Source organism: Oncorhynchus gorbuscha, linkage group LG01, assembly GCF_021184085.1.
Source record: "Oncorhynchus gorbuscha isolate QuinsamMale2020 ecotype Even-year linkage group LG01, OgorEven_v1.0, whole genome shotgun sequence".
In the NCBI taxonomy this organism is placed as follows: domain Eukaryota; kingdom Metazoa; phylum Chordata; class Actinopteri; order Salmoniformes; family Salmonidae; genus Oncorhynchus; species Oncorhynchus gorbuscha.
Genome location: NC_060173.1, coordinates 77,634,680 through 77,778,858, shown reverse-complemented (window position 1 = coordinate 77,778,858; position 144,179 = coordinate 77,634,680). Strand labels below are relative to the sequence as shown.

Below are 144,179 nucleotides of genomic sequence, written 5' to 3'. Positions count from 1 at the left end.
GAACATGTAGTTTGAGGTCTGCTAATAAACTTAATTGTTTTGTACATAGGTCAAGGTTCGTTCACTACTCATCTATACACCTACCTAGTCAACGAGTCCTCCGGTTCTAAACTACAACAGTTTGAATATACACTGACAATACACATACCCTTCTGAACTATCAAGAGCATCACAATGTAAATACTGTAATTCCCAGACTATATTGTATGTTATACTCGATTACTTTTCTGGGGGGGGGGTTCAAGTATTATGTGTGCTTGTTTTTAAGATGGTTGAATTAATAAACTAAATATGCTAATCGCTTTGAGATTCAAATGAAAAGCGCTATAGAAATATGAATTGTTATTATTAAAATAATCTGCACAATTCCAACATTTCTTATCATTCTACACTCATGGTGTGGCCACTATGTTAGCATTCCACCAAACACTGTCAACAAGTCCTTGGGAAAGACATTCCCACCAACCAAGTATCAAACAGTGTGGATCTGTCTGTCAGATGTTTGGGGTGACTTCCAATTGTGATTACTCTGATCAGCCGGACAGATTGAGATGTAAACTGTGCTGCTGTAGACTGTTACGTACCACAGATGATAGGAAGCCCATGGTTTTCTGTGTGAGAAGCAGCTCGCAGCTCTATCTCTTCCTCCCAGCTTGGCAAGGCCGGCCTTTGGGGGACGACTCATTTGAAATAGCTGATGGACAGAGGCAGCTCATGTGTGACTGTGTTCAGAGGATTGTTCAATTCAAATACCAGGTCTCTCTCAGGCTCATCATTTTGTGCATAACTGCCTTGCACAATTGTTTTCTGGATTGAGGCTTTCTCTGTTGCAAATCTCTGTCAAGTCTATGCTGCTGATAGTATCAATTTTATTCCTAAAAAGGTGGACATATTCAAACGGCCTATTCCAGGATCAGTTGATAACACAGACAGAAAAATTATGTCTTATGGAAATCAAAGCTGAGGATATTCCACTGCAAGTATATATCTTTCATGTGATTTGCAGTACCTAGCTTCGAGCATTGCAGAAGCCTTAGTCCATATTGATTCTGAGCAAAACAGTCAATGTACGTAGGCGTCTTTTTTTAAACAACATTAGCATGAGCATTGGAGCACCACTATGATGGTCTATGTCTTTAGGGGAGAGTGGGGTATGTTGAGCCAAAGGGGTAAGTTGAGCCCCTCTTGTTTCTAGGAAACCATACACAAAATGAATCATTTGACCAAATATCTAGGAAGAGGTCATCATTTCATGTCTGTGAAAGAAGAAACAACATGGAAAAAGTTAGGTCCAAAAAACTGATTTCCACCAAGTCGAAATTCAATTATTGTGTTAGAGCTTTTATGATGCCTGTATGTAAAACAAAGTAGACTGTTTTAAGATTGTTCCACACATCATTTGGAGTCTCTATAAGCTTCAAAATGAGCTCCTAAACCTAGTATGAAAGTGCATCCTTGTAGCTGTGTGGGGTAATATGGTCAAAATGTTTGTCTTGGGGTAAGTTGAGCTAATTTTCTTCTAAGTGAGCTAAGTGTTTTCTTCTCAGGCGTAATGCAAGGCATTTTCGCTGGGATATTAGGTAACCGGGCCTGGCCTTGTTAAGTGTTTAAACAAAGTATGAAGTTTTTTTTATGTGAGATAATTAAAATGACTAAAAGACAAAAAAGCAATTGTGATTGTTTTGAATTGTGTTTGGGAAGTAAAGATAGACATGGTTTTAAAAAGGTGGTGGTAATATTTAATTCAGTTCAGAAACATGTATATGATTTAACTTACCCTGTGGCGTGGTTCAACATACCCATACCAAGTTGTGCCAAGCTATGTTTTCAAAACTAATGTTTACATGAATTCTGATTATTTCCAGGTATACACAACATCACAAAATATGTGTAGTTATCTTTGTTAGAATTTTTTTTATATTTCCCTTGACAGAGTGCTGAATGTAAAAAAATTGCTCAACTTACTCTCCCCTACTGTGACTGCACACTGTAGACCCTCACTTTCCCCATTAGGCTTAGGGCCTTTGATGCACAGGAGGAAGAGGTGTCATCTAGAAGAAGAAAAAAAATCACTAGAACCTCCTGGAACAGCCAGCCCACGCAGGCACAGGCAGCCAGGCATGCTCGCCCGTCAACACTCCACACAGCCAGACTCACAACTATCCTCCCTGTACGAGGGAGAGGGAGACAGAAACCGAGGCAGAAGTTCTTTGTTTCTGATGTGAGAGGAGGAGTGGGATGACAAAGGACCATGAATGAGGTCTGCTTCTTCTCCAGGCACAGTAATGTGCGTGCGTGTGAGAGAGCGAGATGGTAATTGGAGACACACTCTGGTCCAAGTGTACTGTCCGTCAGTAGAGATGACGGATGACAGGAGGCTTTGTTAGGAGGACATCCTGTCTTTACCTACATGCATCAGCCATGGAGCTGCAGAGACAGCTCTGCCACTGTCTCAGACACAACAGGCTCAACGCTGCATTGAACAGGCTTCTAGGGCTTTACCACCATTCAAGCACGGGAGAGGGTAGGCTAACTGGGTTTATGGGATTGTCAGAGTGGAAGTCTGAGGACTGTTTGTGGTTTGTGGCCTTTCGTACTACATTACATAAATGAGATCATGTGGTTGTTGTTATACTGAACATAAATATAAACGCAACATGCAAAGTGTTGGTCCTGTGTTTTATGAGCTGAAATAAAAGATCCCAGATTTTTTTCCAAGCGCACGAGCGCATTTCTCTCAAATTTTGTGCAAACGTTTGTTTACATCCCTGTTAGTAAGCATTTCTCATTTGCCAAGAAAATCCATCCACCTGGCAGGTGTGGCATATCAAGAAGCTGATTTAACAGAATGATCATTACACAGGTGCACCTTGTGCTGGGGATATTAAAATAACACCCTAAAATGTGCAGTTGTGTCACACAACAAAATGCCACAGATGTCTCAAGTTTTCTGGGAGCATGTAATTGGCATGCTGACTGCATGAATGTCCACCAGAGCTGTTGCCAGAGAAATGAATGTTAATTTTTCTATCATAAGCTGCATCCAACGTTGGTTTAGAGAATTTGGCAGCACGTCCAACCGGCTTCACAAGCGCAGACCACGTGTAACCACGCCAGCCCAGGAACTCCACATCTGGCTTCTTTAACTGTGGGATTGTCTGAGATCAGCAACCCGGACTGGATGAAACTGTGGGTTTGCACGACTATAGAATGTATGCACAAACTGTCAGAAACAGTCTCAGGGAAGCTCATCTGCATGCTCGTCGTCCTCACCACGGTCTTGACCTGACTGCAGTTCGACGTGGTAACCAACTGCAGTGGGAAAATGCTCACCTTCGATGGCCACACTTCTCCAGTGTGCCCTTCAAGGATGAATACCGGTGTCAACTGTGCTGGGCAGAAGGCAGATGGATGGCATATTGTGAACAGAGTACCTGCCCCATGGTGGCTGTGGGGTTATGGTATGGGGAGGCATAAGTTAATGGACAACGAACACAATTACACAATGACGAGATCCTGAGGCCCATTGATCCGCAGCTTTCACCTCATATTTTAGCATGACCCCATGTCGTAAGGATCTGTACACAATTCCTGGAAGCTGAAAATGTCCAAGTTCTTCCATAGCATGCATACTCACCAGACATATATCACTAAATTGGGATGCTCTGGATCGACATGTACGACAGCGTGTTCCAGTTCCCGCCAATATCCAGCAACTTCGCACAGCCACCGAAGAGGAGTGGGACAACATTCCACAGGCCGCAATCAACAGCCTGATCAACTCTATGCGAAGGACATGTACCACACTGCATGAGGCAAATGCTGGTCACACCAGATACTGACTGGTTTTCTGATCCACGCGCCTCCCTTTTTTTAAAAGCTATCTTTGACCAACAGATGCATATCTGTATTTCCAGTCGTGAAATCCATAGATTCCCGTCTAATGAATTTATTTCAATTGACTGATTTCCTTATATGAACTGTAACTCTGTAAAATCTTTTAAATTGTTGGATTGAAATGGGGACCATTTTCATCATCCTATCGTAATTCAACATGGCGTTATAACCCATCAAACACACTCTGTCCACTTGTGACAACCAGCCCCATCGCGGGGTTGGTTGTCACACAGTATGGGGTTGGTTGTCACAATGTTTGCTAGTAGCTTACTCCTTTCGTAACAGGAAATGAAGCATTATAGCATGTAACGAGTCTTAGAAATAGCCAAGCCGTTCTTTGTATGGTTGTGTAATAGAAAATGTGTGTATGAGAGAGAGAGACAAGAAACGCAGATGGCATAGTGCCCAACAGATGATGCATCAGGAAGATGCAGTTTAGACATTGTTTGCTAATTGGCAAGACTCACAGATACCTACATTCTAAGTTCTACAGGTCTACATTGTTTATACGCCGGCCAGGCTTCAACATTCCATTCTGATGTCTCGGCAACGTCTTCCCAATGTGCAAACGCTATCCGCACTACATAGTTCCAACATATTTTGATATGTCGGCGAAAGGTGTTTGTGATGATTGGGGCAGGAGGTCATTATAACAACAGCACAATAGAGCTTGGGATTTATTGTGAATACTGGCAGTAGCAATGTCTCCGAACAATGTGGTTATAATGGTTTGGGATGTAGTTTTCACCTTCTTCTTTTCACAGCCTGGTCTCATAAACTAGACATAATATAGTAAAAGTAAATCCATGACACTCAAATTAGTATGTTATGTTACGTTTGGTTACATAAGACAGATGGTTAGTTAAGGCCAAAAATGAAAGTAGTGTGGTAGGTCGGGGTGGATGGGTCGGCATACAGTACGTGGACATCTAGCAACCCAAAGGTTGCAAGTTCGAATCTCATCAAGGACTACTTTAGCATTTAAGCAACTTTTCAACTACTTAATACTTTTTAGCTACTTTGCAACTACTTAACATGTTAGCATACCCTTCCCCTAACTCTAACCTTAACCCTTTTAGCTAACCCTTCTCATAACACTAACGCTTTAACCTAACTCCAAAACTTAACCCTAACCTTATTTCTAACCCCAAACCTAGATAACCTAGGCAACCTAGCCAGAATTCTTAACATTTCATACGTTTTGATAATTTGGACCGTATTGTACATTTTGCAAATTTGCAACATATAATACAAATTGTAATTCGTAACATAACATATACGAAATGAGTGACGGACACCTACAAATTAATACATGCCTAACAAAACGTAACATATCATACTAAATGGAGTGTCTCAGATTGTGGATTTACATACAGAATAATACAAAATGATCTGAGACCAGGTTGCTTTTCAACATTGATAATTGTTCATGTATAATCCCATAATTCAAACATTAATGAGGAACATTTTTCCTTCAGCTATGAAAACCACAAACTCCCCTCACCTAAATGTTTTGTCCTGCTGACATGAACTGGCTTGGTGGATGAGCAATTTCAAATAATTCACACATTTTCTCTTCAAAATGATTAAACAGCGCCCTCTAGATTGGGTGTAATAAGCACTGTGACAACCAACCAGTGAGATGACCAACCAAGGCCTCCCCTACAGTACTACTACAACTATTTGGTCAAATGAAATGCAGTGTTGTGTCTGTCTCTAAACTGTAGATAAACTAGCACAGAATAAAATAACCTAATATTGCAGTTCACAATTAGTGGATGAAATACAATGTTAGTACCTAGACATTCTTGAACCGGAGTATTCAATTAAACCATCCTCCTGTAATGCTCACTTGATGCATGCTGCGGAAATTACCTTCAAGATTCCCCTTATAGCCATTTATTTCACTAGAGCTTGATTTCAGTTTGCCATGGCAACAAACCAGGCTCCATTTATGAAAATGTCTCCCCACTGGACACAGACCTCAATTCAACGTCTATTCCACTTTGGTTCAACGTAATTTTGTGGAAATTAAGTGGAAAGAACATTGATTCAACCAGTGAGTGCCCAGTGGGTTTTTACTTTACTCTGAAAGACACCTGTGCATAGCCATGGGAAGTAGGGGTGCTGAGAGGGTGCTGCATTCACCCCCTGAAATGTCAGGGGGAAAATAACATGTTAATTAATTTTTTACATGACCCTAAGCATGATGGGATGTCAACTGCTTAACTTAGGAACCACACCTGTGTGGAAGCACAAGCATTTCTATTATTTTGGCAATTACCTGTATAATGAACTTGATCCACGACTCTACCCGGACAATCAAATTAGGAATGAATAGAATCCTAGTCAATATGAGCGCAATTACCACAGTTACTTATTCATATACTACTGAGGTTTGCAATTGAAACCTGTTCCTCACAACCCTGACATGCTTGTGGATCTCAGGGAGTGGAGTGTGGCAGAAATGGTCTACAATGTCTGCAGGGACAGGACATATGTTCCGCAAAACAAACAATGTTCCATATTCTGTATAAAAACCCTGATTTGTATTATCTAATAAACTGTATTGTGGTGGTCTGTGACAGGGTGTCCTTGAAGATACTACTTTTTGTTGAAATAATTCATGCTGAGGCAGAGAGCATATTGGGATTATACATGAACCAAGGATACCTGGGTCTCGAGGATGTGTGTGGATTAAACATTCAAACTTGTGTGAAGCTTAGTGGCAGCACAGAAAACACGCTGTCACGAGCGGTCGTGGAGATTTGAGTCAACACACAGACTGATAAAACTACAGATGAGAAAATCAACTAACACTCTGGAGACAACAGACGCCCTGAGTGAAGACATGCTGAAACAGCTCAGTGAGAAAACACAACTGCTACACGAGGTCCACAGCAAAGGTTGGCCACAACAGAGGAGGCAGCTTGACCCAAGACTGCAACAATACTGGTTGAATCGGACACACAGTGGCAGTAGAGATTCTTGCAGAAGACAGAACCTTCATTCCCAAAACAATGAGAACAGTCATGCAAAACAGCACAAACAGTCATCAGCAAAATGAAAGCAGTGTTCGCTAGAAATTGAATAGCTAGAGAACTTGTGTGTGACCATGTTTCATTTGCAAGCACTGAAATGAGAAGCTTTGCAACTGCCTCAGGTATAAAACTGACTCATTCAAGTCCTGGCTACTCACAATCGAACGGACTGGCTGAAAGAATGGTCAAAACTGTTAAACACGAGATAAAGAAAGCTGAACAAAACAGGCACAGATCACCACCTCACAAATACACCTGTGACAGGTATGGAGTTCTCCCCAGCACAGATCCTCATGGGTAGAGTACTCAGGAGCATTCTTCCAAGCTCCAGCTCAGTCCTCCAACCACAAAGTGCCCAAACAACGCTGCAGCATCTACAAGAGCAACAAGAGCACTACTAGTAACAGAGGTGCAAAACCACTTCCAGAGCTGCAACCCACTCAACGGCTGCAAGCAGGTGCTAAAGCACGTGGTAGGACAGCATCCAGCTGCAGACGTGGCCCAGAGAAGTGAGACACGGTCCTACACCATTTTGACCCTATAGCTTTATTCAGTCCATTCTCTCATGAAAAGACTTCTCAAATTAAAGAAGAGACAATAGCTAGGTTTACATCCAATGGCGCCCGATTTTCATACGAATATTCTAAAATCTGAATAAAAACAATATGCTCATTTTCTCACCAGATGCGTGAGAAAATGACTTGTCAAATTGACTTGTTTCAGATAAAAGTCTGTGCGTGATGACTTAGTGCACGTAAAAATAACTTTTACTGAATACATTTGATTTAAATGAGTTTCCATCGCATTTAACTCAACAGATAGTTTGTTCAAATAAAGCCTACACAGTGTGATTATTATGGACAATTTGTCAAACATCAGTCAAGCATCGATCGACATGTCACCAGAAAAAGACTCTCGATATTTATTGGAAAGGAGAATCAAGCTCATCAATTTGCACTTTCACCACCCTGTGAAGTTAATCAAAAATCATTTAATCTACAGGCTCATAAACTGCAGGCTTTTCCAAGTCGTAGTGGAGAGACCACTCAACATGTCATCTCGTGACTCCATGTTTACTTCGATATGATTATTGTATCAGTATTTGCGCATAAAAGTGTTTCCACCGCCATTTCTCACATAATTAATTTTACCGACACAAAAAGATCCCACCTTGTCTAGCGTATTTTGTTCTGTTGAAATTTTAAAGGTTTACAGGCAAATGCTGTTTCCATCAGGCCTGTCGTGAATTTTTTTTAATTGACGTACTTTACTCACATAAAAAGAAGTTTGGATGGAAACCTGGTTCGTGAAAAGATTGAAACTGAATGTGAAAAAGAAAGTTCAAGCGTTATGAAATGTTGTTGATGTTGAGAAACACTTAGAGCTTGAAACGTACCTGTAACAGAACAACACAGAGTTAAATTAAATATGTGTTTACATTCATGCTGAATAGAAATATTGAGCTAATATGTTCTCTTTTATTAAATGACATTTGAAAGTTTCAGTCATGAGTTTATTTAAGAACAAGAATGTTTTCCATGAATGCTTGTTGACATCCTAAGAGTGAAAAGGGGGGATGTAGTATATAGCAGTGTTTCCCAAACTCAGTCCTGGGGACCCGAGGGCACATATTGTTTTTTGCTCTAGCACTACACAGCTGATTAAAATAACCAACTCATCATCAGTGATAATGCCCTCGAAGCCTGTGTATGGAGGATATTTTGGCACGGGTGTTGTTCGACGAGAGCTGGCAAACCATGCCAATGTATCCTCCGAACACTGGCTTCGAGGGGATTATCACTTATATACCATGGGTTAACAACATATTGAAATAATGATTGACATGTTTTCATAAAAAACATTTTGATTAATTTATTCATACTATTTCATCCTTCCACATAATATAGTCCTGACACAAATATAGGTTTGCTACCCAAGCCGGCTGGTAACGTTCTATTGGTTCGGTTGCCAGAGACGCGACCCAGTCATTCAGTCTTTTTTTCTGTATCTATGGACATGACCCAGTCATTCATTCTACATGTTCCATTGCCATACTGGCTGGCAACATTCTTATCCCTTGCTTGCTACAGTAGCTAGCCAACTACAGCTAATGCCAAACAGTGCAGCCAGAATAACAGGAAAGTAGCCACATCTGCATTTGTTTAAGCTGTTTGCTAGTGACATTTATTTGGATACATCTATAACAATGAGCTGAGGCGCGATTTCGCCTGGCATAGAAAATGTGCTAACTCATCAAGACACTGTTGTTCAGAGGAGCTAGCCAACAACAAAGCTGTCACCTCAAACGGAAGCCTCAACACAACCACCGCAAACTGAAGACTGCAAACATTTCGTTTGATCTATTTTTCAATTGACATTTCTTTGTATACAGTGGGGCAAAAAAAGTATTGAGTCAGCCACCAATTGTGCAAGTTCTCCCACTTAAAAAGACGAGAGGCCTGTAATTTTCATCATAGGTACACTTATACTATGACAGACAAAATGAGAAAAAAAATCCAGAAAATCACATTGTAGGATTTTTAATTAATTCATTTGCAAATTATGGTGGAAAATAAGTATTTGGTCAATAACAAAAGTTTATCTCAATACTTTGTTATATACCCTTTGTTGGCAATGACAGAGGTGAAGACTTACAGAAAACGTTTGACGAGGTTTTCACACACTGTTGCTGGTATTTTGGCCCATTCCTCCATGAAGATCTCCTCTGTGATGCAGTGATGTTTTGGGACTGTTGCTGGGCAACACGGACTTTCAACTCCCTCCAAAGATTTTCTATGGGGTTGAGATCTGGAGACTGGCTAGGCCACTCCAGGACCTTGAAATGCTTCTTATGAAGCCACTCCTTCATTGCCCGGGCGGTGTGTTTGGGATCAATGTCATGCTGAAAGACCCAGCCATGTTTCATCTTCAATGCTGATGGAAGGAGGTTTTCACTCAAAATCTCATGATACATGGCCCCATTCATTCTTTCCTTTACACGGATCAGTCGTCCTGGTCCCTTTTCAGAAAAACAGCCCCAAAGCATGATGTTTCCACCCCCATGCTTCACAGTAGGTATGATGTTCTTTGGATGCAACTCGGCATTCTTTGTCCTCCGAACACGACGAGTTGAGTTTTTACCAAAAAGTTCAATTTTGGTTTCATCTGACCATATGACATTCTCCCAATCTTCTTCTGGATCATCCAAATGCTCTCTAGCAAACTTCAAACGGGCCTGTACATGTGCTGGCTTAAGCAGGGGGACACGTCTGGCATTGCAGGATTTGAGTCCCTTGCGGTGTAGTGTGTTACTGATGATAGGCTTTGTTACTTTGGTCCCAGCTCTCTGCAGGTCATTCACTAGGTCCCCCCGTGTGGTTCTGGGATTTTTGCTCACCATTCTTGTGATCATTTTGACTCCACGGGGTGAGATCTTGCGTGGAGCCCCAGACCGGGGGAGATTATCAGTGGTCTTGTATGTCTTCCATTTCCTAATAATTGCTCCCACAGTTGATTTCTTCAAACCAAGCTGCTTAGCTATTGCAGATTCAGTCTTCCCAGCCTGGTGCAGGTCTATTTTGTTTCTGGTGTTCTTTGACAGCTCTTTGGTCTTGGCCATAGTGGAGTTTGGAGTGTGACTGTTTGAGGTTGTGGACAGGTGCCATTAATACAGGTAATGAGTGGAGGACAGAGGAGCCTCTTAAAGAAGAAGTTACAGGTCTGTAAGAGCCAGAAATCTTGCTTGTTTGTAGGTGATCAAATACTTATTTTCCACCATAATTTGCAAATAAATTCATTAAAATTCCTATAATGTGATTTTCTGGATTTTTTTTTCTCATTTTGTCTGTCATAGTTGAAGTGTACCTATGATGAAAATTACAAGCCACTCATCTTTTTAAGTGGGAGAACATGCACAATTGGTGGCTGACTAAATACTTTTTTGCCCCACTGTATATCCATACAAATGATGCCAGCTGATTCATGATTTCGACTGGCTGAGAAACGCTGCCTGCCTGTCTGTCTAGTCCCGACACATTCATTACTATGGGACAGCTGGAGATAGAATTTGAATATTGAAACAAGGTTGCAAATGTCGGAGAGACAGACAGCAAGGTTTATACAAATCGCCGCTGTTGAAAACTAAATGTTAGTCTAAAAGAAATGTGAGATAATGTCTAGATGCTTTTTATAGTGGAGATCAAGTTTATAAAATGCCTGGCTGGGCTGACAGTGGATTGTGCAGTCAGATGGAACAGAGTAAATAGGCATTTTAATGTCGTAGATTTAGCCAGTGGTAACTTGGGGAATAGACACCGGCTGGAATGCAGTTTTAACCAATCAGCATTAAGGATTAGGCCCACCCCTTGTATAATACTGCACACCTATACTACCAATGACAAGCACATACAGTTGAAGTTAGAAGTTTACATACATTTAGGTACGAGTCATTAAAACTAGTTTTTTAACCAATCCAGAATATTATTTTTTTAAACTATAGTTTTGACAAGTCGGTTAGGACATCTACTTTGTGAATGACACAAGTAACTTTTTCCAACAATTGTTTACAAATAGACTATTTCATTTATAATTCAACGTATCACAATTCCAGTGGGTCAGAAGTTTACATACACTAAATTGACTGTGCCTTTAAACAGCTTGGAAAATTCCAGAAAATTATGTCATGGCTTTAGAAGCTTCTGATTGGCTAATTGACATCATTTGAGTCAATTGGAGGTGTACCTGTGGATGTATTTCAAGGCCTACCTTCAAACTCAGGGCCTCTTCGCTTGACATCATGGGAAAATCAAAAGAAATCAGCCAAGACCTCAGAAAATAATGGTAGACCTCCACAAGTCTGGTTCATCCTTGTGAGCAATTTACAAACGCCTGAAGGTACCATGTTCACCTGTACAAACAATAGTACGCAAGTCTAAACACCATCGGACCACGCAGCCGTCATACCGCTCAGAAAGGAGACATGTTCTGTCTCCTAGAGATGAACGTACTTTGGTGCGAAAAGTGCAAACAAATCCCAGAACAACAGCAAAGGACCTTGTGAAGATGCTGGAGGAAACAGGTACAAAAGTATCTATATCCACAGTAAAATGAGTCCTATAGCGACATAACCTGAAAGGCCCCTCAGCCCCTCAGAAGAAGCCAGTGCTCCAAATCCGCCATAAAAAAGCAAGGCTATGGTTTGCAACTGCACATAGGGACAAAGATCGTACTTTTTGGAGAAATGTCCTCTGGTCTGATGAAACAAAAATATAACTTTTTGGCCATAATGACTATCACTTTGTTTGGAGGAAAAAGAGGGAGGCTTGCAAGCTGAAGAACACCATCCCAACCGTGAAGCATGGGGGGCGGCAGCATCATATTGTGGGGGTGCTCTTCTGCAGGGGGGACTGGTGCCATCCACATAATAGATGGCATCGTGAGGAAGGAAAATTATATGGATATATTGAAGCAACATCTCAAGACATCAGTCAAGAAGTTAATGCTTTGTCGCACATGGGTCTTCCAAATTAACAATGACCTCAAGTATACTTCCAAAGTTGTGGCAAAATGGCTTAAGGACAACAAAGTCAAGGTATTGGAGTGGCCATCACAAAGCCCTGACCTCCATCCCATAGAAAATTTGTGGGCAGAACTGAAAAAGTGTGTGTGTGCAAGGAGGCCTACAAACCTGACTCATTTACACCAGCTCTGTCAGGACGATTGGGCCAAAATTCACCCAACTTAATGTGGGAAACTTTTGGCCATGACTGTATATAAACTTCTGACCCACTGGGACCGTGATTAAAGGAATGAAAGCTGAAATAAATCATTCTCTACTATTATTCATTTCACATTCTTAAAATTAAGTGGTGATCCTAACTGACCTAAGACAGGGATATTTTACTTGGATTAAATGTCAGGAATTGTGAAAAACTGAGTTTGAATGTATTTGGCTAACATGTATGTAAACTTCTGACTTCAACTGTAGTTATACTGGGTTGTCATGCAGTCGGAAAGTAGTTGGATCTTGAAGCTACCAATGAATGTTGGTCCACTAATAAACTAATTTGTTTTTCATTTCAAGTCAAGGTTCAATAGTTATCTATATACAGTACCTACCTAGTCAACGAGTCCTCCGGTTCATAACTACAACAGTTTGATTATACATTGACAATACACATACTTTTCTGAACTGTCAAGAGGACCAAAATGTAAATACTGTAAGTCCCAGACATTATTGTATGTTATCCTCAATGACTTTACTCACATTACATGTGTTGTGTGTGCTTGTTTTTCAGCACAATTCAAAGATTTCTTATTCTACACTCATGGTGCAATCACAATGTTATCATTCACCAAACACTGTCAACAAGTCCTGGGAAAGACATTCCCACCAACCAAGTATCAAACAGTGTGGATCCATCTGTAAATTGTTTGCATTGTGCCAACAGAGTTCCAATTGTGATTACTCTGATCAGCCAGACAGATTGAGATGTAAACTGTGCTGCTGTAGACTGTTACGTACCACAGATGATAGGAAGCCCAGGGTTTTCTGTGTGAGAAGCAGCTCGCAACTCTATCTCTTCCTTCCAGCTTGGCAAGGCCGGCCTATGGGGGACGACTCATTTGAAATAGCTGATGGACAGAGGCAGCTCATGTGTAACTGTGTTCAGAGGATTGTTCAATTCAAATACCAGGTCTCTCTCAGGCTCATCATTTTGTGCATAACTGCCTTGCACAATTGTTTTCTGGATTGAGGCTTTCTCTGTTGCAAATCTCTGTCAAGTCTATGCTGCTGATAGTATCAATTTTATTCCTAAAAAGGTGGACATATTCAAACGGCCTATTCCAGGATCAGTTGATGACACAGACAGAAAAATAATGTCTTATGGAAATCAAAGCTGAGGACATTAAGCTGTAAGTATATACAGTGCATTCACATTGTTACATTACAGTCTTATTCTAAAATGTATTAAAATGGATCAATCTACACACAATAGCCCATAATGACAACAAACAGGTTTTTAGATATTTTTTCAAATGTAATAAAAAAAATAAAAAAATAAAAACTTATTTACATAACTATTCAGAACCTTTGCTATGAGACTCAAATTTGAGCTCAGGTGCATCCTGTTTCCATTGATCATCCTTGAGATGTTTCCACAAGTTGATCGGAGTCCACTTGTGGTAAATTCGATTGATTGGACATCATTTGGAAAGTCACACCTGTCAATATAAGGTCTCACAGTTGACAGTGCATGTGTCAGAGCAAAAACCAAGTCATGGGGTCAAAGGAATTGTCCGTAGAGCTCCACGACAGGATTGTGTCACGGGACAAATATTGGGAAGGGTACAAAAAATGTCAGCAGCATTGAAGGTCCCCAAGAACACATTGGCCTCCATCATTCCTAAATGGAAGATGTTTGGAACCACCCCGAATCTTCCAGAGTTGGCCGCCCAGTCAAACTGAGCAATCAGGGAGAAGGGCCTTGGTCATGGAGGTGACCAAGAACCCGATGGTCACTCTGACAGAGCACCAGAGTTCCTCTGTGGAGATGGGAGAACTGTCCAAAAGGACAACAATCTCTGCAGCACTCCACCAATCAGACCTTTATGGTAAAGGGACCAGACGGAAGCCACTCCTCAGTAAACGGCATGTCAGCCCACTTGGAGTTTGCCAAAAGGCACCTAAAAGACTCTCAGACAATGAGAAACAAGATTCTCTGGTCTGATGATACCAACATTGAACTCTTTGGCCTGAATGCCAAGTTGAAGTCTGGAGGAAACCTGGCACCATCCCTACGGTGAAGCATTGTGGTGGCAGCATCATGCTGTGGGAATGTTTTTCAGTGGCAGGGACTGGGAGACTAGTCAGGATCGAGGGAAGGATGAAAGGAGCAAAGTACAGAGAGATCCTTGATGAAAACCTGCTCCAGAGCGCTCTGTACCTCAGACTTGGGTGAAGGTTCACCTTCCAACAGGACAACAACCCTAAGCACACAGCCAAGACAATGCAGGGGTGGCTTCGAGACAAGTCTCTGTATGTCCTTGATAGGGCCCAACCAAAGCCCGGACATGAACCCAGACTAACATCTATGGAGAGACCTGAAAATATCTGTGCATCAACACTCCCCATCCAACCTGACAGAGCTTGAGAGGATCTGCAGGGAAGAATGGGAGAAACTTCCAAAATACAGGTGTGCCAAGCTTGTAGCATCATACCCAAGAAGACCCAAGGCTGTAATCGCTGCCAAAAGGTGCTTTAACAAAAAATTGGAGTAAAGGTTCTGAATACTTATGTAAATGTCATTTATGTTGTTTTGTTTTTTAATACATTTGCAAAAATTTCAAAAAAACTGTTTTTGCTTTGTCATTATGGGGTATTGTGTGTAGATTGATGAGGGGGGGAAACTATTTGATACATATTAGAATAAGACTAACGTAACAAAATGTGGAAAAAGTCAAAAGGTCTGAATACTTTCCGAGTGCACCATATCTTTCATGTGATTAACCCAGCCTCAAGCATTGCAAAAGTTTTTGTCCATATTGATTCTGAGCAAAAACTGTCATGTCTTTTTTTAAATCAAAGCGCATCCTTGTAGCTGTGTGGGCTAATATAGTGAAAATGTTTGCCTTGGGGTAAAATGAGCCAATGGCAAGTTGAGCAAACTCAGCGTTCCTCACTGAGTTCCCTGAATTCCTATCGGACCTTCTAGTCATAGCAGATAATATTATATTTTTTGGTGATTTTAATATTCACATGGAAAATTCCACAGACCCACTCCAAAAGGCTTTCGGAGCCATCATCGACTCAGTGGGGTTTGTCCAACATGTCTCTGGACCTACTCACTGCCACAGTCATACTCTGGACCTAGTTTTGTCTCTGGACCTAGTTTTGCCCTCACTGCTGCGCGATCATCCTATTTTTCCAACTTAATTGAGGAAAATAAGAACAATCCAAAATTTCCTTTTGATACTGTCGCAAATCTAACTAAAAAGCAGCATTCCCCAAGAGAGGATGGCTTTCACTTGAGCAGTAATAAAATCATGAACTTCTTTGAGGAAAAGATCATGATTATTAGAAAGCAAATTACGGACTCCTCTTTAAATCTGCGTATTCCTCCAAAGCTCAGTTGTCCTGAGTCTGCACAACTCTGCCAGGACCTAGGATCAAGAGAGACACTCAAGTGTTTTAGTACTGTATCTCTTGACACAATGATGAAAATAATAATGGCCTCTAAACCTTCAAGCTGCATACTGGACCCTATTCCAACTAAACTACTGAAAGAGCTGCTTCTTGTGCTTGGCCCTCCTATGTTGAATTTAATAAACGGCTCTCTATCCACCGGATGTGTACCAAACCCATTAAAAGTGGCAGTAATAAAGCCTCTCTTGAAAAAGCCAAACCTTGACCCTGAAAATATAAATTAAACTATCGGCCTATATTGAATCTTCCATTCCTCTCAAACATTTTAGAAAAAGCTGCACTTGTGAAGGTGATAAATGACCTTTAATTGGCGTCAGACCAAGGCTCTGCATCTGTCCTCGTGCTCCCAGACCTTAGTGCTGCTTTTGATACCATCGATCACCACATTCTTTTGGAGAGATTGGAAACCCATATTGGTCTACACGGACAAGTTCTGGCCTGGTTTAGATCTTATCTGTCAGAAAGATATCAGTTTGTCTCTGTGAATGGTTTGTCCTTTCGGTGTTCCTCAAGGTTCCGTTTTAGGACCACTATTGTTTTCACTATATATATTTTACCTCTTGGGGATGTCATTCGAAAACATAATATGCGGATGACACAGAGCTGTACATTTCAATGAAACATGGTGAAGCCCCAAAATTGCCCTAGCTAGAAGCCTGTGTTTCAGACATAAGGATGGCTGCAAACGTTCTACTTTTAAACTCGGACAAAACAGAGATGCTTGTTTTAGATCCCAAGAAACAAAGAGATCTTCTGTTGAATCTGACAATTAATCTTGATGGTTGTACAGTCGTCTCAAATAAAACTGTGAAGGACCTCGGATTTACTCTGGACCCTGATCTCTCTTTTGACGAACATATCAAGACTGTTTCAAGGATAGCTTTTTTCCATCTACGTAACATTGCAAAAATCAGAAACTTTCTGTCCAAAAATGATGCAGAAAAATGTATCCATGCTTTTGTTACTTCTAGGTTAGACTACTGCAATGCTCTACTTTCCAGCTACCCGGATAAAGCACTAAATAAACTTCACTTAATAAACTTCAGTTCACTGGCTTCCTGTTAAGGCTGATTTCAAGGTTGTACTGCTAACCTACAAAGCATTACATGGGTTTGCTCCTACCTATCTTTCCGGTTTGGTCCTGCCGTACATACCTACACATACGCTATGGTCACAAGACGCAGGCCTCCTAATTGTCCCTAGAATTTCTAAGCAAACAGCTGGAGGCAGGGCTTTCTCCTATAGAGCTCAATTTTTATGAAATGGTCTGTCTATCCATGTGAGAGACGCAGACTCGGTCTTAACCTTTAAGTCTTTACTGAAGGTTCATCTCTTCAGTGGGTCATATGATTGAGTGTAGTCTGGACCAGGAGTGTGAAGGTGAACTGAAAGGCTCTGGAGCAACAAACCGCCCTTCCTCTCTCTGCCTGGCCGGTTCCCCTCTCTCCACTGGGATTCTTTGCATCTAACCCTATTACAGGGGCTGAGTCACTGGCTTACTGGTGCTCTTCCATGCTGTCCCCAGAAGGGGTGCGTCACTTGAGTGGGTTGAGTCACTGACGTGATCTTCCTGTCTGGGTTGGCGCCCCCCCCTTGGGTTGTGCCGTGGTGGAGATCTTTGTGGGCAATACTTGGCCTTGTCTCAGGATGGTAAGTTGGTGGTTGAAGATATCCCTCTAGTGGTGTGGGGGCTGTGCTTTGGCAAAGTGGGTGGGGATATATCCTGCCTGTTAGCCCCTGTCTGGGGGTATCATCGGATGGGCCCACAGTGTCTCCTGACCCCTCCAGTCTCAGCCTCCAGTATTTATGCTGCAGTAGTTTATGTGTCGGGGGGCTTGGTTCAGTCTGTTATATCTGGAGTACTTCTCCTGTCTTATCCGGTGTCCTGTGTGAATTTAAGTATGCTCTCTCTAATTCTCTCTTTCTCTCTCGGAGGACCTGAGCCCTAGGACCATGCTTCAGGACTACATGGCATGATGACTCCTTGCTGTCCCCAGTCCACCTGGCTGTGCTGCTGCTCCAGTTTCAACTGTTCTGCCTGCGGCTATGGAAGCATGACCCGTTCACCGGACGTGCTACCTGTCCCAGACCTGCTGTTTTCAACTCTCTAGAGACAGCAGGAGTGGTAGAGATACTTTTAATGATCGGCTATGAAAAGCCAACTGACATTTACTCCTGAGGCGCTGACTTGCTGCACCCTCGACAACTACTGTGATTATTATTATTTGACCATGCTGGTCATTTATGAACATTTGAACATCTTGGCCAAGTTCTGTTATAATCTCCACCCGGCACAGCCAGAAGAGGACTGGCCACCCCTCATAGCCTGGTTCCTCTCTAAGTTTCTTCCTAGGTTTTGGCCTTTCTAGGGAGTTTTTCCTAGCCACCTGCTTCTACACCTGCATTGCTTGCTGTTTGGGGTTTTAGGCTGGGTTTCTGTACAGCACTGTGAGATATCAGCTGATGTAAGAAGGGCTATATAAATACATTTGATTTGATTTAAGTGTTTTCTTCCCAGGTGTAATGCAAGGCCTTATCTCTGGGATACGAGGTAACATGGCTTATGTTATAAGTGTTTAAAATATTACAAAGTGTATGTTTGGTGTTAAATTATGTTTGAGAAATAAAGATGGACATGGTTTTAAAAAGGTAGTGGTAGTATTTATTTCAGTACAGAACATTGTAGGTGGTTTAAATTACCCTGTGGCGCGGTTCAACTTACACATACCCGGACTAAGTTGTGCTTAGAGACCACTTTTGTTGGACAAGCTATGTTTTGAAAATTGTAATGCCTACATGAATTGTGATCATTTCCAGGGATACAAAACATCCTTAAATATATGTAGATACCTTTGTTAGAAAGAATACTGTATTTCCAACGATGGAGTGATACTGAATGTAAAAAAATGGCTCAACTCACTGATCTCTCCCCTACTTTAATTATCCACTGCATACTGTAGACCCTCACTTCCCCCATTAGGCTTAGGGCCTTTGAAGCATAGGGGGAGGAGGAATCCTCTAGAACAAATCACCAGATCCTCCTGGAGCAGTCAGCAGCCAGCCAGCCCACGCAGGCATGGGCAGCCAGGCATGCTCGCCTGTCAAGACTCCACACATCCAGACTCACAACTATCCTCCCTGTATGAGGGAGAGAGAGACAGAAACCGAGACAGAAGTTCTTTGTTTCTGATGTGAGAGGAGGAGTGGGATGACAAAGGACCATTGAATGAGGTCTGCTTCTTCTCCAGGCACAGTATATGCGTGTGTGTGTGAGTGTGAGAGAGAGAGAGAGCGACAACAGGCTGAACGCTGCATTGAACAGGCTTCTAGGGCTTTACCACCATTCAAGCATGGGAGAGGGTAGGCTAACTGGGCTTATGGGATTGTCAGAGGGGCAGTCTGAGGACTGTTTGTGGCCTTTAATGCAACAGTACATACAGTTGAAGTCGGAAGTTTACATACACTTTAGCCAAATACATTTAAACTCAGTTTTCACAATTCCTGACATTTAATCCTAGTAAAAATTGCCTGTCTTAGGATCACCACTTTATTTTAAGAATGTGAAATGTCAGAATAATATTAGAGAGAATGGTTCGGGTAGCCTTCCACAAGCTTCTCACAATAAATTGGGTGAATTTTGGCCCATTCCTCCTGACAGAGCTGGTGTAACTGAGTCAGGTTTGTAGGCCCATGTATTTTCTATAGAATTGAGGTCAGGGCTTTGTGATGGCCACTCCAATACCTTGACTCGGTTGTCCTTAAGCCATTTTGTCACAACTTTGAGTCATTGTCCATTTGGAAGACCCATTTGCGACCAAGCTTTAACTGATGTCTTGAGATGTTGCTTCAATATAATTTTTTTCCCTCATGATGCCATCTATTTTGTGAAGTGCACCAATCATTCCTGCAGCAAAGCACCCCCACAACATGATGCTGCCACCCCGGTGCTTCACGGTTGGGATGGTTATCTTCAGCTTGCAAGCCACCCCCTCCAAACATAACAATGGTCATTATGGTGAAACAGTTCTGCTTTTGTTTCATCAGACCAGAGGACATTTCTCCAAAAGGTACGATCTTTGTCCCCATGTGCAGTTGCAAACCGTAGTCTGGCTTTTTTCTGACTGTTTTGGAGCACTGGCTTCTTCCTTGCTGAGCGGCCTTTCAGGTTATGCCGATATATAGAACTCATTTTACTGTGGATATAGATACTTTTGTACCCGTTTCCTCCAGCATCTTCAGAAAGTCCTCTGCTGTTGTTCTGGGATTGATTTGCACTTTTCCCACCAAAGTACGTTCATCTCTAGGAGACAGAACGCATCTCCTTCCTGAGCAGTATGGTGGCTGTGTGGTCCCATGGTGTTGATACTTGTGTACTATTGTTTGTACAGATGAACGTGGTACCTTCAGGCATTTGTAAATTGCTCCCAAGGATGAACCAGACTTGTGGAGGTCTACAATTATTTTTCTGAAGTCTTGGCTGATTTATTTTGATTTTCCCATGATGTCAAGCAAAGAGGCACTGAGTTTGAATGTATACCTTGAAATACATCCACAGGTCCACAGGTGACTCAAATTATGTTAATTAGCCTATCACTAAGCCATGACATAATTTTATGGAATTTTCCATGCTGTTTAGAGGCACAGTCAACTTAGTGTATGTAAACTTTGACTCATTTGAATTGTGATGCAGTGAAATAATCTGTCTGTAAACATTTGTTGTAAAAATGACTTGTGTCATGCACAAAGTAGATGTCCTAACCGACTTGCAAAAAACTATAGTTTGTTAACAAGACATTGTGGAGTGGTTGAAAAATTAGTTTAAATGACTCCAACCCAAGTGTATGTCAACTTCCGACTTCAACTCTAAATAGAGATCATGCGAATGCTGCTATATCAGGGCAAATACATTCTGATGTTGATGACACCTAAGAGGAAATATTTGTGCTGTAGGGGAGACCTTGGCTGTCCCACTTTTTAATCTTGTGTGTATTTCTCAGCACCAGTACATCTTACAATACTTTTTTTTAACTTCTAAAGAAATACCAAGGTATGAGGTTGATTGTCACAATGTTTTCTAGTAGTTTATTCCTTTTATAACAAGAAAGGAAGAAATGCCGTATATACAGAGTCTTAGAAATAGCCAAGGCCTTACTTTGATCAAACAATATTCCTGACAAAATGTAGCATTATATGCCTTGAGAACAACATATGACATTTTGTGTAAATTTGTGTGAGTATGCATGTGTATGAGAGAGTGTATGAGAGAGAGAGGCAACAAACCCAGATACCTCTGCCCAACAGAAGTATTCATGATGCATCAGGAAGATACAGTTTAGACATGGTTTGCTAATTGGCGACAATCACAGATGCATTTAGAATACCTACATTCTAAATTCTACAGTTCTACGTCGGCCAGGCATCAACATTCTATTCTGATGTCTCGGCGACATCTTCCCAATGTGCAAACGCTATCCACACTACATATTCCCAACACATTTTGATATGTCAGCCAGAATCTTAGTTGGGGCACTGTGACAACCAACCCGTGAGACAACGAACTCCGCTTTGCCCCTACACTACTATCACAACGATTTGGTCAAATGAGATACAGTGTTGTGTGTGTCTCTTAACCCAGGGTGTAGACTGCTTTATGGCTGAAACGTTAAAACGCTCTGTGTTGATAAACTAGCACAGACTAGTTATTTGTATTTATTTAACCTAATATTGCAAAAGTCACAATTAGTGAATTAAATGCATCCTCCTGAAACGCTTCACTTGATGCATGCTGCAGAAATTACCTTCACAGTTCCCATTATAACAATTTATTTCCCCCACAGAGAATGTTTCATTAGAGCTTCTTTTCAGTTTGCCATGGCAACAAACCAGGATCCATTAATGAAAATCTGTCCACCGGGCAGAGACATCAATTCAAGGTCTATTCCACGTTGGTTCAATGCAATTTCGTTCAACTCACGTGGAACCAAAGTTGATTCAACCAGTGAGTGCCCAGTGTGTTTATACTTTACTCTGAAAGACACCTGTGCATAGCCACGGGAAGTAGGGCTGCTGAGGGTGCTGCATTCACCCCCTGACAAATCTAAATAAAAAAAAACAAACAACTTTTTTTTTTAAAGTAGTGTACTGAGCCTTTACCAGTCCTGTATTAGCAGACTGATATAGCCGTCTATAGCACGTGCAAAAAAAAAATCTTGGCTCCCCTTCCCCCGTAACATCTTCCTGTGGCTCTGCAACTGTGTGCGAAGATCTACAGGTAACTGCAAACATAAAAGAAAAAACCAACATAAAGTCCCTTACTAAGGCGTTGGGGCACCACGAGCCAGAAGAGCTTCAATGCACCTTGGCTTAGATTCTACAAGTGTCTGTCACTCTATTGGAGGGATGACACACCATTCTTCTATTACAAATTCCATCATTTGGTGTTTTGTTGATGGTGATAAAAAAATAAGATCTCAAGTACCTCTTCAGAGTCTCCCATAAGTGTTCAATTGGGTTGAGATCTGGTGACTGAGACGGCCATGGCATATGGCTTTCATTGTTTTCATTCTCATCAAACCATTTAGTGACCACTTGTGCCCTGTGAATGGGTGGGAGCATTGTCATCCTGTACAATGATTTGGAATGAATAGAATCCTAGTCAACATGAGCGCTATTACCACAGTTACTTATTCATATACTACTGAGGTTTGCAATTTAAACCTGTTCCTCACAATCCTGACATGCTTGTGGATCTCAGGGAGTGGAGTGTGGCAGAAATTGTCTACAATGTCTGCAGGGACAGGACATATGTTCCGCAAAACAAACAATGTTCCATATTCTGTATAAAAACCCTGATTTGTATGATCTAATAAACTGTATTCTGGTGGTCTGCGACAGGGTGTCCTGAAGATACTACTTTTGTTGAAATAATTCATGCCGAGGCAGAGAGCATATTGCTTTCTCTCACCAAGGACGCCTGGGTCTCACAAGGAGGTGGTGGATTAAACATTCTAATTTGTGTGAAGCTTAGTGGCAGCACAGAAAACTCCTCACTGGAAAGAACTAAATGGCAGTTTGACAATTTGAAGAATGACCAATTTGAATTCACACAGGCAAGCAGGCAGAATGGGAAAGGCTGGAATTATGCATGGGCTGGATGTTCGAGAGTGAGAGAGAGAGAGAGAGAGAGAATACTTCTATCTGTTAAAGAACCAATTGCCCTGTATGGGTGTGAGGTCTGGTGTCCACTCACCAACCAAGAATATACCAAATAGGACAAACACCTGATTGTATTCAGAATTCTGCAAAAATAAACTTTGCATACAGCGCAAAACCCCAACAATGGATGCAGAGCAGAATTAGGACTATACCCGCTAGTTATCAAAATCCAAAAAAGGTTGTTAAATTCCACAACCACCTAAAAGGATGCAATGCCCACACATTCCACTACAAAGCCCTCAACTAAAGAGATATGAACATAGAGAAGAGTCCCCTTTGCCAGCTAGTCTGGGGCTCTGTTCACAAACAGACACCACAGAGCCCTAGACCAGCAACACAATTAGACCCAACCAAATTATTAGAAAGCAAAAAGATAACCATTTGACACCCTGGAAAGAATCAACCAAAAAAACAGAGCAAATTGGAATACCATCGGGGCCTAAATGGAGAGTACACACTGGCAGAATACCTGACCACTATGACTGACCCAAAATGAAGAAAATCCTTGACTATGTACAGACTCAGTGAGCCTTGCTATTGAGAGAGATCACCATAGGCTGACTTGGCTTTCAAGAGAAGACAGCATAGCCATGGGAAGTAGGGGTGCTGAAAGTGCTGCAGCACCCCCTGAAAAATCTGAATTAAAAGTAGTGCCTTTACTAGTTCTGTATTTGCAGACCGGTAATATAACCAGCACCCCCAGCCCCAGACCCACAATGAATTTGAAAACAAATCCAACATTGATAAAATCCCATATCTGAAAGGGGGAATACCCCAATGTCCAATCACAGCAGAAAGATTTGTGGCCCATTGCCATGAGAAAACGGCAACCTATGGAGCACAAAAAAATGTGTAAATACCACCAGTACATATGTTAATTATTCGTACAACAGCTATTTGCACACTGCTAAAATAGTGTACCTAGCTGATAATAGAACATAATATTTTTTCAACTTTTGAGTGCAATGTTTCCTGCTAATTTATAATTTATAATCGATTTTTTGTCGTTCAATTGGTTTCTTCTCACTTTTGTTTGTTTTATTTCACTTGGAAATGTAAACATATGGTTTCCCTTGCCAATAAAGCACATTTGGATTGAATTTTGAGAGAGAGATGATCCTGAATGAACCATGAATAATGGTGAGTGAGAAAGTTAAGAGGCATACATATCATAACCCCCCCCCCCCCTCCAGAAAATGCTAACCTCCCCTCTTATTAGTAATGGTTAGAGGTTAGCATGTTTTGGGGGAAGGATCTTTGTACATCTCTAACTTTCTCACTCATCAACATGACACAATTTACCATACATTTCTATTCGGCACAATATAATCTGAAACACACACAAAAAAAAAAACGAACCATCCAAGAAGTTTGTAGTCACATGCTTGATGTAGTTATTGCGTGCTAGGAATTATGGGACCAAATACTAAACTTTTGACTAAATGTAATACACTAGAAGTTGATTTGTCCAAATACTTATGACATCTTCAAATGGGTGGACGAGATACATAAAGTCATTCATTTAGAAACGGTAAAACAGACATGTATGAAAAATATTCTCAAATAAAAAAAGGTGCCATTCCGTACTTATTTCAAAGCCAAAAGAATCTAGTAAGAAGATATTTTGTGAATTGGTATCATGCCTTTTGCTCTGTGTGTGACATGACATGCAATAAGAAGTTTGCACAGAGGTTTAGAAAATATTTGGAGGATATTCTACCTGAGCAGCCAGATCATTAAAATGGAATGTCAGGTATGGCTTTCCACCCCTAATCATTATGTGGAACAGGGACAGATAAATGGCTGTTCTGACTGCCCACACACACACACACACAGCACTCCATCACTTACACTGTCAGGTACTCATCCATGACTTTACCCTCAACTACTAGAAGCTTCCCACTGGGGAAATAAACGTCACCCAGTTGTTTTCGCATAATTTCAACAACAAAAATTCAAGTGATGATGTTGAATCAACGTGAAAACTAACTGGATTTGCCAAAAGTCATCAGCGAAGATCTGCAGTATGACAGAAAAGACACTACATACACTATATAGAGAAAAGAATGTGGACACCCCTTCAAATGAGTGGATTCGGCAATTTCAGCCACACCCATTGCTGACAGTTGTATAAAAATCGAGCACACTGCCATGCCATCTCCATAGACAAACTTTGGCAGTAGAATGGTCTTACAGAAGACCTCAGTGACTTTCAACGTGAAACCATCATAGGATGCCACCTTTCCAACAAGTCAGTTCTGGGCTTGAGAGCCCTGGGCTCTCAAGTGGAGCAGCGGTCTAAGGTACTGCAAGAGGCATCACTACAGTACCTGTGCAAGAGGCATGTGCAAGAGGCGTCACTACAGTCCCTGGTTCAAATTCAGGCTGCATCCCATCCGGCCGTGATTGGGAGTCCCATAGGCCGGTGCACAATTTGCCCAGCGTCGTACGGGTTTAGCCGGGGCAGGCCGTCATTGTAAATAAGAATTTGTTCTTAACTGACTTGCCTAGTTAAATTAAGTAAATGATAAATAGAGCTGCCCTGGTCAACTGTAAGTGCTGTTATTGTGAAGTAAAGCTTGACACCATTGAACTCTGGAGCAGTGGAAATGCGGTCTCTGGAGTGATGAATCACGCTTCACCATCTGGCAGTCTGTTGGATGAATCTGGGTTTGGCCAGGAGAACGCTACCTGCCCGAATGCATAGTGCCAACTGTAAAGTTTTATGGAGGAGGAATAATGGTCTGGGGCTGTTTTTATGGTTGGGGCTAGGCCCCTTAGTTCCAGTGAAGGGAAACCTTAAAGCTACAGCATACAATGACATTCTAGACAATTCTGTGCTTCCAACTTTGTGGAATCAGTTTGGGGAAGGCCCTTTCCTATTACAGCATGATAATGCCCCTGTGCACAAAGCGACATTTGTCAAGATCAGTGTGGAAGAACTTCACTGGCCTGCACAGAGCCCTGACCTCTACCCCATTGAACACCTTTGACATTAATTGGAACGCCGAATGCGAGCCAAGCCTAATCACCCAACATCAGTGCCCAACCTCGCTAAGGCTCATGGCTGAATGGAAGCAAGTCCCCGCAGCTATGTTCCAACATCTAGTGAAAAGCTTTCCCAGAAGAGTGGAGGCTGTTATAGCAGCAAAGGGGGAACCAACTCCATATTAATGCCCATGAGTTTGGAATGAGATGTTTGACAAGCAGCTGTCCACATACTTTTGTACATGTAGTGTATCTTAAGGTGTCAAATACACAGCAAATACAGTGTCCGTCAAACAGATACACACACAGGACATGGATGAGCACAACATTCACATTCATGGCAACAGCACATATATTTAGCCTGTGCTTGACACACAGTCACGCCTGTCATCCAATCACAGACCCCCGAAGCCACGACGGACACTCAAGAAATAAGCTAAAAATAACCGTCTCAAGTGAAGAAAAAAAGAGCCTTGATGACATAACAGCATTGACCTACAGTCCCATGGGTAAATTACGGTTAATGTTTTGCCAAAAACAAATGACAATATCTCGACATTTCCCTCAGTATAGTTTACAGTAAAATCCAGGCTTATGCACTTATTGGAGATCAGTTAGACATAGATCTGTAAAGTAAAGCTATGTGTCTCATTCATTTGGGGAGTGTTGCCTGAAATGACAGCTTATGTATAGGTAGAGAACATGAAACAACATGTTCTCAGGAGGCCATGATGACACGGGTGTGGTATTTACTGAGAGGATACATGTGACAAAAATCAAACACCTTTGTGCAATGCAGCCAGAGACTCACAAGGGCTATGAAGCAAACTCAGACAGAAATAACATGAGACTGATATGCAACATAAAAATGTCTGTCAAATCCTGCTATGATAAACATATTGGCACAGTGCAACTTCACATGTTCCATCTTTACAGATATTTGATATTGGCAACAGGTTGGCAAACTTATTGTACTCAACACCTAAATTGAAGAACAATCAATACACCTTAATACATATGCTTGATCTAGCAACTGCAACAGAACGTCTGTGTCACATTGTGACATGGTTTGCAAGAGCTCAATGTAAGCAGTCTTTCAATGGGGCCCAAACCTCACATAGCCAGTCTCCTGGTGGGTAGAGTCTTGGCTGCCACTCTGTGGCAGACACAAGTCCTTACACTTTATTGAAGACTGTAATGCCTGTAATGCAGAGATCCTATACAACATCGGAAACGTAAAACATAAAATCCGCATTTTGGGAAACAGCGCCACTGTTTGCCCCAGCACATTTGTTCTAGTTTTTGTTTTGTTTATGAAACAGAGAAGAGGAGCATGGAGCATCTTGGTAAAAAAAAAAAAAATGCAATACATACTCTACTGTTCTATCATGCGCCCAATAACATGCAATGATTTCTGAGGGGGGAGGATTTTTTTTGTATTTCTTTGTTGCTATAATATCACAAACGACAGTTTCACCTTTACTGATTCCAGCTTTAATTGGTTACAGAATAACTAGCCTATTTCATAATATAACACGTGACAGTGTTCAAGCTTCAGCCATGGTAGGAGTCCCTCTAAGATATGTTGGAAATACAAATCTTAGGAGAGGCATTATTTTACCTCGCACTGCCACACAGCTGCCAGCTTGACAACGGAGATCCTGTCTTGCACAGTATCATACAACTGTCATTTACTCACCAATATCCTGTCACTCTGCTCCATCGGCCATACACAGGATTGGCTTCCATTAGCAGAAGAAGCAGCTAGTAATCATGAATGTCTTGCTATTGGACTGCCTTTCCCAAGAAAAGCGTATTCGTATTTGTGTAATATGTCCGTCGTCTTGTCTCTTGCACAATAATAACTAATCATGTAAAACGGTGTTAGATCTGCAACATTTGAGAAACATTCATTACCCAATTGACTTGGCTTTGTTGTATTTCACGTAAAAACACTGAGGTCTACTGCCCTGCAACAGGCTACAGCCGTAGCCTAAGTTACGTTACAAAGTCATGCTGTGACTTTGTCAGGGGGGAGGTACACAAATGACATTGATGAAGAACATACTGTCATTGTGATTAGCTTTTGCATTCCCTAATCTACAGAATGTAGTGTCATGAGTTCAGCCCCAATGCCACAATTTGCTCCAAATATAACTACCATCAGTGTGCGACATCATAATTTTTCATATCAGGTCACCTTGTTGCAAATGAGACTGCAGCAATAATCTGATTCAGGATACAAGTGAATTAAACAATCTACACAGACAGAGAGGGGGACACAATAGTGACCTGTAAAGAAGATGACAAGAGGGCATGTTTCATTAACACTCGTTATTTGTAATACAGGGAAGGTCCAAATATATTACTCAGGGAAATTAGACAGACAGAAGTGGCAGAAATTCATCCCAGACATACTAACCAGTTCACTTGTGGACAGAGTGTGTGAATGCACTGGGCATTCTAATCACCGGTCACTGTGAGCTTTGCCATCTCACACAGTGGGAGGATTGGCTCGTTCCTACAGAGGAGGAAGAGGAAAACTTGGTGCATGTTTGGGTCAGGGAAACATTAGGCTAGCAATTAGGGATGCTGTTATGTCTGTCCTAATTCAGCTAGATCGTAGAGTTAAACAAATCAAGACAAGTCTAATCCTCTCCTAGCCACATGCTCACAATCCACAAAGCCTGACCTAAACTTTCTATTCCCCTCGGTTGCCACACTGCTCTCACATAGTAGTAATGAAAGGGAAGGATCACCCGATACTGGGACAAAGTGGATGTCGTGCTTTAAATGGTCATAAACTGTACTGTACCAAGAAGGTGATTCATTAATAGATCCCCATTCTCATCCATTATGAGTCAAATGTCTTTTCCTCACAGGAAATAAATGTATTTTGAGTTTGAGTCTTTGGCCAGAAAGCACATGACTCTCACAAGGTATTATATTAGTATGCAAGGAAGGAACATACAGTTGAAGTCAGAAGTTTACATACACCTTAGCCAAATATATTTAAACTCAGTTGTTCACAATTCCTGACATTTAATCCTTGTAAAAATTAACTGTCTTAGGTCAGTTAGGATCACCACTTTATTTTAAGAATGTGAAATGCCAGAATAATAGTAGAGAGAATGATTTATTTCAGCTTTTATTTCTTTCATCACATTCCCAGTGGGTCAGAAGTCTACATACACTCAATTAGTATTTGGTAGCATTGCCTTTCAATTGTTTAACTTGGGTCAAATGTTTCCGGTAGCATTCTACAATCTTCCAACAATGAGTTGGGTGAATTTTGGCCCGTTCCTCCTGACAGAGCTGGTGTAACTGAGTCAGGTTTGTAGGCCTCCTTGCTCGGACACACTTTTTCAGTTCTGCCCACACATTTTCTATGGGATTGAGGTCAGGGCTTTGTGATGGCCACTCCAATACCTTGACTTTGTTGTCCTTAAGCCATTTTGCCACAACTTTGAGGTCATGAGGTCTGAGGTCATTGTTAATTTGGAAGACCCATGTGCGACAAAGCATTAACTTCTTGACTGATGTCTTGAGATGTTGCTTCAATATATCCACATAATTTTCCTACCTCACGATGCCATCTATTTTGTGGTTATGTCAATATAGGACTCGTTTTACTATGGATATAGATATTTTTGTACCTGTTTCCTTTTTGTACCAGCATCTTCACAAGGTCCTTTGCTGTTGTTCTGATATTGATTTGCACTTTTCGCACCAAAGTACGTTCATCTCTAGGAGGCAGAACACGTCTCCTTCCTGAGCCGTATGATGCCTGTGTGGTCCCATGGTGTTTATAAGTGCGCACTATTGTTTGTACAGATGAACGTGGTACCTTCAGGCGTTTGGAAAATGCTCCCAAAGATGAACCAGACTTGTGGAGGTCTACAAATTTTTTCTGAGATCTTGGCAGTTTTCTTTTGATTTTCCCATGATGTCAAGCGAAGAGGTACTGAGTTTGAAGGTAGGCTTGAAATACATCCACAGATACACCTCCAATTGACTCAAATTATGTCAATTAGTCTATCAGAAGCTTCTAAAGCCATGACATTTTCTGGAATTTTCCAAGCTGTTTAGAGACACAGTCAACTTAGTGTATGTCAACTTCTGACCCACTGGAATTGTGATAGAGTGGATTATAAGTGATATAATCTGTCTGTAAACAATTGTTTGAAAAATTACTTGTGTCATGCACAAAGTAGATGTCCCAACAGTGTTGCAAAAACTATAATTTGTTAACAAGAAATTTGTGGAGTGGTTGAAAAACGAGTTTTAATGACTCCAACCTAAGTGTATGTTAACTTCCGACTTCAACTGTATTTCTCACCCAAATCAATAAAACAGAGAACCAACCAGCCACAGGGTGGACTAAGTTCAAAGAGCATGTTGGCCAATCCTCACAGATAGACTAGAGTGGAATGATAATAGTTCACATTAAATAAATGAGTCATAAAAATCTAAGCGGATAGGTCCTTAATTACCTTCAATTATCTCATAGTTGTCATGATTCATCATAAACCCCACAGAGACGCTGAGTGCTTATGCCTGTTCATCTGTTTATCTTATTTAAATGCTAGTAACAAGTAACATGATAAAATCCTACTTTTGATGCAAAGTTGAGACTGCACTTGAACATTGAACAAAGATTGTACACAGTAATGGACTACTCGTGTACCATTCCTAGTGCTTTTATTTAAAGTACTTATGATTGTAAAAGGTGGGATGGGTGTTGTCAACTCTTCCAGAGGTGAAACATGAAAGAGGATATCATGCTTTTTTATTGATGGTGTAAAGACAAAGAGCTGGTCTGCATCACTCAGTAGCTGTGGGCCTGCTGCTCTCATGCATATAAATTACACATTTACATAAATGTTTACAACATATTTACTCAGTATCTTACTTTGTCTCTATTTATTTTACGAGCAACATTTCAGTGAGACCTTCCCTAGAGACATAGCCACACTGCCTTTGTTAAGTTACGTAATGCTTTTCTACACAATGATCCAAATACCATATCCCCATCTACATAGATTGAATTTATGAGTTTAAATAAAACTATTCAATTAAATCTGTACAATTTATCGACAATACAGAAGAGTCTCACCATCTGATTAAAAAATATATAGTAATTTGATTTGATAGCATGATATAACAACACACTCACAGTCTGCTGTGCCGAAGGATTCTTCTGTCTTACTTCTGAAATTGTGAACCTCCCTCATCTTATTGTTGACTTGTTCTCCCTTAACCGGTTCATTATAGGCTGTGGCCACTTGCGGCATGGAGAAACGAAAGCGTTTGTGGTTTGGGCTCCACTCACTTATACAGGTTGATTGAATTTCCATTGTTGGGGAACTGTATAGGCCTGGTCCACATTCACAGGATACATGTAGGGGGAGGGGAGGACACAGGTCAGTACACTCCACAGGGTTTCACTTTCTATGAAATCTGAGAGGTCTCTTTCAACAGACTGACTGTTGTAACTGACTGGCTTTGAACAAAATACCCGGTGTGCACACACACATTGAAATTCTACTGTGTTCAACACTCTTTTTACAATACATCACATACTTTCAATGTGAATATTTCAACTTGACCGTACTGTAACTGCCAGCATGACTTTAAATGTAGACATTGATTGCTGTGAGTGTAGAGTTATCATCCTACTGCACGACCATGACAATACACTACATGACCAAATGTATATGGACACCTGCTCGTCGAACATCTCATTCCAAAATAATATGGAGTTGGTGCCCCCTTTGCTGCTATAACAGCCTCCATTTTTCTGGGAAGGCTTTCCACTAGATGTTGGAACATCGCTGCGGAGACTTGCTTCCATTCAGCCACAAGAGCATTAGTGAGGTTGGGCAAAGATGTTGGGCGATTAGGCCTGGCTCACAGTCTGGGTTCCAATTCATCCCAAAGGTGTTCGATGGAGTTGAAGTCAGGGCTCTGTGCAGGCCATCAAGTTCTTCCACACCGATCTCGACAAACCATTTCAATATAGACCTCGCTTTGTGCACGGGGGCATTGTCATGCTTAAACAGGAAAGGGCCTTCCCCAAACTGTTGCCATAAAATTGGAAGCACAGAATCATCTACAATGTCATTGTATGCTGTAGCATTATGATTTCCCTTCACTGGACCTAGCCCAAACAATGAAAAACAACCCCAAACCATTATTCCTCCTCCACCAAACGTTACAGTTGGCACTATGTACTGAGGCAGGTAGTGTTTTCCTGGCATCCGCTAAACCCAGATTTGTCTGCTGGACTGCCAGATGGTGAAGCGTGATTCATCATTCCAGAGAGCGCGTTTCCACTGCTCCAGACTCCAATGGCGGCAAGCTTTACACCACTCCAGCCGATACGTGGCATTGCGCATGGTAATCTTCGGCTTGTGTGCGGCTTCTCAGCTATGGAAACCCATAGCTCCTAGACTATGGGTTTCACAATAACAGCACTTACAGTTGACCGGGGCAGCTCTAGCAGGGCAGAAATTTTACAAACTTAATTGTTGGAAAGGTGTCTGTGGAGATTGCATGGCTGTGTGCTTGATTTTATACACCTGCTGGCAACGTGTGTGGCTGAAATGACCGAATCCAGTCATTTGAAGGGGTGTCTACATACTTTTGTATATACAGTTTCCAGTCAAAAGTTTGGACAAACCTACTCTTTATTTTTACTACTTTCTACATTGTAGAATAATAGTGAAGACATCAAAACTATGAAATAACACATATGGAATCATGTAGTAACCAAAAAAAGTTTTAAACAAATTGAAATATATTTTATATTTGAGATTATTCAAAGTAGCCACCCTTTGCCTTGATGACAGCATTTGCACACATGAGTAGGTGTGTCCCAAACTTTTGACAGGTACTGTATAGTGTACATACAACAGTGACTGAATGACACCAGATATCCTCTGTTCACCTGAGAGGGATGCATAATTCAGCATAGGCCAGACCCAAGCGGGATCCCCTATCTATTCAGACCTCTCATGTTACACACCCTGGAGGCAGCAAGACCAAAGACCATTTAGATACTACTACACATAAAACACATGTCTTTAACAGGCAAATACAATACTTGTAATAGCACAGCTATCATTATTGTCTCAAACTTAAAACAAATAAAATAAAAGGTGCTAACCAATAATTAGCACTTGGTTTCTCATAGAATATAAGCACATCGGTTATAATTATATGGTTATGTAATGTGTCAGGGGCTAAAGTAATAAGCACTACTAAGACAATATTTTATTGCTAATTGTGATGCCAAAACATAACGCAGCCACTCTGAATAAAACAAGGAGGATAAATACAAAAGGCAAAATGTATTTAAAACATTCGGGTTCACAGTGGTAGAATAAAGATGTGTGTTTATGTTCAGGTCACATGGTCAGGAAAAATGGGGCCCGACACAGAAAACATCATATTAAATAATGGTACATATGCTGGTAGTACTGGTAGAAAAACTGGTAGACTCACACTGTAGGCACCACACTGTATCACAATTTTTTTTTCTCACAATTCCTTTAGCAATGAAAGGCAATAACACTTGAGTGCCCATGTCAATTAGGTATGTAGGCGGAATGACAATGCTATGAAAGTGAGGTGCCAGTGAAATGGCCAATAACATGTTACTTGCAGTAATAACCACAACCTTCTCTGTATACAATAGTACATGAAGCAGCACTGAAAAGCCATAGCTAGATATATTATCACTGCATAATGAAGGAGTACCATAACATATTGAGTATTTCTAACCATCCCTGTTGTCAGTGAGCTACTAGCATCATCTACTGTTCTTTCTGAGAAGCACATCCCCACCCAGCCAATAGTGTGTGATTGTGGCCTGCAATTCGGGGGGCGTTCCTGCATGTGGGTATTTAACACCGCCGTCGAGCATCTCAATGGTTCGTTCCTGCACACTATCCTAACTAGCTAGGTAGCTAACATTATCCATGTCGCCCCCGCCTACTGTGTACCGGAGTCTTCCTACCTATCTAAGATAGCACACAGTGGCCTTCGCTTCCACTTGCCGATCACAGAACTGCGGGAAAGTAGTACCTGACAGGCGGGGGCGAAGTAAACTGTCTACCGGCGTGCTAGCTAAATACTGGACGTCTCCCGCCTGCTGTGTACACAGTGTACTTCGCTAACGGTTGCTGAACACCTGCCCTCGCTGTCGTTAACAGAACTGCGGGAAAACAGTGCCCAACAGGTGGGGGGGCAAAGTACACTGTCTACCAGTGTGCTAGCTACCTATCCCACCTGCTGTGTACCAGAGTCCAATCTAGTTGTTTTCATAAGTAGTAGCATGTAGTCAGTTGTTCTACTTACAATTAAATGCATAGGCTATTGCACAGGTGTATCATCATGGACCTAGGATCACTCAGAACTCATTCTTCTGAGTCCCTTGTTCCATATGCCTACAGTACATGGAATTGGTCAATAGAACGTGTGCCGTACTGTAGCAAATGCCTCTCACACATTGTATCTTCAAATAGTGCCCACTAGATGACAGTGTACTTAAATAATTTGCAACAGTCAGCATCAAGGCAAGTCTTAGTGGTAATCATGTGGCTATGGTTTTGAAAGCTCCCCGAACACTCAGTCTGGTGTCATAGAGTAGACGTAACATAGTAAATGATATGTTACGTTTGGTATGGTTACATAAGACAGGTGGTTACTTAACGCAAACACGAAAGTAGGGTGGTTGGCCAGGGTGGATGGATAGTTGTATAACACGAATGTCTAACAACCCAAAAGGGTGCAAGCTTGACTCTCATCACGCACAACTTCAGCATTTTAGCTAATTAGTAACTTTTCAACAGCTTACTACTTTTGATCTACTTTGCAACCATTTAGCATATTAGCTAACCCTTACCCTAACCTTAACCCTTTAGCTAACCGCTCCCTTTAACTAAATGCCTAGCTTTAACACTAATCTCTAAATCCTAGCCTAGCTAATGTTAGCCACCTAGTCAAAATTCAAAATTATATTGTACATTTTGAAAATTCATAAACAAAGAGAATTGTTATATGAAATGGGTGATGGGCATCCTCAAATTAATACATCATAACGTATCATACTAAATGGAACCACAGATTTACGTACAGAATAATATGAAATGCTCTAAGAGTCAGTTGCAGCACTAAACACAGTGTACACATAATTGGTGTAGACTGCAGAAAAATGTGTTTCTAGGCTACGTCAAATTAAACCAAATGTATTTATAAAGCCCTTTTAAGTAACATCAGAAGATGTCACAAAGTTATTTTACAGAAACCCAGCCTAAAACCCCAAAGAGCGAGCAATGCAGATATCCCACTGCAATGTGTTGTCAATAACAGAACACATCTAGCATTAGAACAGATAAGATGACTGAATGAGTGATAACAATCTAGTTTATCTATGAACACTTTGAAGTTTCACTTGAAAATGCAATGTGGTAGGAGAACAGCATGTGATTATTTTTAATTGTCATTCATAGACTAATCTCTTTCCCACACTTCAGCAACTAGCCTGGGTATGAGGTATTTATACACCAAGTTTGAAACTGTTGACTTTAAAAATATACAATTGTGTCCAAGTTGAGAGTATAGGCCATATATAATTTGGATATATTGCTAGCACTGATGCAAATAACCTGTTAGTTCATATGCCTTGACAAAGTGATATACAGGCCTAAGGCCAAGACAATAAGAAGACACAGTGGTAGAATAAATTTAACCACACCTTTGTGTCATCACACAAAACTGGAGAGCAACCTCTGTCTGGTGAAGTTCACAAACCATATTGCATGTAACAAACAGTTACATGACCTACAGCATGGTCAAGTAAGTTAATGTTTCTGACATTTTCAGACTACTAAACAACTACTGATTTAGAACTAAACGATACCAAAAACAATTTAGTCCAAATCCAATCAACGTAAGCTAAATATGATGTGGCTGTCCATGGGACTGATTTGCTTGATTTTTGTATTGTCTAATTGACTGTACGTTTGTTTGTGTGTAACTCTGTGTTGTTTTTGTCGCACTGCTGTTCTCATCTGGCCTACCTGGTTAAATAAAGGTGAAATTAAATAAATAAATACAAATATTAAAATTGTGTGTGCGAGCAAGTAGAAAAAATATGTTGACTCACCCTACTTGTAGAGAAGCGCCAATGCCATCCTCCTCTTTCATGATGCCTAAACATTATATGACTCTGTCATACAGTGCACACTTTTAGTTTTTGTTGTCCTAAACTACAACGCTAAAATACTTGCTCCCTAGCCTAACTTCCTTTCATGGTCAATGATGGGCCAGGCCAGCTAGTTAACATTAGCCTACTACATCTAGCTACATGTTGAACTTCCACCCTTTCAGGCCAGGGGCACAACAATGTATGAACGAATGGTTGGAATCATTGGCCAGCACCGCAAATTAAGTAAAACCACAGGTCCAAATCGCTGTCTCCATCCATGGCTAATTTAGGAAATCTCTAGCTAGCCACGGGAGGACAACGACACAAGGAGATGCAACAATTCACATTTTTTCTGTCAATGACGTTTGGCTTCTGATATGTTGGTTGTGAAGCCAAATCCAAACTGGCTTCCCTTTACAGTTTTTGGGGTTGCACCAGGACCATTCATAGCTAAGCTCACTCAGTTTAGCTCAACACTGATTGGCTATTTAATTTTTTTATCAAGGGAGGCCAAATGCTCGCTGGCTTCCCTTGCATTTCATGCTACTGGCTGCAATGATTTCACACATGGCTACACATACAGAGACAGATGGTAGCTGTTTCGTGGCTCAGATGCTTTCTCCGGTGAAGTACATTCAGCCTCTTGCGAATTGAAGGAAATTTATGAAACACAGATTGACAAAGATACAAAATAATGTATGTTTAAAAAAAAAATTATTGGAAAAGGTTTTGGGCATCCATGAATACAAACTCATAGAAAATGTCTGTGTTCGGGAGTGCAAATCCATGAGGCATTGTGGATAAATGGTGACTGACTGATCTACAAATCAGCTCCAGCAGCGTGCAAAGCAGACTAGGCCAGAGTTTGGAGTTTGAGAAGTCAATGATATAAGTGAAAAATTATTCCTTAGTTGTTAATTTTCTCGAAATCTAAAGACACAACCTAGATTCGAGACAATTTCTTAAATAGTTGAACAACCTCGTTGAATTTGACAAACTGACGCGTTTTCATTTTCGTCAAAAAAAACTTTACATCAAAGGAGTGCCTTTGATTTGACCACACAGTTCGGCGCGAGACGACCGTTAAGCCTCGATCACACCAACAGTGCATTTTGGTACACTAGAAAAACATTCATTTCCAATGGAACGCTGGGTGTGCCTTGCAGCGCTGCAGTGCGTTCTGTGTGGTGCATATGTTGGATTTAACCAACAAATGCCACAAACTCTATGCTTAGACGTCTCGACAGAAATGGTAGCAGAAGGTGAATGTTGAATTTTTGCTGCACACATATCCAGATTATACTGCGTCACATTCTGCGCAATTTTAATTGTACCTTTATTTAACTAGGCAAGTCAGTTAAGAACAAATTCTTATTTTCAATGACGGCCTAGGAACAGTGGGTTAACTGCCTGTTCAGGGGCAGAACGACACATTTGTGGCTGTCGGTGTGTGATCGGTGTAACCCGACAGCGTCATTGCGCAAAATAGGGCACATCATCTGGATATGTATACAAAAAAAAGTTCAACATTCACCCTCTGCTACCATTTCTGTCAAGACGTCTACGCATACAGTTTGACGCATACTTCGATAAATCCAACATATACACTCACACCAAACTAACTGCAACTGCCTCTGCAACGCAATGCTGCAAGGCAAATGCAGCGTTCCAATGGAAATTCATGTAATTCTGGTGTAGTTAAAATGCAACGAGCGGTAGGTGTGATCGAAGCGGTAGACCCCAGGATGTGTTTTTGGTACTGCCAGAGGACATGTTTTTGCGTTCTGCCTGAGGATGTGTTGTCGCATACTGCCAGTCCCACCATATCAGGAGCATCTAGTGCACCATGAAAACATTGAGGTGCCAGCGAACTTTAGAGCTGGTATGTAAAATAAAAATGTTTAATGCATGATTATGTGATACATTCCATTTCCAAATGTACATACGCCTAGACATTTTCCCTCTTAGAATGAGTTATCTCCCCTATAACACGGACACCACATTGAGGGGCCAAGAGTCCGAATACAAGTAAGTGAAGCATTACTTATGAAAAAGTCAATTGGAGGACATATTCTGTCCTGGTAAATACTGATGGACTTTCAGAGGAGAAACAAGCCCCTTTATTCATATAATCTGATTCCCCGTCTAGTCCCCGTCTAGTCTTTTTACCCTTTTCTCAAATGTTTCTCGCTTTAGTTCTTCACGTAGTGGAACTGCTGAAGAACATTGGTCTACGTTTTGATCATCCTTCAACCCTTTTGTTACCCTTGTGCTCTGACACTTTGTGTGGGTTTGGTGCAGGAACGTAGTGAACAGGTCGATTGTAGAGGTAGTCGTTTTGATGGCGACTTACTTTACAGTTATTTCGACCGCAGAGGTTATTGGAATCATAGTTTCGTGGTAGAAACTGTTGTTGTGCGTCATCTCTTAACGCCCCAATACCTGATAATGCACCCTCTAACTGGAGTGAGTGCTCCTGGTCAAACTTCAAAACCGAGTGGTCAGGGCTCTTAGCGTTGCGAGCTTTTGATGCCTCAAAAGCTGTGCTTGCAAGCTCTCTGAGTTGTAAGATAGGCAAGCCAACGTGGGCTGCATGGCCCAAGTAGGTAATGAAGGTAGGATACATGATCGACAGGAACATTTTTTAAATGGTAACAGGTCTTCCATGCCTGTTTCAGTGAGTAGGCCAAAGTAAGCTGAACGAAGCCTATGATAGTAAGCTTGTGGGTGTTCGTTCCGAGCTTGTTTGACCGTGTTAGCCAGTGAGCTATCGTGTTTGCGAGTCGCAGAACCACTGAATTCTAATTACAAAGCTGTGGCAAGTTTAGCGTAGTCATTTAGCACGTGTTGCTGTTGTAGGCGAATGAACCTGGTCATGTGTCTATTCGACGTTCGTTTCAACAGGTAAACCCTGTCAGAACCCGTAGCATTCGGGTAGCCATCCAACGCGTCCTCTATGTCAGCTAGGAACGTCTCAGTATCGTTTGGCTGACCTGGGAGCGTGGAGCGTGAGGAGCGTGACCATTCTGGATTTCCTCCAGATGGTGGTAATAACACCTAAGGGTGGTATTCTGCTGCATGGTAGTTCATTCCAGTCACTGGCAGCAGAGAACTGGAAGGAGAGGTGGCCAAAGGAAGAATTCGTTTTGGGGGTGACCAGAGAGATATACCTGCTGTAGTGCGTTCTACAGGTGGGTGCTGCTATGGTGACCAGCGAGCTGAGACAAGGGGGGACTTTACCTAGCAGGTTCTTGTAGATGACCTGGAGCCAGTGGGTTTGGCGAAGAGTATGAAGCGAGGGCCAGTCAACGAGAGAGTACAGGTCGCAGTGGTGGGTAGTATATGGGGCTTTGGTGACAAAACGGATGGCACTGTGATAGACTGCATCCAATTTATTGAGTAGGGTCTTGGAGGCTATTTTGAAAATGACATCGCCAAAGTCGAGGATCGGTAGGATGGTCAGTTTTACAAAGGTATATTTGGCACCATGAGTGAAGGATGTTTGATTGCAAAATAGGAAGCCAATTCGAGATTTAACTTTGGATTGGAGATGTGAGTCTGGAAGGAGAGTTTACAGTCTAACCAGACACCTAGGTATTTGTAGTTGTCCACATATTCTAAGTCAGAACCGTCCAGAGTAGTGATGTTGGACGGGCGGGCAGGTGCAGGCAGCGATCTGTTGAAGAGCATGCATTTAGTTTTACTTGTATTTAAGAGAAATTGGAGGCAACGGAAGGAGAGTTGTATGGCATTGAAGCTCGTCTGGAGGGTTGTTAACACAGTACCAAAAAAGGGCCAGAAGTATACAGAATGGTGTCGTCTGCGTAGAGGTGGATCAGAGACTCACCAGCAGCAAAAGCGACATCATTGATGTATACAGAGAAAAGAGTCGGTCCAAGAATTGAACCCTATGGCACCCCCATAGAGACTGCCAGAGGCCCGGACAACAGGCCCTCCGATTTGACACACGGAACTCTATCAGAGAAGTAATTGGTGAACCAGGCGAGGTAATCATTTGAGAAACCAAGGCTATCGAGTCTGCCATTGAGGATGTGGAGATTGACAGAGTCGAAAGCCTTGGCCAGGTCAATGAATACGGCTGCACAGTATTGTTTCTTATCGATGGCGGTTAAGATATCGTTTAGGACCTTGAGCATGGCTGTGGGGCACTCATGACCAGCTCTGAAACCAGATTGCATAGCGGAGAAGGTATGGTGGGATTCGAAATGGTCGGTAATCTGTTTGTTGACTTGGCTTTCGAAGACCTTAGAAAGGCAGGGTAGGATAGATATACAGTAGGTCTGTAACAGTTTGGGTCAAGAGTGTCCCCCCCCTTTGAAGAGGGGGATGACCGCAGATGCTTTCCAATCTTTGCAAATCAGACGACACGAAAGAGAGGTTGAACAGGCTAGTAATAGGGGTTGCAACAATTTCGCCATATAATTTTTAGAAAGAAAGGGTCCAGATTGTTTAGCCCGGCTGATTTGTAGGGGTCCAGATTTTGCTGCTCTTTTAGAACATCAGGTGACTGGATTTGGGAGAAGGAGAAATGGGGAAGGCTTGGGCGAGTTGCTGTGGGGGGGTGCAGTGCTGTTGACCGGGGTAGAAAAATGCTTATTGAAATTCTCAATTATAGTGGATTTATCGGTGGTGACAGTGTTTCCTATCCTCAGTGCAGTGGGCAGCTGGGAGGAGGCGTTCTTTTTCTCCATGGACTTTACAGTGTCCCAGAACTTTTTTGAGTTTGTGTTGCAGGAAGCAAATTTCTGCTTGAAAAATCTAGCCTTGGCTTTTCTAACTGCCTGTATATATTGGTTTCTAGCTTCCCTGAAAAGTTGCATATCACGGGGGCTGTTCGAAGCTAATGCAGAACACCATACAGAGGTAGCAAAACTGTACTTCAACTCTATGATACTCCCCCACTTAACATACTGCTTGACTAGTTGGGCCCAAGCTTGCTGTACAACATTAAAACCTATTCAGTCTGTCTACAAACAGGCTCTCAAAGTGCTTGATAGGAAGCCCAGTAGCCATCATCATTGTCACACCCTTAGAAAGCATGAGCTCTTGAGTTGGGAAAATCTTGTGCAAATCACCGACGCATGTCTTGTATTCAAGATCCTTAATGGCCTGTCTCCCCCTCCACTCAATATTTTTGTTAAACAGAAAACCCAGACATATGGCAGCAGATCCACAAGGTCTGCCATGAGAGGTGACTGTATAGTTCCCCTAAGGAAAAGCACCTTTGTAAATCTGCATTCTCTGTGAGAGCTTCCCATGTCTGGAATACACTGCCACCAGACACACATAACTGCACCACATATCACACTTTCTCAAAATACTTGAAGACATGGCTAATGGTCAATCAGATTTGTGAACATGGTCCCTAGCTGTGTGTTGCCGCTTTCCATGTTGTCTGTTGTCTGTAGCTTGTGAGGTGTGGAAACACTTTGTTGCTTTTATGAATTTTGTCTTGCTGCTTTTTGTTCTATGTTGCTCTGTCTGTATGCTACGTCTTGCTTGTCCTATCTTGCTCTGTCTGTATGCTATGTCTTGCTTGTCCTATGTTGCTATGTCTTGCTTGTTCTATGTTGCTATTGTCTATATTGTAATTGTTTTTAATAACCTGCCCAGGGACTGCGGTTGAAAATTAGCTGGCTGGCTAAAACCGGCACTTTTACTGAAACGTTGATTAATGTACACTGTCCCTGTAAAAATAAACTCAAACTCAACTTATAGGATGTTTTTGTGTTGGTTAAGGGCAGTCTGGTCCGGAGATAACCAAGGGCTATATCTGTACCTGGTTCCAAATTTTTTGAATGGGGCATGCTTATTTAAGATGGTGAGGAAGTCATTTAAATAAAAAAAACAGGCATCCTCTACTGACGGGATGAGATCAATATCCTTCCAGGGTACCCCGGCCAGGTCGAATAGAAAGGCCTGCTCGCTGAAGTGTTTCAGGGAGCGTTTGACAGGGATGAGTGGAGGTCGTTTGACCGCTGACCCATTACGGATGCAGACAATGAGGCAGTGATCGCTGAGATCTTGGTTGAAAACAGCATAGGTGTATTTAGAGGGCAAGTTGGTTAGGATGATATCTAAGAGGGTTCCCCTGTTTACGGCTTTGTGGTGGTACCTGGTAGGTTCATTGATAATTTGTGTGAGATTGAGGGCATCAAGCTTAGATTGTAGGATGGCTGGGGTGTTAAGCATGTTCCAGTTTAGGTCGCCTAGTAGCACGAGCTCTGAAGATAGATGGGGGGCAATCAGTTCACATATGGCGTTCAGAGCACAGCTGGGGGCAGAGGGTGGTCTATAGTAGGCGGCAACGGTGAGAGACTTGTTTTTAGAGAGGTGGATTTTTAAAAGTAGAAGTTCAATTTGTTTGGGTACAGACCTGGATAGTAGGACAGAACTCTGCAGGCTATCTTTGCAGTAGATTGCAACACCGCCCCCTTTGGCCGTTCTATCTTGTCTGAAAATGTTGTAGTTATGGATGGAGATTTCAGAATTTTTGGTGGTCTTCCTAAGCCAGGATTCAGACACGGCTAGAACATCCGGGTTGGCAGAGTGTGGTAAAGCAGTGAACAAAACAAACTTTAGGGAGGAGGCTTCTAATGTTAACATGCATGAAACCAAGGCTATTACGGTTACAGAAGTCATCAAAAGAGAGTGCCTGGGGAATAGGAGTGGAGCTAGGCATTGCGGGGCCTGGATTCACCTCTACATCACCAGAGGAACAGAGGAGGAGTAGGATAAGGGTACGGCTAAAATCTATGAGAATTGGTCATCTAGAACGTCCGGAACAGAGAGTAAAAGGAGGTTTCTGGGGGCGATAAAATAGCTTCAAGGTATAATGTACAGACAAAGGTATGGTAGGATGTGAATACAGTGGAGGTAAACCTAGGTATTGAGTGATGATGAGAGAGATATTGTCTCTAGAAACATAATTGAAACCAGGTGATGTCATCGCATGTGTGGGTGATGGACCTGAAATGTTGGATAAGGTATAATGCGCAGGGCTAGAGGCTCTACAGTGAAATAAGCCAATAAACACTAACCAGAACAGCAATGGACAAGGCATATTGACATTAAGGAGAGGCATACTTAGTCGAGAGATAAGGGTCCAGTGAGTAGTGAGGTTGGTTGGGATAACGGCGATTCAGACAGCTAGCCGGGTCATCGGTTCGAAACCAGGCTGTAATTCAACTGGCTGTGATTGAGAGTCCAATAGGGCGGTGCATGGCCAGGTTTGGCTGGTGTAGGCTGTCATTGTAAATGAGAATTTGTTCTTAACTAACTTGCCTAGTTAAATAAATAAAAATATTGCATTTGTAGTTCTTTATGATAGCAGCTAAATAGCATGTATTTTGGGGGGGATAAATACAGGCAAATATATTGATAAAAGTAATCTTGTCCTAGAGAGATTTACACTGTTATCAAAATGTCACACCAAGGTAAGTCTATACAAAACACAGCCCTTATTTTAAGTGCTTCTAAAATGCTCTATGGGAAAAACGATTGGAACCATTTCCTTGTTGGACCGCTAGGATTTTATTATGACAAACTGTGTGGTACTCTATTCCTGATTCCTTGAACCATGTGAAATGATTGGTTGAGGGAAGTCACGTTGCTGATGTAGCTGTCAAAATGACGCGCACCAATGGGCAGATTCGATTATGCTGAAATGCCGGGCACCAGGCAATGGCCCAACAGGCGAAAGCGTGGAGGGAGGCGCGCCCTTCTCAAATTGAACAGTAATCTGTGCCACTTGGTCATTTTGTCAAGGCAGCATCATGGTGCATCGTCCAGAAACGTACACCATCTATTTTCCATAAAATAAATATTTCCATTTTCTAACAATTTTTCATTGGGAAGACAGATAAAGCAATTACTTTTGCATGGGAAACACAGAATCCTATTAATTACACACGTGATTAATTACGTTACTTTGGTTTTAAGCCGTGATCGCAGTGGGCTTTGAATAGAATGCAACCAACTTTCAGCCGATGCAAAACACAGCTTCAAGGGCGCCCGGGCGAGATTAATCGAACACCCTCAATGTTCTACGAGCATCCGGAAGAACTGCCTATGAACGCGCACTTTGGATGCGACACAACTATGCCGGGTAGGCAAATCTTAATTACGGTGCACATCAATTATGTATTAATGCAATACTGGAGCTTTTTTTTAAATGGATGGAGTGAATTACATTCTTTAAGAAAAAGCGTATAATTTGTTCGCCTAATTAGGTTACTCAGAGAGAAGGACATCATTGAACAATCAGTGATTGCTTATAAAGGCTGAAAAACGAAATGAATGGTAAGTGCCGCAACTTGAGGATCATTATCCTTAGCAATCTGTCATATAGTTAAATCATGTGTTTGATCACAGTTTTCATTGACGTATGATTGTCTTCGTGTTGCAACTAAATAATTGCTCCCTTCAGATTGCATGCTTTTCGATCTTGTCCAGGTCCCGTCGGAAATTATCTGTGTATATTTTGTGACATATTGAATATCGTGTGCGTGAAATGCAGGTCTGGCTTTTAACAGAACAATTTACAGCAGTTGTTTTGCATGTTTCTGTGACTATTATCGAAAGGATGAATGAAAACCTATAATTTCCAACAGGTCAATCTTTACAGACCTTCCCAGTGAAAAGTAATCTAATGCACTGTATTCTATTACCTATATCTATTACCTATATCACCTCGAGTTCATTGGTGGTTACATTTTACAGTCACTTTCAGCTTGATTTTATATGACACCCTGGTTGCTACACTGCTTCTGGAAATAATCGTTCACTCCAGGCTCATTTACGGTACATGTATATTTTTTTCACAGAATAGAGAATTCGCTACAGCATACCTACATCTTTTATTTAAGGTAAGACTAAGTCTATTGTCTCTTTTGTACTGTCTAACACGATTTGCCGTGGAATACAGAAATGTGATGTCACCTGCCTTCGGTTTGGGTTGATGTGTTGGATTTATGGCCTGTGATATTCCATTAAAAGCTTGCTCAGCTGTTGCAGTTTTGCTACAAAAACTCTTATTATTACATCTGAAGGTAAGATTTGATCTTGATTTTCAGACTGACATCTGGTCTACTCCAATATAGACTGGTTATTAAATGGGAATAACTTGAGTCAGGATGGAAGGGTTAGACCCGATACAGCTTCTGGTGTAAATATGAAATTGATGCAAACACATTGTAGCATCTGTGATGTGCATTTTGGCTGTTATTTAGTCAGGATCATTATGAGATGGCAATAAGACGATATAAGGTTCTCAATACATGCTTGAATGTTTCAAAATTTACAGCATAATAGATGCATGGAGTTTTCCAATGGCTTTTGACACTGTGAAACACCCAAAGGCTTACATTATTGGGCCTTGTAGATAATGGCTGAAAAGTCCTCTGGTGGATGTGCATTTATTTTCTTCAACAGACACAATACAGGCTTTACCGAGCAGTAGTATACTGAGTGCCATTTTAGAGAGCAAAAATAGTCTTAACGGATGGTGATTTTAGGTATAATTGCCAGGCTGATTATTCAATGCCTTATCAAAATGGGTTAGATAGCAAAGGTCATGTAATTGGATGTCAGTGTTGGCAGCAGCTGGGGAGACATGCTGTGCCAATGAAGTGGTGGGTTGGAATATGGCAGCGTGTCTCGTTATCCAGCTATACCCTCTTTGTTGTGGCTCAACCATTCTCTTTTGCCAAACAGGAAGGAGCCACTGAGACAGCTCTGTGCAACACACCACACACCACACCACACACACAAACTCAATCCAGCAAAGTGATTGAGATCTGTGAGGCAAGAGTGGGGCTCTACCTTTTATCTTGGCAATGATTTTGTTCCTCCCTAATCCATCTGTTAGTCTATGCAATCTGTCAGCAACCTGTCCTCACAGGAATGTGACTTAATTAGTACATGTCTTGTTACATAGTTAAATATGCACTCTCAAACATTTCTATAATTCCAGCCTGTAGTTTTGAAAGTGGTGCTCATGGGCCAAACGTGGTTCACGTTGTTTGGGTACTACGTCGTCAAATTGTGTACTATGTCATCCGTTTTGTATGATATGTTACATCCTGCAAATATTAGAAATAAAGTACCGGTCAAAAATTTGGACACACCTACTCATTCCAGGTTTTTTCTTTATTTGACTATTTTCTACATTGTAGAATAATATTGAAGTCAACAAAACTATGAAATAATACATATTGAATGAGTAGGTGTGTCCAAACCTTTGACTGGTGCTATCTACATATATAATTATTATTTATTTTACAGTTGAAGTCGGCGGTTTACATACACCTTAGCCAAATAGATTTTAACTCCGTATCAGAAGCTTCTAAAGCCATGACATAATTTTCTGGAATTTTCCAAGCTGTTTGAAGGCACAGTCAACTTAGTGTATCTAAACTTCTGACCCACTGGAATTGTGATTAAGTGAAATAATCTCTGTAAACAATTGTTGGAAAAATTACTTGTGTCATGCACAAAGTAGATGTCCTAACCGACTTGCCAAAACTATTGTTTGTTAACATTACATTTGTGGAGTGGTTAAAAACAAGTTTTAATGACTCCAACCTAAGTGTATGTAAACTTCCGACTTCAACTGACATACATACATATCTTCTTTACCTAACTATTCAGCCCGTTTGTGATGAGACTCAAAATTGCATCCAGGTGCATTTCTAGAACTTGATTGGAGTCCACCTGTGGTAAATTCAATTGGTTGGAAATGATTGGGAAAGGCACACACCTGTCTATATAAGGTCCCACAGTTGACAGTGCATGTCAGAGAAAAACCAAGCCATGAGGTCTAAGGAATGTCCGTAGAGTTCCGAGACAGGATTGTGTTGAGGCACAGGTCTGGGGAAGGGTACCGACAAAAATCTGCCGCAATGAAGGTGCCCAAGAACACAGTGGCCTCCATCATTCTTAAATAGAAGATGTTTGGAATCAAGATTCTTCCTATAGCTGGCTGCCCGGCCAAACTGAGCAATTTGGGGAGAAGGGCCTTGGTCAGGGTGACCAAGTACCTGATTCTCACTCTGACAGAGCTCTTGAGTTCCTCTGCGGTGATTGAAGAACCTTCCAGAAGGACAACCATCTCTGCAGCACTCCACAAAAAGGCACCTAAAGACTCTCAGACCACGAGAAACCAGATTCTCTGGTCTGATGAAACCAAGATTGAACTATTTGGCCTGAATGTCAAGCTTCACGTCTGGAGGAAACCTGGCACCATCCCTACGGTGAAGCATGGTGGTGGCTGCATCACGCTGTGGGGATGTTTTTCAGCGGCAGGGAGAGTAGTCAGAATAGAGGCAAAGATGAGCAATGTACAGCGAGATTCTTGACAAAACTGCTCCAGAGCGCTCAGGACCTCAGCCTGTGGCGAATGCTCACCTTCCAACAGGACACTAGGTGTGCCACGCTTGTAGCGTCATACCCAATAAGATTTGATGCTTTAATCGTTGAAAAAATGTCCTTCAACAAAGTTCTGAGTAAAGGGTCATTATGGGGTATTGTTTGTAACTTGATTAGGTTTTCTTTTTTTTTATATACATATTAGAATGAGGCTGTAACAAAATGTCAAGGGGTCTGAATACTTTCTTAAGGCACTGTATTAAAAAAATATATACAGTGTTTACTCAAAACAAATATTTGTATGGTATATTACAAATCCAATTCATACACATATGTTACTAATTTGCTGTGCTTAAGAGAACATTAAAGAACATTGAAACATACACTAAATTATATTACCGGGGGCAAACTTCCCTCCCCCCTGGACACCTACAGCACCAGATTCCATAGGAAGGACAAAAAGATAATAATGTCCTTGACATCAACCACCCGAGCCACTGCCTGTTCACCCCGCTATCATCCAGAAGGTGAGGTCAGTACAGGTGCAACAAAGCTGGGACAGAGAGACAGAAACTGTTTTTCAATCTCAAGGCCATCGGACTGCTAAACAGCCATCACTAGCACATCAGAGGCGGCTGCTTGCACACACTATTCTACGGTATCGTAGTCACTTTGAAATTGTGTTTACATATTGTATCACCCATTTCATATGTATATACTGTATTCTATACTACACCACTGACTGTTAAACCGCCATCTACAGCACATCACATACATAATGTTTCTGTATCTTGCAATACTCATCTCATGTGTAAACTGTACTCTATACTATTCTATGTTATCTTAGTCACTTTAATTGTTTGTAAATATTGCATCATGCATCTCATATGTATATACTGTATTCTATACTATGCCACTGTATCTTAGTCTAATGCTGCTCTGACATGTATGTATGTATGTATGTATGTATGTATGTATGTATGTATGTATGTATGTATGTATGTATGTATGTATGTATGTATGTATGTATGTATGTATGTATGTATGTATGTATGTATGTATGTATGTATGTATGTATGTATGTATGTATGTATGTATGTATGTATGTATGTATGTATGTATGTATGTATGTATGTATGTGTGTGTGTGTGTGTGTGTGTGTGTGTGTGTGTGTGTGTGTGTGTGTATATGTGTATATGTGTATATGTGTATATATATATGTGTATATATATGTATATATGTGTATATATACATACTTAATCAATTCCTTACTTAGAGTTTTGGGTATATGTTGTGAAACTGTTAGATATTACTTCACTGTTAGAGCTAGAAGCACAAGCATTTCGCTACACCCGAAATAACATCTGCTAAACACGTGTATGTGACCAATAACATTTGATTTGATTTAAATGTGTTTACCTTGTGAATAACTGAGCCTTTGAATGTTGGTACCTCTTTGAATAACTGAATCTGCCTTGCGTTGCTATTAAAAACTGTAGCATAGTTGCCGTGGGCGCATTGAATGTGGTTCATTAAAGATTTAGAGAGAAGGTAGTGCGACTTTTTAAAGATAATAGTACAGAGTAGAATGTCCCTGCATGACTCTGGCGCGGGTGAGTAGTCTTCTCACAGTTTCACATTCAGAGCCAACATTTGTGGGAATGACAGGGATTCATGCTTTCCTTTAAACTTGGCCTGCAGTTCCATTCATACTGACTTGTAAAAACAGGCCAACAGGTCAGGCTAGAAGATTGTTTTTGGGAGGGAGTAGCTGGTGCTTTAGATCAGTGGTTCATATCTTGTTGATCAGTTGGAATGTTCTGTTTAGGAAGCATGTCCTTAGGCTTAACAGGATAGTGCATGTTGATTATTCAGGGGACAAGATCACAACACAATTAAACTGTTTTGAATCAGTCTTAGATAAATATTGATCTGATGATATTCCTATTTTCTCACCTTTTAATGTCTCAACTAATGTTCACCACTCTTGAAATTGGAAGACCACGTCAATCCATTCTATAGACTTACAAAACTGAATATGCCAGTATTAAAATATATTTTTTAATCTCAATATCAAATCATTTCTGAGTAACAATTATGTACCTTAGTGTGATTGTTTCCAATTAAAATTGTCAAAAAGAAACACAGCTTCTTAGCAAAGACCAATTTCTCAAGCAATAATTTATCTAGGACTGTCTGGGAGTGGTCTGAGTGGGGAGGGGAAAACTAGCTGTTATTGGAAGAGAGGTTTGGAACACTCTTTCTTATTGGTCTATTAACTAATTTACCGACCGTTGATGTCACCAGGCAGGGCGAAACTCAATCACAACAAAGCAGGCAGAAGTTCAGCCGGTCTTTTCAAATACAGTGGGGCAAAAAAGTATTTAGTCAGCCACCAATTGTGCTAGTTCTCCCACTTAAGATGAGAGGCCTGTAATTTTCATCATAGGTACACTTCAACTATGACAGACAAAATGAGAAAAAAATCCAAAAAAATCACTGTAGAGATGTTTTATGAATTTATTTGCAAATTATGGTGTAGGTTAGCAGTAAAACCTTGAAATCAGCTCTTGCCTTGACAGGAAGCCCGTGTCAGGAGGCTAGCACTGGAGTAATATGATGACATTTTTGGGTTCTAGTCAGGATTCTAGCAGCCATATTTAGTACTTAAGTTAAGTTTATTTAGTGCTTTATCCGAGGAGCCGGAAAGTAGAGCATTGCACTAGACTAACCTAGAAGTAACAAAAGCATGGACTAATTTTTCTGCATTATTTTTGGACAGAAAGTTTCAGATTTTTGCAATGTTACCTAGATGGAAAAAAAGCTGTCCTTGAAACATTCTTGATATGTTCGTCAAAAGAGAGATCAGGGTCCAGGTCCTTCACAGTTTTATTTGAGACGACTGTACAACCATTAAGATTAATTGTCAGATTCAATAGATCTCTTTGTTTCTGGGAACCTAAAACAAGCTTCTCTGTTTTGTCCGAGTTTAAAAGTAGAACGTTCGCAGCCATCCACTTCCTTATGTCTGAAACACAGGCTTCTAACGAGGGATTTTTGGGGCTTCACCATGTTTCATTGAAATGTACAGCTGTGTGTCAGCCGCATAGCAGTGAAAGTTAACATTATGTTTTCGAATGACATCCCCAAGAGGTAAAATATATAGTGAAAACAATAGTGGTCCTAAAACGGAACCTTGAAATTTACAGTTGATTTTGTCAGAGGACAAACCATTCAGAGACAAACTGATATCTTTCCGACAAATAAGATCTAAACCAGGCCAAAAGCAGCACTAAGGTCTAGGAGCACGAGGACAGATGCAAAGCCTCGGTCTGATGCCATTAAAAGGTAATTTACCACCTTCACAAGTGCAGTCTCAGTGCTATGATGGGGTCTAAAACCAGACTGAAGCATTTCGTATGCATTGTTTGTCTTCAGGAAGGCAGCGAGTTGCTGTGCAACAGCCTTTTCTAAAAATGTTGAGAGGAATGGAAGATTCGATATAGCCCGATAGTTTAAAAAATATATTTTCTGCGTCAAGGCTTTTTCAAGAGAGGCTTTATTACTGCCAATTTTAGTGAGTTTGGTACACATCCGGTGGATAGAGAGCCGTTTATTATGTTCAACATAGGAGGGCCAAGCACAGGAAGCAGCTCTTTCAGTAGTTTAGTTGGAATAGGGTCCAGTATGCAGCTTGAAGGTTTAGAGGCCGTGTTTATTTTCATTATTGTGTCAAGAGATATAGTACTAAAACACTTGAGTGTCTCTCTTGATCCTAGGTCCTGGCAGAGTTGTGCAGACTCAGGACAACTGAGCTTTGAAGGAATACGCAGATTTAAAGAGGAGTCTGTAATTTGCTTTCTAATAATCATGATCTTTTCCTCAAAGAAGTTCATTAATTTTACTGCTTAAGTGAAAGCCATCTTCTCTTGGGGAATGCTGCTTTTTAGTTAGCTTTGCGACAGTATCAAAAAGGAATTTCTGATTGTTCTTATTTTCCTCAATTAAGTTGGAAAAATAGGATGATCGAGCAGCAGTAAGGGCTCTTCGATACTGCACGGTACTGTCTTTCCAAGCTAGTCGGAAGACTTCCAGTTTGGTGTGGCGCTATTTCCGTTCCAATTTTTTGGAAGCTTTTTTCAGAGCTCGGGTATTTTCTGTATACCAGGGAGCTAGTTTCTTATGAGAAATGTTTTTAGTTTTTGGGGGTGCAACTGCATCTAGGGTATTGCGCAAGGTTAAATTGAGTCCCTCAGTTAGGTGGTTAAATGATTTTTGTCCTCTGACGTCCTTGGGTAGACAGAGGGAGTCTGGAAGGACATCAAGGAATCTTTGTTGTCTGTGAATTTATAGCACGATGTTCCTTGGATGGAGTCTGAGCAGATTATTTGTTGCAATTGCAAACATAATAAAATGGTGGTCCAATAGTCGTTGGAGTGGGTCTGTGGACCTTTGCATGTGAATATTAAAGTCAACAAAAATTTGAATATTATCTTCAGGGAACTCAATGAGGAATGCTGTATATGGCCCAGGAGGCCTGTAAACAGTAGTTATAAAAAGTGATTGAGTAGGCTGCGTAGATTTCATGACGAGAAGCTCAAAAGACGAAAACGTCATTTTATTTTTTGTAAATTGAAATTTGCTAACGTAAATGTTAGCAACACCTCTGCCTTTGCGGGATGCAAAGTTATCTTTGACAACTTTGACAACTTTTACTTCACTACATTCCTAAAAAAATATGTACTTTTTACTCCATACCTTTTCCCTGACACCCAAAAGTACAGTAACAGGACAGTAAAATTGTCAAATTCACATACTTCAAGAGAACATCCCTGGTCATCCCTAATGCCTCTGATCTGGCAGATTCACTAAACACACAGCGTAGTTTGTAAATGATGTCTGAGTGTTGGGGCGTGCCCCTGGCTATCCGTAAACAAACAAAAAATAGGAAAAAAATCTAATGGTTTGCTTAATATATGGAAATTAAAATAATTTAGACTTTTACTTTTAAAACCAAATATGTTTTGATTTTACTCAAGTAGTATTTTACTGGGGGACTTTTATTTTCAACTCTAAGTAATCTAGACTTTTACTCAAGTATGACAATTGGGTACTTTAACCTGCACTGTTAATTACTGGAGGGTCACATAAAAATATTCCCCTGGAATCCAACAATTTATTACTGTATAAATAACTCTGATAGTGTGTCTGAATGTCATAAACACAGTAGCATAGTTACGCAACATATCTATTTTGATGCACTCTCATTGATGATGGGCCTGCACACCTTTTTAAGGCATTTTTTCAATTGGATGTGAATTTTGATCAACTATTATTTTGATTCAGAGGAAAATCAAGAGCACCTCTTTTCCCATTCCTACGAGTCTGAGCATGTCATCTTTCTCTGAATAAATTCTCAAATTATTTCCATCATGCTGCTCTATGCCTGCCATCACTATGGCAACCAGTTTTAATGTGGGGGGGGGGGACTCTTTGATGAAATGACTACCATTGTGGTATATGTTTTTATTTTGTCAGACCATTAGTCAGAGAAGTTGCAATACTGTAAACAAAATATTCCTCAGATACAGTATGAATCATTATGAATCGCTAAGTGTTGATTTAGTATAACCACAGAACTAGAATGAGAGTCATTTTATCTATTTGAATAACTACATGAGAAACTATCATGTTTACATATTTCTTCACGTTTTTACATTCTGCTACATTAAACAACACACTGTATTAGATGTTCATTTACAGTAGATATTCTGTACATTTCTAAGTTTGTCTGACGGTGATCCTATTTCTAGCTTGCCGGAGTCCATATCCATTAGGATGAATTGAGTTAATTAGGCTAAATGTATCCTTTGAAATGTGAGAGCTGCATGTAGCTTTTAGCCTCCAAAGGCACCTTCAAACCATGTTTTCGTTTGGTGTACTGAGATTATTTACAGATGAACGTAGTTATTATTCCACTGTCTATGTACAAGCACTGCATGACCCGCTTCAGGAATTTGATGCTTGAAGATCTCAGCCGATACTATATATTAATAATGATGTCTGCTAACATGGACCCACAACCCCTCTGCTCCCTCCGCATGTAACAGAGATGAAAGCATCTTTGTCTCTGTGAGGTGCCTTGGCAGCTCTGTCTCTGCCAGAGCTAGGGCTTCTGTGAACTTTTAGGTGGCATGGGAAAACAGTCATAAATAAAATATGCTTTTATCAATAATTCAGCTTAGCATTGTGAATGACAACTAGTGTGAAATAACCTGATTATACCTCCACAGTGCATGACTTGAATTACACCAAAACATGCCCAAGTTTGAATGTAAAAAAAAAAAGGTTAAGACACTGTAAGCTGTATGTCGACTAATTTCGGCAGACAATGCATCGATTATGTTGTCAGGCTGTCAGATGAATTCCTTTGCTGCTCCTTGCGAGCGTCAAACCAAGAGCATCATTATTTCAGCATTTGTCTTTTCGTGAGAGTGTAATGGTTTTATGAATCCATGTTATGAAAGACCATATGTAAAACCATGAAACTGCTTTCTTTTAGATTATACACCAGCTGCCTTTGAAAAAGAATCAGACAAAAAAAACTACCCGTATTGGGTGCACCCAATATAATATATTATTCTATATCCCTGTCTTTGAAAAGTAATGACATCCCCCTAAGACCGCCCCCCTTAGAAACAAATATTATTGGCAGATGTATGTTAATGGCCGATGTTATGAAATAGAGCAGAGCAGCCCAGTTTGATATAATGGTACTACAAACAACCTAATGTTTGGTATAAGACTCTTATCTCAGTCATCCCTGGACCTGCATTGATAATAGACAGGCACCACCGTTTCCTCTATTGTTCTGTGAGGAAGAGCAAGATAGATCAATGGTCCCTGTGCTAGCTGCAGCAGGCACGCAGGCTCCCATCCTTCGTGTGCAGAGTGCTGAGCAGTGGGCTGGTCCGACTCCCTCCTTTCCATTCGTGTGTGGAGCTGTCTACAGCCTCGGGCAACATCAAGTTAACAAATGTACGGAGCCCGTGTGAAAGCTTGATTTGCATAAATCTGTAAATGTACCACATTTTCGTGAATGGATTCCTTTGTGTTTAATTGGTGCGTTGTTCCTTATGCATTTGACTTTCCAATTGTCAATGAGCTGCCTGAACATCAGTATCCTCTTGGACTGTGTTGTTCTCCTTTTTTGATTTAATTTGACCATGAGCTTATCATGCATATAAGTAATGTGTAGATAGATTATATTATTGTGTTGTTGATAGTTGAGAAACATTGAGTGTTTGAATATGACTGTGCCCGCTCCACCACAGCTTATTTATTGTGATTTAGACAGAGTGGTCATACTTGTATTTTATTAATGCACAGAGTCTGGTTTTATGTGTAGATTGATATATCGGCAATGTATTGTGCTAATGTCTCATAGTATTGTTCGCTAGGTCTGAAAACATCATTCTGCTGCACATTTTGATGGATCTCCATATAATCACTGATTTATTTTCAGATGTGGGGAAAGTTTGATTGAAACCATCCTGTAGCCTACATTGACTTATTTTGTGGGGGATGTGGGCTTGACCAAGTATCCCCTTGGGACACAGGGATGCAAACTACATTGAGCATTCTGTTATTCCTGAACACGTGATTAACTGACAGCGAGAGAGAGAATAGAAGCGAGAGAGAGACGGGGCGGCAGGGTAGCCTAGTGGTTAGAGCATTGGACTAGTAACCGGAAGGTTGCATGTTCAAATCCCAAAGCTGACAAGGTACAAATCTGTTGTTCTGCCTCTGAACAGGCAGTTAACTCACTGTTCCTAGGCCGTCATTGAAAATAATAATTTGTTCTTAACTGACTTGCCTAGTTAAATAAAGGTCAAACAAACAAACAAACAAGAGAGAGAATAGAAGAGAGATGGAGAATTCACCAAACAAATTCCTCTGTGGCCTTTTCATGTATAATTTAGGAGGCTCGCCACCCTCTGAACAGTGTCATCGAATGTGGAATACATCAGCGTTGTGTTCATGTTCATCTCCGCCACATGCAGGAATCCTCCGTCAACATCATCTGTAGATATATAATCATCCAGGCCTCAGCTCCTCCTCAGGGAGCCCAGCTGAGACCCGGCCTGCCTCTCAAGGTTGCTGTTTATGGCTGCGTCTGACACCAGTGATTTATGAGGTTAAGCCTAACCTCAGACTTCTAATATGGCAGAGGATCATCAAATCAAAAATAAATAAATAATGCTTATGTTCCTAGCTCCAGCAGTGCAGTGATGCCTATCAACACAAACAATACATGCAAATCCACAAATAAAACAATAGAAATGTAGAAATATTAGAACAAGCAATGTCAGAGTCCGGGAATATAAATATATATGTATATGATGGTGTCTATAGACATTATGGACAGTATATGTATAGAAAAGGTGTGTACAGCAGTAGTTATATAAGATGAGCCTTGACTTGAAGACAGTATAAACAGTGCCTTCAGAAAGTATTCACACCCCTTGACTTTTTCCACATTTTGTTGTGTTACAGCCTGCATTTAAAATGGATTGAGATGATGTGTCACTTGTATACAGTTGAAGTCGGAAGTTTACATACACCTTAGCCAAATACATTTAAAATCAGTTTTTCACCATTCCTGACATTTAATCCAAATAAAAATTGTCTTAGGTCAGTTAGGATCACCACTTTATTTTAAGAATGTAAAATGTAAGAATAATAATAATAGAGAAGTATTTCTTTCAGCTTTTATTTATTTCATCACATTCCCAGTAGGTCAGAAGTTTACATACACTCAATTAGTATTTGGTAGCATTGCCTTTAAATTGTTTACTTGGGTCAAATGTTTCGGGTGGACCTCCACAAGCTTCCCACAATAAGTTTGGTGAATTATGGCCCATTCCTCCTGACAGAGCTGGTGTAACTGAGTCAGGTTTGTAGGCCTCCTTGCTCACACACACATTTTCAGTTCTGCTCACAAATGTTCCATAGGATTGAGGTCAGGGTTTTGTTATGGCCACTCCAATACCTTGACTTTGTTGTGCCAACTTTGGAAGTATGCTTGGGGTCACTGTCCATTTGGAAGACACATTTGCAACCAAGCTTTCACTTCTTGACTGATGTCTTGAGATGTTTCTTCAAGATATCCACATAATTTTCATTCCTCATGATGCCATCTATTTTGTGAAGTGCACCAGTCCCTCCTGCAGCAAAGCACCCCCACAACATGATGCCTCCACCCCCGTGCTTCATGGTTGGGATGGTGTTCTTCGGCTTGCAAGCCTCCCCCTTTTCCTCAAACATAACGATGGTCATTATGGCCAAAAATATATATTTTTGTTTCATCAGACCAGAGGACATTTCTCCAAAAAGTTTTTATCTTTGTCCCCATGTGCAGTTGCAAACGGTAGTCTGGCTTTTTTATGGCAGTATTGGAGCAGTGGCCTCTTACTTGCTGGGCGGCCTTTCAGGTTATGTCGATATAGGACTCATTTTACTGTGGATATAGATACTTTTGTACCTGTTTCCTCAGCATCATCACAGGGTCATTTGCTGTTGTTCTGGGATTGACTTGCACTTTTTGCACCAAAGTGCGTTCATCTCTAAGAGACAGAACGCGTCTGCTTCCTGAGCGGTATGACGGCTGTGTGGTCCCATGGTGGAAATTGCTCCTAAGGATGAACCAGACCTGTGGAGGTCTACAATTGTTTTTCTGAGGTCTTTGCTTATTTCTTATGGTATTCCCATGATGTCAAGCAAAGAGGCACTGAGTTTGAAGGTAGGCCTTGAAATACATCCACAGGTACATCTCTAATTGACTCAAATGATGTCAATTAGCCTAACATTAGCTTCTAAAGCCATGACATCATTTTCTCGAATTTTCCAAGCTGTTTAGAGGCACAGTCAACTTAGTGTATGTAAACTTCTGACCCACTGGAATTGTGATACAGTGAATTATAAGTGAAATAATCTGTCTGTAAATTGTCAGAAAAAGTACTTGTGTCATGCACGAAGTAGATAACCGACTTGCCAAAAATATAGTTTGTTAACAAGACATTTGTGAAGTGGTTGAAAAATTAGTTTTAACGACTCCAAAATAAGTGTGTGGAAACTTCCGACTTCAACTGTACATACAATACCCCATAATGTCAAAGTGGAATTATGTTTTTATAAATGTTTACAAATGAATACAACATTTAAAGCTGAAATGTCTTGAGTCAATAACTATTCAACTCCTTTGTTATGGCAAGCCTAAATAAGTTCAGGAATAAACATCTGCTTAACAAGTCACATAATAAGTTGCATGAACTTACTCTGTGTGCAATAATAGTGTTTAAAATTATATTTGAATGACGACCTCATCTCTAGACCCCACAAAGCAGTGAATTTCAAACACAGATTCAACCACAAAGACCAAGGAGGTTTTCCAATGCTTCGCAAAGAAGGGCACCTATTGGTAAATGGGTAAAGTTTCAAAAAAGCAGACCTTGTCCTCTTGAGCATGGTGCAGTTATTAATTATATCAATACACCCAGTCACTACAAATATACAGGCGTCCTTCCTAACTCAGTTGCCGGAGAGGAAGGAAAGCACTCAGGGATTTCACCATGAGGCCAATGGAGATTTTAAAACCGTTACAGAGTTTATTGGCTGTGATTGGATAAAACTGAGGATGGATCAACAACATTGTAGGTACTCAACCACAAGACATTTTTTTAAACTGTATTTTATTTCACCTTTATTTAAACAGGTAGGCTAGTTGAGAACAAGTTCTCATTTGCAACTGCGACCTGGACAAGATAAAGTATAGCAATTAGACACGTACAACAACACAGAGTTTATTTTATTTTACCTTTAGTCATCTAGGCAAGTCAGTCAAGAACAAATTCTTATTTTCAATGATCGCCTAGGAACAGTGGGTTAACTGCCTGTTCAGGGGCAGAACGAAAGATTTGTACCTTGTCAGCTCGGAGGTTTGAACCTTTCGGTTACTAGTCCAATGCTCTAACCACTAGGCTACCCTGCCGCCCCTAGTTACACATGGAATAAACAAAACATACAGTCAATAATACAGTAGAAAAACATAAAACAAAAAGTTTATATACAGTGAGTGCAAATGAGGTAATATAAGGGAGTTAAGGCAATGAATAGGCCATAGTAGCAAAGTAATTACAATTTAGCTAATTAACACTGGAGTGATAGATGTGCATTTGTAGATCTGCAAGTAGAAATACTGGTCTGCAAAAGAGCAAAAAAAAGTAAATAAAAACAATATGGGGATTAGGTAGGTAGTTGGATGGGCTATTTACAGATGGGTTGTGTACAGCTGCAGCGATCGGTGAGCTGCTCAGATAGTTGATGCTTAAAGTTAGTGAGGGATATATAGGTCTCCAAATTCAGCAATTTTTGCAATTCGTTCCAGTCATTGGCAGCAGAGAACTGTAAGGACAGGCGGCCAAAGGAGGTGTTGGCTTTGCGGATGACCAGTGAGATATATCTGCTGGAGTGAGTGGTACGGGTAGGTGTTGTTACCAGTGAGCTAAGGCGGAGCTTTACCTAGCAAAGAAATATAGGTGACCTGGAGTCAGCGGGTCTGGCGACGGATGTGTAGAGAGGACCAGCCGACGAGAGCATACAGGTCCCAGTGGTGGGTGGTATATGGGGCTTTGGTGACAAAAATGGATGGCACTGTGATAGACTGCATCCAGTTTGCTGAGTAGAGTGTTGGAGGCTATTTTGTAGATGACATCGCCGAAGTCGAGGATTGGTAGGATAGTCAGTTTTACGAGGGTATGTTTGGCAGCGTGAGTGAAGGAGGCTTTGTTGTGAAATAGGAAGCCAATTCCAGATTTAATTTTGGATTGGAGATACAGTCTAGCCACCTAGGTATTTGTAGTTGTCCACATATTCTAGGTCAGAACCGTCCAGAGTAGTGATGTTAGTCGGGTGGGTGGGTGCTGGCAGCGATCGGTTGAAGAGCATGCATTTAGTTTTGCTAGCGTTTAAGAGCAGTTGAAGGCCACGGAAGGAGTGTTGTATGGCATTGAAGCTCATTTGGAGGTTAGTTAACACAGTGTCCAAAGAAGGGCCAGATGTATACAGAATGGTGTCGTCTGCATAGAGGTGGAACAATGAATCAGCCGCAGCAAGAACGACATCATTGATATATACAGAGAAAAGAGTTGGCCCAAGAATTGAACCCTGTGGCACCCCCATAGAGACTGCCAGAGGTCCGGACATCAAGCACTCCGATTTGACAAACTGAACTCTATCTGAGAAGTAGTTGGTGAACCAGGCGAGGCAGTCATTTGAGAAACCAAGGCTATTGAGTCTGCCGATAAGAATGCGATGATTGACAGAGTCGAAAGCCTTGGCCAGGTCGATGAAGACGGCTGCACAGTACTGTCTCTTATCGATGGAGGTTATATGATATCGTTTAGTACCTTGAGCGTGGCTGAGGTGCACCCGTGACCACCGGATTGCACAGTGGAGAAGGTACTGTGGGATTCAAAATGGTCAGTGATCTGTTTGTTAACTTGGCTTTCAAAGACTTTAGAAAGGCAGGACAGGATGGATATAGGTCTGTAAGAGTTTGGGTCTAGAGTGTCACCCACTTTGAAGAGGGGGATGACCATGTCAGCTTTCCAATCTTTAGGAATCTCGGACGATAAAAAAAAGAGAGGTTGAACAGACTAGTAATGGGGGTTGCAATAATGGCGGCAGATAATTTTAGAAAGAGAGGGTCCAGATTGTCTAGCCCTACTGATTTGTATGGGTCCGGGTTACAGTTTTGACTTAATTCACCTTGAAAATCTATGGCAAGACTTGAACATGGCTGTCTAGCAATGATTAACAACCAACATGACAGAGCTTGAAGAATTAAAAAAAAATAATGTTGTAACAATCTAGGTGTATTGAGTGTTGGCTAAGGCTGGTGAGGTCCTCAGGCTTCAGAGAGAGAGAGAGAGACAGGGCTATATCCCAAATGGCACCCTATTCCCTATGGGCCCTGTAAAAAGTAGTGCACTATGTAGGAAATAGAGTGCCATTTTGGACGCAGGCCGTGGTGTCTGAAGTCTACCCAGCTTTCCCCCCTCTCTAGCTTCACAATAATCAGAAATACCCTGCCCCAATGTCTCTTATGCACCAGCGTCACTGCTGCCCCTGTCAAGGGATCTACTGAGACTGTGCATATCAATAGATTAAGTGTCGGGGTACCATCTGAAATAAGGACTTCTGCCAATGATTCTTCTCTCAGTCTTCATTTAGTTGAAAATGTTCAGCAAGACTTACAAGGTGTGTGGGTAGACTGAAAACTGTATGCCGGATAAGACACATTCATCAGATGTTATGTCAGTCACAGCTCAGACAATCCACACAATGTCTGCTTCTCTGAGATTAAGATGCCTATTTGAACCTGTGTTTATAATGTTTATGATAAACAATAGGACTTTTGGACAGCAGAACTAGTTATTCACCAATGCATAATATACAGTAAATATGGTAGCTTTGAGATATCTATTTCAAAATGTTTCATCTATTTCAAAATGTTTCTTCTATTTTATTTCCTATTTCCTAGTGTCATGTCTTCACTGAGCATTCTGGGTTGGACACTTCATTATCACATGACCTCAATACAACTGCCCAGCTTGGCCACACATACTGTTTTAAGATTGACTGATTCACAACATTTTGTATGTTTATGTTCATGCCTGCTGTCACAAAATTGCTTTACAGAAATCATAAAGCCACTTTGCAAGTCAGACAAAATGTAGGTCAATAGCAGTGGTGCAATGGAATTGTGTGTTACAAAATGCCTTCTCTCCAGCTTCTGATTTGCATTTTTATTTAATAGAGCTAAATATGCCGAACAGGCCCCCATTAACATTGACGGGCTGTAATGAAGCGGGTCGAGAGTTTCAGGTTTCTTGGTGTCCACATCACCGACAAACTATCATGGTCCAAACACACCAAGACGGTCGTGTAGATGGCACCGCAACTAATCTTCCCCCTCTGGAGACTGAAAAGATTTGGCATGGGTCCCCAGATCCTCAAAACGTTCCACAGCTGCACCATTGAGAACATCCTGACCGGTTGTATCAACCGCCTAGTATGGCAACTGCTCGGCAGCTGATCGTAAGGTGCTACAGACGGTAGTGCGTACGGCCCAGTACATCACTGGGGCCAGGGCTTCCTGCCATCCAGAACCTATATACTAGGCGGTGTCAGAGGAAAGCCCAAAAATGTTCAAGGTCTCCAGTCACCCAAATCATAGACTGTTCTCTCTGCCACCACGGCAAGTGGTACCGGAGTGCCAAGTACTTAACAGCTTCTACCTCCAAGCCATAAGACTGCTGAACAATTAATTAAATGTCCACCCGGACTATTTACATTGACATGTCCCCCTCCCTTTTTTTTACACTGCTGCTCCTCGCTGTTTATTATCTATGCATAGTCACTTTACCCCTACCTACATGTACATTGACTCGCTACCGGTACCCCTGCACATTGACTCGCTACCGGTACCCCCTGTATATAGCCTCTTTATTGTGTTACTTTTTATTTTACTATTTTTACTTTAGTTTATTGAGTACATATTTTCTCTTTCTTGAACTGCATTGTTGGTTAAGGACTTGTAAGTGTGCATTTCATGGTAAGGTCTACACCTGTTCAGAGAATGAGACAAATAAAATTGGATTTGATTTGATTATGAGGAATATACAGTCACTGGCCAGTTTGTTAGGTACACCATTCACGGAAATGGATCGCTCCTACAGATAGTGAGTCACGTGGCCATGGCTTGCTACATAAAGCAGGCAGACAGGCATCAGGGCATACTGTTACTGCTCGATTGAATGTTAGAATGGGCTAAATGAGTGACTTAATGGACTTTGAGCGTGGTATGATTGTCGGTGCCAGGTGTGCCATATCTAGTATCTCAGAAATGGCTGATCTCCTGGTCTTTTCACGCACGACAGTGTCTAGATTTTACCTAGAATGGTGCGACAAACAGAAAACATCCAGTTGATAGGAGAGGTCGAAGGAGAATGGAATCGTGCAAGCTAATAGGCGGGCCGAACCACGAACAGACAAATAACAGTGCAGTTCAACAGTGGTGTGCAGAACTCCATCTTGGGAACACACAACTTGTTGATCCTTGCCACGAATTGCAGCAGACGAGCCTACTGGGTTCCACTCCTATCAGCTAAACACAAGAGGAAGATGTGTGGGGAGGTGAAGGGAGTCAAAGGTCTGTGCATCTGTAGCCTATCTTATTGGCACCAGCGTAGAGTATCGTCCATATTTATTTAACTAGGCAAGTCCGTTAAGAACAAATTCTCATTTACAATGACAGCCTACCCCGGCCAAACCCGGAAGACACTGCGCCAATTGTGCACCTCCCTATGGGACTCCCAATCACGGCCGGATCTGATTCAGCCTGGATTTGAACCAGGGACTGTAGTGTTGACTATCCACTCTTTATCATTGGGCTGTGCCACTTGAAACGTTGTTCTTGGACAATCATTTAATCCTCCAGGTTAGATGGATATCATATTGTAAAATGTGTGTCTCCCCTTTTCATAGGGCCTAGATGAGATGGTTGTAGGCAAGGTCGTTGGTATTGATCTGTTATAACTGTCAGTAGTAGCCTATAGGCCTATACTACCCTATGATTTTTGTCATATTAAAAAAAATATTCTGCTAATGTCTCCAGTCATATAAGGTGTATTAGAAAAGCATGTCATGTGTCTATTATCACAGAAAGAAAGGAGAAGAAATGTATCTGATATAGCCTAGACCTTCTCTTTGCCACTACACACTCATGCATTGAATACTGCAGTCTTTTTTTATAGTGATTGGAGTTATATTATTAGCCTAAATTAACTATCCAATCTACTCATCACATTAGGAATATCTTACATAAGTCCACAAATGCGATGATAGATAGTTCCATGGAATGCTTTACCAAAAGGTGCATTTTCATGGTGAAAATATGCTTCCCCAAACTAGAAACTCACGCGCCTACTGTGGGAGAGGGGAGAAGGAGAGACCCGACTCAACTCAAAGTAAACGGTCTATCGTACAGCAGAGCGTGTGTCCAACTCCAAACCTCCACAATTGAGTAGATAAGAGCATATCATGAGCTTACCGTTTACAAAACGGAGCTGAGAGCTCTCCATGCAGAATGGGGCCCATATATAAATATCCCATGTTTTTTTTCTCTCTCTCCCCTACCCCAATCCCATGATCATTTATATCAATAAGGCAACAGATTTTTGTATTTTTACAATTGTTTTATCTTATTGTTACAATGTTATCATCCCACCACCAGGGGGTGCTGCAGCACCTTCAGCACCCCCACTTCCCACGGCTATGCATTCTTCTTCTTCATAGACCTCTTCGTTCCACAGCACTTGCGGAAGCAGACTATGCAGCATTTAACGGTGACGATGACAACAATGAGAACTATAGTGAGTAGCAGAGTGAACACATCCAGACTGTGGTACTGGATCCAGTTGAGGTCGTGAGCGGCAGGTCTCAGGTGTTCCGCTCCGCCGTGACGCATCACAAACTCTGACCAGAACACGGCCAGGTCCAGGGGCTCGATGGGACGGTCCTTATGCACCGCTGACAGCTTCATCATCTTCTCCTTGTAACTGGTGAGAAAGGACAAATACAACAGGATTTACAATATCCTCATAGACAACTAAAGACTGCTAATATAGGAACCACTGTGTCACACTACACAGTGCAATATTCACCTGGGGCTGAATTCTTATGAGGAACTCAGACTTTCATGTAAGTCATGCATGGCTGACAATTATATTTGCACTGAAACTCAATATGCGCGTGTAGATCTCAAGTTAGGATTTCTTCTCTGTACTGTTTGCACTGCTACTTGAGTTCATAGTATCTCCTAGTATTATATAACATGATGTCTGACCTCTTGTCATTGATGACCTTGTTGAGAGCCTCCACCAGTTTTTCTGAGGTGATATCAAACAAGTTGAGCACCTCCCCGACGCCCCTCACTGCCATGCGGTGTACGTTGTCACCCTGTTCAGCGAACAACGGCAGCATCACCATGGGAACGCCATTACAGATCCCCTCATAGGTACCGTGGGTTCCTCCGTGGGTTATAAAGGCCTTGACCCTGGGGTGGCCTAGAACATGGAACATATAACAGAGCATGAAACCATGAAGAAGAAGAAGCTATTGCTTCTCTTTCACAATGGCAACAAAGTAGCATGTTGTGTTTACTCAGAAGAGTACCCATCTGTAACTTCTGTAACCCAGGTGGTTTTCATTATAACTGAGAGACTAAACTAACCCAGCAGCTCATTCTGAGGAAGCCACTTCATCAATCTGACGTTGGCTGTAGCGTTTTTAGGCACTACTCCTGTGTACCTCCACAACACCTGAAAACACAGAGAACAACATCTTACCTCCCTAATCAAGTCATATAGAATCATCTGCCAGTTCTGGATATAGTGTTAAAGGCACACCAGTTTGTAGTGGGATATAAATGTGTCTGGATTGTTTTAAGGTATAGCTCCAGTGTATATTTCCACACAAACTGAACAACATAGAACTGCAGCTTGCCATGATACTTGACATAGTATATGAAGAATGGAGAATATGCAAATGCCATTGAAACTCCACGTAATTAAAGGACTTGTTTTTAGTTTAGACTAACATGCTGACCAGACATGTCGCGTGCACGATCGTTGCAAAATACATTTACACATACATGTTATTCAATCATTGCACAGACGCTCGTGACAGGTGATAAAATAGAAATTGGTTCTATTTGTGACGCTCAACACGCTGCAAGTCCTGTGTCTCAAATCTCCTCATTGGCTTTTAGGAGCATATACCCACGTGGGTGATTGAAAGATCAACTGACGTCCACACTCCAGTCTGTTGTAGTAATTCACTGTAAAGTTGGCTGCCAACTACCATATAAAGTCCAAAGAAGAAAATGAAGCCTGAAGGAAGGAGGAGAGATGACGAGAAACAAATTTGGTTTACCGTTTTATCAGTGGATTAATTGTCTGAGTAGAGGACCATGTGCATTTCAGGTAAAATAACAACCCAATGTTTATATTCCAGGACAAATTAGCTAGCAACAGCAAGCTAAATTGCCATAAATGTTTAATGCTTTTCGGCGTGTCTCCAACTTAATATAGTTGGTTCAGAATTTTTATATTTCAACCTGCGTGTCTTGATCATGTCTGGTGTGGATGTACAAAATCAACACGCGTGCGATTGCACAGGCGCGAGCGATTTGGTCAGCATGTAATAGTGGATTGGAGATTAGGCCTACATGCGTAACATGCATAGTACTGTGCTTCTTCAAACACTGATATCTCAACTGTGAGTGAGAAATGATATCTTTTAAGATTTAGAAAAATATATTGATATTTACAGAAGACGTAGAGACTGTAAAGATTTTGTTGGTCAGAAAGGGTTACTTTTTCCCATTTGGGACATATTCAAGGTGTCCTTACCCTCTGAGGGATCCTGCTGAAGGCATCAAAAAACTGCTTGGCTTTCTCCTCCGGCATCTGAGAGACCATAGAGCCCAGGCTGAAGACCACAAAGCCATCCTCTCCTGACTCATCCACAAACTCCTGCAGATCCTGTTGAGGCACGGTGGGAAGGGTTAGTTAACAAGAAAATTGTTCATTTACTTTTTCGTCATCTAGCAGACGCTCTTATCCAGTGTGACTTACAGTCAATGCATTCAACCACATATCAAGTATTGCAAGTAAAGATGGAGAAATTTGATCATTTATGCTGCTGCTCTTGCTTTTCACGGGAGTGGAGTGTGGTACGTGTAGTTTGTTGTTGTTGGTCATAAGTCAAAAGAACCATATGCATTTCAGGTAAACAACCCAATGTTTATTTCCTAGGACAGATTAGTTAGCAACAGCAAGCTAGCTAAATGTGACTGACCGGCTCAAAATCGGTCTTATGTAGCAAAATTTGAAATTGTGTAGTATTATTTTTTTTACATTGGATAAAAGTAGAGACTCATAGCTTCACTAAGTTTTTGAGGAACAATGGGAAAGTAATTCTGCTTTGAAAGTTGATCAACTTGTGAACTCACTTTTGAGAAAATGGCATTTTGAATGTTTTGGTACCTACTGTAGAGCTCTCCTTTGTCTTCACCCGTTTAGCATTGTTCACACCCGCTTAAGCCAGGTCATGTGATAAACAGTGAGTAGTGTAGTAAAGATTAAGACCAAAAGTGGTAAAAGTAATAGCCTACAATAAGGAAAAATTCCAGATAAACAGAAAGTGTCCAGATAAAAATATTTAATAAATATTAGATGTCGCTTACCCAGACACACTTGTCTAAATTGATAGGTCATCTGAAATAAATGCTATAACCCACAGTCACAAAGTGGTGTAAAAAGTACTACATTGTCATACTTGAGTAAAAGTAAAGATACCTTAATAGAAAATGACTCAAGTAAAAGTACTACTACTCACCCAATAAAATACTACTTTAGTAAACGTCTAAAGGTATTTGTTTAAAAAAATACTTCAGTATCAAAAGTAAATAGAATTGGTCAAATGTACTTAAGTATCAAAAGTAAAAGTATAAATCATTTCAAATTCCTTATATTAAGTAAACCAGACGGCACAATTTTATTTTATTGACGGATAGCCAGGGGCACACTCCAGCAACTCAGACATAATTTTCAAATTAAGCATTTGTGTTTAGTGAGTCTGCCAGATCAGATGCAGTAGGGATGACCAGGGATGTTCTCTTGATAAGCGTGTGAATTGGACAATTTTCCTGTCAACATGTAAAGACAACTTCTGGGTGTAAGGGAAAATGTATGGGGTAAAAAGTACATTATTTGGTGGAGGAGAGTCTACTGATGCTGAAAGACAAATTCCAGATACAAATATTTTGGCATTATTATACAATAGATAGCCGTAATCACTGTCAGACACACCTGTCTAACTTGATTGGTCATGTAATCATCTTGTGAAGATGACATTCCCAGATAACATTACTACACATAGATCATAAACATAATGTTAGCTATCAATCCAGCAATCTAATGTCAGCTATCTAGCTAACAGTAAACTTTAACTTGGTCTTTTGTTCAGACATGTAGATAGCTAGCTAAAAAATATACCAACATATCCCAATCCATAGAGTACTAACAATACAAACTGATTGTCATAGCTAGCTAAAGTTAACCAAACAGGTTCAATGTTAGCTAGTTAGCTAGCTAACATTAGGCTATAACTAGCAATGTGAAATGGCATTCTGAGATAATATTACTACACACAGATCATAAATGTAATGCTAGCTAGAGAGCTGGCCATCTAATGTCAGCTAGCTAGCTAACTGTAAGCATTAACTTTCAATGAAAACAACTTTCTGACTAAATTAGAAACGTATAATATCTGAAACAGTAGCTAGACTCTTACCCGTATACATGGATGAACGCTTCACGGCAGACTGCAACCCCTTTCATCAAATAAGATGTCCTGTGTCATTTCTGTTTTGTTTGTACAGCTTGCTTGTTCTGTTGTTCTGTCTAGTCACTCTGGGTTACACTGACTGTGCAATGCCATAACTTTAAGAATCATCTTAAGCTTTAACCCCCACCCAAACTCCATTTTACTCGCCGTAGCAGAGCTGGTTAGGCTGTTTTCATGTTATCCAAAGAGTTGGTGACTATAAGTGTGCCCCTGGCAACAATTTAATTGCGCTTTTTTGCCAACACCGGCCATATTCAACCAGTGTTGAGCGTTCGTAAATTCATCAATTATTCTGCGCTCTGGCACACTCAGACGAGAGTGCTATGAAACAGTTGTTGCAGTGACGTTCTATTGAAATGGATACTTGCATAGTCAAGTCTTTTGTTAAATTTTACTACGCGATATATTAAAAAATGCATCGTTAGACAGAATGGCTGACCAATCCAAACTCATCTCTCGGCATGTCCAGCCCACTTATTATCTCAGACAATCATGGGTAGTGTGAAGGTTGCTGCCTTTTTCTGTGGCTTAACCAACTAGGCTTGTTATTTAACAATTGTATTTGTATTTACAGATGGCATAAAAGTTTGTTATTAAGGCACATGTAAGTTGGAGAAGGCATTTCTGCCCCCCAAAAAACATATTCAAGAAGTCATTTCTGTCCCCAAAAATGTTTTGATTAAAAAAAGTTTAAGTTCAAACGGCTCTCCTGTGAGGTAGTGACCTACGACATGTGTCTAGTTTCCTGAAACGGGTTACAAATGTCCATGAATGTTTCATGTGTGTTTCGATCTGTTCCAAAATTAATATAGTTGGTTCACAATTGGTGTTGGTATTGTAACCTGCGTGACATGAACATTTCTGGTGGGGATAGATAAAATCAACATGCGCACGATGTTGCATGCAGATGTGTGCGCGGATCCAGTTTGGTCAGTATGTTAAAGGCACTGCGTGGTCAAACTGACGTCTGCATGTTGAACTTTTATTGCACACGTATCCAGATGATGCTGCGTACCATTTTGTGCAACGATGCGCTATAGGTGTGATCGAGGTGTTATGGTATTAATATTTCTTGCACTTTGCAGTACAGGGCAGTGCTGTTGTGAAGGAAGTTGTCAAGGAAGTGATTTTGTGTTTATACAGGATCTCCCGCCCTCACCTACCGTCAACCAATCATGTCAATGCAGAGCTACACGGAGCCCTCTGCATTATTACAACATTTGAGAGGCGCAAGGCAATGCAATATGGAGCTCAATTTGCCCTCTGCGTGCCTCTGAAGGCTCAGCATTGCATCACACCATCCATATGGAGCCTCCGACCATATTTTTGGTTCAAGCACAAATGGTCTCTTAGTCTACTATAGTGCGAGTCGGCTTGGTTGGTGGTTGGTGCTGTCTCTCCCTCCTTTCTTCATGTTCACTCACTCACAGAACTGCCCCTCTCCTGCCTGCTCAAGCGGTACCTCTCTCTCCATCCCTCCAGTGTTGCCAACTATTTTTCAGTGAGATATGCTATTGGCTCCTTGATTTGTCGCTAGAAGTCGCTAGATGATGTTTTGCCATTGTCGTGACAACACAGCTGCGGTCCCCGACATAGTGTTTTGGTCCCCTCTGCCACTGCACACCACCGCCTCTTGAACTTCTCAGCTCCTCTCACTCTCATTTACGGATTAATTGAATGGAAAAAGTAGCTAAACGCTATCAAAACCATAGTATCCTCTGTGTCAAAACTCCCCAAAGGCAGCCTGTAAGTAGTTGAATTTTTCACCATAATCTTTTACCAAAAAACTGGAGGGGTCTAAAACCTCGCTAAATATCGACAAAATCTCTTAAGTTGGCAACACTGAGCCTATCGCGCTTTATCAGGTCCTTATAATAAAAAATGAAATTTCTGCCTTTTCCCTCACCGGGATTGGAACGTGTCTGGATCTGTCTATATGGAATGGATCTAGCTGTCCTCGGGTCTGTTGGGAACGGGTCTCTATATTTTATAATTTTATTTATGTACATCGGGTCCAGGTTAGGAAAGCCTCAGGTCCATTTCAGAATGTGTCCAACTTTTTGGACACTTGTCCAACTAGTTGGAACTAGAACACAATAGGGCTACTCAGTTCTTCTGTTAGATTATAGTGGCCACAGTCCAGGGGGAAAGAACTGTGCTATGTCCCAAATGGCACCCTATTACCTATGTAGTGCATTATTTTTGACCAGGGCCCAGAGGGCCCAGAGGGCTCAAAAGTAGTTCACTGTATGGGAAGTATGGTACCATTTGAGGCACATCAATGCTGTTCCTGGCTCAGGTTTCACTAGCTGAACACAGTCTTTAGAGAAGAAACAGGTTGGAGGGTAGTTCAGAGAGGGACATTCCCCCAACATTAATGTTAAGCAATACTTGAGTGTTAGAACAGTCTTTGGTCTGGTTAGCAAAATATTGACTGAAGGAGGGAAGGTGAAGTTGTGAAAGGAGCCCATTCTCTGATAACACACCCTGTATTCATAGAAGACAAAGGCATAATAAATCATATAAGAATCACAGCTAACCCTAACTCCAACCCTAACCCCACAAAACAAACCCTGCAGAGTAGTTTCCCTTCCTGAGGTTTGTAGGGTTGGAACTAGAACACAATAGGGCCCCTCAGTTCTTCTGTTAGATAATAGTGGCCACAGCCCAGGAGGAAATAACTGTGTTATGTCCTAAATGGCACCCTATTACCTATATAGTGCATTATTTTTGACCAGGGCTCAGAGGGCTGACTGAACACCGTCTTTAGAGAAGCGAGAGAATGGAGGGTAGTACATAGAGGGACATTCCCCCAATGTTAATTTTGAGCAATACTTTTCTTTCTACAACATATGAGAAACCACACCTTAACTTTCCCTGCACATCTATCTGCCTTGTCCTTTTCCCTTACCCAAGCTGAAGGACGTGGTTAAGAAACTTTTGAAAAGTAATGGGTGCGATTATGGAGCATTTCTATTGGTGCATTGCTTTTTATATTCCCTAAAACATTGTCAGGATTACTTGTGTTTGGCATGACTCCCATAGCACTCTGGCGTCTTTTATCAGTAGCCACAATACTTACAATTGACAGGAAAGTAACTTGACCTCTAGGTTACACCAGGTTTGACAGATTGCAAGGCAAACAAGATGGTAATTGTACATGATGTGCAATTGATGGGACTTGCTTTAACTCTTTCAAAATATTTTTGTGATAGTGGTAGAACTTTGAAAAGTGTAACTTTACTATTTAAAGCAAAGCACTTACATATAGTCACTGTTGAATGTAGTAAAATAATTGGTCTGATTTACTTTGATAGACTACTATATCAACCATATTACTTTGGATTGTGGGGCATTTAGATCGCAAAAAATGTCTAAACTACAGTTATTGCGTGAAAACTAAAAGAAGAAAGACATAAGACAAAGTGATTTTCTGTCATAAAATGGGAATAAAAGGGAGGATCATGTGGACAAAACTCTTCACATAGCAACTCTCATTCAAGCTGTGGGTTTCAGATAAAACAGGTGCACAATTTACTTTTGTAAAACATTCAGTGTAAATGAAGTTTGATTTTAGTTGAAAGATGATGTGATGATTAGAACGTTTTAGGCTACAATTTGGGAAGAGAGATGGGATGGTGGATCTAGTGATGACAGCTCTTTAAAAGTATTTTATGGTTGTTGAAGAACTACGCAGAATAGGTTTGTATGCAGACCTACTGATAGCTAGCTGTTGTTCTATCTAAAAGATTAACTCTTTAGGCTAACAATGATCACTGAAAAGTACAGTTCCTGAAGAAAATGTGGTGTGTTTGCTAGCATGTATGCTATTGAAATACATTATAGTAGTGGTAGTTTCAGGAGTTGTACTGGTGGTGATTGGTTATAGTTTGAGATGTGGGTAGATGAAAATCTGTATTGATTGATTGGTTGGTTGGTTGATAGGATAGGCTAGCCTGGACATGTGAAAGTCTGTTTGGTGTCTCTAGCTTGAACGGTTCAAGAGTTACAATTATTGCTGGTAGGTATTATATGCGAACCAGAGATCGGTAGCAATGCCCAGGAACAGAGCAGGACCAGAGCTAGTGGGGACCAGAGCAGTAGTTGTGGTCAGTAGTTGTTTGGTCAGTGGTTGTGTTGCAGATTCTTTGGACCCTACAGTATGAAAATGGTCAGTAGTTGTGTGGTTGTGGTAAGTAGTGGTCAGTAGTTTTAGTCAGTAGTTTAGGTAAGTAGTTGTGTGGTTCATTATTTGTTGTCAATAGTTGTGTTCAGTAGTAGTGGTCAGTACTTTTATGGTTGTGGTCATTAGTTGTGTGGTTCATTAGTTGTGTCAGTATTGTGGTTGTGGTCAGTAATTGTGGTCAGATGTTGTGGCCACTAGTTGTGGTCAGTAGTTGTGTGATTGTGGCTGTGAGTATGGTCTGTAGTTGTGCTGTTGTGGTCAGTAGTTGTGTGTTGACTAGTTGTGTGGTTGTGGTCAGTATTTGTGGTTGTCATAATTTTTGCCAAAACTTCACCATGTGCTCCTCTGCATATGTGAGTGTCCATAGCAACGGGTCTGTTTGGGCTGCTCAATGATGAGACATGAGAAAGCTGTTAGCAAGCTACTTTTTTTGTCCCTTTAAACTCAGATAAACAGCTGTAACTTTGAATTGGTAGTAGAACTTTTGTCCGACTTGTTGGGGAAGGGGTCAGTTGTTTTGGGGGGAAAATGGGGGAAAATGTGTTAATGCAGTTACTAAAACAGCTGTATAGTTAGATCCGTAGAATATATTTTGATAGTGTAAAAGACCGATCTGTATGTTTTAAAGTTTTAATTATATTTCTAGCTTAAACGGTGTAGGAGGAGTAACGTTCCAAATTAGAAGAAGTAGAAGTATGACAAGATTTTGAATGAGGACGTTTGCTTCGCTAGTCCCATTAATGAGAGCTAGTGGAATGTGGGCTGTATAAATGTGAGGAGAAGCTAGTTGGTAGATAAACAGAGAGCTGTGTCCAGTCAGTCCCTATGGAGGAAACAGAGATCAGGTTACAGCTGGCCGCTAGCTGAGTGTCTGACAGGCAGGTAAACACAACATCTGGGTTGTGGGACAACACCCAACAGTCTGATTGACTGTCCCTTTTAAACACCTAACAGTCTGATTGACTGTCCCTTTTAAACACCCAACAGAATATTTCTGACTGTTTTACAACATTCGGGCTTCAGAGGAGAAAGTAATCTCAGTCTGTCAAAACATAACGATCTTGAAAAGAGATGTGGTCCCAAATTAGAAAGTAAGAGAAGAATTTGATAGCTTGAAATTAAATTTAAACAAGTTAAAATGTCTGAAATTTATCCTTGAGGAATGTCTGATGTGGTACAACTGCCGCTGCAGTGAATCTATCCATTAAGGCAGGGTGTCAAACTAATTCCACGGAGAGCCGAGTGTCTGCGGGCTCTTGGTTTTTCCTTTCAATTAAGACCAAGACAACCAGGTGAGGGGAGTTCCTTACTAATTTGTGACCTTAATTCATCAATCAAGTACAAGGGTGAAGCGAAAACCCGCAGACACTTGGCCATCTGTGGAATTAGTTTGGCACATGTACCGTAAAGGTTTCTGGACCTGGATCCATATAAGATATAGTTTGCACAGCTCTGCACAGTTGAATTTTTTGCACAGTTGAAGTATTTATAAGAAATTTACCTCTGGAAGTGGATCTCTTTTACCACAGTTGATGCCTCCAATGTGGACCATGTTAGGCATCGTGGGTTTGGGATACTCAAAGGAGTAGTCATACCTCAGCAGCCAGATCGCCCCATGACCCAGCAGTTCCCTGTACGTCAGGTCCTTCTCCAGGTACCTACTGGTCAGCTCGTCAAAGCTAGCAAACATTACTGTGCACAGGTAGCTCTCCAGACCGTACATGAGCATGTTCTTAACTCTCCCTAGGAAGTCCATGTGGTCAGTGTTGCCGGAGAAGAAGCGTGGTACGTAGGATGGGGGATTGGGGCACTGGGCAGCCCTATCCTCCATCCCACAGGGGATCCCCTTCAAGAAGTACACCGCTGGAATGTTGAAGGACTCAGCGATGATGGATCCACAGGGTAGGAAGGGGTCAGTCAGCATCATCTTGAACCCTTCTCCTCTCAGTCGCTGCATCAGGGGCTTGTCATACAGAAGACCCTCACAGCCTTTCACCTGCATGTCAGTGAAGTCAATCAGGCCCTGCACGTTCATAAATATGTCCGTTACCTTTGGGGTCTTGCGGAACATGTCGTCCTTCAATTTGTCGATGTTCTTGTCCAGCTGTGCCTTGTTGAAGGGGACCCTAAACATCTCAGTCCTGTGGTAGTCAGAGCTCTTGATGAGGATGGATGTCTCAGGGACCAGCACCACCATCTCATGGCCCCTGGCTGCAAGCTCCTTCACCAGAAGCTTCATACTCAGCCAGTGGCTCCCTTCTACAGGCATCACCAGGACCTTGTCCCCCTGGATGGGCCTTGGACACAGGGCTAGGCAGCACAGCAGAACCAGCAGTCCCAGCCTATGCCCCGGCGTCAGCCCCAGCCCCTGCTTAACCACAGGAACACTTTTCCCCCAGCCCATGCCTCTCTGCCTCTCTTTTCAGTTACACAAGCTGTGTTGTGAGAAGGACACTAACTCCCCGAGGTCTGGCACTGAGTGCTACTGAGAGGTGGCTAGACCTCAGACTGGGAGTATGTGTATCCCTGCTAGGTCTGGGTCTGCATGTGCAAGCAGGCTGTTATATAACCCTAGTCAGTCCTTCCTGTGGACCAAAGTCTAACTGCAGGCTGAATGGTTCAGGTTAATGATTCCTTAGGGCAATTGAGAGATGGAGAGGATTAGCTCGCTAGTAATCTCAATGTGACAGCCTTAACATACAGTATAGAGTAGCTGAGTTGGTTCTGGGTGCTGAGATTAGCTGGATACTGGCTAGTGAGTTATAATGCAAAAGTATTACAGCGATACTGATGAATAGTTGGATTTACTACTAACAAGTAAGCATTGCTAAGTTAAAAGGAAGCAACAAAAAAAATGCTTCTTTCCAATAGTACTCATATTGTTATAAGTTGAATTGTTCTTAGTTCTACAAAAAATGTTGTCAGTTATTTATTAACTTCCCATTGATCAGCATGACATTGGAAAAGAAAAGTAACACGAAAGGTAACCCGATATCACAGGAAGGCTAAAAAGATCATCAAGGACAACAATCACCCGAGCCACTGCCTGTTCACCCCGCTATCATCCAGAAGGATGTCAGTACAGGTGCAACAAAGCTGGGCCCGAGAGACCGAAAAACAGCTTCTATCTCAAGGCCATCAGACTGTTTAACAGCCATCACTAACATAGAGGCTGCTGCCAACATACAGACTCAAACCTCTGGCCACTTTAATAAATGGATTTAATAAAGTTATCACTAGTCACATTAAATAACGGCACTTTAATAATGTTTACATATCCTACATTACTCATCTCATATGGATATACTGTATTCTATACCATCTACTGCATCTTGCCTATGCCGTACGGCCATCGCTCATCCATATATTTATATGTACATATCCTTATTCATCCCATTCCATTTGTGTGTATAAGGGAGTCGTTGTGAATTTGTTAGATTACTTGTTCGATATTACTGCACTGTTGGAACTAGAAGCAGAAGCATGTCGCTAGACTCGCATTAACATCTGCTAACCATGTGTATGTGACCAATAAAATGTGTTTTGACACAGAGCATGCAACATGCAAGTCATAGTTACACTATTAACCCTGCTCTGGGAGGAGTCATGGTGGTTTTCTAACCTTTGAGTTATACACTAAAGCTCAAAGTATTCTCATATTTTGTGAGGAATCTTGACCATTACCTTCAGCTCCTCCCCTTTCTTCTCCCACCAAAAAACACTGACACGCAAACTTACGCTCTCAGTCGTGCGCAAATCTCCACGCACACTGGACCTCGTCGGAGCTAAATATCGTCTTTGTCCGCTTCGAGGCTAGCAACACTGAACTATGCATGAGGTCACCAACTGTTTTCTGATGGCTGTAGCTGATGTGAGTAAGACCTTTAAACAGGTTAACATTCACAAGGCCGCAGGGCCTGGATTACCAGGACGGGTACTCAGACCATACGCTGACATATGTAGCTATGAAATGCTTTCAAAGGCTGGCCATAGCTCACATCAACACCATCATCCTAGACACCCAGTACACACTCCAATTCGCATACCTTCGCAACAGATCCACAGATGACACAAGCACTATTGCCCTCCACATTGCCCTTTACCACATGGACAAAAATTACACCTACGTGAGAATGCTGTTCATTGACTTAAGCTCATCATTGAACATCATTGCAACAACCTTTCCCTCAACGTCAGCAAGGAAAAGGAGCTGATCGTGGACTACAGGAAACGGGAGTGTCGAACATGCCCCCCATCCATATCGATGGGACTGTTATCAAACAGGTTGAGAGATTAAAGTTCCTCATTGTCCACATCACTATGGAACTATCATGGTGCACACGCGTCAACACAGTCGTGAAGACGGCACGACAATGCCTCCTTCCCCTTCAGGAGGCGTAGGTAAGGCAACTGTTTGGCATCCGATCGCAAGGCGCTACAGAGGGTAGTGCGTACAGCCCAGTACACCACTAGGGTTGAGCTCCCTGCCATCCAGGATCTCTCTACCAGGTGTGTCAGAAGAAGGCCCGAAAAAGTTTTTTTAGCCTATACATACATTTTTTGTAAGAATGAGATATTTCATTGCATTATACTTGTAGCTAATCAGTTACAAGGTAATGAAAAAATACAGATTGAGGGCTTCATTCAAATTGAGGACAGAGAAATATGTGTACACCAGGTAAAGGCTTCTTGAATGCATGGCTTTGAGATGTAAGTTAACAAAAATATGAATTGCCATATTAGGCGTAACTAGGGTTGCAAAGGGAGGGTATATTACTGAAAACTTTAGAAGTTTACCAGTAAACTACCAGAATTTTGGTATCGTTCAAGGATCTATCACAAGACATATCACATGTGTCTGTAATTATCTCTAGCCCTCTGTGTGGCCTTATCACATATAAAATATATAAAATTTAAATGAAATTGAATGACAAAGCTGCAAAACATTATCTTAAATATAACCATCAACTAAATTAATACCATTGGTGTTTTAATATGAGGTTTTCAGCATGAAATATCCTACAAAAAATGTTTTACACACTTTTTTATTTATTTTGCTAAGTCAATATTTATTTGATTTTAATGTTTTGGTGTCAAACTGCTATCTGTTGTGAAAAAAGTCAATAGTTGGAAGAGTTGCAGCGTTAATTGAAAATGCCATTGTTGAATAGATGCATTTTTCATAAATTAGTCTATTTTCTCTTAAACCAAATGGTCTCTCTACCAGAAGGTAATGGACAATATGGACACAGATATAAAACATGTATTCTATTTATAAGGGGTGTCAAAGTCATTCCAAGGAGGGCCTAGTGTTTTGTTTTTTCCTTTCAATTAAGACCTAGACAACCAGGTGAGGGGAGTTCTTTAGTAATTAGTGACCTTAGTTCATCAGTCCAGTACAATAGAGGAGTGAAAACTCACAGACACTCGGCCCTGAATGTAATGATTTTGACACTTGCTATATACAGTGGAGAGAACAAGTATTTGATACACTGCCGATTTTGCAGGTTTTCCTACTTACAAAGCATGTAGAGGTCTGTAATTTTTAAAATCATAGGTACACTTCAACTGTCAGAGACAGAATCTAAAACAAAAATCCAGAAAATCACATTGTATGATTTTTAAGTAATTGGCAATTGTTCTGAAACTTGTCAGTCTATTCTTGTTCTGAGAAATGAAGGCTATTCCATGCGAGAAATTGCCAAGAAACTGAAGATTTCATACAACGCTGTGTACTATTCCCTTCACAGAACAGTGTAAACTGGCTCTAACCAGAATAGAAAGAGGAGTGAAACCAAGGCTTTTACAGTTACAGAAGTCAACAAATGAGAGCGCCTGGGGAATGAGAGTGGAGTTAGGCACTGCAGGGCCTTGATTAACCTCTACATCACCAGAGGAGGAGTAGGATAAGGGTACGGCTAAAGGCTGTAAGAACTGGTCTAGTACGTTCAGAACAGAGTAAAGGAGCAGGTTTCTGGGCCCGGTAGAATAGATTCAAGGCATAATGTGCAGCCAAATGTATGGTAGGATGTGAATACAGTGGAGGTAAACCTATGCATTGAGTGACGATGAGAGATTTATTGTCTCTAGATACATAATTTAAACCATTTGAGGTCACTGCATGTGTGGGAGGTGGAACTAAAGGGTGAGTAGGGCTAGAGGCGCTACAGTGAAATAAGGCAATAATCACTAACCAAAACAGCAATGGACAAGGCATATTGACATTAGGGAGAGGCATGCGTAGCTGAGTGATCATAGGGGTCCAGTGAGTAGCTAAGCTGGCTGGAGACACGGGGATGCAGAGCGGGCCGGGGATAGCAAACTAGCAGAAGGGCCTTAGAGGGACGTAGCGACGGAATTAGTCTGTTGTAGCCCCCTCGTGTAGTTATGTCGGCAGACCAGTCGTGATGGATCAGCAGGGCTCCGTGTAGTAAAAGGGTTAAGGCCAATTGGCTAAATAGGTATAGTGGCCTAAAAAATTGGCCGATGGGCCTCTTCAGCTAGCCAGGAGATGGGCCTAGCATAGGCTAGCTCCAGGCTAATTAATGCTTGCTTCAGGACAGAGACGTTATCAGAGTGGCCACTCTGATAGCAGCTAAGTAGCTGCGGTGATCCAGGTGAAAAGGTCCAGAGCCTGCGGTAGGAATCTGGCGATATGGATAAAAATAAGTCTGATATGCTCTGGTTTGAATCGCGCTCAGCAGACTGGCAAGAGTTGTCCGGGCTAAGGTTAGCTGATGACCGCAAGCAGTGACTAGCTGACTACCAGTTAGTAGCTAGTTAGCTGGCTAGCTTCTGTTGGGGGTCCGGTTCAAAAGTAAAGAAAATAGCAGATCCATACCACATTGGGTGAGGTTGATTGCGGGAGATTATGTTGAAGTTGAGGTTAAGAAAAATATTTTTGAAAATATATGCAAAGAAAAAATATTTTAAAAGATATATACACGGGACGGGACACGACAAGACAAAGACAAAGACGTCTGACTGCTACGCCATCTTGGATTTCGTTGGGCCAGTAACCGAAAGGTTGCTAGATCGAATCCCCAAGCTGACAAGGTAAAAATCTGTCGTTCTGCCCCTAAACAAGTCAGTTAACCCACTGTTCCTAGGCTGTCATTGTGAATAAGGTAAAGGTTAAAAAAATAAGCCTATGCATAAGTTTGAAAATGCATATGGGTGTTTTGAATTAATCATCACCTTAGAAAGCACTCTCCATTTACTTTGTTGGTCGTTGTGGATGTTGTTTCAAAGCCTATTTTTTACACTAGCTTCAACCTGCTGTTGACACTTCCAACCTTAATTGGATCATCACAGTGAGGTGTTTTAAAAGCAGGATACTAAATTCAGCAAAAACAGAAACGTCCCTTTTTCAGGACCCTGTATTTCAATGATAATTCGTAAAAATCCAAATAACTTCACAGATCTTCATTGTAAAGGGTTTAAACACGGTTTCCCATGCTTGTTCAACCAAAAACAATTAATTAACATGTACCTGTGGAAGAGTCGTTAAGACACTAACAGCTTACAGACGATAGGCAATTATAACAACGCCCACCCATGGCACGCGCTCCAGCAAGTATATCTCACTGGTCATCCCCAAAGCCAACACCTACTTTGGCCACCTATCCTTCCAGTTCTCTGCTGCCAATGACTGGAACGAATTGTAAAAATTGCTTAAGTTGGAGACTTATATCTCCCTCACTAACTTTAAGCATCAGCTCTCTGAGCAGCTTACCAATCGCTGCAGCTGTACATAGCCCATCTGTAAATAGCCCATCCTACTACCTTCCTCATCCCTGTATTGTTTTTATTTACTTTTTTGCTTTTTTGCACACCAGTATTTCTACTTGTACATCATCATCTGCACATCTATCACTCCAGTGTTCATTTGCTAAATTGTAATTACTTCGCTACTATGGCCTATTTATTGCCTTACCTCCTTACTCGATTTTCACACACTGTATATAGATTTTTCTATTATGTTATTGACTGTACTTTTGTTTAGCCCATGTGTAACTATGTGTTGTTGTTTTTTTTCGCACTGCTTTGTTTTATCTTGGCCAGGTCAGATTTGTAAGTGAGAACTTGTTCTCAACTGGCCTCCCTGATTAAATAAAGGTGAAATATTTTAATTTTAAAATAAGGTCACAGTTATTAAAACGTAGCACACTAAAGAGGCCTTTCTACCGACTCACCAAAAGAAAGATGCCCAGGGTCCCTGCTCATCTGCGTGAACATGCCTTAGGCACGCTGCAAGGAGGCCTGAGGACTAAAGATGTGGCCAGGGCAATAAATTGCAATGTCTGTACTGTGAGACGCCTAAGACAGCGCTACAGGGAGACAGGACGGACAGCTGATCGTCCTCGCAGTGGCAGACCACGTGTAACAACACCTGCACAGGATCGGTACATCCGAACATCACACCTGCGGGACAGGTACAGGATGGCAACAACAACTGCCCGAGTTACATCAGAAATGCACAATCCCTCCATCAGTGCTCAGACTGTCCGGAATAGGCTGAGAGAGGCTGGACTAAGGGCTTGTATGCCTGTTGTAAGGCAGGTCCTCACCAGACATCACCAGCAACAACGTTGCCTATGGGCACAAACCCACCGTCGCTGGACCAGACAGGACTGGCAAAAAGTGCTCTTCACTGATGAGTCAAAGTTTTGCCTCACTGGAGGTGATGGTCGGATTTGCGTTTATCATCGAAGGAATGAGCGTTACACTGAGGCCTGTACTCTGGAGCGGGATCGATTTGGAGGTGGAGGGTCCGTCATGGTCTGGGGCTGTGTGTCACAGTATCATTGGACTGAACTTGTTGTCAATGCAGGCAATCTCAACGCTGTGTGTTACATCCTCCTCCCTCATGGGGTACACTTCCTGCAGGCTCATCCTGACATGACCCTTCAGAATGACAATGCCACCAGCCATACTGCTCGTTCTGTGCCTGATTTCCTGCAAGACGGGAAAGTCAGTGTTCTGCCATGGCCAACGAACAGCCCAGATCTTAATCCCGTTGAGCACGTCTGGTACCTGTTGGATCGGAGAGTGAGGGCTAGGCCCATTCCCCCAGAAATGTCCGGGAACTCGCAGGTGCCTTGGTGGAAGAGTGGGGTAACATCTCACAGCAAGAACTGACAAAGCTGGTGCAGTCAATGAGGAGTACTTAATGCAGCTGGTGGCCACACCAGATACTGACTGTTACTTTTGAATCCCCCCTTTGTTCAGGGACACATTATTCCATTTATGTTAGTCACATGTCTGAGGAACTTGTTCAGTTTGTCTCAGTTGTTGAATCTTATTTTCATCCAAATAAATCAAATCAAAGTTTATTTGTCACATGCGGCGAATACAACAGGTGAGTTTATTTTGATGACACTTTTTTAAATGTGATTTTTGATTGCATTTGCATTGATGTCAGAGTGGTTAAAGAGACAATAGGGCACTGAGTACCAGGCCATTAGAAGCGGATGGTCGTTAGTAAATTGGGTACTACTAAAGCATGTCCATTGTGCATAAAAGGAGATTACCGCGACTCAGCGGTCACGAGGATTTTTACTGCGGTCTTGACCCATGACTGCCGGTGTGACAGTAACACGGCCACTGCAAATGTCCTTGTCAGGAACCTTAGCCGAGTAGTTCGTTCAGGAATCCATCTGTCTCTTACGGAAAGCAACCGGCATGCATATCAGGAGTATCTCTCCTCTCTCAGTAGCACAAGTTTGAGTTCATTGGTGTTGGGTTTACATTAACCTTTGCTAGAAGCGGTCTGTTTGATGGCTTATATGGGATCTTCAGTCTGAATTGCACTAAATGTTCCATCCCTTTAAGCTCGCATGCTATATCAAATTGTATTGTTTTATGGACACTTACATTTTGAAAGTTCTTTTATACTCAGCAATGAAGAATTGACGATGGAACACAAGGTGGTCATAAAAATAACTAACATTGCTTTGTCCTCTCTTTCATGTTATGCTACCTTGTTCAACACCGATGCTGGCAAACAATGACAAGATCCTGGAACTCCTCACTGCTCTGGTTCCTTCGTCAGCGCTATGTGTCAGCGCTATGTGTCAGCTCTGATCTATGGGCTGCACACTCCTGCATCGGTGTTGCTTCTCATCGGTCACGGCTTGACCCTCAAAATTATGGGCCACAATCTTCTACTGCCTGCGATGTTTCACTCTGAGAGCGTGGAGCCTACATGAGTTCCGGCACTAATTACTATTATGATCATGATTGCGTCATCCATATGGTCCTGTAACTAGGTTGCTTTTTTCTGCATCGCATCTGATACAGTATATAACACTGTTAGCTCAGGTGGGTGGCTGGCACCCAGCACTGCGCCTATTTTGCAGGTGGTTGTTTGGGCTCGTACGTAGAAAACTCTCACGCACAGCTCATATTGCTCAGCAAGGCCACCTGGCGGTGCATCTATATTGCAGGTGGTTGGCTGTGTTCACATGTAGAATATCCTCATGATCCAAGATGACAGCTCATCTTGCCTCATCGAGGGTACCCGGTGGTGCGTCATATGTGAAATAGTCATACGGCTGCGTTAGCTCATGCTACACATATGTAATACGTACACATAGGCCTAGTAGTCAGTCATGTATGGTAGAATGACCTTCGCTGGTCTATTGAGAGCTCTTAAACGGTGCATTCTGTCGCACACCTAGTTAATCAGCTGGCTGTAGTTATAATATCATCTTCATGTGACGCTTCGCCTGGGCTGTGAACTATCCTGAAGGAGCAGCTGCCCTAACACCAAACCATGCATCTTTTCTAATAAATGGTTAAACTTACACGTGATGTTTTCTTTCTGAGATAATATACACGGAGTGTACAAAACATTAGGAACAACTTGTCTGGATGTCCTTTGGGTGGTGGACCATTATTGATACACAGAGGAAACTGTTGAGTGTGAAAAACCCAGCAGCGTTTCAGGTCTTGACACACTCAAACAGGTGCACCTGGCACCTACTACCATACCTTGTTCAAAGGTATGTTGTCTTGTCCATTCAACCTCTGAATGGTGCACATACACAATCCATGTCTCAATTGTCTCAAGGCTTTAAACCTGTCATCTCCCGTTCATTTACACTGATTTGAAGTGGATTTAACAAGTAACATCAATAAGGGATAATGTCTTTCACCTGGATTCACCTCGTCAGTCTATGTCATGGAAAGAGCAGGTGTTCATAATGTTTTGTACACTCAGTTTCTGTTCAAATTTCATATTTAAATGGCAGAGAAGAATATGAAGTGATTTAAGTGTCCACAGAAATTATATTTGAATTCAGTGTTTTTGAAATTGTAATGCACAAATTGAATGATTACTTTCATAAATTTAACTTATATTTAATGATTTGAAACTGAATTATATTTAAATTCAATATACAGTGCCAGTCAAAAGTTTGTACACACCTACTCATTCCAGGGTTTTTCTTTATTTGTACTATTTTCTACCTTGTAGAATAACAGTGAAGACCTCAAAACGATGAAATAACACATATGGAATCATGTAGTAACCAAAAAAGTGTTAAACAAATCAAAATATATTTTCTATTTGAGATTCTTCCAAGTAGCCACCCTTTGCCTTGATGACAGCTTTGCACACTCTTGATATTCTCTCAACCAGCTCATGAGATAGTAACCTGGAATGCATTTCAATTAACAGGTGTGCCTTTTTAAAAGTTCATTTGTGGAATTTCTTTCCTTCTTAATACATTTGAGCCAGTCAGTTGTGTTGTGACAAGGTAGGGGTGGTATACAGAAGATTGCCCTATTTGGTAAAAGACCAAGTCCATATTATGGCAAGAACAACTCAAATAAGCAAAGAGAAACGACAGTCTATCATTACTTTAAGACATGGAGGTCAGTGAATCCGGAACATTTCAAGAACTTTGAAAGTTTCTTCAAGTGCAGTCAAAAGGAAACATCAAGCGGTATGATGAAACTGGCTGTTATGAGGACTGCCACAGGAAAGGAAGACCTAAAGTTACCTCTGCTGATAAGTTCATTAGAGATACCAGCCTAAGAAATTGCACCCCAAATAAATGCTTCACAGAGTTCAAGTAACAGACACATCTCAACATCAACTGTTCAAATGAGACTGCGTGAATCAGACCATCATGGTCAAATTGCTGCAAAGAACCCCTACTAAAGGAGGTGTGAGGGTGCTTTGATGGTGACACTGTCTGTGATTTATTTAGAATTCAAGGCACACTTAACCAGCATGGCTACCACAGCATTCTGCAGCGATACGCCATCCCATCTGATTTGCATTTAGTGGGACTGTCAATTGTTTTTCAACAGGACAATGACCCAACACACCTCCAGGCTGTGTAAGGGCTATTTGACCAAGAAGGAGAGTGATGGAGTGCTGCATCACATGACCTGGCCTCCATAATCACCCCAGTCCTCAACCCAATTGAGATGGTTTTAGGATGAGTTGGACCACAGAGTGAAGGAAAAGCAGCCAACAAGTGCTCAGAATATGTGGGAACTCCTTCAAGACTGTTGGAAAAGCATTACATGTGAAGCTGGTTGAGAGAATCCCAAAGAGTGTGCAAAGCTGTCATCAGGGAAAAGGGTGGCTACTTTGAAGAATCTCAAATATAACGTAGATTTTGAATTGTTTAACATTTGTTTTGGTTGCTACATGATTCCATATGTGTTATTTCCTAGTTTTGTTGTCTTCACTATTATTTTACAATGTAGATCATAGCTAAAATAAAGAAAAACCCTTGAATAAATAGGTGTGTCCAAACTTTAGACTGGTACTGTATATTCAATTTCAATATTGTAGATATTGTATATGCCATTTAGCAGATGCTTTTATCCAAAGCGACTTACAGTCATGTGTGCAGACATTCTACGTATGGGTGGTCCCGGGAATCGAACCCACTACCCTGGCGTTACAAGCGCCATGCTCTACCAACTGAGCTACAGATATTGCAATCCTTGTCTGTGTACAAACCATAATTTCAAGTGTACCAAAGTTTAAAATATTCTTATTCTCAGTAGCATTCAGATTCTGTTTTCAAATTCAGTTCTCAACATTTATATTTGTGCGTCTAACTTTCTCACTCATCATTATTCATGATTTATTCAGGACTATCTCTAATCATGTTAGCATCCACATTCATATATTCATATATTATATTCTTAATTACAATAAAAGTGACTCCAATGACACAATACATTATTTTTCATAAATGTATATTTGGCACAAAATTATCTGAGACAACTAAACAAACAGTAAATGCATCCAACATGTGTGTAGATTAACAAGCCTGATGTAGTCATTGTGTGCTATGAATATGGGACCAATTACTAAACTTTGGAAGACTTTAAGTGAATTTGTCCCAATTCTTTTTGTCCCCTAACATAGGGAGGACTATGTACAAAAAGTGTTGTAGCTTCGAAACGGTTCAAAATGAATGGATGAAAATAACCTCAAATTAAATCTGACAGTCTGCACGATAACCTCATAGTCATTGTATCATTTCAAATCCAAAGTGCTGGAGTACAGAGCTTAAACAATACTTTTGGAGCTCACTGTAGTTGAATATCCCTTTGTAGGAGAGCCTGGGGAGAGGCCACTGCCATGGACCTGAACTAGGAGGGGTTTCAGGGTACAAAGGCTCAGTGAGGCAGAGTAAACCGTTCAAACATAGATTCTTTATTACGTAACTTAAACCAGAAATGCCCAAGAAGAAGGAACTTAGACTATAACAAGAAACAGTAACAAAAAAAACAGTAACAAAAAACGTTGTCCCTAATTGAAACGATAACAAAGCAACACCCCACCTCTGTTTTGGTAAAAAAAAAAACTGAGGGATGGGCCTGGTGCAGTTGTATAAGTTGGTTAACCCGCTTATACAACCGCGCACATGTGTCAACTGCACTGTGATCTTTAATGCTGTAACATCTGTAATACATTACCATATACAATCTCAAAGTACAGCAAACTTTGGCCCTGTTTTGCGCTTCTAGGGTTATGAAGGCTGTGACATCTGTAATTAATAAACGCATACAACGTTCAGAGTTCAGCAAACTCACTCAGCCTAGTTAGTACAAATTAGTAGAAATAATAAAAACCTACGTTTGAACTCTGCCTCACTGAGCCTATGTACCCTGAAACCCCTCCAAGCTCTGGTCTGTGGCAGTGGCCTCTCCCCAGGCTCTGCTACACAGGGATATTCAACAATATTCTTATGAGGGTCAAATTGTGTTTGTTTGTCACACTACCTTGTAATGTGTCCTGTGCGGCTTGTGAGTATCGTAAAGGGAAACATAAGGCATGTAAATGCTCCATAGTCTCACCTTTCAGGCATTGGCTCATAATAGCTAGCAAAGTACCAGGATGTTGGTTTGAATCAGAATTTAGAGAACTGAATTTGAAAACGGAACCTGAACGCATTAGAGAAATTGAATATTTAAAACTTTTCTCAACTTGAAATGATGATTAAACCTCATACACAGACCAAGAATACAATATCTACCATATTGAAACTTAATACAGGAATATTTCATTTAAATATTTAATTAAATAGAAATTACATTTTACAACTAAATTCAATATTCATTTCATTATTTAGATAGAAATTCAATTTCTGAATTCAGTTATTCAATTTGTGCATTACCAATGCTTTGAATTCAATGCAACATCTTAATTTTTTTTTTTTATAATCACTCTATGGAAGTAGACCAAACTCTTAAGAGTTTGTTTAAGTTGTTGGGAAAGTGGTCAAAGTGGCTGATTTGTGTCTAAAGGTAGAATGTTTACAGTGAGTAGAATGTTGGTAGTCATGGGAGTTTTCAACAATGGAAGCTTTAGAATGTGGAAGAAATCCAATTTAATTCAGTTGAATGCCCGAAGCCTCCTCTAGTGGCCTCCTCTAGTGGCCTCCTCTAGTGGCCTCCTCTAGTGGCCTCCTCTAGTGGTACGGATGTCTTATTTAAAAAAAACTCATGACCATGTGTGAGGTGTATACTTTTGTTTCCAAGTAGATTTGTTTAAGACTACCAATAAACACTGTGTGACCCTGATTTAGCCCACTGCAGTGAAAGGTTAAACGGTTACTTACTTACTGTTGGTGTGATGTTTTATGCTAATTTATGCAAATGTTTATACTTATAGTTGATAAAAAGTTTTAAAAAATTTGAAGTTGGGAAAGTGGTCAATGTAACTGATTTGTGTAATAAGTTACATTGTTTACAATTAATAGAATAAAATGTTGGGTGTGATGAATGCTGAAGAAATCCCTTTTTAAGATTTTTTTTTACAAATTCACCTTTATTTATCCAGGTAGGCCAGTTGAGAACAAGTTCTCATTTACAACTGTGACCTGTCCAAGATAAAGCAAAGCAGTGTGACAAAAACAACAACACAGAGTTACACATAAACAAATGTAAAGTCAATAACACAAAAGAAAATAAAAATAGAATCTATGTACAGTGTGTGCAAATGTAGAAGATTAGGGAGGTAGGCAATAAATAGGTCCTAGAGGTGAAAATAATTACAATTTAGCATTAATCCTGGAGTGATAGATGTGCAGATGATGATGTGCAAGTAGAGATACTGGGGTGCAGAAGAGCAAGAGGGTAAGTAATAATATGGGGATGAGGGTGTGCTATTTACAGGTTGGCTGTGTACAGGTACAGTGATCGGTAAGCTGCTCAGACAACTGATGCTTAAAGTTAGAGAGGGAGATATGAGTCTCCAGTTACAGAGATTGTTGCAATTCATTCCAGTCATTGGCAGCAGATGACCTGTGCAATATACCTGCTGGAGCCTGTGCTACGGGTGGGTGTTGCTATGGTGACCAGTGAGCTGAGGTAAGGCGGGGCTTTACCTAGGTAAGACTTATAGATCACCTGGAGCCAGTGGGTTTGGCGACGGATATGTAGTGAGGGCCAGCTAACAAGGGCATACAGGTTGCAGTGGTGGGTAGTATATGGGGCTTTGGTGATAGACTACATCCAGTTTGATGAGTAGAGTTTTGAGGGCTATTTTGTAAATGACATCGCCGAAGTCAAGGATCGGTAGAATAGTCAGGTTTACGAGGGTAAGTTTGGCGGCATGAGTGAAGGAGGCTTTGTTGCGAAATTATGCTTAATGTGAGTCTGGAAGGAGAGTTTACAGTCTAATCAGACACCTAGGTATTTGTAGATTACATCCACATGTTCTAGGTCAGTACCGTCCAGGGTTTTGATGCTAGTCGGGCGGGAGGGTGCGGGCAGCGATTGGTTGAAGAGCATGCATTTCGTTTTACTTGCATTTAAGAGCAGATGGAGGCCAGGGAAGGAGAGTTGTATGGCATTGAAGCTCAACTGGAGGTTAGTTAACACAGTGTCCAAAGAAGGGGCAGAAGTATACAGAATGGTGTCTGCTTAAAAGTGGATCAGAGAATCACCAGCAGCATGAGCGACATCATTGATGTATACAGAGAACACAGTTGGCCCGAGAATTGAACCATGTGGAACCCCCATAGAGACTGCTAGAGGTCTGGACAACAGGCCCTCCGATTTGACACACTGAACTCTGTCTGAGAAGTAGTTGGTGAACCAGGCGAGGCAATCATTTGAGAAGCCAAGGCTGTTGAGTCTGCCAATAAGAATGTAATGATTGACAGAGTCGAAAGCCTTGGCCAGGTCGATGAATACAGCTGCACGGTAATGTCTCTTATCGATGGTTTTGTGCTGGTCAAAGGCAGTCAGGTCTGGAGAGAAGCAAGGGCTATATCTGTTCCTGGTTCTACATTTGATAGGGACATGCTTATTTAAAATGGTGAGGAAGGCACATTTAAAGAATAACCAGGCATCCTCTACTGATGGGATGAGTTCAATATCCTTCCAGGATACCCGTGCCAGGTCGATTAGAAAGTCCTGCTCGCTGAAGTGTTTTAGGAAGCGTTTGACAGTGGTTGTTTGACCGCAGAGCCATTACGGATGCAGGCAATCAGGCAGTGATAGCTGAGATCCTGGTTGAAAACAGCAGAGGTGTATTTGGAGGGCAGGTTGGTTAGGATGAAATCTATGAGGGTTCCCGTGTTTACGGATTTGGGGTTGTACCTGGTGGTTTCATTAATAATTTGCGTGAGATTGAGGGCATCAAGCTTAGATTGTAGGACGGCTGGGGTGTTAAGCATATCCCAGTTTAGGTCACCTAGCAGCACAAGCTCTGAAGATAGATGGGGGGCAATCAATTCACATATGGTGTCCAGGGCACAGCTGGGGGCAGAGGGTGGTCTATAGCGAGCGGCAACGGTGAAAAACTTGTTTCTGGAAAGGTGGATATTTAAAAGTAGAAGCTCAAATTGTTTGGGCACAGACCTAGATAGTATGACAGAACTCTGCAGGCTATCTCTGCAGTAGATTGCAACTACGCCCCATTTGGCAGTTCTATCTTTTTGGAAAATGTTATAGTTAGGGATGGAAATTTCTGGATTTTTGGTGGCCTTCCTAAGCCAGGATTCAGACACGGCTAGGACATCCGGGTTGGCGGAGTGTGGTAAAGCAGTGAATAAAACAAACTTAGGCAGGAGGCTTCTAATGTTAACATGCATGAAACCAATGCTTTTCCGGTAACAGAAGTCAACAAATGAGAGCGCCTGGGGAATGGGAGTGATGCTGGGGCTGCAGGGCCTGGGTTAACCTCTACATCACCAGAGGATCCAAGGAGGAGTAGGATTAGAGTTTGGTTAAATGCTAAAAGAACTGGTTGTCTAGTGCGTTCAGAACAGAGTGTAAAAGGAGCAGGTTTCTGGGCAAGGAAGAATAGATTCAAGGCATAATGTACGGACAAGGGTATGGTAGGATGTGAGTACAGTGGAGGTAAGCCTAGACATTGAGTGACGATGAGAGGTGTTGTCTCTAGAGGCACCATTTAAGCCAGGTGCGGTCACCGCATGTGTGTGGGGTGGAAAATAAGGGCCAGCTAAGGCATATTGAGCAGGGCTGGAGGCTCTACAGTGCAATAAGGCAAAAAATACTAACCAAAACAGCAATAGACAAGGCATGTTGACATTAGGGAGAGGCATGTGTAGCCGAGGGATCATAGAGTCCAGTGAGTAACTAGGCGAGCTGGAGGCACGGCGATTCATACAGCTAGCAGGCCAGGCCATGAACGTGGATGGAGGACAAATAAAGGGACAACAAGTTCAAATGGTTTAAAATGTATAAAAGCACACTCTTCCAGACCAGTCTACTCTTTAAAAGTTTGAACGGCATCTCTATCTTAAATGTTGTAAGTGGAGTAGCGTTGTGAAGAATAATAACAACTAGATGGTAATTGTAGATGATGTGCAATTGGTGGTGGGACTTCCTTTAACTCTTTAAAAGTATTTTTGTGTTAGTGGTCAAAGTTTAAATGTAGTAAAATAATTGGTCTGATTACTTTGATAGCCTACTATATCAACCATATTACTTTGGATTGTGAGTCAGTTAGATCACAAAAATGTCTAAACTACAGTTGTTGCGTGTGAAAATGAAAACAAGAAAGACATAAGACAAAGTGATCTTCTGTCATAAAATGGGAATAAAAGCGAGGATCATGTGGACAACACCTTTAGGAAAGCAAAGCAACTCTCATTCAAGCTGTGGGTTTCAGATCGATGCGCAACTGACTTTTTCTAAAAAAGCTCAGTGTAAATGAAGTTTGATTTTAGTTGAATGATGATGTAATGATTCAAAGGTTTTAGGCTATTGAATGTAGTAGACCTATTGATAGCTAGCTGTTGTTGTATCTAATAAATACACTCTTCAGGCTAACAGTGATCACTGGAAAGTACATTTCCTGAAGAAAATGTGGTGTGTTGGCTAGCATGTTTTAAAGAATGTATGGTTTTGAAATACGTTATAGCAGTGGTAGTTTTTGCTGTGGTAATTGTGGTGACTGTTTATAGTTGAAAAAGTAGGTAGATGAAAAGTTAGGACAGCCTGAACATATCAAAGTTGGAGCGGGTGTATCTAGCTTGAACAATTCAAGGGTTACTTTTGGTGAGTTTTATATTATGCAAATGTCTATCGTTTTAGTCTGGAAAAAAAACATACAAATTTGAACGTAGGATAGCCTGAACAAGCACCTTTGACAGGGATTTTAGCTGTGAGTCTTTCTGGGTAAGTTTCTAAGAGCTTTTCTCACCTGGATTGTGCAAAAGTTGCCCGTAAAAAAATCTTCAAGCTCTGTCAAATTGGTTGTTGATTATTGCTAGACAACCATTTCCAGGGCTTGTCATAGATTTTCAAGTAGATTTAAGTCAAAACTGTAACTCAGCCACTCAGGAACATTCACTATCGTCTTGGTAAGCAACTCCAGTGTAGATTTGGCCTTGGGTTTTAGGTTGTCGTCCTGCTGAAAGATTATTTAATATCCCAGTGTCTGGTGAAAAGCACACTGAACCAAGTTTTCCTCTAAGATTCTGCCTGTGCTTAGCTCCATTCCGCTTCCTTTTTATCCTGAAAAACTTCCCAGTTCTTAACAATTACAAGCATACCCATAACATGATGCAGCCACCACAATGCTAGAAAATATGGAGATTGGTACTCAGTAAGGTGTTGTATTGGATAACCCCAAACATAACACATTGTATTCAGGAAAAAACGCGAATTGCTTTGCCACATCTTTTGCAGTAATTTATTGCGTTGTTGCAAACAGGGTGCATGTTTTGTAATATTTTTATTCTGTACCATCTTCCTTCTTTTCACTCTGTAAGTTAGGTTAGTATTGTGGAATAACTACAATGTTGTTGATCCGTCATCAGTTTTCTCCTATCACAGCCATTCAACTCTGTAGCTATTTTAAAGTCACCATTGACCTCATGGTGAAATCCCTGAGCGGTTTCCTTCCTCTCCGGCAACTGAGTTAGGAAGGACATCTGTATCTTTGTAGTGACTGGGTGTATTGATCCACCATCCAAAGTGTAATTAATAACTTCCCCATGATCAAATGGATATTCAATGTCTGCCTTTTATATCTACCAATAGGTGTCTTTTTTGCATGTCTTTAGAATACCTATCTGGTCTTTGTGGTTGAATCCCTATTTTAAAGTCACTGCTCGACTGACGGACCTTACAGATCATTGTATGTGTGGGGTACAGAGATGAGGTAGTCATTCAAAATTCATGTTAAAGACTATTATTGCACACAGAGTGAGTCCGTGCAACTTATTATGTGACTTGTTAAGTACCTTTTTACTCCTGAACTTATTTAGGCTTGCCATAATAAAGAGATTAAATATATGTATTTATTCAGCTGTGCCACCAGAGACTCTGGGATCGCGCCCAGGCTCTGTCGTAACTGGCCGCGACCGGGAGGTCCGTGGGGCGATGCACAATTGGCCTAGCGTCGTCCGGGTTAGGGAGTGTTTGGCTGGTAGGGAAATCCTTGTCTCATCGCGCACCAGCGACTCCTGTGGCGGGCCGGGCGCAGTGCGTTCTAACCAAGGTTGCCAGGTGCACGATGTTTCCTCCGACACATTGGTGTGGCTGGCTTCCGGGTTGGATGGTGCTGTGTTAAGAAGCAGTGCAGCTTGGTTGGGTTGTGTATCAGAGGACGCATGACTTTCAACCTTTGTCTCTCCCGAGCGTGTGTGTATATATATATATATATATATATATATATATATATATATATATATATATATATACACACACACATATATACACACACACACATATATATATATGTGTGTGTGTGTGTGTGTGTGTGTGTGTGTGTGTGTGTGTGTGTGTGTGTGTGTGTGTGTGTGTGTGTGTGTGTGTGTGTGTGTGTGTGTGTGTGTGTGTGTGTGTGTGTGTGTATATATATATATATATATATATATATATATATATATATCTTCACTTTTCCCACATTTTGTTGCATTGCAGCCTTATTCTAAATATTATTTCCCCCTCATGAATACACACAATATCCCATAATGACAAACCAAAAACAGGTTTTTAGAATATATATATTTTTTAAATAAAAAATAAAAAACTGAAATAAGACATTTCCATAAATATTCAGACCCTTTACTCAGTACTTTGCTGAAGCACCTTTGGCAGTGACTACAGCCTCGAGTCTTCTTGGGTATGACACTACAAGCTTGGCACACTTGTATTTGGGGAGTTTCTCCCATTCTTCTCTGCAGATTCTCTCAAGCTCTGTCAGGTTGCATGGGGAGTGTCACTGCACAGCTATTTTCAGGTCTCTCCAGAAATGTTTGATCGGGTTCTGGCTGGGCCACACCCGTGCGACAATCTAAGTAATATAATGAAAAAATTGCCATCAATCAGTTTAAGCTAGATCTGTTTTGCATGGGCCGAGTCTCAATCCACTGCATCCACCTATGGCGGCCTTCCGCATCTGCAGTGGAAGGTGGCCGAGCGACAGCGATATTTGTCAGACCCTTGAGACATCCCGAAAATCGGTCTTCTCACAAAAACGTCTGAATGGTTTGGCCTACAAACTAATATTACCCAACTGTGTAAAGGGGAGACTCGCGATGGTGTTCTCTGTTTTGCTCTACGAGTGTCGCAGCACTCATCGGAAGGTAATCCATACAAATTGATGGAAGTATGGTGTTAGTTTTGTGCCAACAAAAATACATTGTTTAAATATGTCTCCAGAAAAACTTTCTAAAGCTTTCTAATATCTCCTAGATATAGGACAGACACTTCAAAACGTTTACCTATTTTGAATGAATGTGTTATTCAATGTGTTTCTATGAGCTATAGTAGAAAAGGCCAAATTTTGTATATTTTGTACTTGAAAAAAAAAAATGTATATACCGCAACGGCTTAGAATTTTTGAGTTTTTTTTTAGCTAACCTTCCGTCTTATGTAACCACAACAAACGTAGTAAACATGTCATACCAATTTGAGTGTCCCGGATTTCCATTTACTAGTCTATGAGACCAGGCTGCTGTCAAGGGAAAGTTCAGTATGTTCAGTGAGGACACTTACACGCAGCAGACTGCCCCTGCCTGAGAGAGATGACAGCTTTGTTTTAATGGTTTATCAATAAAACAATGTAATCCCGTAACACGTAACATGTCACTGTAAAAAAATATGTTTCTCACACTGTAACCGCCCACTAAACATAGGCATTCGCCAGAGGCACTGGGGATTTACATTGTGCACTGTGCATTAGGCCCTCGCACAAAGTGTTACATGTCTTCATCTTGGAATACACATTTTGTGGGCAGAGGAGTAAATGGAATATGTTTGTGTGTGTATTGAAGTACATTTATTGACATTTGGTGTAACTCTGTCTCTGTATGTTTGCCTTTTGTCTGTAATCAGACATAGAGCTTGTAGCTCCTAACAGCACTGCTCCATTGTTGATTTTACTTCCTTTTCTGACTATAAAGAAGTAGATTAAGCCAAAGCTGTAGGAGGAAGTGCAGTGCTTCTAATGTTGAATCATTCTCCGATTGCGTGTAAGAATGGTATCATCCATCTGACTCCACAAGCCGCAGCCACACTAAACAAGACTTCCTTGGATAGGAGGTGCTTCTACTATAATCACTTCACTGGGGACAACTATTACACAAGTAGATGGGCTCCTCTCTGTGTGTGATATACTGTAGTATTCACTGTGATTTTTAGATCCTTATATTATTACTTTGATGATTTGGATATTTAGTTGGATTTGGGGCCAGTAAACTTGTGGCATAATTAGCTTGTATGAGGTAGGCTAATTCCCATTTGTCTGAGGTATACATACATTTTCAATGATTCAAAGACCTTTAGAATTAGCACAAATAAGGCTCTTTTGCTGGATTTGTCACTTTCTGGAGATTTTACTTCCAATCTCAGTGTTGTGAGCCATGCAATGGTTCCTCCTGTGGTTTTATTAAGCATTGTGCCCATTAATCTTACTGGGTTATTGAGCCTGGAATCAAATGTTTTTCTTCCGCTCCCTGCCCCTCTCTCTCTCTTTATTCTCTCGCTCACTCTCTCGCTCTACCTCTCTTCCCCTCCCCTCCCCTTCACCATACCCTCCCCCTCTGCATCTCTCTTACCCCCCCCCTCTCCCTCGTGTCTTTCCCTCCCTCCCAGGCTCATGCTGGTAAAAAAAATATATCTGCAGACAGCAGGAGCACAGGCACGCCTGACTCTCTCGCAGACATCCCACCCATGTGATCTCACAGGCGTCCTCCCTCCACTCCAGTCAGGATCCAGCCTTTCAGCCGGCAGAAAGATAATGAGTCTTTGTGTGGCTAGGGTGAGTAAGACAGAGAGGGGGAGGTAGAGAGGAAGGGATAGGGAGAGTTAAAGAGAGAGTGCCTATCTTCATTTAACAATAAACATATGGTACCGGCAGTGGCAGTCAGGGCTGGGAAATGTACAGGTCTCTCTGTGCCTCTCCCTATCTCTCCCTCTCAGCCGGCACTCAAGCCCTCAGAGTGGCAGGGTCGCAGCAAGTCAGTGGACTGAAGCAAAATGGGAGCCCTTCATTTATCATGTGTCACCTCTTTTTGAGTGCTTCATTTTGCTCCCAAGTCTCACTGTGAGAAGGGGGTCAAAGGAGTCGGAAAACACGCCAGTGGACACAGGTCAGTCGTTTCTACCAGAGTTGGCACAAAGTGCACCCTTATGTATTCGTTTGCAGGACCTGATGTGCCATGACTTGCTACAGATGCTGTGGGCTTGTTAGTATAACTTGGGGACGAGAGCTTTCACTGGGACTCCATATAATAGCAGATCTGCAATGTGAGTCTTGTGTGTCACCTCTGTTGATGGTGATTTGCGAACCTAAATGAATGGCGAAATTGTCCGTTGGATTCAGAATGTGAGCGTGCCACCGCAGGCTGTGGATACAGTTCCTAAAGGAACACAGTTGGTTTGTACAGTGCATGTGTGTGCGCTCAGTGAAGCCAGCACAGGGAGGGGCTTTGCAAGCAGGCTTTTGCTGCATTATAGCTCCCAGCATTTTCTCATGCACCGTGGTGTATTCCCAGCCTTGATTAGGTAGAACACAACATTGGAGGAGACAAAGAAAAGAACTGCATGATGTAGAGGAGGAACGAGCTCTGTTCTCTGGCTTGTGCTGTTAGAAGTGGAGTCTGCTTACATTAGCCACTGTGTTACAATACAGATGATGTTACCCTGTCCGGGTGGGTCTATTTTGGGATAGCTACAGTGTGAAATAAGACATCGGGATCCTTGTTCATACAGAACATTCGATTTGTGTACTTGTGGTTCTGTGTGAAGTTGGTAATAGGATATTTGTCTTGTAATATTCTTAATTTGTGTGGTTTCCTCAAAAATGATTATCCTCCTTAATCTATATTGTATTCATTTGTTTTCAGATGTAGAGTTGCAGTGACATTTATGTTTCACAGACATAGGGCTGGAGGAGTATCACTGTGAAATCACTATTTGTGCTAGTATATCAGCATTTCCATGGAAACCACTTTGGCTATCAAAGAATAGCGCAGCATCCGCTGAGGGCTAAGAATACGAATGGTTTTTCAAAAATGGGGAACTACTGAAAATAATGACAAAATAGACTTACATTGTATGGGCCGGGCCATACCATTTGTAAAAATGGAACTCAAATGTCCATACTATTTTGTATTTCTCCTGAATTACATGGAGCATTGTCCAACTTCCCAGTTGGACACCAGTAGAAAAATAGGTATTAACCCTCTTGTGCCTTTTTACGTTTCCTCCGTTGATTATAGTCTACATAGAAAGGCTCGGGAGGTTACAGGAAACTGCTCAATGTCCTTGACATTTACGGATTTTTCATTTTCACACCGAATGACCCAAAAGGTGAATGAAAGTCTTTCAAGTTTTTCAATTATCTTGGCATTCAGGCAGTCTTTGATAAGTTGCAGTATCTGTGCACCCTTTGATGCTAAATGATAAGGTCAAGTAGCCATTCTGGACTGATTCAATATTTCATGTATGTAGAGTTTGTTGTGATCCATTAAAGTGACAATGGAACAGAATGATTGGCGTCAACAGTATGAGTTGCCTACTGTACATGCAGCGGGCGCCTCACGTTGGACATTCCACAGTGCAAAAGGTACTGTAGTCGATGTTGAATCTCCTCCAGGTGCAAGCAAACCTATGGCATGGTAACTACCACACATGGTCAAAATAAAATGTAAAAGTCGATTTAACGTACAATCTTACGGCAGCCGTCTGCAATAGGATTGTGAGTTTGCTTAAAATTTTGGCATATAGATGAACAAACATGCATTCTTAAGTTAAATTGCATGTTCACTCAACTTTGAATTATAGGTTGAGTGAACAATGAACAGACAATTTAACTTGAGAATTTATTCTACCTTTCAGTATTACATACATCAGAAGGCCTTTCTTTGAGGGCCTAGTTGAAACCCCTGGTTAACAGGCCATATCAAGACTGCAAGTGCCATTATGCTGGCTTCCAAAGTGATGCATAATTCCTATTGGAATCCTGACAGAGTGAGGATATCTAACAATTTGAACTTTTAATCCCCTGCATTGAGTATGACTGCCAGGGAACGTTGATTATTGAGAAGACCTCTTGTTTCCTTATTTCCGTGTCGAAAACAAAGAGGAGTCGGAGAGAGAAGCTGCCAGTCATTCTTCCCTAGCTCTGCTATCTATCTGTATGATAACGGTCTCTACAAAATGCAATTACTATCGTTTGTGTAATAACGCATAGCTTTATTGATGTCTAAAATGACATTCATATCAAAATAATTGCTACTAGATTACTGATGCAGACAGTGACTGGCTGAAGACCAAGTGATGTAACATGATTTGGGGGGGGGGGTATAGCAAGTTCCAGAAAAACAGTGTTTGACAGTTACAAAAGTAAGACTTCTTAAAGTCAGTAGCCTAATTTGGCACTCAGTATCTGTGTAGTTGACTGATGAGACTGCTCTTGTTTTGATTGGTTTAATTGCACCATCAGTCAGAGTTTAATGGCTGTCACTGGTGGCTGCTCTCCGCTGGCCTCTCTTGTAGTCGTCTGCTGTGCAGTGGCATCGGGGAAGATGAGGGACTCAGAAAGGGGGCTGTATCCCGAATGGTGCCCTATTCCTAATGGCACCCTATTCCCTATCTAGTGCACTACTTTTAACAAGATCCCTACTATATAGGGAATAGGGGGCCATTTCGGACGCAACCAGGGTCTTTCCTCGGTCTCTGTGACACTGAAAGCTAGCTAGACACTCAGGGTCCTTTATTCAGCCAATGGCACTTTACGGCCCTCTGGGTGCTCCTCCCGGTCCACTGGAAAATGTCCACTTTCTTTAATAGAAGGTATAACCATGTCACTCAAAATGTCCCCCTAAATACTACAAATCATGCCTCAGATTGGAACCACTCTAAGGAGGAGCACTGAATGTGCAACGTTAACCATTTCACAAATCCCTGTTTGATTTTTACATGCATGCATCTTATGCGCACACACCCACACACATTCACGTGCGCACGCACATGCCCACACACATTCAGACAGTTTTTACAGGCATATTTAAATTCACTTCATATCCCAGAATAAGTAAGGCTATAGTCAGGCTTTTTACATTTCCCCTAAAATGTCATTAATACATTTTGAAGCCAGTGGATAATTTCAATCAGTAGCCGGTTGGATGCATTCATTGTGTTTCTGATGTGCAACAGCAATTAAGTACAGTCACATAATGTTTTTAATTTTTCATATGGTGCTGTGGCCGGATACTAAAAGCCTGCTTTGGGCATTAACGTCTCATTTCATTTTCACCCCATGTTGTCCTTTTGTGATACATTTTTTATTGAGTTGAACAACAGTCAGGCAGTGTTTTTATGAATACCATCACGAGGACAGGGCAGAAGAAACAATCTCAATCCGATGTCCTTTTTCTGTGGTCACTCAATCAAAGACAGCAGAATGAACTTCCTGAGGTAGACGTATCATGCAATCTGCAGCCTTTGCTACGGGGGGAGCTGGGCAGCAGCTGGGGGTGTTGCAGCAGCTGGGAGTGTTGTGTTCTGTGACTCATTGCTAATTGACTGTGTTGAGGAGTACTGCCCAGACCGGCGAGGCCTAAGCTGGGTATTAAATCATGTGTTACCTTCCTTCCCTGTTGATTGTTGCAGTGGCGGAGACGGAGAGGAAGGCCATGAGCGGAATACTTAAGAGAAGGTTTGAGGAGGTGTCCTCCTCGCCGTGCTCCTCGTTGCGGGAGTCTGATTACGAGGTCTCCTGCAGCGAGAGCGGGGACAGCAGCGACAGTGTCAACCCCTCGGCCTCGGGTACCTTCACCCGTGAGTCACCTGGCTCCCACACACACAAGCACACACACACATGCACATACACACACACTGCTCTCTCCCCCTACAGTCAACGAAACACTCAAAACACTACAAAACACTCATTGATATGCTCAACACTGACACAGTGTCGAAAGATCAAACAAATAGCTACATTCAGTGTTCATATTGTACATTAGTGAAAGAGACGTTCGTTTTTTTAATGAAGCATGTGTCATTCTGATGTTACTAATCCATCATAATGTTGCTTTTGTAATGGATGTTGAGTGTGTTAGAAAACCTATTGTCTATAATGACTTGTGATGACTGATATTCTGAGTTCTGAAGCCGAAACCAACCCATGGCCAATAGGAATATAATTCCGATAACACAGTTGAAGAGGAAAGAAAAAAAGCTGGATCAATCTGTGTGCTTTAACCCTGAAATCGGCCACATATTTTTATGTGTGTGGGGGGGGGGGGATTTTGACCCCAAACTGGTAATGATTGCAAAGAGACACTCTCTGTCAAGCAGTAACACTTTAGATGTTATTAGGTTTTTGTAAAACAAGTCAATGGTTTAATTTCTCAAAAATAATTTAGGTTTAAAAAATCTCACATGTATAGTCAAATTTGATGTTTGAAAACATACGTTTTTGTATGTTTACCATGCTATGAACAGATTTTGATCCATTTCTTTCATAGCCACTTCTTATGAACAAAGTGTGTGCTTCTGTGATACTCAGAGGCTGAGAAATTGGTGACTGAGCTAATCTGACATAACAGTAGGACCTAAAATGGCCACCAATATGGGCAATATATGGGCCTATTGATTTTTTTTATAGTGGCTGCCACGCCCCACATGGGCCAAATCTGGGGTGGCTCCATATCCATATATTTTCAGGGTACACACTGTACACTATATATACAAAAGTATGTGGACACCCCTTAAAGTTAGTGGATTTGGCTATTTCAACCACACCCGTTGCTGACATGTGTATAAAATCAATCACATATCCATGCAATCTCCATAGACAGAAATTGGCAGTAGAATGGCCTTACTGAAGAGCTCAGTAATTGCAGCTATTGGTGTGGCTGTTGGTGTGTCAGCCTCTCTAAGAAGCTCTCAGTCGAGTGAACCTGTTCTCCGCTCCACAGCTACTTATTGGAAAGGCTACAGCCAGTTTGGCAGGCACCACTGATGGCGCCACTGATAAAATAACTGTATATTAGATGACCTGTATCTTTTTATGAGCAGATACGATGTTATTCATAGGAACATTTTGAAAATTTGGTGGATGATTCCTCAGGGGACAGATCTATGTTGTGTTTGGTGACAGATGCATAGGAGGACCAGGAGGACGCTACTCTCAGCTCTAGTCTGCACTATGCAGCACAACACATGGCTCCCCCAGCTTCTCCCCACTAAAGAGGTGCCACAATGTATCAGGCTTGCTCCTGAGATGAACAGTAGCATTGTCTCCTGGGGAATACAGAACAAACCTGTCTTGGGTCACGTTAGTGTTGAAGAAATAACCCAGCTCCTCTCCTGGTGTGATTGCTTTTAGTGAAGCATCCTTGGAATTGTGAAGTCTTTGAAAAGGGCTACTATGTATTCTCAAAGATACATTTTTAGAAATGGTTGAGGCAACCCTCATCGGAAATGGACAAGAAAACGGAAGAAATACAGAGAAATATACAACTATGTTAGGTATTGCAAGCTTTAGAAACGAAGACAGCCACACACTCCGTATGTATAACCTCCCAGTAATTTAATAGGGTAAAAAAAACACCAACGTTTCGACATCACTGTGCCTTCTTCAGGGTGCAAGCTTGAAAACCATGTGGATACCCGAAAAAACAACTTATAAACCTTTTTTCAAGACAATAAAGAAAAATTCCAATCGTGAAGCCCAGACTGGGATTGCCATGTTGTTAATGAAGACATTGCCCCTTATGGCACAGAGTGGAGAGCTGCACCAACCAGATGGTCCCCATTTGTCCTGTTTGTCTGACCTCAAGTGACCGCTGGGAAAGTGACTATACATCCAGGCCTGAGAGGGGGATTATTTATGCCCTCCCTCCCTCCCAAGAACAGTGTCCTTAAATTTAGCTTTATGTCATACTGGTGGTTCCACCACGTGGAACTGGTTCATCTTTCATTCATGTATGAACAAATAACCCTGCTTCCCCCTGTTATTCATGTATGAGTAGGCCAGCTTTCACTGCTTTTTAACGTTCCTTTTAACCATCCACTTCTTGTGTTGTCATTTGGTCCTCTAGCTGACTCCATACTGAAGCGAGAGAAGCGTGTGAGAACGAGGAGGGTGCACTTTGAGAACGTGACGGTGTACTACTTCAGCCGGCGCCAGGGTTTCACCAGTGTGCCCAGTCAGGGAGGCAGTACGCTGGGCATGTCCAACAGACACAGCTGTGTCAGGCAGTTCTCCCTGGGAGAGTTTGCCCTGGAGCAGGAGAGGATCCACAGAGACATGCTCCGAGATCATCTGAAGGAGGAGAAGATCAACTCCATTAAACTCAAGGTATTGAAGGAAAAGGAAGCTACTGAGCTAATGAAATGTACTGCACACAGGGAGATGATATAATGCATCGTGATAAACAGACGGTACTCCATGCACAGTTGTGACATAGCATATCCTCGTAGAAATCCAGAACGTGTTTTCAACGGCTAACACTGTATCCTCTTTTGAGATGCAGCATGGCATTTGTTTCGGGCTGGTTGCTTACTCTTCAAACCGGACTGAATGTGATCCCCTCTCGTTCGTTTTCAGCTGACTAAGAACGGTACAGTGGAGTCGGAGGAGGCCAACACGCTCACGGCTGAGGACATCTCTGACGATGACATTGATCTGGAAAACACGGAGGTGGACGAGTACTTCTTCCTCCAGCCCCTCACCACGAAGAAGCGTCGGGCTCTGCTGCGGACCTCGGGGGTGAAGAAAATTGACGTGGAGGAGAAGCACGAGCTGCGGGCCATCCGGTTGTCCAGGGAGGACTGTGGCTGTGACTGCAGAGTGTTCTGTGACCCAGAGACTTGTGCGTGCAGCGTAGCAGGAATCAAATGTCAGGTAAATCTCTGGGTAGAGTCTGACCCAGACATACTGACACTGATGTATCGTTAAGTGATCAAATATTTTAGACGCTGTAGATGAAAGCACTCCATTATTGAAAAAGCATTATATAATTACAGTTGCTTATCTGATATTGCCAAAAGGATTACACTAATGTGTCTATTACATGCAAACTGCAGAATATATGGTCATATAACCCAATGTGGTCCAATCTACAGGTGGACCGCATGTCTTTTCCCTGTGGCTGTACCAAGGAGGGGTGTAGCAACGCGGCCGGCCGGGTGGAATTTAACCCCATCCGTGTACGGACCCACTTCCTGCACACCATCATGAAGCTAGAGCTGGAGAAAAGCCGCGAGCAGCAGCAGGCCTCCCCTGCCAATGGTTACCATGGCGAAAGCAACGGCCACAGCCACGGCAACCCGCTGGTCCAGACCCAACATAGTCTGGAGTACTCTCTGACAGACCCAACACTTCAACAGTCTGCCATCATGCACCTCCAGACAGCTGACAACATGGAAGAGCCTCTAGATGATGAGGATGAGGACGATGAAGAGAATGAGGAGGATGAGGAGGACGAAGAGGACAACAGCAGTTTATGCAGCGGACTGTCTGACTCCAGCACTCAGAGCTTGGCTAACAGTGACTCTGAGGAAGAGGAGGAGGATGAGGAGGAGAAGTCGGAGGACTTTGAGGATGGTGTGAGCACGCCGCCTATGTCCCACACAGAAGTTGTTCCCCTGTCCTCTGTGTTGTGTTACTCTGATGGCACCTTGCCACAGGACAACCACATTGAAAAGCACATGAATGGAAACTCTTATTTACTCAGCTCCCAAGCCGAGTATTATCAGCAGGAGAACCCCAGTGCTGTTACCTCTGCCGAAGGGACGGCCAGCCAACCCAATGAAACTTACGGAGAGGCCTTATCATTCCCACACCCAGTTAGCACTAGCAACGGGGCCATGCCACAAGGACCATTCAACATGGCCGCCGACAAGGCAGAGCACTACACAGACTACCCCCACCAGGCTGAGGAACAGTACACCAATCAACACTTTACCCTGACCAACGGCAGAGCAGCAACCACTGCCATGGGCTGCTGCACACCTGACCTGGAAAACAACATGGTCCAATCTAAAGGAACATTCCCTGAGCAGCCTGGGGGCATTAGCCAGATGGAGTTCCACAACAACTACCTGAACAATAAGAGCTCCCAGGAAGGCTACGGTAGTAATGGGAAGTGTTTTGTAGCAGAGCAGCCAAAGGAAGTGTCTAGTGCTCATGATTTGTTTGAAGGGCCTTCTCTAGCAGACAGTACAAAGACACCTGCATTAGCAGAGAAGCTCCCCCAGGTCGCACCAGTTTAGTTGGCCTAGCTTGCCTGTCTGTAGACTTCATGTTGTGTCTTTTCTTAATGAACGACCCACTGGGCACAGTTCAATGTCAACTAACGTGAATTCAATGTGAAATCAACAACAAATGTTACCGTGTCACTGGATTTAGGTTAAAAGCTTGGTGAAAGAAAAGACTAAATGCCCTTACATTGATAATTTTTTGCAAATCCAATCAGATTTCGACATTGATTCAATGTCATCGCATAGATTTTTGGGTTGAAATGACGTGGAAACAACATTGATTCAACCCGTTTTTGGCCCGTGGGAAGGCTGACCAAGTGTTGAAGATCTTTATGGCCTTTAATGGGAACTAAACTTTCCAAGTAATTCGCAAGACCATACATTACATTGACATTACTTAGCTGCAGGTTCCATGATGAGAAACATTTCTAATGAACCCGCTGATTTCTAGTATTCTAAAGTGCAAGATGGAATCAGTCACCAAAAACTGAACGCTATAAGCCTGTGCATTGTATCTCGTAATTTTAAAGGTAAAGTTTTAAGCATATATTGTAAGTGGGACTTTTCTATGTCTGTGTCAAATGTGCAAAAAAAAATATTGTCACAGTTTATTTATTGGTTCTGAAGTATGTGTATACTTATGTTTTGATAACTATAAATGCATGTTATTTTTGGGTCTTTCAATGGCATTTACGAGAAATTGACCATGGTCAATTTGGGTTGATAAAATCTGTCTCAATGTACTGTACAATCTTGTAAATCCACGCTTTTATATGGTCTGCAAAAGCTTGAAACAGACCACCACTTGTATTTATTTAATTTGAATTATAATGCAAAGAGCATCATTTCATTGGAAACATTCAAGTGTTTAGACTACGAGTGTAGTACTTTGACAGCTCTCAAAGACCATATACAGCTATCAAATATATGGGAACAACAGGACAATAATATGATCAGTAAATCATATTTTATGGGGCTTTAATTTAAAAATAAACATGTCATTATAAAAAAAATACAAAACTGGGGACAACATAGGTATTGCTGAGTTGGACAAGGAAATGATTTCAAGTACATATTTACACAAACGTTCCATTCTCTTATGACAACTGACAGTAAATACCTGAAGAGATTGGTTGTACAGACGAGAACGTTACGATGTGACACAATTATTGAAGTGTGAAGAGCAATAATAACAGGGCATTTCGAAGGTTTTAATGAAAGCCATGTCGTACTCTTGAGAGCCACATCAGGCATTTGAGGTCGGACAATCAGGCAAGCCGACGATTCATATCAGCGCCAAGTTAGAGAATGACAGATCAGCCTGGGAGAAAAGACATTGGGAGAAAAGGCCATTGAACGGAATGCCATTGAACGTAAGGCCATTGAACGGAATGCTCCAGATTTTGTATTGCTACAACTGTATTAAAACGTTAGGGACAGCCTTTACAATGAAATACCAACATTCCCTCTCCATAAAAGGAGTGGGCAGTCCTGCATGTATCCCTGTCTAAGTCTGCACCTTGTCTCTATTCAACCAACACTACTTGATTTGTGATTCTGCACCTGACTGAAACGCAAAATAATGTTACCTCACCTCATTGGCAAACAAAGTGTATCCAGCTGTCAGCCAATCAGTGCTACTGTTATGGACTGTACAGTATCAGTGCCAAAGCATTTAAGGGAAGGCAAGATACAGTAACATTGCATCCAATTGAGTAATTCTGCTGTGTTTATGATTTTCAGTATTTATTATGAATGATATATTGAAATGTGTATTTATTGTGCTTTACTGAACTGTCTGTATTGGATAAAAACATGTTTCTGTCTAAAATGTTGCTCGTTTCATGACTGCTGTGAGTCGTACAGCTCCATGTGCCTGATTTCCTTATATCGCTTACTATAATGTGAAACAGAATACTTTTTGTATGGAATGGTATAAATGTTTCAATGTGTGTTTGGTTTCTTAACGTTAGATAAAGCCAAAATGTTATGCAATTTTTTTGTTGCGTTTTTGCTTTAACAATACATGACCTTTAAATAAAATGAAACCATGTGTTGTTTTTCTTTATACGTTTAGCTTGAACAACCCAGTAAGGATGGGTCAAGGATGAATTCCTTTGTGCACAGCGCCCTCTCCCGTTGAACATAAGAAATGGTGAAGAATGGTACTCATGCCATACAGCATAGGTGTGAAACTCATTCCACGGAGGGCCTGGCATCCACAGGTTTCACACCCTTGTACTTGATTGAAATGAAGGTCACTAATTACTAATGATCTCACCTCACCACCTCGGGCTTAATTGAAAAGAAAACAGACACTAGGCCCTCCATGGAACGAGTTCGACACCCCTGCCGTATTCAGTCATTGTACTCGTTACAGAGTTCCTTTTACTAAAATGGAAAACCTCAAGGATCCAAACATAAAAGGCACACGGTTCTAATTTATTGACAGACTGCAATAGACCCATCTGTTTCTCAGTCCCAGACATATTCAAATAGTCAACAAAATTCTAACATTCCATTGTCAGTCAGCATTCTCCCATCGATTCGTATAAACTAGCCCCCACCCTTGCATTGAAACACTGACGTTTGTGTGATACTGGGAGCGCTGAGACTTGACTCAAAAAAATACAATCATACATTCCATGTTGTAAACCAAGTTAACATTTTTCCCCTTTCTTTCTACAGATCCCATTTAAGCCTACATATACATTTTCCAATCCCCATGAACATACAAAAACATGTACATTCATTTAATTCAAGAAAATTTTTTACAAAATGTGTTGTCAAATATAGAAAAATACATTCCAAAGAACTATGCATGTTAAGATGTGTCAAACTCAAATTATTCCCTAAAACCCTGACATCTAAAACTATTCGATTTTTGATAAGTTGGCAGGGCCCAATCAATCTAGCGAATTCCTGTAAAGAGAGATTTCAAAGAAAAAAAATACTATTTTCATTGCAGTTAAACTTGAAAATCAACCAGATTGTACACAACAGGTCATTTTCAAATACCACAGCAGTGACTGGATTTGTGTTTAAAAATGCTATGGTGATAAAGTCTCAAAAAGGTTAACCGTATACATGATTAAAACACCTTTGAACTCCCCAGCCAAGCAATATGGAAAAGCAAAATAAAATTATTTATCTTGCAAACACCGGACAATTATGAATTAGAGGTGCCAAATAAAACTACATGACTCAAGCCCTTGGTTAAAATGCCACTTTGGACACTTCATATTTGATCAGAATTAGCTGTTCATAAAGTGAGAGGCACTGTATGGGCCAACATTTAGACATTCTCAATCTGCTTGTGAGGAAAACCAGCTGGAGGAGAGGGGAATCAGACCCTCTAGTAGTGGTAATGGAGGATGCATATCTAGTGGTTTCCTGTCACATCTGATAGATTAGTTCACATAATAAAAATAGGCAGTAGTGGTAGATGTTGAATAACCTATAATACACTTTTTAAAATAGATTTTCCCCGTATACTTCTTAGCCAGTAGTTCTGAAAGTAGAGCTTACAAGCCAAAAATGATCCCAGAAAATTGCATACATCACATATGTGCCCCACGTAATTTCTCACGCAGAGGGGCTGAACCTCATTGGCTGGAACTCAAATTGCTAGGGGGCTGGCCCACGTGGGGGAAAATGTAAGGAAAATGGCACTGCACCACTTCCAGTAAATGGATTTGTGGCTAATTGAGGTAAGAAAGTAATTCTCCTCAGATTGTTCTGGAGCATGTCTTTAATAGAAAATAAAAAAAAACCTTGATTAGTCTTTGGTGTTTAACATCGAAGTTATTCAGTTTGTGCAAGAGGCAAGTGCACTACTGCATTATTTGACAGTCCATTGTTGGTTTTCACATTTATATTAATACATTATTCAGTGTGGGCAATAAAGAATAAACCTTGGTAATTAAATAAAATGTAATGTTGATTTCCCGCCGAAGTACACACTATAAAAAAAACGTATTCTTCAAAGAAATCTCTCTTCATTCAGTATCCATCCAAAGTCTTTCCACAGTCCTAGCTACCTCCGTCAATCTACAGAGAGCATTTGGCGTGTAAGACAAGAAAAACAATTCCTTTACACAAATCATGATTTTTTTTAAAAGGAGTAAAACAAACAGTATTTAGTATCAGTTTGAACGCTTCCTTCCTGAGGTCACGTTCTCCTCAAATCGCAAACTTTCCAGCAGCAGTTCTTCTACGTATAAAAATAAATACAAATTCAACTTCGATAATAAAACGTAACAAAAATGTACGCCAATTGCTACTTGTTCTAATGGTCCTAGGATACCAAGGCACACATCGTCCACCATGTGTGTCCTGTAGTCAGACGTAGAGCCACAGCTGGTATCTGTCTGAGGGGTTACAGGCCACCAACGAGGGGTGCTCATGACGAGCACTCAGACACAGGTTCCATCCTGGGATGTAGAATAACTGGTTCTACAGAGAGGAGAAACAGATTAGTCACCAACATCCTCAGTAGGAAATCACTGACATCCAATTCTATGGTGAAGATTATGCAAGAGAACAAAGCAAACGCCCAACAATTTCATAATAATTGACAGTTAAAAAAAGAAAAACAGGCTTTCAAGTACAAATGTTGACTGAGCCCATTAGGATAGAAATGTGGGTATTTGGTCTCACCTCCCTTAACTCCCACTTCTGTTCTGCTCCTACAAACGTATTGCGGCCTTTATACTGGCAGTCTTCCAGCTTCACGGCTCCATCCGTCCCATGCAAACACAACTCCTTCTGAATGTTGTGCCGGATCTCATGATGGGTCGAGTACTCAAAATACTGAGGGAATCACAAAAAACACCAGAAGTAATCGTTTTGATTTTGAAAGTGACCGAGAAAGTACTTAGCACTTCATGACTGAACCCAGTCCCTTCATTCCCTTCCCTCTGACCTGGTTTCCTCCAAGGCCGTGGCATGGATACAAGATCAGCGGTTTCCCTCCCTCGTTGTTCTCCCCTGCATCCAGACACGAGTCTTTACCTACATTTTTCACCTGGAAGCACAAGGAAAGGGATTTCAGTCAGACACACAAGCTGTTCAAACAAGCCCAGCCACCTCCCAACCTTAGGTAATGTGGAGCTACACTCTCCCCTGGCCTACCCTGGAGCTCTCCTCGGAGCCCTCTGGAGATGCTAAGTGGAAACCCACTATTGCCAGAAAGCTCTCTGTGGTCTGGAAAGAGTCTGGGACAGGGGGGACTTACCGAGCCAAAGTGGAGCGGGTTGAGATCAGGCATGAAGACCTCTGGATACACATTTTTCAAATACCAGGAGAAGCTCTTGCACTGCAGCCGCTCCCGGAGGTCCACACGACGCCCGACATCTCCGAAGGCCCTCTGTGGAAACAATTCCAGGCAGCAGCCATTAAAGAGGGGTGGGGGGTGGTGGTGGTGGTGGGGGGGGGGCTTTCCTCATTACTCACACTGCCCAGGCTTTGGACTGGGAGGAAAAAGTCAATTTCCACTTCCCCACAGTCAGTCTAGTGCTGGAGCTCCATGGTTGATGGGTGACTGCTTGAAGACAGCACCATGTATGGCAGAGTTTCAGGCTGCCCGATCTCGTTTCAAGTTATTGGCACGCACATTAAAAAAATATATATAAAAAAAAGACTTTTCCCTCTCTTTGCTTCATTTAAATTAATTCATGCCATCAACATTTCAAACGAACGCATGCAGACATTGCTCAGCCATTGATTCGCCTATTGCCAGCACAAACGCAGAGTATTCCAAGGAACAGACAGCTTCTCCGGGCAGATCTTTAGTAGCGAGAGCATTCGAGAGAGATGACGCGGCTGCTGTAAGCCACCGTGTGCGACGATAACGACTGTAGCTGTGCTCCTTGAAGCGGTTGGAGACACAGGGGGGGCGTTTGAAGGCAGCAGGAGAGGGCCTCTTGGCCTGCTTCACTCCGAGGTACGCAACTACGCATGGCCTGAGGGGGGACGGTTTATGGCGTGGAGATGAGAAAACCTGATACAGCAGCACTACGAATCCCCGTCATTTAACAGACTCTGTTGCCTACAAAGGCTCCCCTTCCTGCCTGTTAACAACTCTAAAACACCTAATAGCCTGGAGGCCAGCAGAAGTGTTTTTTAGAAGGATACTATTCATTTCTACTTATTTCACGTCACATAGTGACACAGTTCTACGGTGCATACCAGGGACCTCAGGGGAATGGGTTTGTACATTCAACTGTGTTCAGACGATACATAACCAAAAGATGATCTTTGTTTAGGGGTCAGTGCTCTAAAATGAGTCACTCTGGGGAGAGAGAGAGGGGGTCCCTGCCTCTATAACGAGTCTCTCTGGGGAACATGACACCAAAGCTACAAGATGAGATTAACATTTTCTTTAAGAATTTATGAAGACTATTTCCAAAACACTAATCGCATACTTTTTATTTTTAATCTTGTCCTACGAGGGGGATAACAAGTGGTCTGCAGTCAGAATGAGAACATTCATATGTCCATGTGGGATATAGCGCAGGGCAAACATTCCAGAAGTTAACTGCTAAAACATAACTTTAGGGAATAGATTAACTGTTTTTGAACTCCTGTCCCATTTCTCAGGATATCAACCTGCCTAGCTGGGTTTAAAACGTACAACAATATGACAATGTCACTCAGAAATACCACATACGTCTTTGGCCAACTGGGCGGCTTGCTGGTTGCGCCGGTAGAAGATTTCCTTGTAGTCGTCCATCCAGACCTCGGCCAGCCGCACCTGGTTGCGTGCGATCACCTGGGTGCCCTTGGGGAAGGTGTGGGGGCTCTTGGTGCGGAACACGTGACCCACGATGGAGCAAGGGATGATTTCGAGCTGACCGCCACACTGCCACACCTACAGACAAGACAGAGGCAACACACCCAACACTGTTAGTCATACTTGGTAACCGGTTGGTTCGGTTCTACTGCTCAATACAAAGATATAAAGAATGAATCACAAAAAAAAAGAAAAAAGGTAGCAGCGATGACACTAACACAAGGTGTTTTCTAACTAGAAAGCCAAGTGAATCAGCTCATACTCTGAAAGACATTTCAATATTCTCGCCGCCCCAGATTTCCATTTGTTCATCATAGCTTCCGATGAGATAGAAGTAGTCCTTGGAGATAGAGAAGAGTCCCCCAGCAAAAGTCGGTGTCCTGTGGGGTAAAAGATATCCACTGAATAGAAGGTCCCGATAAGTTTGTTTACACACAGTTGAAAAATAGACCATTCACAACCAGTTATCAAGGTAGATAGACGGGAGGTGTTTGTCATGTCAGTATTTCCTCCTGAAAAATAGGCATTCAATCATTCACATAGTTCTTCTCACTTAATAGGATAGGTCTCATCCTTCCTCCGTTGTTTCTCGTGGTCCGGTAGACTCTCCCAGCCGAAGGACAGGCCCCAGTCGAAGTTACCACGGTTGTGGTTCTGCCCGTACGGCGAGGGCTTCATAAACTCAAAAGTGTTGAGGTCAATGGTAGTGATGTCAGGACTCACTACTGCAGTGTAGTTCTCTGCTATCCTGGCCAGTAGAGGCTCAAGCCAGCCACTGAAGCATTCACCTGTTGGATACGCATTCACCACCAGCATTAAAATAGAACCACTACATAACATAGCATTTTAAAATACTTAAATACTACATTGGCACGGAACATAGAAGACTGTTGTATAAACAACTCAATTTAATTAACACCGATTTGATATTTTTCCCTGGCCAACCCAAAGCAGGCTGCCCAAAACATTTTTACATTTGAATACTCATACTGTTCTGTGGTTTTCCTGCCATGCCCGAAACAGCATCTGCATAGTGCTAGTATTCTGGGGTGTAGGTGTCTAAAAAGGCAGAGCTGTTATGGTTGTTCCAGCCTGATGACTCAGTTGTTTGATGTCTATGCTGGGGTGTGGGTGTGGGTGTGCATGTACTCACAGTGAGCGTCGAGGAAGGTGAGGATGTCTCCAGTGGCCACCGAGGCTCCCAGTAGCCGAGCGGTGATCAGGCCCTTTCTCTCCCGCTGCCGCACCACATGCACGATGTGCAGCCGCTTCAAATATTCATCCAACTCCTCTTTCAAGGCATCTGTGAAAAGGAAATGAGCCCACAGCATTGGACCATGCAGATCTAGAACGGACAGTCAAGATACAGTAATGGACCTTGTAACACTTTCTGGGAGAGTTGGCCTCTACCTCAACTTGCCCCCCCCCCCACTACATACAGAGAGAGAGAGACACCATGGCTAGCTGCCAAGTTTGCCTGATCAGTTCCTAGCCTTATCCTATTGGGCCAGGGAAATAGCTTTAGTACAGATGTCTAATAGCAGGCTATTCCCAACAAACGACAGAGGGCTTTGAGTGTCACCCAGTTGGGCTGCATTCCCTGCTCCCTCGTCTTTTTACCCACAGACTCGTTTCTCCCTCAGCCTAGGGCCTGTTTACAAGAGAAAACAGACATATTTCTCCATACCGCCACGGACTAGCTAGCCCCTCTTAGGAAAGTATTCACTAGCAGTGTTGCTTCCTGCTATAACCCCCTTCACAAGAAGCCGGGGCTCCAGCCTGCACATTTCATGGCACACCAGCGGGCCGCCCAGCAGGCCGACTGAAATCAATTCCAAGTGAAAACAAGGTGGTCCTGCCGTCTGCCTGGCTGGCCAGTTAGTTCCTTACCGTCCACACTGGCATCGTCCACCAGGATGATCTCCTTGAGGAAGATGGCAGGGGAGGTGTGGAGGACGCTGTACACCGTCCTCAGCAGAGTAGTCCAGCCTTCATTGTGAAACACAATGATCACGCTGGTGGTCAGCAAAGGGGGACAGCGCTTGAACGTTTGCTCGATACATCTGCAAAAGAGCATTAAAAGTTTTTTTTTTAAAGGTATTTTTGGGTCCCTGAGAGACCTTTCAGTGCAGGACTGTGGTTGAAACATTTGAAGTCTTCCCCTAAAGGGGTGTCTGTTTCAGTTGTTTCATTGGGATGTGAGACTCCCTTTGAAATGCCAACCGCATCAGACAGTCTGAATCTGTGTAAATTACCCCATTAAAAATAGGAACATGGACAGACTTGTTTAATTAGCCAAACAAAACGAAGCTGTTTCTTGACCCAGACACATTTACTGGGCACACATGCTGAAACAATGTTTCAGACAGAGAAACTCAGCCTGTGGTTAAAGTGAAATTTTCCTCAATAACTCAAAGAAAATATCAAAGACTTGGAGTAAAAACGGTCATTTCTGTTGTAGACACATTATGGTCATCTCCTTCCTTCTGTGGTCATTCAGTATGAGACTTTGGTTTCATATTGAGCCACTGAGACAAGACATAAAAGCATACTGAATTCTTCAATAGAGAAGCTGTTCTATCGAACACCACTAGATGGTGCTGTTATGTGATGAGGAGAAACCCCACTTTAGATGTTTGCATCATATTAGGATGTTTTACAAGATATACCCTATAATGACAGAATTTCATCAAAACAGGGCCACCAACCCCAAGATTGACTCTACATTTTTTACATGGCTACGTAGCTGAAGCATATGGCACTGAGACAATACATTTTAGACAGTGGTGTAAAGTACTTAAGTACAAATATTTTGAAGTACGATATAAGTTGTTTTTTGGGGTATCTGTACTTCACTATTTATATTAATTTATATTTGACAGCATTCCTGACAGAACTATGCACTTTTTACTCCTATATGTTCTTCCCTGACTACAAAAAGTACTTACATCTCTAATGCGCAGGCAGGACAGAATTATGGTCCAATTTACCCACCTATAAATATAACGCTTTGTCCTCCCTACTGCCTCTGATCTGGTGGACTCACTAAACATAAATGCTGTGTTTGTAAATTGGCAGTGTGCAAATCTGTCTATAATTATTATTATATATATTTTTTAATTGTGTCATCTGGTTTGCTTAATATAAAAGGGATTTGATGGATTCTCTCACATACATACAGCTGAAGTTGGAAGTTTACATGCTCTTAGGTTAGAGTCATTAAAACTCGTTTTTCAACCACTCCACTCTTCTTGTTAACAAACTATAGTTTTGGCAAGTCGGTTAGGACATCTACTTTGTGCATGACAAGTAATTTTTCCAACAATTGTTTACAGACCATTGTAATTCTTATAATTTACTGTATCACAATTCCAGTGGTCAGAAGTTTACATGCACTAAGTTGACTGTGCCTTTAACCAGCTTGGAAAATTCCAGAAAATAATGTCATGGCTTTAGAAGCTTCTGATAGGCTAATTGACATAATTTGAGTCAAATGGAGGTGTACCTGTGGATGTATTAAGGCCTACCTACAAAATCTGTGCCTCTTTGCTTGACATCATGGGAAAATCAAAAGAAATCAGCGAAGACCTCAGGAAAAAAAATTGTAGACCTCCACAAGTCTGGTTCATCCTTGGGAGCAATTTCCAAACGCCCGAAGGTACCACATTCATCTGTACAAACAATAGTACGCCAGTATAAACACCATGGGACCACGCAGCCATCATACCGCTCAGGAAGGAGATGCGTTCTGTCTCCTAGAGATGAACGTACTTTGGTGTGAAAAGTGCAAATCAATCCCAGAACAGCAGCAAAGCACCTTGTGAAGATGCTGGAGAATACGGGTATAAAAGTATGTATATCCAAAGTAAAATGAGTCCTATATTGACATTACCAGAAAGGCCGCTCACCAAGGAATAAGCCACTGCTCCAAAAAAGACAGACTACGGTTTGCAACTGCACATTGGGACAAAGATCGTACTTTTTGGAGAAATGTCCTCTGGTCTGATGAAACAAAAAAATAACTGTTTGGCCATAATGACCATTGTTATGTTTGGAGGAAAAAGGGGGATGCTTGCAAGCCGAAGAACACCATTCCAATCGTGAAGCATGGGAGTGGCAGCATCATGTTGTGGGAGGGACTGTCCCTGCTGCAGGAGGGACTGGTGCGCTTCACAAAATCAATTGTATCATGAGGTAGGAAAATTATGTGGATATATTGAAGCAACATCAAGACTTCAGTCAGGAAGTTAAAGCTTGGTCACAAATGGGTCTTCTAAATGGACAATGACCCCAAGCATACTTCCAAAGTTGTGGCAAAATGGCTTACGGACAACAAAGTCAAGGTATTGGAGTGGCCATCACAAAGCCCTGACCTTAATCCTATAGAACATTTGTGGACAGAAATGGAAAAGCATGTACAAGCAAGCAATGTTACCAAATACTAATCGAGTGTACGTAAACTTCTGATCCACTGGGATGTGATGAAATAAATCATTCTCTCTCCTATTATTCTGACATCTCACATTCTTAAAATAAAGTGGTGATCCTAACTGACCTAAGAGAGGGAATTTTTACTCAAATTAAAATCTCAGGAATTGTGGAAAACAGTTTAAATGTATTTGGCTAAGGTGTAGGTTTACCTTTATTTTACTAGGCAAGTCAGTTAACAACAAATTCTTATTTTCAATGACGGCCTAGGAACAGTGGGTTAACTGCCTGTACAGGGGCAGAACGACAGATTTTGTACCTTGTTCAGCTCGGGGATTTGAACTTGCAACCTTTCGGTTACTAGTCCAATGCTCTAACCACTAGGCCACCATGCCACCCCAAATGTAAACTTCCGACTTCAACTGTACATTCATACATATATCCAGATACTTTTAGTCATGTAGTATTTTACTTGGTGACTAGAGTCATTTTCTATTAAGATATCTTTAGTTGAACTCAAGTATGACAATTGGGTACTTTTTTCCACCACAGAATTTAGAGCATGGATATGGAAACAACTGCGATAAGAGCACAAATACAGCCAGTCAATTATGGAGAGACAACATACTCTGGTGGTCTGGTATCAGGACCCAGGTCACGGCTGAGAGAAATGCGGTCACTGGCGTAGAGGTTAAAACAGTGTTTCTCCTCTCCCCGGTCCTTCTCCTTCTGTTCAGCAGGGCTCAGTTTCTCTGTGTGAAAGGGCTTCCCAGAGGCCCCGGGGCTGTTGGGGTCCTGAGGTGGACGCTCCAGGGCTGGCCTCAGCTCAGCAGCCGTGTAGGTCCCTGGCAAACAGGAGAAGTCCCCTGCATTGTCATGCTGACGCACTGGGGCTTTGATCTGCATTTTTGGCATGGCGTCCCTAAAGTTATTGACAGCACCCATCACCATGCCCAGCATGGCATCCCGTTTGACAGCCATCTCCTTCAGCCAGGGCTCTTCTAGGGAGGGACTTTGGCTTACTACCTCACGTTGTATTAGGAAGAGAAATGTGACAAAAATAAGGGCCACTATCACTAGTTTTAAGGGGTGTAATCGCCTTCTGAGAACTCTGCGGAGACCACTCATTCTTCTGGAGATGTGGGGTAGATAGCTTTGAGACAGTACTTCACCTACCAGTCAGTTGCACCACCAGAGGAGGTAACCTTAAAAAGAACAAATGTGTCAAATGAACAGAGGTAAAAAGCAGGATCACAAAACTCAGTCTCACATGAATGGAAAACACATATTTCTTCAAAGCTGAGAACAGACTGAAGTTCTATGCCACTTTGAATTATGACCATACACAAGCAGGAATGTAACAAGACTTGCGATTGTTTTTCTCCACAACTTACTGTCCAACAAAAGAGTTGGAAAACGTGCTACTATACAGCAGTCTACTAAAACGACAGGAATGACCAGGCTACTATAAAAAATGATCTCGTCATAGTCCTGCATTTTCACACTCTTTTCGGGAAAATGATATGACTTACCGGGACGTTACATAAAAAGGATGGGAAATGGACTCCAAATGATTGATTTAAAAGTCCATCAAGTTTTATCGAGCATATCGCTAAATGAATATCATCTTCGAGATAACGTGGAATTCCAGAGTAATTGTTGGCCAAAAAGAACACAGTTGTGCAGCGTTTCTCAATCTTTGCAAACTACTTCCGTCTCGTTGGATCCAGGTGCGCTCCTTTCAGGTAGAGGGTGGAACCCTTATATTTGGCACGCGTGCGTAGAGCAGATCTCCCTTTGTCAAAGCCCTAAAGTCATCCCATTTGTTACATTAGTGAAACACTGCAAAACAGTGGCTTAAAAATGATGAATTTGTCATTTGGCGCATGAAGTATGAGTCTATTTGTGTCAGTTGCAAACGTCACTTTGATTTACTTCAGCTACAAAGTTATAACTCGCTGTGCCCAGTTTGGTTAAATCCAATTTTTTAAAAGTGTCATCTTGCAGAGTAACTTTGTCTCATGCACTATTGGAAATAGTCTACACCGGGATATGTCTGATCTTATAATGGTATCAATTCTTAAAAGCATGGATTTGTTCAGCAAGTCATTCATTGAGACTGTTGCTGGGTTACACATATCGGATGAACGTATCCTATACCTCTCTGCAACCAATCAGGCTAGAAGAATAATGGGTCACTTACAGAATACGGGTTAGCCTATACTGCAGAAATAAGTTAGGACAATTTTTTGGTTTGTTTAACAGATCAACATCGGGCATGAGCTATGTTAGATTGTGTACACGTGTTGCATTATAGTAAGCATAATACAATTCGAACTCGAACTGTTTATCAGAATTGCCAAATATTCAAGCAAGGGCGCTCAAGCGCATAGAAAGCTATAGAACTCCTCAGATGGTAAAGAGCATTACACGACAGGCAAATCCGTTTAATGTTACGGGTTTACAGTAGAATCAAAGTCCAACCTTGCATTTAATTATTATTATTTTTTATTTATTTTTTTATCTCAAGGCTTAAGGAAAGGAATGACTGAACATCTGCCACTCACCGAACATGTTGGACCCTCTGAAACATATCCCAACATATTCCTGTTTGCCAAGTCAGCCCTGGCAGATGGTATTCGTAAAGTGTTCGATGCTTAAGGTGGTAAAGATAAGACGTGGACACCGTAGACATTCGGAGGAGGAATACTCCGGTGCGCAGTAGGAGTCTTGTCAAGTAGGTTCAACGAGGGACACAATTCACAGTGACTGTTCTCCTGTCCTTCTTGGTACATAGCCTACAGATCACAAGCTCCCCGAGTTGTGGAAGTGACTTTTTTATTTGCAGGACTAGTCCGTCTCTATTTTATATTATATTTGATATAGGCGAATAGCTAATGCGAATAATAGGCAAGTCTCAGTGATTCGGATTCAGTGATTTTTTCCACATTATGTTATGTTACAGCCATATTCTAAAATTGATAAAATATATGTTTTCCCCCCTCATCAATCTACACACAGTGCCCGATGTCAAAGCAAAAACAGGTTTAGATGTATTAAATGTATGTATGTATTAAAAATAAGAAACGGAAATATCAAATTTCAATATGTATTCAGACCAGTCGTCTTGGGTGTGAGACTTCTCCCATTCTTCTCTAAAAATCCTCTCAAGCTCTGTCAGGTTGGATGTGGAGCATCGCTGCACAGCTATTTTCAGGTCCTTCCAGAGACATTCAATCCACTTCAAGTCCGGGCTCTGGCTGGGCCACTCAAGGACATTCAGAGACTTATCCCGAAGCCACTCCTGCGTTGTCTTGGCTGTGTGCTTAGGGTCGTTGTCTGTTGGAAGGTGAACCGTTGTCCCAGTCTGAGATCCTGAGCAGGTTTTCATCAAGGATCTCTCTGTACTTTGCTCCTTTAATCTTTCCCTTGATCCTGACTAGTATCCCAGTCCCTGCTGTTGAAATACATCCACACAGCATGATGCTGCCACCACCATGCTTCACCGTAGGGATTGTGCTAGTTTTTCTCCATACAGGATGCTTGGCAGTCAGGCCAAAGTGTTCAATCTTGGTTTCATCAGACCAGAGAATCTTGTTTCTCATGGTCTGAGAGTGCTTTTTGGTGCTTTTTGGCAAACTCCAAGCTGGCTGTCATGTGCCTTTTACTGGGGAGTGGCTTCTGTCTGGCCACTCTACCATAAAGGCCTGATTGTTGGAGTGTTCCAGAGATGGTTGTCCTTCTAGAAGGTTCTCCCATCTCCACAGAGGAACTCTGGAGCTTTGTCAGAGTGACTATCAGGTTCTTGGTCAATTCCCGACGAAGGCTCTTCTCCCCCGATTGCTCAGTTTGGCCAGGCGGCCAGCTCTAGGAAGGGTCTTAGTGGTTCCAAACTTCTTACATTTAAGATTGATGGAGGCCACTGTGTTCTTGGGGACCTTCAATGCTGCAGAAATGTTTTTGTACCCTTCCCCAGATCTCTGCCTCGACACAATCCTGTCTCTGAGCTCTCTGGACAATTCCTTCGACCTCATGGATTGGTTTTTGCTCTGACATGCACTGTCAACTGTGGGACCTTATATAGACAGGTGTGACTTTCCAAATCATGTCCCATCAATTTAATTTACCACAGGTGGACTCCAATCAAGTTATAGAAACATCTCAAGGATGACCAATGGAAACAGGATGCAGCCAAGCTCAATTTTGAGTCTCATAGCAAAGGGGCTGAATATATATATGTAAATAAGATATGTTTTTATTTTCAATACATTTGCAAACATTTCTAAAAACCTGTTTTCGCTTTTTCATTATGGGGTGTGTAGATTGATGAGGGATTTTTTTTTTAAATGATTCATTCTAGATTCTTAATATCAATGCTTTACTAAACATAGTCAATACATACCATTTCCAGAAGTGTGTGAACGTTTCAATATTATGTCCTTACTTGGCATAATGTAGGCTACTTGCCATCTTTATAACCTAAACTTAATATACAACAGTGCAAATACTTTTGGGAAGAAATACATTTCAATGTCAAATTATGGACTGGTACAAGACTTTTGGGTGTGTGACTTGATGTCAACATTTAATAGTAGCTTCAACCTTCTTTAGGTGAGGGTGCTGTTAAGTTGGCAACTCCCAGTGGCATTTCCCTTCATTAAAAAGTAACAACCATGTATGTATATATAAATAAAAACAGTGTGGATGATATCATATCTAGATAGTCTATGTGGCACTGAGTTGGATGTTCATATTAATTCCTAACCTGGAAATCACTGACCCTGTGTGTCCCAAATGGCACCCTATTCCCTATGTAGTGACCTACTATAGACCGGGAACATTTGGGACACCACCATGTCTGCTCTCCTATATAATGACATGTTAATAAGGTGTACAATAAAATGTATTTAAGATTTAAATTGAGCTCTTTTTTTTAACCTTCATTTTACTAGGCAAGTCAGTTAAGAACAAATTCTTATTTTCAATGACGGCCTAGGAACAGTGGGTTAGCTGCCTGTTCAGGGGCAGAACGACAGATTCTGTACCTTGTCAGCTCGGGGATTTGAACTTGCAACCTTTCGGTTACTAATCCAATGCTCTTAACCACTAGGCTACCCTGACATTTATTGCAAAGCAATAAGTCTTTCTTTAGTGTTGAAACAGTCACTGTTTTCATTATATTGTAAGAAAAACACAATAACTCTACAACAATGTGTTTTGTATTGTAATCACGTTTATAAAAAGCACCGTCTCTCATCCCTCCAAAATTCCATTTATAATTACATCCAAATACTTACCCAAGTAATAATGCTTGTTAACAAAACACATAAAAAAAGATTGAGCAATAATACACCCACACACACTGCACTCTCTCTCTCGCTAAAACATTTATGTTAAGACCGCAAAGCTGCCCGAGCTTTGTCCAAGATGTCCTTCCTCATCTTTGGATAATTGGGGTGAGCATCCAAAACCTAAACAAAACATGAATATTTAGTTTATGCATATGATGTTATTCAATGACAACACATAAACAAAAATCACATTTTTACACACTTATTTCAACATAGATAACATGTGAAGCTATGATTTCAACTTACCTTATGACAGACATCTATGGCATCAACATGCCTCTTTGCTTTCAGGTAGTTGAATGCAAGCTTGTATCCTGAGACAAAAACATACTACTATTCATAGACTGTTGTATATTTACATGATTTAAAAAATAAAAAAAACGAATGGCAGCATGTACAAGATGTCCTTAAACATACCTATCGTGGGGTTCGTTTGATTGCCATATTTCCAAGCCATTTCATAGTTCAGCGCTGCATCTCGGAATGCCTGCTCCTTCTCCATAATGTAGCCCATGTATTCATAAGCTTTACAACATGACTGTGAAAATTAACAATGACTGTTACCGTGAGTGACTCAAACTCATTCCGGATACATTTTTGATCAAGGGTATGCATTGACCTTATTATGACGAAGGCACCTCTTCAAGAGGTCCCCAGCCATGTCATATTTCCCTGACTGGATGTAGATGTCGGCCAGGAGCAGCCAGCTCTTCTCAAACTCGTCAGCGTCAACAATGCTCCAGTTCATCTTAGCTACGCGTTTGAGCTGGTTCCTGGCTCGAGGGGTTTGTTTGAGAATCATGTAGGCTGTCGCCATGGCTAGCAGTGCAGGCACATGGTCCTTCTAAGTTAAAACAGAGAGCCTTGGTTAGTTAGGTGTCGTTTTACAGCGAATCAGGTCTAACATTTCCCTCTATTTCTGTGAAGTAGACAAGAGTATCCAAAAATGCAAACAAAGGTTTCCTTGTCAGCAAGGAGGATTCAATTTGCGTAACAGGATATTATCTTACACAAGTTATCTTACTATGTTAATGACATAGTAAGTTACTCAATAAATAAACTGTTAAGGAAACCTCCAAAGTCAACATCAAGAATGTGTAAAGCAAAGATAAAGCCTAAGATAATGCACCCGCGTAGTGATGTTAGATTTGCTAAGGGTGTGGGTGTGTGTGCACACTTATGTACACCATCTGGAGTTGACTTACCTCATTGTTTGCAATCTCTGTGAAAACATTCAGGGCTTTCTCGACGTTGGCTTTCTGCTTGGTGGCCAGAAAGCAGTAGTTCTCTAGGATCCGTAGTTGGACGTGTCCACCGGCTGTCTGGGGCTTTAACTCATTCAGGAGCTTCTCTGCTGTTCTCACGGCGAGCTGCTCTGACTCCTGCTTCTCAGTAGAGTTCCTGAGCATAGATGAAAATGGAAAAGGAAGTGCATTTACATCAATGACAGCCAGATAAATGCGCAATAAGGGATCACAGTGTTCAACTGGATTCACCTGGTCAGTCTATGTCATGGAAATAGCAGGTGTTCCTAATGTTTTGTACACTCAGTGTATCTTCACTGTAAGCATTAAAAAAAAACATCCCCACAGGTAATATTCAGCTGTTCATTGAAATACATAGCTGAATGGAACTCCATGTTTCTCAGGCAAAAATTAAATCCACCTCCAAGAAAGGTGAAATGCGATATCATATGACTGGACAGGAAATAGAATGCATCAACTGAATGTTAAATGTGTTTGTCAGATATTTTGTCTGTATTGTCTACTTGTTGAATGTTTGTGAAGTCTTGATTTGTGGTTATTTGTAATGTCTTGTTAATTGGTGTTGGACCCCAGGAAGACTAGCTAGCGTTACGGCGTTAGCTAATGGGGATCCTAATAAAAATTACAAAAATTACAAATTACTGCACATGTAACCCACCCCATGTCACCATCTAGGTTCTCAAAGACTTCTCCTCCCATGGTGTCATTGTCTGGGTTAAGACAGATCTCAATCATGTTGTACACAGCATTCTGACCCCAGTCGTTGTCTTTCCGTGCCTTGTTGAAGTGTCGCAACCCATCATTGGGTTCACCTGTGTACCTGGGCACGAAATACAACTTAATTATTTCAAAAAGACACCATAATCAATCTAGCTAAAGATACATTTGACTAATGCATTTACCACAGATAAAGTCCTTTGCAGTAGTTAAACCCAGGGTCAAACTTTGCCCTGGAGGAATGTTTTTCAGCCATCTCCAGAAACCTGGGAACTTCCTCTAACTTCCCAGCTCTCCTCAGCAGGTCGATTAGACGTGACAGTGTTGGGTAGTTGTCTGGCAGGAACATATGGGAAAGACATTACTTCCCTTCCAGGGGAGGTCAAATCAGCAGTGTATATTTACATTGAGGTTCTTACGCTTCCTTTTCAAGCTTTACAAATCTCAGTTGAAATTCTATTTCAGGGGGGAAGTTGTGTATTCAGACCTAATAGAAACAGAGCCCTGTCACACCTGGTTTGCGCTCCAGTAGCTGCTGAAAGTGGAAAACAGCTTGCTCATAGTCCTGCTTCCTGAACATCAGGTCAGCCATCATCTACGAGGAAACAGAGAAGTTCGGAAAACAATCAAGTTTTACAATAGGATTTTCCTTTGGGACTTGACAGAAATGGCATATAAATAGAACTAACCAGTGTTGCATCTTCATTGACCTGGTCACTCTTCAGAAGGACACTGCATTGCTGTTGGCAGCCATCAACATCATCTAAAGTGAGGTACAACCGCGCCAGCTCCAGCATCACCTGGTAACAATGAAAGCTTTCAATTGAATTCAACTTTGTTAACCAATTACCTTCTAACATCATAATTATAATACCATTTCCTATGCTCAAATGTTGCAGTATGCCTTGCTGGCATTAAACATACATTTACACATTCATAAAAATAGATTTGAATGTAATTATAAACATTTAGTGATTATAAACATGATAAACTACTGTAATATGCAAATTAGCAAATACAAAAACTGCATAGAAAGAAAGGGATGCTGGGGATTCACAAATACAGCTGCAGGGAGCACACACTGAAGGCTTGATTCAGCTGCACCGACCTTGCCATCACTCTCACAATAGACAAGAGCTTCTTTGTAGAATTTCACTGCTCTCTCATAGCCTCTAAGACTCGTGTAGTGTTTAGCGATCTCGCCACAGATCTCTGCAGCGAGCTGCTTCTGCATGGAGACAGCGTCTGGCTGCTCCAACTGCACACGCTTCAACACCTTGGCCTGCACATCCCGGGCCTAAAAGAAAACACAAGTCTGGGTTCAGAGCATAGCTAAGAAATAGCAATGTTGTGAATTATGCATGTATTATAGAGGAGACAGATTTTCAATCTTAGAAATGATCATAATAATATATTTCAGTTATTTCAGTTTCTCTCATTGCTTAGCATAATGGCTTTTACAATATCAGAATACTTACTCGTTGCAAGGAAAGTAAAGCATCCTCGTTTTTGTCAACCTTGCCTTGGATCTTGGCCAACAGGACCAGATAGCGACAATCATCGGTTAGCAACGGCAGCTCATTTACTAGACAAAACAACACAAGGCGACGAGTGAGAAGTCGGAAAAGCGCTACATAAGTAACTATGTATTATCATTGTAATTTATGACCAGCAACAAAACTTTAACATACAAAATGTTCAAAAGTGTAGCAATGATGTCCAGCTTACCTGGGTCATGGGCGAGAGCCTCTTGTAAAACTTTCTCGCACCTCTCGTACTGTCTCATCTTCATTAGCAGTTCAGCCAGGTCATATCGCAGGAAGTTCTGCTGCTCAGTCTTCAGAGCAGCTTCATAGTAATTGATTGCCTATGAATAACAGCAGTGAATCATACAGCCATTGACTACTATAGATTGATATTTGAATGTTTTTTTTCTTACAGGCCTGCTACACTGGACATGTAACTTTTGCAGAGCCTAACATGATGACCAAACCGCTCGAGTGCGTGCGCCATCACGCTCATGTAGATTTTGTTCCACCCACACTAGACGTGATCAGGAAACGTAGGATGAAATATAGAAATGAACTCGGAACCAAGTATATTAATTTGGGGACAGGTCGAAAAGCATGAAACATTTATGGAAATTTAGCTAGCTAGCTTGCTGTTGCTAGCTAATTTATCCTGGGATATAAACATTGCATTGTTATTTTACCTGAAATGCACAAGGTCCTCTACTCTAACAATTAATCCACTGGAAAAAAATAGTAAACTAAAATCAAATTTGATTTGTCACATACACATGGTTAGCATATGTTAATGCGAGTGTAACGAAATGCTTGTGCTTCTAGTTCCGACACTGCAATAATAATCAACGAGTAATCCAACCTAACAATTCCACAACAACTACCTTATACACACAGAAGTGTAAAGGGATAAAGAATATGTACATAAAGATATATGAATGAGTGATGGTACAGAACAGCATAGGCAAGATGCAGTAGATGGTATCGAGTACAGTATATACACACATGAGATGAGTAATGTAGGGTGTCAACATTATATTAAGTGGCATTGTTTAAAGTGGCTAGTGTTACATTTTTTACATACATTTTCCATTACTAAAGTGGCTGGAGTTGAGTCAGTATGTTGGCAGCAGCCTCTCAATGTTAGTGGTGGCTGTATAACAGTCTGATGGCCTTGAGATAGAAGCTGTTTTTCAGTCGCTCTGTCCCTGCTTTGATGCACCTGTACTGAACTCGCCTTCTGGATGATAGCGGGGTGAACAGGCAGTGGCTCAGGTGGTTGTTGTCCTTGATCTTTTTGGCCTTCCTGTGACATCGGGTGGTGTAGGTGTCCTGGAGGGCAGGCAGTTTGCCCCCGGTGATGCGTTGTGCAGACCTCACTACCCTCTGGAGCCTTACGGTTGAGCAGTTGCCATACCAGGCGGTGATACAGCCTGACAGGATGCTCTCGATTGTGCATCTGTAAAAGTTTGTGAGTGCTTTTGGTGACAAGCCAAATTTCTTCAGTCTCCTGAGGTTGAAGAGGCGCTGCTGCGCCTTCTTTACCACGCGGTCTGTGTGGGTGGACCAATTCAGTTTGTCCGTGATGTGTACGCCGAGGAACGTAAAACTTTCTACCCTCTCCACTATTGTCCCGTCGATGTGGATAGGGGGGTGTTTCCTGAAGTCCACGATCATCTCCTTTGTTTTGTTGACTTTGAGTGCGAGGTTATTTTCCTGACAACACACTCCAAGGGCCCTCACCTCCTCCCTGTTGGCCATCTCATCATTGTTGGTAATCAAGCCTACCACTGTAGTGTCGTCCGCAAACTTGATGATTGAGTTGGAGTCGTGCATGGGCACGCAGTCATGGGTGAACAAGGAGTACAGGAGTGGGCTCAGAACGCACCTCTTCTGGGGCCCCAGTGTTGAGGATCAGCGGGGTGGAGATGTTGTTACCTACCCTCACCACCTGGGGGCGGCCCGTCAGGAAGTCCAGTACCCAGTTGCACGGGGTCGAGACCCAGGAATAGCTACACTGTTTGTTTTCGGCCATGTTTCAGGTCACCTTGCCCTGGTTAAAAGCAGTGGTTCGTACTTTCAGTTTCGCACAAATGCTGCCATCAATCCACGGTTTCTGGTTTGGGAATGTTTTAATAGTTGCTGTTGGTAAGACATCGCCGATGCACTTGCTAATAAACTCGCTCACCGAATCAGCGTATTCATCAATGTTGTTGTTGGACGCAATGCGGAACATATCCCAATCCATGTGATCGAAGCAGTCTTGAAGCGTGGAATGAGATTGGTCGGACCAGCTTTGAACAGACCTGAGCGCGGGAGCTTCCGGTTTTAGTTTCTGTCTATAGGCTGGGAGCAACAAAATGGAGTCGTGGTCAGCTTTTCTGAAAAGAAGGCGGGGGAGGGCCTTATATACATCGCGGAAGTTAGAATAACAATGATCCAGGGTTTTACCATCCCTGGTTGCACAATCGATATGTTGATAGAATTTAGCCTTGTTAAAATCCCCAGCTACAATGAATGCAGCCTCAGGATATGTGGTTTCCAGTTTACATAGAGTCAAATACAGTTCGTTCAGGGCCATCGATGTGTTTGCTTGGGGGGTATATATACGGCTGTGATTTTAATCAAAGAGAATTCTCTTGGTAGATAATGCGGTCGACATTTGATTGTGAGGAATTCTTTGTCAGGTGAACAGTAGGAATTGAGTTCCTGTATGTTGTTATGATCACACCACGTCTCAGTAATCATAAGGCATACCCCCCCGCCCCTCGTCTTACCAGAAAGATGCTGGTTTCTGTCGGCGCGAAGAAAGCAGCTGGCTGCACCGACTCCGATAGCGTCTCGAGTGAGCCATGTTTCCGTGAAGCAAAGAACGTTACAATCTCTGATGTCTCTCTGGAAGGCAACCCTTGCTCAGATTTCATCAACCTTGTTGTCAAGAGACTGGACATTGGCGAGTAGTATGGTAGGGAGTGGTGCGCGATATGTCTCCGGAGCCTGACCAGAAGACCGCTTCGTTTGCCCCTTTTACGGCGATGTTGTTTTGGTTCGCCGGCTGAGATCCGATCCATTACCTGGGGTACCAATGTAAGAAATAACACGGAAAAAAAACAAAATACTGCATAGTTTCCCAGGAACGCGAAGGGAGGCGGCCATCTCTGTCGGCGCTGGAAGAAGGATTCTAGTAAGAAGAACGTTTCTAGTAATCTCTCCAGGCTTCTTCTTCTTCTCTGGACTTTATATGGCAGTTGGCAACCAACTTTAAGATGCATTACCACCACCAACTGGACTGGAGTGTGGATCTCAGTTCATCTTACTATCACCAACGTGGGTATATGCTCCTAAAAACAAATGAGGATGGGAGAGGCAGGACTTGCAGCGCATCAAGCATCACAAATAGAACCAAGTAAAATTACACTCTGGTTTTACTTGTAACAATTTGATGTGCTTGCACGGCAAAAATGTACACATCCAGTGTAGTAGCTACCGTTTTCCTGACGCCCCAGTGTAGCTCCCCAGTTAGTATACAGACCTTGACGTAATTGTGAGTCTTGACGAGAGCTTTCCCAATCTTGCTGGCCAGAGCTCCATCTTTGGGGTTTTTCTTCAGAGCCTGTTCGTAGATCTCAATGGCCTTCTCTGGCTACGGATAAACAGACTTGACTTAGTGACATTTAGCTGTATCGAACATTAACTGTGATGATTCAACATTCCACAGGGAGGGAGTCATGAAGTAAGATATAAGCACAATGCACAGATGTTTACTCTTTATAAATATATGCACGAATTAATAAAACACTGCATAATACTACTTCCTATGAACACACTACTGTAGAAGACCCCAAAACCCTGCAAGCCTTGCATTGCCTCGTTTTGGGCAACAACGAGATTAATCGATATTCAATTTCATACCCACCTCTTGGATATTCACATAAGCATCCCCAAGTAAAAGATATGTATGAGGACTCGGCAGCTTCTCTACTAATTCTCTGAGGAAAGACAGGAAAAATATCAGATTGAATCTTATTCTAGACATTTTTGATATTCTATCACATTATACAGACATGGGTCTGCTCTGCTTTGAGGTTCACTCATCCTTAATGGCTTCCCAGCAGTGTCTCTGTGTGGGAAATTCTGTCAACACAAGTATAGTATCAGAGATGAGGTGATGGGCCTTCGGCTCACTTTTAGACACTGCAGGCAGCTTTGCATATTACAGCCTTGCTGTATGAGTGGATAAAGTTGAACATTTACACTTGATTTGCTGTGAACTTGCATACTGTTATGGACTGACTGCTGCTATGGCATGGGTGGGTGGGCTGACACAGCAATGGGGGATGTGGTTTGTACACTGAATAAGAGACGTGGTTTCAAGAAATAACAAACTATTTGTTACCCTAAGCTACATGTCAAACACCATTAGTGAACAGTTTGTGTGCCTAACTGTCAGACTATAGTCTTTTTTATAATGCAGTGTTGTTCCTCACCTGTAACAACTGACATAAAGGCGCTTCTCTTTCCTGTGAGTCAGATATATGTCGGCCATCTTCTCCTTGGCCTGGATATAGTAGGGCTGCTCAGGGGTGATGTTTCTGAGCATGCTCAGGGCAAGCTCAGTGTCGCCACGCAGCAGAGCCAGGTCAGCATTGGCGATGGTGACACGCAGCTCCTCAGGAGTGCCCGAGAACTCGTTGATGGCGTCTTGCATCACTTTGGCGGCTTCGTGCTGAAACGTCAAACCCACGTTCATGAATCAGACTTTACTGTTCAACAGTGGGCAACGACATGACTGAGACAGAAGACAAACACTACCGGGAATGGAAGTACAATAAAATATGGAGGATCTGCATTTCATGAGTACCTGGAAAATACACATTTCCTAGAAAGGTGAGCATAACTCAAGATATATTCAATAATACTCTCTGTTGCTGAGCTTGTTCTCTCCATGGTCCCTTACCTGTTCTCCGTTGAGCCAGAGGGCCTCGGCGAGTTCAAGGAACACGGACACACAGTCAGCAGAGCTCAGCTCCACCTTCTTGTTCTTGGATTTGGCTGAGGCACCGGCCCTGCGGACCCCCGGCAGGATCATGGCCATCTGCAGAGTCTGGATGGCCTCTTGGAGCTCTCCCATCTTCTTCTGGGCCTGGGCCTTTATAAGGTGATACACAGGGTGCTCTCGGACCTGGCAGGCAGCAGCACACAGAGCTATTAGAGGATGGATGTTCCCATAACAGTTCTGTTTGATCTAATACCACGTTCATCAGGAATGCTGTTCTTACCGCAAAGTTGTGACTGAGGCAAAGCTCCAGAGACTGGGAGGAGAGCTTGTAGTTGCCTTGTAAGAGGTGGATCTGTGCCATGAGCAGGTGGGCCTCAGCATGGGAGGGACACTGGTCCAGGCAGTGTTGGAGGCTGCTCTGAGCAGAGTCAATGTCACCTAAAGGACATCAGCATTTCCATCAAACCCATTAATTGTTGTCATTCATGTTGACAACAACTTGGCATGAAAACAGAGCAGAATTGTGTCACATGCAATTCAGTTGAAACTCACCAGACTGAAACCTAACTTTGGCCAATAGGAAGACACCTTGTAGGAGTCCAGGTACTATCTTGACCACAGTGTCCAACACAGAGGCACAGTGTTGGAGCGGAGGGGCAGGAAGCTGGCCCTGGGCTGGAGGCTAACACACACGTGATACCGATGGTTATCTCTATGATCAAGACCACAATGAATGACACGACGGGGGCTGCAAATCTATTTACAACCTGTTACAACGTCTATGTATCGTTTGTTAAACCCAGTAAATGTGGTGCCAAATTACTGACAGTAATCTCTATAAATGCATCTGTAGATATGCAAAGCCCCCCCACCGGAGACTGGAATTCAATCCCCAAGTCGATCTTTCCACCTTTCTCTCCTATCCTTATCTTATAGTCCCCTATAATAAAACCTTAAAATATGTATTTAACAAATGTATCCATAGACATCTCTCTCCAGACTGACCTTAGCAGGACAGAGTGCTATGTACTCCTTGACGATCTCCAGCAGGAAGTCAGGGTTGAGCTTCTCAAAGTAGTCCACCCCCAGCGGCAGGCCTTGCAGTGTGGAGAAGTGAGTGTCCACGGCATCATTCAGCAGGTTGGTGACCTCATCCTGTGACCTGCGTTTCTTCACAGCCAGCATGGCGCGCAGGTACAGCAGCTCCTGACAGAGAGGAAAGCGCAAGCCAAGGGTGTCAACAGGTTCACACAACAGTATTCAGCTCTAACACAACATGGTTTATAGGACCAAGGTACAGCAGAGCGTGCCAAATGGCACCCTATTACCTATATAGTGCACTACTTTTGACCAGAGCGCTATGGGCCTTTATAGTGCACTAGAAAGGGAATAAGGTGCCATTTGGAATATACCCAGAGTCTCCCCTATAATACTTAAGACACACAGGACAAGCTGTTACTCAGCAGTTACTTATCCAAGCTGATGTCACTGTTAAGGGCTTAGCAAACACAGGAAAGCCCACACATTTCTAAAGAACTACCATTACCTAAACAAAAAGCTGTCCAAAAGGCTACAAAGCTTCACTAGATGACCAAACACTAGATATTAATGTCAAAAGTAGAATTAGAAATATAATTACTTTGGCAAGGCTATCGAACTGGATTGAACAGAGCAATATCTCTATCAGCCTTACCCCTGATTTCCCAATAGACTGTTGGATCTCTGTGAGAAACTCCAGCTGTTGCTCTGCATCCTCCAAGTTTCCCTCGATCAGCTGGCACCTGATAATACCTGGAAATACAGATCAGATGTTTTTACAATCTACATCTAAAGGATTTACAACTTAATTATTTGTTTATAGCTGGTTTATAATAGTATAATGAAGAATAAACGTTACCAAATTCTACATAGAGTTGATGTCGGAAGTTTACATACACTTTAGACAAATACATTTAAACTCAGTTTTTCACAATTCCTGACATTTAAACCTAGTAAAAATGCCCTGTCTTAGGTCAGTTAGGATCACTACTTTATTTTAAGAATGTGAAATGTCAGAATAATAGTTGAGATTTACTTCAGCTTTTATTTCTTTCATCACATTCCCAGTAGGTCAGAAGTTCACATACACTCAATTAGTATTTGGTCGCATTGCAATTTCATTGCCTTGAAATTGTTTAACTTGGGTCAAACGTTTTGGGTAGCCTTCCACAAGCTTCCCACAATAAGTTGGGTGAATTTTGGCCCATTCCTCCTGACAGAGCTGGTGTAGCTGAGTCAGGTTTATAGGCCTCCTTGCTCACACATACTTTTTCAGTTCTGTCCACAAATATTCTATAGGATTGAGGTCAGGGCTTTGTGATGGCCACTCCAATACCTTGACTTTGTTGTACTTAAGCCATTTTGCCACAACTTTGGAAGTATGCTTGGGATCATTGTCCATTTGGAAGACCCATTTGCGACCAAGCTTTAACTTCCTGACTGATGTCTTGAGATGTTACTTCAAAATATCCACAGAATTTTCCTACCTCATGACACCATCTATTTTGTGAAGTGCACCAGTCCCTCCTGCAGCAAAGCACCCCCACAACATGATGCTGCCACCCCTGTGCTTCACGGTTGGGATGGTGTTTTTTCGGCTTGCAAGCCTCCCCATTTTTCCTTCAAACATAACGATGGTCATTAAGGCGAAACAGTTCTATCTTCCAGGCCGGCTCGGTCCTCCCCTCCCGCTCCGTGGCTTGACGACTCATTGCGAGCTCACAGAACAGGGCTCCGGGCAGCCGAGCGGAAATGGAGGAAAACTCGCCTCCCTGCGGACCTGGCATCCTTTCACTCCCTCCTCTCTACATTTTGGTCCTTCTGTAGCTCAGTTGGTAGAGCATGGCGCTTGTAACGCCAGGGTAGTGGGTTCGATCCCCCGGGACCACCCATATGTTGAATGTATGCACACATGACTGTAAGTCGCTTTGGATAAAAGCGTCTGCTAAATGGCATATATTATTATTATTATTATATTATTCCTCCTCTGTCTCTGCTGCTAAAGCCACTTTCTACCACTCTAAATTCCAAGCATCTGTCTCTAACCCTAGGAAGCTCTTTGCCACCTTCTCCTCCCTCCTGAATCCTCCCCCCCTCCTCCCTCTCTGCAGCTGACTTCGTCAACCATTTTGAAAAGAAGGTCGACGACATCCGATCCTCGTTTGCTAAGTCAAACGACACCGCTGGTTCTGCTCACACTGCCCTACCCTGTGCTCTGACCTCTTTCTCCCCTCTCTCTCTCTCCAGATGAAATCTCGCGTCTTGTGACGGCCGGCCGCCCAACAACCTGCCCGCTCGACCCTATCCCCTCCTCTCTTCTCCAGACCATTTCCGGAGACCTTCTCCCTTACCTCACCTCGCTCATCAACTTATCCCTGACCGCTGGCTACGTCCCTTCCGTCTTCAAGAGAGCGAGAGTTGCACCCCTTCTGAAAAAACCTACACTCGATCCCTCCGATGTCAACAACTACAGACCAGTATCCCTTCTTTCTTTTCTCTCCAAAACTCTTGAACGTGCCGTCCTTGGTCAGCTCTCCCACTATCTCTCTCAGAATGACCTTCTTGATCCAAATCAGTCATGTTTCAAGACTAGTCATTCAACTGAGACTGCTCTTCTCTGTATCACGGAGGCGCTCCGCACCGCTAAAGCTAACTCTCTCTCCTCTGCTCTCATCCTTCTAGACCTATCGGCTGTCTTCGATACTGTGAACCATCAGATCCTCCTCTCCACCCTCTCCGAGTTGGGCATCTCCGGCGCGGCCCACGCTTGGATTGCGTCCTACCTGACAGGTCGCTCCTACCAGGTGGCGTGGCGAGAATCTGTCTCCTCACCACCCGCTCTCACCACTGGTGTCCCCCAGGGCTCTGTTCTAGGCCCTCTCCTATTCTCGCTATACACCAAGTCACTTGGCTCTGTCATAACCTCACATGGTCTCTCCTATCATTGCTATGCAGACGACACACAATTAATCTTCTCCTTTCCCCCTTCTGATGACCAGGTGGCGAATCGCATCTCTGCATGTCTGGCAGACATATCAGTGTGGATGACGGATCACCACCTCAAGCTGAACTTCGGCAAGACGGAGCTGCTCTTCCTCCCGGGGAAGGACTGCCCGTTCCATGATCTCGCCATCACGGTTGACAACTCCATTGTGTCCTCCTCCCAGAGCGCTAAGAACCTTGGCGTGATCCTGGACAACACCCTGTCGTTCTCAACTAACATCAAGGCGGTGGCCCGTTCCTGTAGGTTCATGCTCTACAACATCCGCAGAGTACGACCCTGCCTCACACAGGAAGCGGCGCAGGTCCTAATCCAGGCACTTGTCATCTCCCGTCTGGATTACTGCAACTCGCTGTTGGCTGGGCTCCCTGCCTGTGCCATTAAACCCCTACAACTCATCCAGAACGCCGCAGCCCGTCTAGTGTTCAACCTTCCCAAGTTCTCTCACGTCACCCCGCTCCTCCGCTCTCTCCACTGGCTTCCAGTTGAAGCTCGCATCCGCTACAAGACCATGGTGCTTGCCTACGGAGCTGTGAGGGGAACGGCACCTCAGTACCTCCAGGCTCTGATCAGGCCCTACACCCAAATAAGGGCACTGCGTTCATCCACCTCTGGCCTGCTCGCCTCCCTACCACTGAGGAGGTACAGTTCCCGCTCAGCCCAGTCAAAACTGTTCGCTGCTCTGGCTCCCCAATGGTGGAACAAACTCCCTCACGACGCCAGGACAGCGGAGTCAATCACCACCTTCCGGAGACACCTGAAACCCCACCTCTTTAAGGAATACCTAGGATAGGATAAAGTAATCCTTCTCACCCCCCCCCCCCTTAAAATATTTAGATGCACTATTGTAAAGTGGCTGTTCCACTGGATGTCATAAGGTGAATGCACCAATTTGTAAGTCGCTCTGGATAAGAGCGTCTGCTAAATGACTTAAATGGAAATGAAGTTCCATTTTTGTTTCATCAGAGCAGAGGATAGTTTTCCAAAAAGTACAATTGTTGTCCCCATGTGCAGTTGCAAACCGTAGTCTGGCATTTTATAGCGGTTTTGGAGCAGTGGCTTCTTCCTTGCTGAGCGGCCTTTCAGGTTATGTCGATATAGGACTCGTTTTACTGTGGATATAGATACTTTTGTAGCCGTCTCCTCCAGCATCTTCACAAGGTGCTTTGCTGTTGTTCTAGTAACCGAAGATCAAATCCCTGAGCTGACAAGGTGAAAATCTGTCATTCTGCACCTGAACAAGGTAGTTTACCCGCTGTTCCTAGGCTGTCATTGAAAATAATATTTTTTTCTTAACTGACTTGCCTAGTTAAATAAAGGAAAATAGATACCCTTATTATTAGGAACCTGGTTGCAGTTCCTATGGCTTCCACTAGATGTCAACTTTAGAAATTGGTCGATGTTTTTCTTTTGAGAAATGAAGAAGTAGTGCTATTCATTCCATGTGTCACTGATGGCCCCTACTATTTCTGTGTACGTGAACAGGAGCGCGCTCCGTGTTATTTTTCTTTGGTATTGGAAACAGATTATCCAGTCTTAAATTTGTCTGTATGCGGGGCGCTGTCCTCAGATAATCGCATGGTCTGCTTTCGCCGTAAAACCTTTTTGAAATCTGACACAGCGGCTGGATTAACAAGAAGTTAAGCTTTATTTTGATGTATTACACTTATATTTTCGTGAATGTTTAATATTGATATTTCTGAAGATTGAATTTGGCGCTCTGCAATTTCACTGGATGTTGTCAAATCGATTCCGCTAAAGGGATTGGCGCGTGAAGGATCACTAAGAGGTTAAAAAAAGATCAAATAAAATACATTTGCACTTTTCACACCAAAGTAAGTTTATCGCTAGTAGACAGAACGCGTCTTCTTCCTGAGCGGTATGACGGCTGTGTGGTCCCATGCTGTTTATACTTGCGTACTATTGTTTGTACAGATGAACGTGGTACCTTCAGGCGTCTGGAAATTGCTCCCAAGGATGAACCAGACTTGTAAATTAGCCTATCAGAAGCTTCTAAAGCCATGACATCATTTTCTGGAATTTTCCATGCTGTTTAAAAGCACAGTCAACTTAGTGTATGTAAACTTCTGACCCACTGGAATTGTGATACAGTGAATTATGGGTGAAATAATCTGTCTGTAAACAGTTGTAAAATATTACTTGTGTCATGCACAAAGTAGATGTCCTAACAGACTTGCCAAAACTATAGTTTGTTAACAAGAAATTTGTGGAGTGGTTGAAAAACGAGTAGTAATGATTCCAACATAAGTGTACGTAAACTTCAGACTTCAACTGTAGGTACAGAATTACATGCATAGCTACATTACAGCTAAAAAGTTTGAGATCTACGGCATATGTCTAAACAATCAGGGAAGCCCGTCTCACCTGTCAAAGCCGAGACACTTGTTTCGTCCAGAGTCATGGCAGTCTTGTACCACTTCATAGCCTCTTTGATTCTGCCCTGCAGAACCAACTGGTAGCCCAGCTCTGTGGCCAGATCAGAATCCCCTTGGGCTTGGGAGAAGGCTCTGTCCACCATGATGTGAGTCTGCTGAATCACTTTCTCATTTCTTCCACACTAGCAAATGACAACAGAGTTAAGTCTTTGTGTATACCTCATGTCAGACATGCAATTGTACTGGTTCAGGGACTGTAATGTCACAAGGTGACGTGAAAGGGTTCTCGATCTCTTCAGAGGTGAAACCTAGTCACACTAGTTTCCATGTAAAAACATTTATCGAAAAGCATTAAACACTGAATACAGTGTCTTATAAGCCCATGTGGGCTGGGCATCCTGAAGATGCAATACGCTCGACTAATAAATCAAATTAGTCTTACCACCCGTGTGAAAGCCAAGGACATCCTGTAGAAAAGGTCTGGGCTGTGAGGCTCTTGGGCGTCCAAGTTGCTGACGAGACTTGAGAGCATGTTTAGTGACTGCCAAAAGTAAAAAGGGTATCCCACTTGACCACGTACACATCATGGGAATCATTATGTACCATTCACACGTAGTTGTGTGGCAACAGGTTGAAGTGCATGCTAGCTGATCCCTAAGACTTCCAGTCTTAGCAGCAACTCTAGTTAGCAGTGGCTCGCGAAACTACCTCCAACTTCCTTCATACTGAACCATCCCTTTAACTATTCATGTTTGAAAATTACCTCTGTGATGTCCCCCTCTCTGCATAAGGAGTGAAGAGCGAGCATTCTCAGGGCTTCTAGGTTGTTTTTATCCTTCTGCAAGAGCCTAGAATAGGACATGAAACATCTCTTTAATGATCAGCACTGTTTGATGCTAATGAAAATGTGGTGTTGTCAGAGTATTGTATTCGTTTCTTCCCATGATGGCTTATATGCCTGACAAGGCTGGAGGAAAGGGAGAGAGAATACAATCTAAGGAAGAACACCCACTTAGACAATGAGAAAAAAAAAAGAGAGAGCCGGACTGTGCACTGCATGTGTCCATTCCTGTTCAAAGAGCTATGACTCAGCAGGGCTAAACCAGTGGCTCTGGCCTTGGGCTTAGTCCCCTTAGAAACGGGCTCCACCTGAGTGATCCTCCTTCCTGCAGTTCATAGAACCTGGAGAAGTGCATCCTGGGAAACGTGTGGCTCTAGCGCTTCAGCTCAAAAGCCTTTTCATATTCCCTGGCTTTGGTCAGGGTCTAGCGGGCGAGCAGTCAGGAACAATGGCTCAGTCATTATGCCACTGGTTCCAGGCATCACGCTCCATTTTAATTTGCACTTCAATACGGGCCACTTGCAAAGGCTGACTGGCTCGTTCTTTATATGGCTGCTATTGATTGACCAAATTCATCAATGAAAGTATTTATTTGATCCAAACAATTCTTTACAAACTAAGATTAAAGCCAGCTATTATTTCCAGTGTCATTAGCTTAAGTAACAAGAAAACAGAAATTCTAGAGCAAAATCACCTCTAATATGAGATACAATACCTCTGTGCTGCATCTACAGTTTGCTCCCAGTCCTGCAGGGTCAATAGAAGCTTCATCTTCTTGATAAAGGCAGGAAGGAACTCAGGGAAACTAACAATCACTTGGTTGACTGTCTCCAATGCTCCAGAATAATTATGCCGATACTCATAGTAATGTGCCTGAAACAGATAAAATATCACACAATGTATGGACATGTTGAGGAAAAGTAAAATGCACTGTTGTACATCTGTTTCAAAACCTAATTACTCTACACAAAGAGCAAAAGATAGCAAGCTAACAATTGGTCTCACTGTATTACCACAGATAAGGCAACATAGAGCTTTGGCATTTCAAAACAGTCCAATATATGGTACAAATTGAGAAACAGATTGTGTTAGTGAATAATAGACTGACATCCTAGTGAGGTTGTGGGATATAGAGAATCCAGCACAATGGGGGATTATCATTCAGGCACAATAACTAGGTGCTACATGAAATATGAGACGTGACAAAGACCTCAACAATGTCTCCAATATCTTAACATCTCTTCTCATTTCAAGTGAAGTAATCTATTCATGGCAACACAAGGGTTGTGTGCCTTCTTACCTTTCCCATCAGAGCAAAAACATCTGCTTTCTCTTTCAGGCCTTCGTCAAAGTATTTCCCAGCCTTCTTGGCATATGCATCCTTACCAGAGGTCAGATCTATCCAGCCTTTTAGGATAATCCCCTGAACAACAGACATTAATCCAAATGTTAGAAGGGTAGACAAATATAAATCAGAGTAGACCTCTACCTGGTTTTCAAGTAATTCCACTCAAAATGCTCCTAAAACAAATTCTCAAATAGCCTAGCGCTGACAAAGGCCGTCCCTAGGCAACCCGATAGTGGGCATAATTTCATCCATTTAACTGTTTGAGGTATGTATACAGTGACACTTTCAGACTTCCTAAGTTTTTGCAAATGCATTTTCAAAAAATATATATATATTTGATAGAATTTGAGAGAAACACATAACCAAACTCACTTCTCGGGAACCATTAGAGACTTTGATCATCCTCTCTATGTATTCCCTTGCTTTGTCATTTCGTCCCAGAAGCCAGAGGAACATCCCAGCGTAGTAGAGGCCCTTAGGTGTTGCACTTTTACGGTCCTCTTTCACCTTGCCATCCAGTTCCTGAATGACATCTCGATCTGAAGTCAACATAAAAAGTGTATAGATTCAGCTACAGAAAAATACACAGAGAAGTAACCATGGATCAAGACAAATATGGGTTTACCTGGGTTTGGCCTTTTCTTTTCAGCAAAAACAAGAGCCATGAATGTACAGAGGGACATATCTCTTCTGTCTTTTATCGTCTCAAACTCATGGATGGCTTCCTGAATTTGATCTAAAACGAAACATATAAATCATTTGTATTTATTATGGATCCATATTAGCTGCTGACAAAATTAAGGCAGTATACAATAAATTAAAAAAAAAAAAAAACACTGATTGATATTACATGAAACAGATATACAGGTCCAAAAGTATTTGGACAGTGACAGATTTTTGTTGATTTGGCTCTGTACTCCAGCACTTTGGATTTTAAACGATACAATGACTATGAGGTTAAAGGGATACTTCGGTATTTTGGCATTGATGTCAGATGAATTCATGGATACCATGTTTATGTCCCTGTGTCCTGTATGAAGCAAGTTTGAGGTAGTTTTGTGAGACAATGCTAACTAGCATTAGCACAATGACTGGAAGTCAATATTGTTATTTATAATTTAAAAAAGTTTACCTGATATGGATGAAAATACCCTAGCTGACAGTCTGCAATTTAACCTCGTAGTTGTATCATTTCAAATCCAGAGTGCTGGAATATACAGCCAAAACAACAAATAATTGTGGACCTCCCTGTAGCTGCTTTATTTAATTGTTTCAAACTAAGCAATGGAGTACTCATTGACCTTGCATCAGGGTGCCGTAGGCATGGAAAAAGCTGAAGATTGGATCATTGCTGAATTTCCTCTGTGCCACAGCTGCAGCATTTAATACATGATTGAAATACTTCTCGTGGCAATAGTAGTTGATCAAGGCCTGGGAACAAAAACATGAAAATGTAGAGCTGTGATAGAAAATAGCTTAATTTATAGCAGAGATCAAAACCACAAAAACACATTTCAGAAAATACCTGAGTAAATCAAAGTAGGCTGTAAACCAACAATGTGCTGATAATTTTCTTTTTAAACTCTTATGGAATGCAACCCGTCAACATGACAATACTTGTCCGTAATATCCTCCGTGTCCAAGTTGGCCTGTGTTACTGATATGAAGTCGTGTGTTTACTCAACAATGTAACCAATATGCTGATGAAGACCATTCATAACCTGAATAACCTAGGAGCTTGATCCTGAATGTTTTGCCCCTTATTCTGTGAGGATAAATAAATACCTTACACGTTATGATAAATGTCACTTGTATGTCATCATAAACATCCTGCCTGGCGGATAAAGTTAACTGTGCGTTTTTCATTTCAGAACTTTGAAAGAACCACTGCAGCTTGACATTCTAAACAAGCTAAACAGGCTACACGGTGATGTGTTGCTTTATTGTATACATTGAGGTGAACATGTCTCAGTACAAATAGAAATAGGCTACAGTGCAACACGACAACACTTACCAGCATTGACTCTTCGTCCTCCACTTCTGCCATAATGTTTCACCTCAAACTGCAGCAATGAAATAGACCTTAAATGTTTAACTGAATACTGCGGCCACATGTACTCTTAAAAGGCAAGATAGAAACCGATTATAGCTACATTTTTTGCCATCTTACAAACACCAGTAAGCGTCTTTCGTTTACTTGACAACCACCGCCGCCATTTTTAAATTGTAGAGGAGGTTGAAAATCATTGGTTTAACAATAATGTTTCACAAGGTGGCGCACCAAGCACGCTGAACGTAAAATACTGACCCCATCCGCATGCCGCGCTTGTGGCTCTTTGGCACAAAGGCTGTGAGAAGAGGCTTGTAGCTACTTTGTGGTGTTTTCTCGTTTGGATAAAAGTGACCTAGGTTCCCATCTTCAGTCTGTGACCCTTAAACCGATTATAAGTGGTCGAGGTTTACACTAGTTACCACAAAGTAAAAATGTATAAAACAATTCATGAAAACAACCATTTGAAGAAGATAAATTGTAGAAATAGGCGGGGTCTATGACTTTGTGGCTGTGGTAACTAGTGACGACCAGTGGTCGAGTAGTGTCATTTCGTTCGTTGGCAAACGGAAGACGGTCCTCCCACAGAGTTTCATTAAAGACAGTGCAGTATGAAGATAGACTAAAGCTGCTTGTCCAAAATAAACCCCGATCACACTCGTAAGTGATGTCATGGCGACGTTGATTAGCTAAACTGAAACGTAGAAACACGTCATGGGGTGTGACGGTCTCTCGAACCGAACTGCGCATGTGCAGGCCGTCAACTCAAAGGCACTTCTTCGATATAAAGTTGTTTTTGACGAAAATGAAAAACGTGAGGTTGGGTTAATAACATGTTCTACAAACAACATTCTACTTATATGTTATATTTATAAAATGTCTTGCACAACTAACTTCACTTGTTTTTAGCCCTTTAAACATGTATTTGGTGATCCCCTCTGTAAATGTAATTTGCCTGATGACACGTGAGAGGCGAATGAGGGTCTCATTTCATACTTTTTCAAAAGTAGACAAGAGAAAATATAAACGCAACATGCAATAATTTCAAATATTTTACTGAGTTACAGTTCATATAGGGATTAAATCAATTAATAAAGCACTAATCTATGCTATTTCACTTGACTGGGCAGGGGTGCAACCATGGGTGAGCCTGGGAGGCCCACCCACTGGGGAGCCAGGCCCAGCCAATCAGAATGAGTTTTCCCCCACAAAAGGGTTTTATTACAGACAGAAATACTCCTCAGCACCCACCACCTCCCCAGACGATCCCACAGGCGAAGAAGCCGGATGTGGAGGTCAGACCCGGCGCCAGAACTAATCAGTTGGACGGGCATTTGATTTTTGAAGGCGGGCCTGTTTTTTTCACTGGACCTCCTATGTGTGCACAAGCCCGATCTGCGTGCCAATTATGGATATTTATATATGCACATTTTCGTGGAACAGTTTCATGTCAATAATTACGTTTTCGTTTCTCAAATCATTGTCACATGTTTAATTTTAAAAAATCTTAAGTAAAATGCAAACTCTAAAAGTTCAAATTCAACTATGGCGAGTGCACTTGTCTCTGCCGTATAAACTGTGATCCATTGGTGGCTAATGAAATGAGAGCATATAACTCAGATAGTCTATAGGCCAATGCAGCAGTAGGCCTACAACTTCCATCATCAACTAAGTAAAATACTTAAGTCTAAAGCCAACAAATAAAAACAGTAGAATCACATTAATCTCTCTTCTCCGCCTGTCTGCCTCCCTTTCTACATTACATTACCAAACGTTTGTGGACACCTACTCATCGAACATCTCATTCTAAAATCACCATGGGCATTAGTATGGAGTTGGTCCCCCCTTTGCTGCTATAACAGCCTCCGCTCGTCCGGGAAGGCTTTCCACTAGATGTTGGAACATATCTGTGGGGACTTGCTTCCATTCACACACAAGAGCATTATTGAGGTCGGGTACTGATGTTGGGCAGTTAGGCCTGACTCGTAGTCGACTTTCCAATTCATCCCAAAGTGTTGGGGTTGAGGTAAGGCATCTGTGCAGGCTAGTAACTTTATTATTAGCAATGTTAGCTATCTTATCAAGCTAATTGGTTGAAGAATTGGTCAAAACACACACAAAAAACCACTAACACAATCATGTCAGAATTTTGACAACCCACTTCACGAGCACAAGTTTCCCACTTTACACGAGCACATGAATGCCCCAACAGCCTTTGAGAGTACAGGTTCTTCTTCAATGATATAATGGCGGTACGCAAAACCAAAGTTAAAGGTGCTGGAGTGTGTGGTCAATCACGGTTTACAACATTACTAAATCCTCCTACCTAACTCAGTACCTCTGAGAAAATAAAAGAGACCTACGAACTTGTAATAGACCCTCCCTCATCCCCCAAATCCCTTCCAAACCCCCCCAACCCCAATGACCCGACACTTCAATCTTTCCCTCTCTTCAACATACTTACAATATAACAACACAAGCTCCACCGTTTCATCGACCATACACTCCAGACACAAACCATTCACATGCTTGCCAACCAGATGTAACGACGAGTTCAATGTACAATGTCCTAAGCGCAGTCAAGCGAACACCACCTCTTCCTTCCTAATATGACCTTTGAATCTTGGTCCACCGACCTTTCTTTGGAGGGCATATAAATTCCATCCTTGGGGTCAGAGTCCATCTCCACACATTTAACAAAATGGCTCTAATCTTACATTTAGAGCATTAATATCCATTATATCTCGTTTTTCAAAGCTCTGTTGGCTAACTGGTCTACAATTTCATTCCATTCCACACCCGAATGTGTTGGGACCCAGCAGAATCTCACAACCTCATCCATTCTCTCAATTCTCCATAACAACATTAACCCTAGGATGCATAGTAAACATGGCGCCCCATGAATGCATGTGCCGGGTCAAAATGTCCAGATAATGTAATATCTGTGTTTTAATAATATGGGTCTAAAATATTATCAATTTGTGGAATGTAAATATTTTGAGCTGTGATTTGGAACTTTCAATAATGAATTGTTTGAAATGTTTTTAGTCACTCTTCAACAATTTGATACGCATTTCAATGATAACATATTATGAAAATTCTTAACAGCTGTTGAAAATATTTGCATATTTTTCTTACAATCAATCTTACAATCAAAGTTTCACATTCAACCTTTTAGTGTGAAGAACAAAATAAAACCACCTTAAGCATGTTTTATAATATTTCCAAACATTCATCATCAATATAAATGACAACACTAACAATTGTGAATTTAGAAAACATGAACACTAAAAGGAACAAAGTGTGCGGGTGTGTGATGCTTACTCATGCTGTCTCGGTCCATGCATTTGTTACAAACCACAAGCATGTATGTGACTGTGCTCTTTGCAGACGGGTGTGTTGCACTGAGAACACCAGCAGCTGACTTTTCTATCCTTTGTGTGTGGGCAGAGCTGGCACCTCTTCCTCTTCCGGCTGCTCTGAGTGGTGGTTGCATGGCTCTCTTTCATAACCACACATTTTTCCATTGCATCAGTTCTACTGTGGAGATGGAAGAACCTTCCAGAAGGACAACCATCTCTGCAGCACTCCAACAATCAGGCCTTTATGGTAGAGTGGCCAGGCGGAAGCTACTCCTCACTAAAAGGCACATGACAGCCCGGTTGGAGTTTTCCAAAAGGCACCTAAAGGACTCTCAGACTATGAGAAACAAGAGTCTCTGGTCTGATGAAACCAATATTGAACTCTTTGGATGGAATGACAAGCGTTACATCTGGAGGAACGCTGCAGTAAGACCCTCTTTTGACTGGTTTTCACTCTCCTCAGAGGAGGAGTTTTTCCCGTCTGTAGAATCATCTAGGACAGTTGGACTACCAGGTGCATCCACAACTCCAACTTGACCCACAAGCACATAGTCTGTATAATCTGAATTGGATACCTCAGATTCTGAGTCAGAAGCAACAAAAGCTTTCTCATCCAGCGTCTGTAAAACCATTTTGGTTGTTTATCTGCCAACATTCTTATGAGCCTCCTTATGAAACTCCTTTTACTCAATGAGTTACAGTGCCTTGCAAAAGTATTC

The 144,179-nt window shown here is 41.9% G+C and overlaps 4 protein-coding genes across 9 annotated transcripts; 1 reads left to right on the top strand and 3 right to left on the bottom strand.

Moving 5' to 3' along the window:
- Positions 1-44,638: 44,638 nt before the first annotated feature.
- Positions 44,639-106,388, top strand: csrnp3 (cysteine-serine-rich nuclear protein 3). 3 transcript variants are annotated; one of them, XM_046360873.1, is made up of 7 exons: positions 44,639-44,687; positions 44,812-44,881; positions 45,406-45,447; positions 99,750-99,917; positions 102,185-102,444; positions 102,694-102,990; positions 103,212-106,388. In XM_046360873.1, the coding sequence occupies exons 4-7, from the start codon at positions 99,773-99,775 to the stop codon at positions 104,358-104,360; spliced, it is 1,851 nt and encodes a 616-aa protein (XP_046216829.1). In that variant the 5' UTR covers positions 44,639-44,687; positions 44,812-44,881; positions 45,406-45,447; positions 99,750-99,772; the 3' UTR covers positions 104,361-106,388. The 3 variants fall into 3 exon arrangements, with proteins under 3 accessions (XP_046216829.1, XP_046216822.1, XP_046216836.1); XM_046360866.1 differs by having other exon boundaries at positions 44,657-44,881; XM_046360880.1 differs by lacking the exons at positions 44,639-44,687; positions 44,812-44,881; positions 45,406-45,447 and adding an exon at positions 95,809-96,223.
- Positions 64,246-75,216, bottom strand: LOC124042779 (UDP-glucuronosyltransferase-like). The gene is made up of 5 exons (XM_046360891.1): positions 74,170-75,216; positions 66,484-66,615; positions 65,304-65,391; positions 64,917-65,136; positions 64,246-64,629 (listed from the first exon to the last, which is right to left on the bottom strand). Exons 1-5 carry the CDS (start codon positions 75,070-75,072, stop codon positions 64,344-64,346), a joined length of 1,629 nt encoding a protein of 542 aa, XP_046216847.1. The 5' UTR covers positions 75,073-75,216; the 3' UTR covers positions 64,246-64,343.
- A 1,693-nt stretch (positions 106,389-108,081) lies between the features above and the next one.
- On the bottom strand, positions 108,082-118,858 carry galnt3 (UDP-N-acetyl-alpha-D-galactosamine:polypeptide N-acetylgalactosaminyltransferase 3 (GalNAc-T3)). Of its 3 annotated transcripts, none has more exons than XM_046360856.1 (11): positions 118,689-118,858; positions 116,198-116,774; positions 113,032-113,204; positions 112,295-112,444; positions 111,695-111,929; positions 111,404-111,521; positions 111,019-111,219; positions 109,585-109,716; positions 109,273-109,374; positions 109,008-109,160; positions 108,082-108,803 (listed from the first exon to the last, which is right to left on the bottom strand). In XM_046360856.1, exons 2-11 carry the CDS (start codon positions 116,695-116,697, stop codon positions 108,690-108,692), a joined length of 1,878 nt encoding a protein of 625 aa, XP_046216812.1. In that variant the 5' UTR covers positions 116,698-116,774; positions 118,689-118,858; the 3' UTR covers positions 108,082-108,689. The 3 variants fall into 3 exon arrangements, with proteins under 3 accessions (XP_046216812.1, XP_046216804.1, XP_046216797.1); XM_046360848.1 differs by lacking the exon at positions 118,689-118,858 and adding an exon at positions 118,137-118,362; XM_046360841.1 differs by lacking the exon at positions 118,689-118,858 and adding an exon at positions 117,102-117,327.
- Positions 118,859-120,774: 1,916 nt separating this feature from the next.
- Positions 120,775-140,579, bottom strand: ttc21b (tetratricopeptide repeat domain 21B). 2 transcript variants are annotated; one of them, XM_046360831.1, is made up of 30 exons: positions 140,357-140,579; positions 140,063-140,111; positions 139,350-139,479; positions 138,674-138,784; positions 138,421-138,587; positions 138,001-138,123; positions 137,416-137,573; positions 136,623-136,707; positions 136,302-136,400; positions 135,849-136,041; positions 131,118-131,215; positions 130,430-130,630; positions 129,977-130,106; positions 129,705-129,862; positions 129,383-129,607; positions 128,913-129,151; positions 128,342-128,414; positions 127,958-128,068; positions 124,631-124,769; positions 124,381-124,487; positions 124,011-124,199; positions 123,592-123,702; positions 123,416-123,497; positions 123,088-123,238; positions 122,844-123,005; positions 122,126-122,321; positions 121,540-121,764; positions 121,338-121,458; positions 121,167-121,234; positions 120,775-121,040 (listed from the first exon to the last, which is right to left on the bottom strand). In XM_046360831.1, the coding sequence occupies exons 2-30, from the start codon at positions 140,093-140,095 to the stop codon at positions 120,963-120,965; spliced, it is 3,963 nt and encodes a 1,320-aa protein (XP_046216787.1). In that variant the 5' UTR covers positions 140,096-140,111; positions 140,357-140,579; the 3' UTR covers positions 120,775-120,962. The 2 variants fall into 2 exon arrangements, with proteins under 2 accessions (XP_046216787.1, XP_046216778.1); XM_046360822.1 differs by lacking the exon at positions 140,357-140,579 and having other exon boundaries at positions 140,063-140,265.
- Positions 140,580-144,179: the final 3,600 nt, after the last annotated feature.

What these genes read in the sequence shown, in the direction of transcription:
- galnt3 (XM_046360856.1), bottom strand. Translation starts at nt 116,697, where the DNA reads ATGAGTGGTCTCCGCAGAGTTCTCAGAAGGCGATTACACCCCTTAAAA. An exon ending in CCGCCCAGTTGGCCAAAGAC is followed by an intron (nt 109,717 to 111,018) that starts GTATGTGGTATT and finishes TTGTTTCCACAG; the next exon opens with AGGGCCTTCGGAGATGTCGG. An exon ending in ACGGCCTTGGAGGAAACCAG is followed by an intron (nt 109,161 to 109,272) that starts GTCAGAGGGAAG and finishes TGATTCCCTCAG; the next exon opens with TATTTTGAGTACTCGACCCA.
- csrnp3 (XM_046360873.1), top strand. Translation starts at nt 99,773, where the DNA reads ATGAGCGGAATACTTAAGAGAAGGTTTGAGGAGGTGTCCTCCTCGCCG. An exon ending in TCAACTCCATTAAACTCAAG is followed by an intron (nt 102,445 to 102,693) that starts GTATTGAAGGAA and finishes GTTCGTTTTCAG; the next exon opens with CTGACTAAGAACGGTACAGT. An exon ending in TAGCAGGAATCAAATGTCAG is followed by an intron (nt 102,991 to 103,211) that starts GTAAATCTCTGG and finishes TCCAATCTACAG; the next exon opens with GTGGACCGCATGTCTTTTCC.
- ttc21b (XM_046360831.1), bottom strand. Translation starts at nt 140,095, where the DNA reads ATGGCAGAAGTGGAGGACGAAGAGTCAATGCTG. An exon ending in CTTTATGTCAGTTGTTACAG is followed by an intron (nt 128,415 to 128,912) that starts GTGAGGAACAAC and finishes GTCTTTCCTCAG; the next exon opens with AGAATTAGTAGAGAAGCTGC. An exon ending in GGTGCCTTCGTCATAATAAG is followed by an intron (nt 121,459 to 121,539) that starts GTCAATGCATAC and finishes TAATTTTCACAG; the next exon opens with TCATGTTGTAAAGCTTATGA.
- LOC124042779 (XM_046360891.1), bottom strand. Translation starts at nt 75,072, where the DNA reads ATGGGCTGGGGGAAAAGTGTTCCTGTGGTTAAGCAGGGGCTGGGGCTG. An exon ending in AAAGAGATCCACTTCCAGAG is followed by an intron (nt 66,616 to 74,169) that starts GTAAATTTCTTA and finishes GTGCCTCAACAG; the next exon opens with GATCTGCAGGAGTTTGTGGA. An exon ending in TCAGCAGGATCCCTCAGAGG is followed by an intron (nt 65,392 to 66,483) that starts GTAAGGACACCT and finishes CTGTGTTTTCAG; the next exon opens with GTGTTGTGGAGGTACACAGG.